Source organism: Gossypium raimondii, chromosome 1 (assembly GCF_025698545.1).
Source record: "Gossypium raimondii isolate GPD5lz chromosome 1, ASM2569854v1, whole genome shotgun sequence".
Lineage (NCBI taxonomy): Eukaryota > Viridiplantae > Streptophyta > Magnoliopsida > Malvales > Malvaceae > Gossypium > Gossypium raimondii.
Window position 1 is genome coordinate 16,564,389 of NC_068565.1, and position 144,179 is coordinate 16,708,567.

The following is a 144,179-nucleotide window of genomic DNA, read 5'->3' on the forward strand; positions in this document are numbered from 1 at the left end:
GGGTAAGCATATAGAATGCTTAGTAAGTTCATATGAAAACTAAAGCTTCCCTTGATCATTAAAGCATAAACAATTATTATATTTTGCTACCAAATTAACTTTCCTTGGCTCATTAATACATATCTCTACATGCAACATCACCACAAATCGAATATGTTAATTACGTTCTCGAATCTTAAGTACAACCAACATTTAAAATAGATACATATAGGAATCTAAACATTAAGTATCATTAGTATCATTCCATTTTCTTTTCATGATTTAAATTTCATTTCCAAACAATTGAACATCGCCCGATAAATTCCTAACCTTTTCCTCAATTCACTCGGGAATTACTTCTGTGTAAATGTCAATATCAAATCGTTGTCATAATTTCATTCTCATTTTCTAAACATAAAATTATTCAACAATAACATTTACGTCCTGTACAATCTCCATATAACCAATATTTACATGAGTTCACAATTCAGTCCATTTTGAGCTATACATGCCAAATTCATTAATTCTACTTAGTTTAAAATAAAAATATACACAAGTATAAATTCAAATATCAATCACACATAGAATACAAATTGAGTATTATGTTCCATATGAACTTACCTGGTCAAAACACCAAACAAGCTAAAACTTGAGGACTAATCTATAATTTTATTTTTCCTCGATTATCTTGGTTTGATCTAATTCTTGATCTATTCAATTATTTCATCCAATCCATCAATATCAAACATTTATACATGATATATTAACATGAATAAAATTATGAAATCTTATTTTTGAAACCTCTAAAGTTTTATATTTTATTCAATTTAGTCCCTTAAACCAAGTAGCCATAACTTTAAATTTTGAGGTTCGATTTAAAATCAACCTCAATTACATTCATTGCAAGCCCTCTACTATCTATTATTATTAAAATTTCACATCAATTTCACAATTTATTCACTTTAGTCCTTGTGTACAAAACTAACAATTTAAACATTACAAACTAGTCTTATTTCATATCTAAGCTTAAAATCTATCAATTTAACATCAATTTATTCAACAAATAAACAATGTAAACTTTCAAAAACTTTAACAGCTTTGCAAATTGGTACATGGGCTAGCTAAATCAAGCTTTCATGACCTCAAAGACATAAAAATTACAAGAAAATTACTTAAAATTTCTTACCAATTGAAGGAACAAATGTTGAAACCCTTAGAAAGTTTTTCTCCTTTATTTTATTGGTAGAAATCAAGTATGGAGAGATGGAGAAGATGAAACTTCTCTTTCTTTCCACTTAATTTAATGTTTTATACATGTTTTATACTTAATTAATTTAAATTATAATATTAACATTAATCATACTTAAGGAATTTCCATTTACCGCCCACTATAATCTCTCCAAGATGGTTTATTTATCATTTTAGACCTTGAGTTAATTGCAATTTAAGCCTCTAAGTCTTTGGCCAATTAAAAACCTATAGTAATAAAACTTTTACAATTTAGTCATTGTCCCTAATTAAGCAATTAATAGAAAAAATTGAAAGATCAAACTTTAATATACTTTTATACTAACTCCGTAAATATTTAATATTTACGAGCCTGGTTTATGAAAATGGGGTTCCAAAATCACCTTTTCTGGCACCACTGAAAATAGAGTTGTTACATATAATTAGATCCAATACATGAGAGGCTCAATCCCCTCATATGATAAGTGTGGGACAGTAACCCTAGTAATATTTACTAAGGTGTCTCGCCCATCACTTTCCTAGTTAGATTAGGGGAGTGTTTTTATTCAATAAATATTAATTTTGTAAACCATATTCAACCAAGATTCTCCTATCTTTCCCTATAAATAGATGGCACTAGTAAAGATATTTACATAAGTTTTAACACACAAGTTTCATATATTGTTGTTATGCTAAAAAGTAGTAGAAATTTACTTTCTAAGAATAAATTCTATTTTCTAAAAATTACAATTTCTACAGGTTTCTATTGAAAAAATTACTTTCCTACTAAAAGTAATGAAATCGTTTCTTGTTATGTGTTTTGTTCATGCTACTCGAGCCCACACTTGACCCAATTCAAGGTACGAGGATAGTGAGGTCATTCAGTTGGAAGTTGGGAACGAGTAAAATCCATCTTGCACAAATCATGGGTATATTTGTGAAAAAGTATTGTTATAAATATCACAAACTAGCTCAGTTTTCAACATTTTAAAACTTTCATTGCAACTGAAATCTATTTTCTTAACCAGATTTTTCTAACAATAAAATCCATAAGGTGTAAGAGGACCAACAAGAAGAAGGAAATGTGGAAGCGAAGTTCAAGACCTATAAGGCCAAACTTGTGGAAAAGGGATACACACAAAAAGAATGTATCGATTACGAGGAAACCTTCGTTCTAGTAGTGATGCTAAAGTTGATTTATATTCTGTTATCTATTACGATGGCTCTTGATTACGAGATCTATTAAATGGATGTCAAGATAACATTTCTAAATGACTATCTTGAAGAAAGCATTTACATGGTCAACCCACTAGATATATAGCTAATGAGAACGAGCATAAAGTTTGTAGTTTGCTAAGGTCAATATATGGACTTAAGTAGACATCCCATCCATGGAATCAAAAATTTGATTAAGTGATCAAAACTTTTGGATTTGAGCAAAATTTTGATAAACCTTGTGTTTATAGATGAATTGAGGATGGAAATGTGGTATTCCTAGTTCTTTATGTCAATGACATACTACTCATTTAGAATGATGCAAGGATGTTTTCATCAGCTAAACTATGGTTAACTCAACACTTCAGCATAAAGGATTTGGGTGAAGTTAACTATGCTCTAGAAATTCGAATACTTATGGATCGAAAAAAAAGTGATATTTTTATGCATAGAAAGATATTAAAACATTTTACTATGGCTGATTTGAAGAAGGGTACACAACCTTCTGTATTGGGTTTTCATTTTTCTTTAGAGGACTGTCCCAAGACAAAAAAAAATAAAGAGAGTAAGTGAGAGAGGTTTATTATGCTTCGACAATAGGAAGTCTCATGTATGCAATTTTATGCACACATCCAAATATCTATTTACAGTAGGATTGGCGAGTCGATATTAAACGAATATTGATCTAAAACACTGGCAAGCAGTTGAGGATATACTCAAGTATTTATGGAGAACGAACAATTATATGCTAGTATATTCTAGATGGGATTTAACTCCTATTAGATATACTGATTCTGATTTTTTAATGTGTCAAGATTTGAGGAAATTGATATCAGGCTATGTTTTTGTCCTAGGTGGTGTAGGATGAAAAAGTGTGAAGCACAGTTGTACTACTAACTCTACTATGGAGGTCGAATATGTAGCTGCTTTTGAGGCAACAAAAGAAGCAGTCTGACTTATGAAGTTCGTTATGAATCTTAAATTCATTCTTGGCATAAAGAATGATATCACAATGTATTACGATAATAGTGCAATAATAGTTAATACTAAGGAAACCATGAATCATAAACAAACAAAACACATTGATTGAAAACATCATATTATATGAAAGAAGATGGAAAATTAAATAGTAGATGTAGTAAAATTTGCATTTGTTACTACCTTGTGATTTCATTTACCAAGATTGTGGTGGCTATGTAACACCCCATACCCAACCCGATCGCCAGATCCAAACTACAGGGTGTTACACTCCAAGCCTAAATTTAACTAACAAATATATTAATACATTATGCATATCATATTCACATAATACAAATATTATTTAACACGGTTAGCTAATTGACGTCGCCAATGAATTTAATAAAATTATATATCTTTAATTTAAGCTAATAAAATTATTACAAAGGTAGCCTTACTATATTGACATATTTACTTAGTCTTAGAAATAATATTTTGTGACCATACTTAATTACAATTCAAGTCTGACCCTGAGGCTCCGTCTCTAGGTCACCCTTTTGTATGCATATTACAACTAAGAAGTAAGTTCGCTTGAGCATGGAAAATTCTAGCCTGGTCCCTCCTCGAATCTTTGAATTGCCCTTTTACCTGCCATTCATAATAAAACACAAGTAAGTTCGAATGAACTTAGTGAATTGTCCATACCTTGAATTAGCACATCGCTAGTAGGCTTGAACTTCAAGGACTAGAATTCATGTTTCACTTTGTCTGTACCAGGACAGTTCGCCAATCTTATTGGCGTAGAATTGACATAACATTAATTGTCTCAACTTGTATTTAGTACATTATCATTAATGACACCATCGCTTATCTACTTACACATATTGGAGAACAATTCGGCTTGCTCGACTGCATTGGATCTAATACAGACGACTTGAAAGTAGGAGATTTCACATTTGGACTATACACAATCTTGCACATATACAACTTCCACTTATGATATTTCATAGAAGTATAATTAGAAATAAAAATTTATAGACGTTTGACATTTTGGCGGATTATACCCACAGATTCTTTCTTCAATAATTGTCTTTGCAGACTCCTGCGCAATTACTTCCTAGAAAGATAATCCTTGCGGATTCTTACTTGTGGACTTTTAGAAGAAGACCCATAGATAATTCCCATGGCACGTGACTTGCACCAATATATATAGATAGCCAAGTGCGGTGGGTCTTGGAGATTGGTTTCTATTGCAAATTGCTCTTAGTAACTTGTCCTAAGGAACTTAAGTTTCTAGGATGATCCTTATGGCCCATGTTCCAAACTCAAGTATACGGATCCGTAATTGTGAAAAATATATACAAAATCATAAAAGAAGACTCTCATCTAGGGGTAGGTTCATAGAAAATTAGCCATATTGCGAATACATACACATTTCGCATAGAGTCTTAGACAGATGCATGCTTGAATAAGCTACTCACCCATTACGAATTAATAAAGAAAACGATTTCTCATAGATAAATAGGTTAAAAACCGTGAACTATTTTGTAATCTTTCCAAGGGCGAAACCCCACGTATAATTATCATGTAAGCAAATCCAATAGAATATCATGTCTTACATATATAAACTAATAAAATGTGAATTCCTAAAAGAAATTCCTCATGTAGAAACAGATTCACATATGCGAATTACCCTGCAGGCCTCCATTGGATTATGCCATGTAGGCGAATTTGGCAGACCTCCCTAGATTATCCCATATTGGCAAATCTGGTGGACTTCCCTAGATTATGCTATGGCCATGGGCTTGCATTCATTCATACAGCTTAAAGCCTTAGACTCCACAGAGTCTCATACTCCCTTTAAAGGGTTTTCATATCCATATGCACATATTCTCCGTTCAAACCAACCAAGCCTCCATAAAGCCAAATACTATTAATACTCATACTCTTTACCATCAGCTCGAACCTTCACAAAGTCAAATAACACGTGACACAGAGTATATCCCTCCATACTTCGCATATCATTCATATAGATACATTTCATACATAAGCACTCAACCAAATACTACTATTAATATACGACACATATTATGCCAAACATTTCATCTACACAACATGGTTAAACTTACAACCAGTCATGCATTTGCAAATCAACACACAACATGCATTACTATACATCAACATTCAGTCGTAGAATAACTCATTATTTTCAAAATATTAAGTTAAACATACCCAGCACACAATGCTATATAATATGAACAACCATTTAAGACCTGAGTTCTGGCACTCACCTGAAACTTGACACCAAATCCATCTACTTAGCTTTTCCCTTATTTCTCAAGCCTCCCTAGCCAGCTAAACAAAACAACCATTTCAGAAATCCCACGAAGACAATTCACAATCATAAGAAACATAATTTGTTTGCATGTAGAGGTAATTTAATGATTATTTGCAACTTTATCCATTACAGAACAAAATCAATGAATTAATGAAAATCTTTAACTTTCTTTCTTTTTCTTAAATCCGCTAATATAGAGAGGTTAGAAAGTTTACCAACTATGAAAATTTTCAATTTTGTATGCTCAAACTTCAATCTCTTTCCTCCATGCTTAACGCTCTTTAATGTCCTCTCTTCGAAAACAAACTAGAGAAAAATATGAAGAAAGAAAAAAAATGAAAGAATAGCACCGGAGAATAACATCTCTCATTTATATAATCCTCTTATACTTCTTTCACCAAAATCAATTCAATAATAATTTGTAGATATCTGTAATCATCATGTCTCCCACTAAGAAGATTTCTAGTTCAAAAGCAACTGAACTAAAGGTTGAAATCTAATATTTTATCAACCAGTTCTCAAATTGCTCTTATTTACATTAGATCCCGTTCAATAGCAAGCTTTTCAATTTAATACTCAAAGTTACCATTGCAACTCAAGATTTAAATTTTTCGATGTAATAGGCTCGGTGTTTTGAAAAACATATAGAGGGTATTCACTAGGGCAAGTGGGAGACTGTTAGGATCTAGTGTCATTAGTGTAGTTTTTGGTCATTTGTAATTGTAATTTTTTGAACAGATTGGTTTAATAAATTTCATCATTCACATTAATATAATTTTTATTTATCCTCTCTTTTTTTGCACGAAAAGTAAAATGGAAAAAAAATATTGGCTCATCGATTACCTAATGTTTAACTAATATTATGTTACATTATATGATTGGATCGTAATGTGAGAAGACAACTTATAATTAGTAGATAATCTAAATGTTTCATAAGCTAATTGGAATTGAGAAAATTGATTAAAAGATTATTATGTCTTGGGTATCGAAGTGAATGACTCTTAAAAGATAAAGACGTAAGTGTGATTGTTTGGATTGATAATACCATGGACATGACCTAAGTACAATGAATCTTAGACCCGTTTATGGATTCATTCACTTGTGGTATTCATAATGTGACTTACTTCAATCCTAATTAAGTGACAAACTATGTGACTTGTATGCTTTGATGTATTGAAAGCTTGAGTTTAATTGGTAATAGAGCAGAAAGTTGGTATGTTGGATATATAAATTCTACATGAAATGGTTTCACTTACAATAATGAAATTTATAGCTCAAAGAAAAAGGTAAATGATATCCTCTCATTGGCATTACATGATAAATGAAAAAAGTAACATAGTCATAGGTCATTTGTCTAGTACAAATGATTTAATTACTATGTGTTAGTAATGACTTTTCCATGAAGGAAGATGTAGTGGTTATCATGAAATAAAATAGATATTGGGTGATTGAATTTAACCCAAAGAGATTAAGGATATCCTATAAGGGTAACACACATATGAAAAGGTCATTGGAGGAACACTTGATAAGTAGCTTTTGTAATGATATATAATAAGGAGAACTCAGTCATGAAACTTTAGTGGAATGACTCCATGACTAAATAATGTTGCAATTAATAGATGAAGTTAGAACTTAATTACAAATTATTTAAACCCTAATTATATATTTCCCATCAAACCCTCTTCTAGCTCAGTACAATCTTGATGGTTTGCATTTGAATCAATGAGATGAATAAATGAAAACGACAAATTAGAAAATAGATCGCATGTATCACTATTTGTTGCGAATGTGTTTTTCTCGATATGAATAAGAAATGCCTTAAAGATTAAATTATTTTTTTGAATTATTTTTTAATTGATTGTGATTAAATAATTGAAGTTCAAAGTAAAAATTAAATTAATTAAACATCGCAGTTTTGTTGAACCTGGAGTCATTAAGGAAGCATGTGGTCTAGTGGTTGTGGCGTCATTAAGGTTACAAGGGAGTTTGGGTTCAAGTCTTGGCTCTTGCATTTTATTTTTAGTTTTCTCTTAAATGAACCTAGACACTGGCACTTAGGCCTTATTAGTAATAATGTGGTCCAGTGGTAAGTGGCGTGTACAAGGTTGCAAGGAAGCTCAAGTTCGAGTCTCATGATGCGCAATGGAGTATTTATTTTATTTCCTTGCAGCATGAGAAGTGGAGTTTGACCGAAACTCTGTCAAGTGAAGTTTGAATTGTTCTTGGAGGGTTTTGTGGAGTAAATCAAGAATGAGATTGGGGAGAAAATAAAGGAAATTCAAAAATAGGAGGCTGGTAAGGTGTTGTGGCCGATTGGGACTCTAAGGCTTAGCGAAATTCGGCTAAGGGGAAAGCAAGGGAGCATTTTCGGCACTAGGTATTTCTTTGTTCAGTTTTGTGAGGTTTTAGAGGAGAGTGCCGAATTTTTTTTGGGTTTTTACCATTCGGGGATTTCTTTCGAGTTTTGCGTTTTAGCTATTGAGGTGACCAAAATTGCTACTATTTCATTCCTTTCTACATTTTCCGAATAGGTAACTTTCTTTTTGGTATCATTTTTCTTTCTCTGCCAAACACCATATTCTATTTTCTCTACTCTCCTAACAGTGCCGCATGCACTTCTCTTCTCTCTTCCCTCTATTTTTTTATTTTTTTCAAAGCCGAACCTACTCACCATCTTCTTTTTCTCTACTTCCCATTCTCCCCATCCCAACTGATTTCTTCAAGGCTCTTTTATGTACTTTCAGTTACCATCCTTTCTCTATTGTGCTTTACCGAATATACCTAAGCTTTTCTAACCGATTTCATTATCATCAATTTCAGGTGTTAAAATCTCGAGAAGAGAAAAGAGGATTCTCTAGTGTGTGGAGGCGTTCCAAATCTTCCCTTCACCAATTGTTTGATCGTTGGGGTAAGTTGGTTGGTAGGCCGAATATGCTATGATTTTGGTGTTGGTTTTTTTCTTAAATCATATTCAAGTGACCACGTCCGTTTAATAAAAATCGCTGCTTGAGCAGATGATCATCAAGAACGTGGAATCGTGCTTTGGCCAAGAATCTTAAAAGAGTAGGCCATATTTCTTATAATTGTGGTAGGTGATGATTGTTTAAGTGTGGTTTAAGTACTTGAAAATATTGGTTATTAAAGGGCTGACCGAATATTCAAATCAATGTAGGTTGGTGCCAAGAGGTGTTTCGCTAGCTTTCGTGAAAAGGTATGTAATCACACTGTCTCTTCTTTGAATCGGCAAAAGTCAAAAAGCCAAAAAGTCAGAAATACAACGATTGAGGCCACATGGGCGTGCGAACGCTCGTGTCGTGAACCGAGCCCATGAAACATGTTGTTAGACTATAGAGGCCACCACGAACGTTCTCGTGCTCTTGGGTCGTTATGGGCCTCGTTAGGCTGAAATGAGTCGTGTGGGCCCAATGGGCTCGTGGGCCCCACACGGATAAAATCTACGTTAAGTGGCAAATACTAGACTGGGCTATGTAGTTTGCATAATCGTGATTTGATTTGGGCTAAATGGGCAACACGAGCGTGTGGGCCCACTTGGTTCGAATATGGGCCTTGGGCCCATTTACACCGTAATGACCATTTAGGTTATCTGTGTCGCTCGAGGCGACTGTTGACCTTTGAAAAAGTTGCTAAATGACAGTAATACCCTCTATGGGTAAAATGATCGAAATACCCTCAATGGGTAAAATGACCGAAATACCCTCGATGGGTAAAATGATTGAAATACCCTCGATGGGTAAAATTATCGAAATACCTCGATGGGTAAAATTATCGAAATACCCTCGAAGGGTAAAATTATCGAAATACCCCTGAATGGTAAAATTACTGAAATACCTCCATATGGTAAAATAACTGTTATACCCCTAGGAATAAAAATGTGTGTATGACCGACTTGTTTTATGATATATATATATATGATTGATTCTGAGCATGGCATACTACATACACAACATACTGCTTGGGGTTGGGATCTTGTATCAGAGGAAGTGATTGATATGTGAGGGTCGCACGGGTCGCATGAGACGACTATGGACCCACCAATGGCTATAAGCCGATTATGTGATTGGCAGCTCTGCTGCAATATTGGTTTATGCCACAACCGGTGCTACATAAGGAGTGTAGGGATGGGTGGGTCGATTTAATCCCCACAAGAGTGTTGGGTTGGACAAGAGATGGAGTGCAAGGTTGGTATGGGTATTTATGCATTGCATATACTGATTCTGATATTGAGATGGGCTTAGGCCCAAATATATGTGATATGTGCCATTTGATTCAGGCTCAAGCCCAACCGAGGCTGATGGGGGCTAAGGCCATTTGCCACCGTTACCGTAATGGGCTAAGGCCCACATTAATACTATTGCTGTTAAAGGGCTCAGGCCTAGACTGATTCTGTTTCTTTAATAAGTGGGAATTACACACTGAGTTTTCGTAAACTCACCCCGTTTTTAACCTTTCAGATAATCCCCAGCGTTAGACAGTTCGAAGCTGCGAGGGACTCGGGGAGGGCCACACAACGACACTTGTTTTATTCTGTTTTGCTCATTTACTTAAGCAATTTGATTTTGATTCGGGTTGTAATAAGGCCTCTATAATTTCTGGATTTTAAATTTGGGATTTGATGTGATTGTGATTTATATCTGTTAGAAGTAGAACACGATTTTCCAAAACAATAATTGTTTTCTAACACTACTTTTTCGCACTTCAATTTTTAAATATCACATTTTTGTAAATCATTTGCTTTAACTTAAGCTTCTGCAACAATAAGGTTTTGAAGGTGATAACTTTTTAATAAACCTCGATTGAAAATAAACAAACGCAAACTGAGGTTTTATATAAGTTTTTAATGGCAAGAAGTTTGAAATTTCAAGAAAGGTTTTTAATGAAAACATGTTTTTCGAAAAACGCTTCAATATGACACACCAGATTCAAACCTAACTTCTAGGCCGGGTTTGGGGTGTTTCAAGATAATTAAATTTATTTACGCTAGATTCTAGTACGATAAAATTATCATGGCTTTAATAGAATTAAAATTAGGTTAAGAAAATAATTTAATTAGAAAAATTTTAATTAAGTTTATTCTAAATAAAAGAATACTTTGGGAAATAAAAAAAATTGTTTATTGGGTTAGTTAAATTATATGGGTTAGTTAAAAGTCTAGAAAACACATATAATAGTACTCAATACACAAAATAGGCTCAATGGTCCATCTTGTAGTATGATGGGCAACAAACCTAGTTCCCAAAACAAGGGTGAACTCCGTGAACTAGGGTGGCCATCGCCCCTCCCAATTCATAGTGGGGAATTATTATATTTTCTATTAAAATATTATTATTCAGTTTCTTCTTGTTCAACTAAAAATCTTGTGATTTTCTTTATGAATAGAAACCATTGGCTAGGTTAAAATAGACCATACTAAGTGTTGCCACTCTGTTAAAATTCACTGAGATTTATTCTTCTAAATTGATTCTAATTTTGAAAGAGTTCACTTTTAGGTTTTTACCCTTTGAGAGTTATTGATATTCCCACTGAAAACCAATAGAAAGTTTTCATAGTTTTCATTGGTTCATGAATTAGAGCACATACTCTAAGCAAGTCGAGGTTCATGAATAGCGTAGAAGATCGTATTGGCCAAAAGTTGAGAAATGACTTATACCGCCTATTCCCAAATACATGTATGAATTTGGTAAATAGTTTATTGCTATAAATAACACACCTATTCAAGTTTTAGGAAAAATAATAATTTTTCGCTGTGTAACAAAACTTTTTTCTAAACATAATGGAAAATTTTCCTTTCTTCATAAAGTTGCATTATATTATCTTTCAAAATGAAGCAATTCACAAGAATATGGCTAATCAAGTGGTGATATTTGCATTAGTTAGGTTCATTTGCTCAATCAACTTTTCCATGTCTTTTTTATTTTGGCAACCAAATCAACTTAGATTTCAAAAGCTCTTCAAGCATGTTTGGAGCATGATATCAAGGAAAGGATACTTCCTTTCTTACCTCTCCTTCATTGTGACTCTTATTTTTCCTTTGACATAAATAGAAATGGGTTTCACAATCACATCCATTGACCGTTCAATGTCTTAATTTTCAACAAAAAATTTGCCCCATTTGCAAGTTTCTTGCTGATGAGTTTCTTAATTTCTAACAACTTTCATACTCAACTCCATATCTTAAGCTCAAGTAGTTAATTCTTCAAAGGACATTGACTTGATGCCTTGGAGAATGTAGTGCAAGCTCCAATTCATATCTTGTTTGCACATGTTGATGAAGGAGAAATCTAACAAGTTCTCTCTATAGTTGAGGCTTAAATTCTTCCAACAATGTATGTAATCGATGACTAGCTCATTTGTCCATTGTTGTAAGTTAGTGAGCTTGATCATGCTAATACGGTGAGTGCAAAAGAATCAATTGAGAAACGCATGCTCAAGTTCTTCCCAACTGCCAATCATCCTAAGCTCAAGATCAATATATCAATCAAAGACATTTCCTTTTAACGATTGGACAAACTACTTCACCATGAGATCTCCATCATTGTATCTTCATGGCTCATTTGCTTATAATTCTTTTACACGCCAAAATATAGGTGGAGGCAAATAGAAACTCAAAGAAAGTGGCATGTTATTATTTTCCTAATGATACACTAGCACGTGGCAACAAAATCCATTTAATCTAACATATCACCCTCTGAGCAAAGAAAGAGAAAATATAAAATGTTGAATATGAACAAAAGTTAAATGTAAAAATCAATAAAAATTTATAATTCGCTTAAGAAATAAGAATTCAAAGGAAAAATGAAAATTAAAAATAAGCGAAAAGTGAATATATAAGAAATATAAAATTTAAAAATTTAAAAATTATAAAAATATATTAATATTTGAAAACATATATAAATATAATTTTAAAATTTTCAAAAAATTAAAATTAATTATTTTAAAAAATCTAAAATTTTCAATAACATATTTTTTATTATTAACACTTAGGAAAAATGAATTAAAATCAAAATCAAAATAATCATAAAACTACAATGTATATAATATTTTGAAATTTTGAAGGAAATGAAAATGCAAAAATTTTTAAAAATTAAGAGAGAAACAAAAATAGAACAAGATATTTTTATAAATATAAAAATTTAGGTAAAATAAAAATATTTTAAAATTAGAAAATATTTTATATAATTTATATATTTTTATAAAAGTATTATTTTCGTTTGATAATTTAATTTTTTTTTAGAGGATGTGATGTGTAAACATCATGGATTTTTGTTGCAACATGTCAACTTATCATTGGGCATAGGAAGCCTCACATTAACCGTAATGACAAGGTTCAAACCCATATTATTTAAGTGCCAGACTAGAACTTTAACCCTTACTCTAAATAAGTCTTGGTAATTGTATTTTAAATTTTAATAAACGGAGCTAATATTTTATGCATGATAATGTGTAATTTTATAGAACGTAAATATATCTTTAACTTTTGATGCATAATAATGTATATTTTATACAATTGGAATGTATTTTTAATATTTGGTACCATACTATTAAGAAAAAATAAGTAAATTTAGTGTTAAAGAGTTTTGATGATGTATGGTAATGAAAGTATATGATTAGCTCATCAACTATGAATTCATATTAATGCAATCTAAGTTTGTTTTAATTTCAAGGTGAGTGATTGCATTTTTAAAGAATATTACTCCGCAAGGGTTTGATTAAAATTACAAGGTCAACAATCGTTGTCATTGGGTTGTATGAATGGAGACATTAATTACACCAACCCCTTTTTAGTAGTAAAACAACATTTTCATCCTTTGTTTCCTTTTGATGAAATCAAAGCTTTTGGTAATGTGATTGGTGGGTGTTGGAGGAGTGATTCAAAAGCGGAGTCAAATGTGTGTTCAATAACCTATAAGTAAGGTGATAAAATTTAGGTTTTATTCTGTTATTACTCCCTGTACTTTTTTATTTTTGAAATCTTAATCCTGACTCAAATAGTGACACTTTAATTATTAGTCTTGTACTATGTGTACAGTTGCAGATTTATGTCATACTCTCCAATTGGATCATTTTAAGCCCCTATACTTTTTGAATTTAAATTTCAGTCTTGACCCAATTAATAGTCGTTAATCTATTAATTGAATTTTTAGTGAGTAATATATGGAAATAACATTATACATATGATAATGTGTTTACTGTAGCAGATTTTAGAAATAGCAAATCTTAATGTAACAATTACCATTTGGTTAGAACTAAATTTTTAAAATTTAAAATATACAAGGACAAAAAGTGATCAAATTAAAGTACAAGGATTAAATCCACAACTATCATAAAGTACAAGGACAAATAACATAATTTAACCTAAAAACCATTCCATTAATGGACACATGCCTTTTTTTTTACCATTAACGGGCAAGGGCATTTCAGGTACAAGGGCTTAGTGAGTGCCCACCATTTTCTTTCAAGGTAACGTGGTGGTGGAGCCCTTCTCACATGGGAGAGGAAGCATGCAATGCAATCACCATTATTTTTTTTCCATTTTCATTTGCTCTCGGATAAAACAGAATCAATTATAAATTATTGGCATATATTTAATAATAATAATTCAGTGTAAAAAATCTAAAGAATTTGAAGGAACAAAGCTGGAAAACCTTAGTAATTGAACAAGACATTCAGTTTATTATTTGTAATGCTTCTTCCTCCTTGATTAGTGGGGAAATCAATTAGGTTGTGGGTACTCCACCCAAGGAGTTTCAGAAGCTCTTATTATTGTGCAACTCTTTGGTTTTTTCTAACCGGTGTCTTTGATTGAAAACACATTGGTCCTTCAGACAAATAATTTGGGCTGGGTCCATGGACCAGGCCCACAATGCAGAGGAATTCCATAAATGTGTCTCTAAAGATTGGAAACAACATTTGACCTTGGTGAACACCTTGGGAAGCATTAAATTTCATTTAATGGTTCATACATATCTAAGACTGATGACATGTTTTAAGGTTGGGGGATAACCTTCTTTATTCCCCCAAACTTTAGAAGCAAAAATTGAGTGACAAAGATGGTCCCTCATCCCAAAATGTGAACCACAAGACAACTTTAAAAAGGTTCATGCGACAACGTTTCTTTATTTTGGTGCCTTTTGCATGAATTGTCCGACGTCTTCTATTTGTCTGCCTCTGGTTATAGATAGATTCAATAGGTATGTTTTTTTCAATGTAGATCAACAAATGAGAGTAAAATGGATTTGTAAAGTTGGAAGGTAATTGTATGGATACCTCTCTCAACTTAACCTAACCCAATCCAACTCACTTTCCACGTTCTATAATCATTTTTAAATTCAATCACACTACTTTTATATCTCCAAAATTTTTAAATTAAAAACAATTAAGCAACTCAAATTGAATTCTTTGACTAAATTTCAAGTTTTTTTTTTACGTGATAAAACTATACATAGGAAAGGAAAGCAAATCAAGATGAAGCCTTGATCACATGTACAACAAGTACAAGACATCACATGTAAAATACATGTAGACAAAATTTGACACAAACCATACAATCAGAATAAACCGAATTCCGGAGATGAGCATACACCATATGAACCAAGTCATAATTGTCTATTCAAAGGAAGCAAAAGCAGAAACCCCCACTGATGTACGTTGCTGTTCAACCATCAAGGTGGAGAAGCCATCATGATGCGTAAAGCCTTGCCATGCCCTCACCCCTATTGTAATGGACTTGCTTCAAGCTAGTCTGTTCCACTAAACACAAGTGGCTGAAGAAAACTACCACAAAAAAATGGAGCCAAAAACAAGTACAAAGACTCAAGAGACCTCCTGTGGGAGGAGCCATAAGAAAGGCCCAAGGCCAGCTTTATTATTCCTTAAACCTCTATTGTGGCTTCTCCCACAAGTTAGAGTATAAAACATTAATAGGACATAAATTTAAAAAAAATTCAAAGCAAAATAAGAAAAGAAAAAAAATAACTTAGTATGATAAAGTTGATTTGGTGATGTACTTATTTAACACTTCAAATCTAATATTTTGGAGTCTTTTTTTTTTATTTTATTTTTATAAACATTTTAAGTTTACATTATTTTGAATTATTTTGTAATTTTTTTACAGGAGCCATGTTGCATTGGTACCAATTAGTAATTCGAGTTGAAAATTTCAACTCAGTTTGAATTTGGAAAAATGAATTATTTATTAGAGTTGATTCAAAAACTAAATAACTCTAATAACTTAATTTGTTTAACTTGAAATTTTAGAAAAATAATTTTTTAATAGAGTTGAGTTTTGCTCACCTTAACCAAAATCATATTTTGATTATATATATAATTGAGTGGAGTTGAGATTGAATACAATTTTAAAATCTTGACTCAATTTGATACTTGAATATTCAGGGAAGGTTTAAGGTTTAGTAAACCCTAAACGTGAAGGATGTGTTCTACATAATGTGGAAGATCACACTTTATTTAACTTGAATGTACTTGGAAAGTTCTTACATTATAAGAATTGCATTAAATTAATCTCTATTATTAAATGAATCAATTTAATTTTGTACTATTAAAAGAAATTAATAAGGTAAAACAGTTATAGAATTAACATTTACTATATAAAAATGTCATTTCTTGTTTAACAAAGTTAATATATTTAAAGTATTTATAATTTTGTGAATGAAATCTTTTGTTTTGAATTGAACTGCAATTGAAAAAGTAATTTTCAAAATATTTTTATAGAGTAAATGATAGATTTGATAGAAGTTGGACTTATTTAATTCTTTTTAATAGTATAGAAACTAAATTGATCCATTTAGTAATGGGACTAATTTGATACAGTCCTTACAATACAGGGTCTTCCCAGGTACTTAATTCTTTATTAATATGGTTACCTAAAACCTCTGGTTATCAAATTGTCATCCTACCTATTAGAGAAGCAAACTTGGTGGATTAAGCTAATAAACTGAAACTTGATTCAAGTACAACAAGACGTTTGAGGTACAATACTTTTACAATTAAGTAGAGAGCTACAGCCAACATAGTGCCAAGTTCACAACCCCATCATTTTTCCAAGCTTGGATGTGCCAATGGTGATGGATGCTTTCTCCTCTCTTCAAATACCAGGCTTGCTAATGGAAGATCGAGACATATCAGAGGGGGCGTTTCCAGGGAAACCCGAAATTAAGTTGGCATTACCCACCTACTACTATTCCTTACTACAGTTATTTCCGGATCATTTATTTTTCCTACACTGCTACAATGACTAACGAAAGAAACATGAGCCATGGATGACTCTTCTCTACTTCTCCATACCATCCCATTTGCATTTGGTATCTTGAGCAACCTACTTGATGGTGATGTAGCGGTTTGTCCCATGCTTGGCCCAGTGGTGCTTAAGATCAACAGGGTTGGACAAATCATAACCTTCTGCTGCAAGCCGAGTAAGCAGCTTGTTGAATGCGCTTCCACTCATCTTTCTGCCTCCGATTCGGGCATGTCTTTTGTTGGGAACTGCCGGCAAAGGATACATTGACAAGGAGGTTGTGCAACATGAAGATTGCCATCCCCCGTTTCCCCATTTATAGCACTGTCTTAGGACTCCGGTGCAGGAACAAACAGGCGGTGCCATAGTCGAGTCATCAAATACAACTTGATTCAACCCCAGATCCTTACCTTTCCAATCAGACTTCGTTGTCACTAGCTGTTTGTTGAGATCATCACCTGCACCACCCACATCTTGTCCACCCTTCCACTCATGTGACTTGCCAGACATAAGCTTATCCGAGTCCTCGTTCTCTTGTTTTACCTTTTTTGGAGGCTTTGTAGCCTTCTTGTTAGATGCAATTACCTTGGCCTCTTTTGCTCGTTTACCCTGTCTTGACTTTGCAGCTTCAGAGGTACCTGGCGTCACTGGTAGGACATCACTTGCATGCATTTCCCTTGAGTTATAAGGAACTTCACTAATGTGGGGCAGATGGTGAACGTGCTGCTGTGGATGTTGCATGTGCTTCACTCCACGTGAGATATGGAACCCTGGAGGACAAGAGGATATATTGCCAGATGCCAAGGAGTTCTCTCGATACTGCAGATTTGCTATGGCATTATCACGTTCTGCTATAGCATTATTTCGCTCAGCAATCGCTGCATCTCGCTGCAAGAATGCCATATCTCTCTCAGCAATAGCTGCCTTCTTCTCAGAAAGTGCTAAATTCCTTTCTTGAATAGCTGCGTCTCGTTCAGCCATAATGGCCATTATCTGCTTCATTGATGGCTGATGCATCAGCCACTGCAACAATAATCCTCAATAATTATCATCATTGACAGAAGTTTTCAGAAAATGCTGAAATTGAACACATTAATCGTAGAGGGGAGTTAATTCATTTATGTTGCTGTTTTACATCACTCTTAAGTATCTATAATCTGCAAAAAAACCCTCCTTAATATACCTGGCCCTGAGCTGTTCTATACTGATCTGCTTTAAGTCTTCCATTTTCACGATGCCCACCATCATCCATCGAAGACTCCAGGAAATTGTTGAGGTCGACAAATACAGTCTCAGAACTCCGGTGTGAGGGTTGTATTAGTCAAGCAAGCATCGCATCACTTCGGGGCAGACAATCCTGTATAACAGAAAAGTTGGACGAGGGAAGTAATAAGATTATGTTATTAATAGCAAAGGATTACACCATTGCTATCAGAAAAACAGCAGATATCATCCCACGGAAAATGCTACCACCTTACTATCGAAAGGCGTATGAGGAGCAAAACCACATCCTTTCAGCAGCTGATCTTCCCTGAATTACAACTGATGCATAATTACATCATCAAAAACAAAGAAACAAAAGTTTAATACCCAACAATTCTTAACTTATTAGCAGGGATTCTATCAGTTCAACGAGATTCATTTCCTAGTTCAGTCAAGAGGTATATCAAGCATACCAATCATTCAAAAGGTTGGTTCCAATGTAGAATCATTGGAGGCAAAAACAACTCCCTCCTATATCTATAGGTAAAACTATTCTATAATATCAATCCAAATAAAGATCCCTGGGCCTTAATAATTGATTTTAAATTCAATGCAATCCTTTCTCCTAACTTATTTGCCGTTTTAGAATCAAACCATAGATTCAGTTGTAAGCAAGAAATAAGTAACAAATATTTGACACTTAAAAACATCAGCTTTAACACTTAAAAGAATATTGACATAATATTTTAAGTCTACTACTTTACTACATCAAAACTGTTTTTAAAATGAGAGACAATGAAGCTAAACTTTCGGGCAAGACTTGAATAAATGTAGAACATACTAAAAGACTTGTAATTATCCCATATCAAGAGCTAAAAGACCTGATTCTTTCACAAGCCAAAACAGTCAAAAAGAAAAATATATATTTAAAAAAAGTATTTTCCAGTCCTAAGCTAAAACCCAAAAAAAACCCAGAACCCAAACAACTCTCGGTTTTTTAACTTCACTCCCATAGCTGTTTCAAAGAATCCAAATTCATAAAACCCTAGAAATGGGTGTGAAAGCACTCTTCCCTTGCTCCCTTAAAGCACTAAACACAAAAATTAATGAAAGCCAGGTGAGCGAAAGCAGGAAACAACTAAAACTAAGCATAATTAAGATGGGTTTACAGCCAAATCGATGATCAAACATGAGAAGAACAAAAAGTGGGTGTAGAAGAGAAGAAGCTCACCGGTGGAAGAATTAAAGAGGAGGAAATAGATGGGAAATCAAGGCATGAATTTTGATAAGTTGAAGAAATATGTGGAAAGGAATAGTGGAAAGAAAGGAAAAACAGAGGAATTTTTCCTTAATTTTTGTGTCCTGAGACCTTGATTTTCCACTGTAGTCTCGTCACGTTCCGCGGGTGGGATATAAACCTAAGCACTCAATCACACAATCCATCGCCTAAGGCTAATCCATTTTTGTTTTAATAAAACTTGGAATTCTTTTTAATGTAAATTATTATAAAAAATTATATTTACTTATGAGCTACGGTTAATATATTGCTATCGAAATAAACACATACATTAAATTGTGTGAAATTGATTTAACATCTTATATACATTTTACCCCTGTCAAATTACTCAAGTTTTCAACTGACCTAAACAACAATGATTTTAATTTTTATTGGTGCAACATTACTATACAGTTACATATTGCCTTAAAAAATACCCACAGCTTGTATTAAAAATATAGTATTTGAGAAAATCATCAGTCGAACAAACCATACTACGTTATAAAATGGGCCTCAGTTGACTTGGATTGTAAACCCTCTGCTCCCTAAGTTTAATCCCCCCTATTATTGTAGAGAAAGAACACTATCCATTTACATTTACACATTCCAATCTTATGAACTCAGAAACAAACGCATCGGACAATACAACTCGAATTCAGCCGACGCAGATGCCTGAGAACCATTCTCAAATCCTTTGATCTTCTCATTGTGGAATGGAGCATCAACTTGCCTGCTATTATTCCTTACAATCATGTTTTCTATAATCCCATATGGTAACCCATCAAGGAACTTAGAACTGACTTAGGGATCCATGGTTAACATCTTACATACTAACATTCTGCAATGGAAATAAAAGCAACCAAATCAGAGTTCATCTGTCCCCGTAACTGACTTAATTATATACCGAGTCAAATACACATGCACGCACAAAAAAGAAGGATGAAAATCGCGAATCCAACTGATTCGCTAAGTGCTAAAACTGAAAACATCTCTTTAGTTGTTGGAAAGACATGCCAAAAGAATCCAAAAGTTATAATAGCTGAAATGCAGCAACCATTAATGGCAACTCTAATCCTTCTTTCCCTCTTCTCTACGCTTGACTTGCTGAGGATAAGTACACCAATTACAATGAACATGGCACCTGCAAACCACTGTCAAACCTCTCACAATCAGAATATGCATGTTACTGAGTTAATTGCTTAAAACTTTGGTTTCCAACCATTTTCTAACCAAATATATATATTACCATTTTGTTTTCAATTTCATATACCAAAGAAAAATTATGTCATCAATATATATCAAGTAACTCCAATCCAATTAGACACCATAAGCATAAAGTTTGATTAGGGACAGATATAAGTAATCAAAGTTAGGGTGTTTGAAATTATGTACTTGAAAATCTCCTATTCTTCTATAATGATTTATGACATCCATAAGGAAAGTTACATAAACCTAATTGAAAATTTTACCATTACCATGCTTCTGCTTTTGGCAAGTAAATTCAATTAGACACCAATGGTGATGAGTTTATGTTACAGACTAACCAGTCCCTCCTACAGTTTAACGACATATACATTAAAGTTATCCTTTAAAAGTCTTGAACAACGATTCATCGGTTCTTCACCTTGTTCTTGTCATTTGTTAGTAATTGCTAAGATATTTAAATATCAATTCATTTATTTGGGAGTTACCTTAAACGACAATAGTTCCTCGAACAAGAAGAAGCCGGCAAGCCCAGAAGTGAGGAAATTAGTAGCAAAATTCGTAACTGTTGCTTGAAGAGATGAAAGAGCTTTCAAGCTGTTAACATAACATCCCCACATTATAACGTTGAAAAATACGACCAGACCGTATCTAATTACCTGTAAAAATTAAGAAACATTCACGTAAAGATCCATTATCATTTTAAAATTACAATTAAACCATGGGATCAATTGAGAATCCATAAGAACGATGTAAATTCTATGGGTAATTTACAAATAAATGTAAGATTAACTCTGTGAAAACGAAACCACATGAACACGAGTTAGAAGCGAAATCGAGATGGTTGATTGGAGTATAAGAAGATTGGGTAAATGAAAAGTTACTGGAGGTAACAAGAGTTTAGCGGCAACGGCAGCGAGCGCAGCGTTGAAACCAGCTGAGATTGCCCAGGCGTAGCCTTTCCCACTGCTACCTTCCATCTCCTTCCTCACGCCAAACCCAGTGGACTGATTTTTTCTGCAGGAAAAATGCAGACAAAATTCTACCGACTTTTCGCTCTATTGAGAGCTCTAATGGCCCAACACTTAGCCATGTTAGTCCATTGGGCCAGTTTAAGCATTATCTTTTGAGCTATTTTAGTCTCTTATTTTTAGAGCTGGAAAAATAGCCTTGAGCTCAAAAGTCCATCCGTGTTGATTCGAATTCGCAACAATCCAAATTTGAGAAAATTTATATTTTAAAATTTTGAGTTAAAAAAAACCTAAACCTAAGAAATCCCAAACTCAAGAAAATCCGAACCCGAGTTGATCTAGGACCAACTTGAGACTGGGATCGAACCCGAGAGCGATTTGATTTTAAGCCCCAGATAGATCCAATCTAAAATCCAAAAAAGTCCGAGTTTATGAAATTATATTTTAAATATTATATAATTGTATTAAAAAAAGTTATAAATAACAATATATCTTTATGTTAAATTATAAATTAAAATAAATTTTTAAAAAGATTAATTATGAATGTAAAATAATTTTTAATGAAAATATTATATATGTATAATAAATATTGAAAGTTAGTAATTATTTAAAAATTAAATTTAATGATTATGCAAAATATGCAATGATGTAATATATTAATTTAGTGATATAAAATGAAATTAAACTTAAAGAATTTATCAAATTTATTAAACTTTTAGTTAATGAAAAATCAAATTTGTATGTGCTCATTGTATCCATAATTCATATGAAAAATTAACACAACAATCTCTTTTAATATTTTATTTATATTTTAACATTTTATGATTTTTTTCTAGTTTGTTAGTATTTTTATTATTTTGTAATTTTATAATATTTTACAATTTTTATAATATTCGAATTACATCTAGAATGAACTTGACAAATAGGTGCTCAAATTCAAATAAACTTGAACGTTCATTTGTCCAGGTTCATTGTAGATGAAATTTTTAGTATATTTTGTACAATTTTTAGGATTTTAATTTTCTTAATATATGTTATGTGGCATGCCACTTCAGTATATTTGTCCAAGTGGTATGTCATATTTCAGCTTCTCATTGATTTTGTCATCACGTAAGTGCCTATTAACAATCAAATCGATTAATGACGATTTTCATAATCAGAAGGGTCTAGTTGATTTTTTTTTTCTTATTGAGAGCTCAATTGAGTTCATTCTTATTTCTTACGACCTTAATTGTTTTTCTTTTACTAAGTACATTTTTTTATCCTTAAGCTTAAATATAATAAATATTTTTCAATATTCAAAATTTAATAATAAAATAAAAATTATTGAGATGTCAATTTAGTAATATAATAAATAATAAAAATACTTTAGTCAATTTAAATTTTTTCCAAAACTTGTGTATTATAATATCTTAGATAATAATTCGAATAAATAAAATTTATATACATATCATACAACCATAAATGTTACGTACAAATAAACAAAAAATATTACATAAAATTCACGTGCATATTATATAATAATATAATTATGTTTATAAAATTCTTATTCATTACATTTACATAATCATAAACATTACATATAATAAGTACTTTTTAGTTATGTTATATACAATATCCATTAAAATAAAACATCTATATAAAATTTTTACTTTATATGAAACAAGTTTGTATTATGTTATTATCATTTGAAAGAAATTATTTATTACATTTGAAATATAATTTATAAACCATAAAAATTATTTTAATTTGTTTAAGCCCGTTTGACCTAACCCGATAGAATCCAAGAAAATCCGAGCTTTAAAATTCAAACTCGAGAAAATCTAAGTTCAAAAAGCCCGAGCTCGAGAATATCAAAGCTTGAGCTTATCTGAATCTAAAGACAACCCGATCCGAGCTCACCCGAACCTGCTCGTTTGCCACCTCCACTTATTTTATTTTTAGGGTTAACATGCACTTTACCCTCCTGAGCTTGAAAATTACCTAATTAGTACCTAAACTTTTTTGTGCCTCGTTGGTACCTAAACTTATATTCTGTTACACACATTGCCCCAATTTGTTAACAACGTTAATTTTTTAAGGAGTAACATATAGTTTGCCCTTGAACTTGTCCAAAAGTACCTAGTTAGTACCTAAACTTTATACTTTTTAAAATTAATTATTATTTTTTAAAATATTTTTTAATTTATGTCTGACACGTTTCATATTGAGAGGTTGCCACATGTCACCATAGGATCATTAGAAAAATTTCAGTTAAAGCAGTTTTCTTGCATGACCAAAATAAAATTTTGAAAACCGAGTCGGTTTGTGATATTTATAGCAATAAACTCTTTACCCAAATCACACATGTATTTTCAGCTAGACAGATCCTTGTCATTCTTGGCTTTTAACCAAACGGCCTTCTCCGTCCTGAGACCTTGATTTTCCACTGTAGTCTCGTCACGTTCCGCGGGTGGGATATAAACCTAAGCACTCAATCACACAATCCATCGCCTAAGGCTAATCCATTTTGTTTTAATAAAACTTGGAATTCTTTTTAATGTAAATTATTATAAAAATTATATTTACTTATGAGCTACGGTTAATATATTGCTATCGAAATAAACACATACATTAAATTGTGTGAAATTGATTTAACATCTTATATACATTTTACCCTGTCAAATTACTCAAGTTTTCAACTGACCTAAACAACAATGATTTTAATTTTATTGGTGCAACATTACTATACAGTTACATATTGCCTTAAAAATACCCACAGCTTGTATTAAAAATATAGTATTTGAGAAAATCATCAGTCGAACAAACCATACTACGTTATAAAATGGGCCTCAGTTGACTTGGATTGTAAACCCTCTGCTCCTAAGTTTAATCCCCTATTATTGTAGAGAAAGAACACTATCCATTTACATTTACACATTCCAATCTTATGAACTCAGAAACAAACGCATCGGACAATACAACTCGAATTCAGCCGACGCAGATGCCTGAGAACCATTCTCAAATCCTTTGATCTTCTCATTGTGGAATGGAGCATCAACTTGCCTGCTATTATTCCTTACAATCATGTTTTCTATAATCCCATATGGTAACCCATCAAGGAACTTAGAACTGACTTAGGGATCCATGGTTAACATCTTACATACTAACATTCTGCAATGGAAATAAAAGCAACCAAATCAGAGTTCATCTGTCCCCGTAACTGACTTAATTATATACCGAGTCAAATACACATGCACGCGCACAAAAAAAGAAGGATGAAAATCGCGAATCCAACTGATTCGGCTAAGTGCTAAAACTGAAAACATCTCTTTAGTTGTTGGAAAGACATGCCAAAAGAATCCAAAAGTTATAATAGCTGAAATGCAGCAACCATTAATGGCAACTCTAATCCTTCTTTTCCCTCTTCTCTACGCTTGACTTGCTGAGGATAAGTACACCAATTACAATGAACATGGCACCTGCAAACCACTGTCAAACCTCTCACAATCAGAATATGCATGTTACTGAGTTAATTGCTTAAAACTTTGGTTTCCAACCATTTTTCTAACCAAATATATATATTACCATTTTGTTTTCAATTTCATATACCAAAGAAAAATTATGTCATCAATATATATCAAGTAACTCCAATCCAATTAGACACCATAAGCATAAAGTTTGATTAGGGACAGATATAAGTAATCAAAGTTAGGGTGTTTGAAATTATGTACTTGAAAATCTCCTATTCTTCTATAATGATTTATGACATCCATAAGGAAAGTTACATAAACCTAATTGAAAATTTTACCATTACCATGCTTCTGCTTTTGGCAAGTAAATTCAATTAGACACCAATGGTGATGAGTTTATGTTACAGACTAACCAGTCCCTCCTACAGTTTAACGACATATACATTAAAGTTATCCTTTAAAAGTCTTGAACAACGATTCATCGGTTCTTCACCTTGTTCTTGTCATTTGTTAGTAATTGCTAAGATATTTAAATATCAATTCATTTATTTGGGAGTTACCTTAAACGACAATAGTTCCTCGAACAAGAAGAAGCCGGCAAGCCCAGAAGTGAGGAAATTAGTAGCAAAATTCGTAACTGTTGCTTGAAGAGATGAAAGAGCTTTCAAGCTGTTAACATAACATCCCCACATTATAACGTTGAAAAATACGACCAGACCGTATCTAATTACCTGTAAAAATTAAGAAACATTCACGTAAAGATCCATTATCATTTTAAAATTACAATTAAACCATGGGATCAATTGAGAATCCATAAGAACGATGTAAATTCTATGGGTAATTTACAAATAAATGTAAGATTAACTCTGTGAAAACGAAACCACATGAACACGAGTTAGAAGCGAAATCGAGATGGTTGATTGGAGTATAAGAAGATTGGGTAAATGAAAAGTTACTGGAGGTAACAAGAGTTTAGCGGCAACGGCAGCGAGCGCAGCGTTGAAACCAGCTGAGATTGCCCAGGCGTAGCCTTTCCCACTGCTACCTTCCATCTCCTTCCTCACGCCAAACCCAGTGGACTGATTTTTCTGCAGGAAAATGCAGACAAAATTCTACCGACTTTTCGCTCTATTGAGAGCTCTAATGGCCCAACACTTAGCCATGTTAGTCCATTGGGCCAGTTTAAGCATTATCTTTTGAGCTATTTTAGTCTCTTATTTTAGAGCTGGAAAAATAGCCTTGAGCTCAAAAGTCCATCCGTGTTGATTCGAATTCGCAACAATCCAAATTTGAGAAAATTTATATTTTAAAATTTTGAGTTAAAAAAACCTAAACCTAAGAAATCCCAAACTCAAGAAAATCCGAACCGAGTTGATCTAGGACCAACTTGAGACTGGATCGAACCGAGAGCGATTTGATTTTAAGCCCCAGATAGATCCAATCTAAAATCCAAAAAGTCCGAGTTTATGAAATTATATTTTAAATATTATATAATTGTATTAAAAAAGTTATAAATAACAATATATCTTTATGTTAAATTATAAATTAAAATAAATTTTAAAAAGATTAATTATGAATGTAAAATAATTTTAATGAAAATATTATATATGTATAATAAATATTGAAAGTTAGTAATTATTTAAAAATTAAATTTAATGATTATGCAAAATATGCAATGATGTAATATATTAATTTAGTGATATAAAATGAAATTAAACTTAAAGAATTTATCAAATTTATTAAACTTTTAGTTAATGAAAAATCAAATTTGTATGTGCTCATTGTATCCATAATTCATATGAAAAATTAACACAACAATCTCTTTTAATATTTTATTTATATTTTAACATTTTATGATTTTTTTCTAGTTTGTTAGTATTTTTATTATTTTGTAATTTTATAATATTTTACAATTTTATAATATTCTAATTACATCTAGAATGAACTTGACAAATAGGTGCTCAAATTCAAATAAACTTGAACGTTCATTTGTCCGAGTTCATTGTAGATGAAATTTTAGTATATTTTGTACAATTTTAGGATTTTAATTTTCTTAATATATGTTATGTGGCATGCCACTTCAGTATATTTGTCCAAGTGGTATGTCATATTTCAGCTTCTCATTGATTTTGTCATCACGTAAGTGCCTATTAACAATCAAATCGATTAATGACGATTTTCATAATCGAAGGGTCTAGTTGATTTTTTTTCTTATTGAGAGCTCAATTGAGTTCATTCTTATTTCTTACGACCTTAATTGTTTTTCTTTTACTAAGTACATTTTTTATCCTTAAGCTTAAATATAATAAATATTTTTCAATATTCAAAATTTAATAATAAAATAAAAATTATTGAGATGTCAATTTAGTAATATAATAAATAATAAAAATACTTTAGTCAATTTAAATTTTTTCCAAAACTTGTGTATTATAATATCTTAGATAATAATTCGAATAAATAAAATTTATATACATATCATACAACCATAAATGTTACGTACAAATAAACAAAAAATATTACATAAAAATTCACGTGCATATTATATAATAATATAATTATGTTTATAAAATTCTTATTCATTACATTTACATAATCATAAACATTACATATAATAAGTACTTTTTAGTTATGTTATATACAATATCCATTAAAATAAAACATCTATATAAAATTTTTACTTTATATGAAACAAGTTTGTATTATGTTATTATCATTTGAAAGAAATTATTTATTACATTTGAAATATAATTTATAAACCATAAAAATTATTTTAATTTGTTTAAGCCCGTTTGACCTAACCCGATAGAATCCAAGAAAATCCGAGCTTTAAAAATTCAAACTCGAGAAAATCTAAGTTCAAAAAAGCCCGAGCTCGAGAATATCAAAGCTTGAGCTTATCTGAATCTAAAGACAACCCGATCCGAGCTCACCCGAACCTGCTCGTTTGCCACCTCCACTTATTTTATTTTTAGGGTTAACATGCACTTTACCCTCCTGAGCTTGAAAATTACCTAATTAGTACCTAAACTTTTTTGTGCCTCGTTGGTACCTAAACTTATATTCTGTTACACACATTGCCCCAATTTGTTAACAACGTTAATTTTTTAAGGAGTAACATATAGTTTGCCCTTGAACTTGTCCAAAAGTACCTAGTTAGTACCTAAACTTTATACTTTTTAAAATTAATTATTATTTTTTAAAATATTTTTTAATTTATGTCTGACACGTTTCATATTGAGAGGTTGCCACATGTCACCATAGGATCGTATTAGAAAAATTTCAGTTCGAAACAGTTTTCTTGCACAGCCAAAAATAAAAATTTTGAAAACCGAGTCGGTTTGTGATATTTATAGCAATAAACTCTTTACCCAAATCACACATGTATTTTCAGCTAGACAGATCCTTGTCATTCTTGGCTTTTAACCAAACGGCCTTCTCCGTTGTTCTCGTACCATGAACTACTTCGATTGTGGGCTTGAATGATTCGTATCAAGCACAAAACCAAAAATAGTTTTATTAACTTTTAGTGCGAAAACGAAAGTCTCTTATCAATAGAAACTGATAGAATTTGTATACTAGAAAATAAATTTAATACTTAAAGAATGAACTCTCACTATTTTCAAGCAGAGTAACAATATCTTAAAGTTGTATATTTTTCCCTAGCGGTGTCATCTATTTATAGAGAGAATAAAACTCTTATTGAATTGTAGAAGTTTATTTCAACTAGAAAAATGAACTCCTAGTCTAACTAGAAGTATAGAGGGCGACAATCCTATTTAAATAAACTAGGTTTGTTGTCCCTCTCATTAAACTTGAGGGCTTTTAAGCCTCTCCCATATCGAGTCCAATTACAAGCACTTCCTGAACTTTTAACCTAATACTTAATAATTCGATCCAACTTGATATTTGTTTTTCTATTTTCCAAAATAGGCGTCCCAATTAATTCCAATTAAATAATTTTTTAAACTCAATTCTAGTTTCGTTAAAATCATGACGACTTTATCATAAAAGAATCCATGAGAAAATATATTTAATATTTCTACATTCAAAGGGTCACTATAACCAAATGATTTATTTCCATATTTGAACTTTATTTCATTCGACAAACATAAATTCCTTTCCAGGTCATTTTTCATTTTCATTTTGGAAAAGACCACATTCATTTCCAAATGTTTCCATTTCTCCTTTTTCATTTTCATATTGGAGAAATCCATATTTCATTTCCAATATTTCTCATTTCTCTACCATTTTCATCATTTTTGTTCATTTGATTCAACATGCAATTCATTTCTGATTTCAACGAGCTAGCAGAGGGGCTGATTGGACATATGTGATTAGGGCTCAAATGATTTATAATTAAGTTTCAGCTTTTCACCTATTAATCATAAACGCTTTTATTCACAAATCCATTTTACTATAGTATTGTGACTGAGCTCTCCCCAACGACATACCATTACGAAAGCAACTCGATCAGTGCTCGTCCAATGACCTTGTTATAAGTGTGTTACCTTTATGAAAAGTCAATCAGTATCAAATAGTAATAAAGTCATTCATCACAAAGATGAATGACTTGTGGCCATGTTTACTTTTCATCAACCATGTAATGCCAATGAGAGGATATATTTTACCCATATATCAGGCTATGAATTTCACTATTGTGAATGACGCTACATACTACAGAAGTCGTATATCCAACGCACCAGCTTTCGGTTCCTTATCTATTCGAACTTAGGCTTTTACTTACATCGAATTATACAAGTCACACATACATAGTCCGTCAACCACTCAAGATTAAGGTATGCCACACTTTGAACACCATAAGTGAATAAATCCATAAACGGATTCATGATCTATTCTTATTGGGTCTAGTTCGATGTACTATCAGTCCAGCCAATCACATTTATATCTCTATCTTTTGGAAGTCATCTGCTTCGATGCCCAATACAAAGCATCTCCCCAATTAGATTTGATAGACGACATATTAGTGTTTCAATCGATTTACTTATTTTCGATTAGACTAATGACATTTTTAGGTTCGTCTACTAATATAAGCTATCTTTTCATATTATGATTTGACCACGTAATACCGCTTAGTATTAGTTTAAACATTAGACAACCAGTGAGCCAATATTTGCTTCTATTTTGCTTTGAATACAAAAATCATATAAGGGCAATTATACAAAGTATATTAATGTAATCCATGAATTTGTTTTATTAACCAATCTATTCGAAAAAATTATAAGTTTACAAACGAATATACTACACTCAAGGCACCGAATCCAACAGATTGGTGTAACGACTCGATTTTTAGTAGTACCGTAAATTATGGTTTCAGGACCTTGTTTTTGTAAACCAAGCCCGTAAGTATTAAATAAAAATATTTATGGAGTTTTTTTATATAAGCGAATTAAAATTTGGATAGTCAATTTAATCGAAATTTTGATTAATTAGGGTCAATGACTAAATTGTAAAGTCCAATCACTATAGATTTTTAATTAGAAAAGGGCTTGAGGACTTAAATTGCAATTAACCCCAGGTTAAAAACAAAAAATATACCATGTTAGATCTTAAGTTAGTGGACAATAAAGTTTTGGGATTAACAATTTAATAATAAGGTTTATTAAGTAAATTAAGGTTAATTATGTTAATTAACCATTTAAGTATAATATTAAATACATAGGGAAAGTCATCATCTTTCTTTCTCCTACAAATCGTAAAAAGAAAGAAACAAGAAGAGGAAGCCATTTTCGTTAGGTTCAAGCTTTTAGCTTCAAAATTCAAGTAAGTCCTTAGTTATTTTCTTGTAATTTTTTTAAAATTTGAGGTCATGGGAGCTTGATTTAGCTAGTCCATGTACCAATTTGTAAAAATGTTAAATTTTAAAAGTTTCTATTGTTGAGAATTGAAAGTTTTAGATGTTAAATTGATAGAAATTAAGCTTAGTTTAAGAAAATGACTAAATTGTAAAGCTTATTTGATAGTTTTGTATATTATGGGCTAAGTGAATAAAATATAAAATTGATAGTATGGATAAGAAATAAGAGGTCCATAATGGGTATATTTGAAAATGAATTTGAATTTGGAGCTATGAATTGAAAGTTAGGTTAGTTTTGGTTTTAGGGACTAAATTGAATAAATTAAAATTTTTGTAAAAATTGATAATTGATTGGGAATTTGTTGATAATTGATGGTGCTACATATTTTATGTTAATCCGTAGCTAACATAAACCTGGATTCATAGAGAGGGAAAGGAAAATCCAAAGTCGTCGACAAATAGCTCAGAATTTCGGTTTGTATTTCTATGATTCAGGACTTAATTATTTATTGTGTATCCATGTCATATTGCATTACATGGTAACAAGGTGAGTTGGTAATAGCCAATTGAGTTGAGTTTTTATGATTTAAGTTGAATATTGAAATATGGACTAAATTGAATAAAGTACAAATTGTAGGGTTTAATTGATATATGAGAATTCGCATGAAAATGTGTTGAAATATGTTGTATATGTTATGAAATTGTGATATTCTGATGAATTGTGATGATCGAAATGTAAATTAAACTTTATATAACGAATTAGAAATTGAATATCCTATTAGCTGTTCGGACTGAATCAGATATAGTTGGCGTGCCATAAGGTCAGGTTATTGATTGAAAACCATTATTTTCGGGAAATTCGGGGTGGTAGATTATATATATATATTGATTCATCGTTGTCGGGCAACCTAGGGTGACAGATTGATCAAGTTAAGAAAACCATTATTGCCAGGTAATCTAGGGTGGTATTATGAATCATTATAGCGTCATCGTTGTCAGGCAACTCGGGGTGACAAATTCGTGTATCTGTTCTGAGTCTGTGTTGGTTAATAGGATTATAAACGAATGAATTGTTTAGATAACATGTGATAAGATATATGCTATCGAAATACAAAGTGCGAAATAAATCGAAAATGAGCCCTAGGGGCCAATTGTGTATTAAAGAGCCAATAGGCTCGAAAATGACATAAATTGTGGTATGAGAAAAGAAGTATGTGCATATATAGATACATATATAATCTAAAGATGAAAATGATGATTATAAATGTAATTAGATAGAGCAAGTAGAAATGAACTAATTGCCTATAAAATGAATGTTATATGGCAAGATAATATGTATGCATATAGAATTGGTTCGCTAACATGAATATAAGCATGTTAAATTGTGTTGGAAGATGATTAGTATAAAATTTTCATATGAATTGATTTAAGTTGAGTTGAATTTTTTGTATGCATTGACTTACATTTATTTAAATTATTTTCAAATCATAGATTTATCACTGAGCGATTTGCTCAACGTACGGTTTGTTTTCCGTGCGTAGGTTAGGTTTAATTTGCAATCCCGAGCGTGGACTTTAGCATGCAGTTAAAAATCTCGGACTCAACAATGTTTGTGTACCTCTTTCACTTGTTGTTTTGCATGTACCTAGGTTGTGTCTATTGTGTTACCAAATTATGTCCAAATGCACTTTTGCTTTAAGAATGTTAATGTAGGTATTGATTAGGTTTGTTGTAATAGCTTATAAATGGTTAATAATTATGGTCGAAATTGCATAATGCTAGACATGTTAATGATCCTAGTAATATAGGTGTGAATGCTTGTGTTTAGATTGGATTACATTAGAAGTTAGTTGATTGTACATGAATCATTTGTATAAAATTGTATAAGATAATAAAATGTATGAATTAATGTCGAGGAATGGCATATATTTATTGAATGCAAAATGCATATGTTTGGTATTTGGGTTGCAAAATTTGCAAGTTGATTTCATTTAAAATTTTGTAGAAACAGCATGTGATGTTGCGACGTCAAACGTACCACGCCGTGATGAGAAATGGCCTATAATGTCACGGTGAGACGAGGAACCCCGTCGCCCCGACGAAACCAAACAGTATGTCACATCACGATGAGGAACTCCCTTACGTCGTGACGTCAATTATGTAATTTGATTTCTTTAAAATCTAGTCCTGATTCGATATCGAGTTAGCATTAGAGCTTTCGCAAGCTTGTATAAGACCTGGAAATGACTATCTATCATATTATATATCTATGATATTCATATTTGTATGTTAATGGTATGAGATTGTATTTATTTGATCGTAGTTGCTCCGAGAACGAATGTGACACACTGTAGCTCAAACCTGACGATCGGGTTAAGTATAAGATGTTACAAATTGGTCATCAGTGCCACGGCAACACAAAAAGTTCAAGTACCAATTAGATACTTTTGGACAAATTCAGGGGCAAACTACATATTAACCCTTATTTTTACTATCAAATCAAAGTCTTATCTATCTAATCTATATATCTATTGACTTTAAAGTATTGATTTAGTTAATCTCACAAGTTAACTAAACACCAACTCAATTAAAAAAAATGACTAAAATACTCTTTTATATGCAAAATAATTATATTATTATGAGAATATTTTATTTCTTTTTATATCTTAATAAAATTAATAAAAAAACTCTATGAGATTTAAACACATGACACCAACATCTAAAAAACCTCATCTCTATCACTCCCTCAAAGCTTCATTTTAATTTTTAAATAAAATTTTCCACTTCATTTGTATCTATATCTATCAATACTTATATAATTTGATTTACTAAGTTGGTGTCATGAATCAACTCGACATCAAACTCAAAAATTACTTAAAAGCCCTTTTAAGTAAAGGATTGAATATTAAAATAATGACATTGAATTGAATATTAATATCATGGTATCTTTGTCTTTTATTATTTTATATGAATTTTAAATACAGCAAATAAAAATACAAGGGCTAAGGTTTGAACCCAAGCCTAAAACGTGTTTACTGAAAAACATTTTACTATTTTACCTATAACTCAAGTTTTAATTAATTTTTGTATAAATATAGTATGAATATTAATTTTCTTTCACTCACATCGTGGTTGTGACGAAATATAGTTTAATTTTTCACCTATTTTAGCCCTTAAACTTGTATTGTTTGTCAAATCATACCAAAATGAATGGAAAACTAACGCCTATTAACTTTACTAACGTGAAATCTACATGGCAATCCACACGTATGCCACATTAGTAATTAATTAATTTTAAAAAATATATTTTTATAAATTTATACTTTTAATAATTTTAATTTTTAAAATATTTTTTGATTTTTTAATATTTAAAAAATTAATTGCTAATGTGACATCCCATTGCAATAGAAAAATTAATTAATTAATTATTTTTAAAATTAAATTGAAAATATTAGGTTAAATTGTGAGTAAAAAAATTAATTAAGTAATTATATTTTATTAGAAATATTAAATGCACTCCAAATTTTTTTCAAATTGTATTGCCATTTGTCGTTGATTAAATTGGTGTCACAAGTAAACTCCACACCAGCTCAGAATTGATGATGTTTTTTTATAAGTTACCACTCTAACTATGATTCAATTATTAAATAAATCTTTTATAACTATAATTTTAATATTGATTTTTTCTTTCACCATCATAATAATATTTTGATAACATGTTAAAATAAAGCTTCCTAACATGATAGCATTTTCATGTGTTATAGAAAATGGCAATACAATTTGAAAAAATTTGGAGTGCATTTAATATTTCTAATAAAATATAATTACTTAATTAATTTTTTACTCACAATTTAAACTAATATTTTTAATTTAATTTTAAAACAAATAATTAATTAATTTTTCTATTGCAATGGGATGTCACATTAGCAATTAATTTTTAAATATTAAAAAATCAAAAAATATTTTTAAAATTAAAATTATTAAAAGTATAAATTTATAACAATATATTTTTTAAAAATTAATTAATTACTAATGTGGCATACGTGTGGATTGCCATGTAGATTCCACGTTAGTAAAGTTAATAGGCGTTAGTTTTCCATTCATTTTAGGATGATTTGACAAACAATACAAGTTTAAGGGCTAAAATAGGTGAAAAATTAAATGGAGAGCTAAAATGGTTTTTTTCTTTTTGTAAAGTTAAAAGTCCAAATAAGTAATTATGCTGACTTAATATAGCTAAGGTCGATAGTTAGTGCTCTCAAATTCCTATTTTTTCATAAAATGTAATTTTTTAATTAACACACATAAACATAATTTTTAAAATCTTTTAATATATATTTTTTGAAATACAAGAACAAAGTAAAGCTTGAACAACAAACACAATTAGTGCGGCTTAAACCCAGACCACACCTTGGATGGTGAACACCTTAACTATTAGGCCATCACATGGGGTTCAATTTTTTAATATTTGTTGATATGGTATATAGTCCATGTTCGAATCATTTGACTCATTTATATGTAACAACGAGTGAATCAATTTTCAGATTTAAAATATATTTGGATGAGATATTTTAAAATTTTAAAAACTAAAATTCTAACATTTTAAAATTTTAAAATTCAAAATTTCACTGACTAACTATTAAAATTAGAATTTGAAAAAAAATTTCCGAATTTTTTGTTTAGATGCATCATTTGGGAAAAAAATCAATTTTCTTTACTTCAATTTTTTATAGAACATATTTTGCAAATATATTTTTAAGTTTTATATTCAATAAATAATACATGGACAAAATTCAACTTTTCTTTCTTTCAATGAAGGTGAAATTATTAATTATTAGATCCATAATTCAAAAACAAAAGTTAGAAATAAATAAGAAAGTATGGAGGTTGAGAGAAACAAATATTAAAAATATTATTCATCAAATTAAAAAGTTTTTCATCGCAAAGTAATCTCATGCAAAAACATCAAAATGTAATCCTTGTTTGCGACTGAAAATGGAGTCTTATTTTCTGTTAACTAGTTAAAGCTGGACCAAAATCTGATAACATATTCAACACATTGATGACTTCCTTCATATCAACTTTCTTTTCAGAAAAACATATATATTCTGTAAAAGTTTCTGCTATCTTACCCACAACAATTGCTAATCCATCTTTTTAGAACATGAGTAGAAAGAGAAACATCACTTTGGGTTTCAATGTTTAATTAATCTAAACCTTGAAAACTTACATTTTTCATCTTTCAAATATGAATTCATGATGTTATCGGCATCTATAGCAGTTTTGGCATCATGACCAGTTGCTCCATCCTTTGTACATAAATCCACAGTATAATCTCAATTTGGAATCACTTTGAACCGAAAACTATTAGCATCTTTTTTAGTGTGTTTGGGTAAATCATTTTAAGGAGGAGATTCATTTCAATTGAGACTTTTTAAAGTCTAAAATAAAATTTCATTGTCTGGTAATTTAGGAGATGGTTTTGTTTGTTTGATAAGACATTGATTGTTTTTTTATTAGATAAAATTAACCGGGTAATTTTAACGATTGCCGATTATAATTTTTAAGAGTTAAATATTCTTTTAAAATTGTGAAATTTAAAAGCCACAATTGAGAAGTCTTAAAGTTTTACATATGCTTAAACATTGCTCAGCTGCAAAGGAGGTTTGGCTTCAAGTAGTGCCTTCTAATCAACAATGCAGATTTTTCTCCAAAAATTTAGTTGAATGTTGGAATATGATTTAAGCAAAAATTTATGGATGCCTAAGGTGAATCTGGAAAAATAGAAACTTATTCATTTTCCAAAGTTTATCTTGGAATACCCTTGAAATAGTTAAAATTTTGATTTGTTGGGTGAATCAGTATACTTTGGTGCACATGAAAACACCAACTGGTCAGCAAGAAATTGATTCAAATATTCAATTTTCAAGTAATTGTTGCCTTTTGAATATTGATGGGGCGGTTAAACTAAATACAAACATAATTTTTGTTGAGGGTGTTGCGAAAACCGAATGGAGAGTGGATCATTGGATATGATCATTACTATTATTTGGGAGTATGTTTAGTATTTGAGACTGAGCTTCGGGGGATTTTGGATGATTTGGTTGTCTCACAAAGGCAAGGTCTTAATAGAGTATTAATCCAAATTGATAACTTAGAGGTGGTTAAACTCATTCAAGAAAGTCAATCAACAAGTGCGAATTCAAGCTTGATAAGAAGGGTTCTTCAACTATTAAAACTGGTTGGATATTGGAAAATAAGACAATATGTTCCAAGGGAGGAGAATAGAGTTACGGATTGGTTAGTTAAAATGGCCTCTGACAAAAAGAAAGACGTTCGAATTTTTGAGGAGGTTCCTGAGAAGCTCTTACATCTCTTGGAATTCGATATTGAAAAGAATGCTTTTGTCTTATATTAATTTGATGTAATGTTTGTTTATTTTATATACATAAAAAAAAAAGAGAGGTTTGTTGAACCTTTTAACCTTTATTCTTTTAAACATGGCCTATAAGCACGTAGAAAAGCAAGCAGTATATTGGTGTAAAGAGAGCAACATGTTGAAAGGGAGAAGCTTAAGCAATGATCAATGTTACATAACCATGGTTAATTATTATTATAATATTTTGACACACTAAAAGAATCAAAGTTTAAAGCTTTGATAACCCGATTCTCTTTATCAACTTTGTAATAACAATAAAATAAAATGTTATGGAAAAGAAAAGATTGAGAAAAAGTTCCATAAATAGACAGGCTGTTTCAGTTGACCACTGCTCGGCTTACGGATGGCCCTTGGCGTCTTCCACACCAAACTAAAACGTGCCTTCAATTAATTAATCAACTACTTTGATGGTGATTCCGACAACCCCAGATTTGTCAGTTACGATCGTTAAAAATAGGTGTAGAATTGATTAACAATTGAATTTCTTCATTTATAAGAAATAAACAACTGACGGAAACAATTATCCTCTTTTATATTGATACAAATTTGTAAATACATTTGCTTAATGTAGAGGACAATTTTACAACATTGTTGAAATAAACATTTCTTTCTCTAAATAATGATCAACATTTCACAAACATATCAATCAACATCTATTTCAAATGGACCCAAATGCCTTGGCTGGGGATGTCTTGATGAACCACAAACAAAAGATAAAAGCCTGCAGGTGCGAGGTTACCCGAACCTGGCGTCATCACTTCAATCTTATACGTTGATTTCCCGGAAGCCATAACTTTGTCGTTTCCAAGTACAAGCAACCTTTGATTCATCGAGAAGGAATGGGTATTAAAAGCTGGTGACACCATTGTCACCGACAACAAGTTTAGAGTTACTTCACCTGTAATCACCACTTGAATTTTTAATTTCTTACTGTATCTGATTCCGGACATTGACTTGGGAGCAACAATGGTGGGTCGTAAATTGTTGAATTTGGCGTCCAAATAACCCGGATAGAATGCCTCCAGGCTTAGTTCAGTAGGGTAAAGGACTCCCGTAAAGTTGTAATACGCATGAGGATTGCTTCCACCCACTAAAACTCTTCCATCACGAAGTAATACTGCTGTGGAATGGTACATCCGAGGGATATTTGTTGGTTTTAGTATCTTGAATCGTGACTCGATTTCATTATCAGGCATGTATAACACCGGATTTAAGACCGGGTCCCTCCCTAAGTCCCATCCTGCGGACCCGGAACGTGCTCCGTTGATGACCAAAACTTTGCCGTTTGGAAGCAATACCATGTCGCCCATGACTCTAGCTAAAGGCATAGTTTCCAAGACCCATTTTGGTTTCGGGTCGGTTATTGAGATCCTGGCGCAAGTGTCCAAGGCTTTAACGAACTTACCTTGTAATGCTTGGACAAATGATCCTTTTGGAGCACCCCCACAAACCAAAACTTCAGCTTGAATAGTGGCGGCTATCAAGTTCTTCAATGGTAGCAATACAGCCGAACCTGTGCTTGGATAGCTTCTTGGCTCCCCACCTGGTATTTTAGGGTAAGTTTTCACCACCTTGTTGTTCACATAATCAAGCAAAATAGCTCGATTGTTGGCGAAAATGAACAGGTTTCCATCGACATTGAGAAACACAAAAGGGTAGAGATTGTTCTCTACTCCTCGTTCATTGGTTTCCGACAGGAAATGCAACTTGAACGTGTCGGCGGCTATGTTTTTAGGAACAAACTCGTAATTAAATTGTTCCCGGCCGCCGACAACAATTTGTCTTCCATCTGGCAAGACATGATTGGTAGCATACCATCTTTTGGCCGCCAATCCATTTGGTGTTTCGTGCCAGTCGCAGCTCTCGCATGGGCTGAAAACCCTGACTCGAAGTTCTCCGTCGCTGAAACCACCGGTTTGGACCAATTTACCGTCAGGCATGACGCCGCCTGAAGAACACCAAACGTTGCTTTGGACAGTAAGAGCCCTGAACTTGTTGCTCAAAACATCGTACTCAACTGAATGCGCCGTACAATCTACTTGGACAGCGGTGTTGGTTGGGTCATTGTGGCATTTCCCACTTGCCAATGGCAGAGTGGATGGGCCGAAATCAGTCCTATCATACATAACAACACGGTCATTTTTAAGGAGTTGCATGTGCATGGATGAGATGCCAATGCTTTTTTGTAGCAGCTGCCACCGGCCGTCGGCAGCAGTGGGGAGGATAAGGGGCTGTGAGGCAAAGAGTAGAAGTGAGAAAAGAAATGTACAAAGGGTTGACATTTCTGCCATATGTTTAGCAGTTGATATTATGGCTGCTTGTCAGCTTTGGGTACTCTTTTTTAAAGGAGTTGGTGAGAGAAGCAATGAAGGCTCTAAGATTTAAGACTCCCACACCCATGTGGTCTTGCGTGGGATGCTTGTACTGGTTTACGTCTTTATGAAAACGTTGGTTTAGTTTCTGGTTTCAAAATTAGGATATGAATGATCCAAGTTTTTTTTTTTTTTTAAAATGAGATTGTTTGAATGATTAGAAAATGGATACTATAATTTTAGAATTGGTAACTAGATTGACTTTGGTATTTAAATTCTTTTTTCTTTTTCATTTCGTCTATTCAGTGATTGGTCAATAGGATTTATACTTGGAATTAACATTTAACTTAAAGCTAGGTTAATCGAGTTAATTGGTCCAAATGGTTATCGTTTTCCTTTTGTTGTTTATTTTGCCTTAAAAAAAGTTTATAATTAGATTTTTTGGGTTAGTATCTGAACTTAATACTTTTTCTAAATTGGTATTTAAATCTATTTTGAGTCTAATTTGGTATTTAAATTTTTTTGGTTCAATTTGGTATCTAAATTTATTAAATGTTATACAAATTACATAAAATACTAATAGTGTTAATTTTTTTTGTTATGCTACAAAAATATTGTCAGTATTAGAGTAAATTCATGTTAAAAATAGGTATTGAGCTATGCTTAACAATTAATATTAAATAAAAAATTTAAAACCACAAATTGAAAGGAATTCATTATTTTTAATTTATAAAATAAATAAAATTAAAAGTAATTGAACATAAAAATACAAAAATATCATATCATTTGTCATATATCGAACATATATTGATTATTTTGTTACATCACAAAAAACATATTTTTAGTATATTGGAGTAATTTGTAAAACATTTGACAAGTACCAAATCGAACAAAAAAAGTATCAACTTTATGTACTAAATTAAGAAAAGTGTCAAATTCAAATACTAAATGTATATTAAGCCATTCTTTTATATAATGTATTTGATAAACTTTTGAATTAATCTTAAAGTAATCCTTGGGTTAACAATTCCTTCATTCCGATCTTAAATTAAATAATTATAGATATTTTCTATACGTTGCTTTTGTCCAAATCGTATCATTTGTAGACTTCCAATGGAAAACGTGAAAAAGCAATGCTTCTTTGTTTTAAATTCGAAAAACAGCAAAATAAAATTTTAATTAAACAATTCCATTTTTCATCAAAATAAAATTGGAACAATTTTAAGTATCAGAAACATTTTAATAGAATGTCTTAAGTATCTTTATTACTACAATTATTTAGAGGTGTGAGTTTAAATATAAAATATTTTAGAAATAATATTTAATATATTTAATGAGTCATATTAAATTATCTTATTAATAATAATACATGAAATTTATATCCAACAATATATTAAATTGAATCTCACTCCCTTAGAAACAATCAATCGATATTCTACTAACTAAATTCTTGTTTAAGCATACGTTGGACCGGTAAAGTTATAAATTTTGCCGATTCCATCCACCAATTATGAGCTGTGAGTGTGGTCCGAACAGTGGCTATAGTTTGGGTTTGAGTCTACATCATGCATTAACTAATCCACTGTGTTTCGAAGGTGAAAAGAAAAATTACAAAAGGTGATGGACCCCATTGACTTTCCCAAGGAGTTAATGACAATCCTGCAACTTAAATTGAATCAGAGTTATCTTTGGGTTGAATTGCTCATCTCTCTCTTTTTGTACAATGACAAAAGCATACGTGATACTGCAAATTTAAGAAAAATAAAATATATATATTTCATGCACAACAACAGTATATTAGATAAAAATTGAAAATTGTCAAAAAAAAAAAAATGCAAGTCTTACATATGGTTATTTTTTAAAGTCTGGTCGAGTTGGAGTATATAAGTTATTGGCAACCATCCATATTTAGAAAACTCAAAGACATGAGTATCAAAATGATGGTACTAGAATTAAGAGATTTAAGGTACTGAAAGTGGGATTGAAATTTGGCATGAGATATTTGCAATTTTTGGTCCCTAATTGTATAGTGACTTTGCAAGTTGATCCCTGAATCTCAACTATAAATAGGCCTAACCATTTCTTATTTTCATTCATCCCCCACATTTGACATTCTCTCCTTAAGGCATTATTCTCTCTCTTTATTTGTAAATTTTCACTTGTATTTTGGAGTGAAATATATTTGTTAGTGCCCGAGGACGTAGGCAAAATTTGCTGAACCTCGTTAAAATTCTTGTGTTCTTTATTGTTTATTTTGCATATTTTGTGAGTGTGATTGTAGTGATTTACTGTGCTGTTAAATTACGATAGAGGGATATTCTGGCTTGGAAAGACCTAGTACTTAAGTGATCCACCTCTCTTTCTTGGGAATTGAACTTAGTGTGATTTTTCAGTATAATAGTTTTACTCTTTTACACGCTTCCGCACAACAATTGGTATCAGACCCAGGTTCGTACCTGGGGAATACGACTGTTTACGATACTATTTACGTATATGGTATTGCTCATCCACAATACTGTTCACGTCGATCGTACTATTCACAAGTACAGTATTGGGATTGAGGAGAAAAATGGCAGAGGCATCGTCATCAGCAAAGATTACTGTGACCAATGCAAAATTTGAAGTAGAGAAATTTGATGGTACCAATAATTTTGGTATGTGGCAATGTGAGATCCTGGATGTCTTATGTCAGCAAGAGCTGGATATAGCCCTTGAAGAAAAACCTGACAAGATGGATGACAAGGAGTGGCCAAGATCAATAGACAGACGTGTGGTACAATCCGCCTATGTTTGGCCAAAGAGCAGAAGTATTCTGTCATGAGGGAGGCATCAGCGAAAAAGTTGTGGGATACACTGGAAGAAAAGTTTCTAACGAAAAGTCTTGAAAATAGGCTTTATATGAAAAAGAAACTTTATCGATTCACGTATGCACCTAGTATGTCGATGAATGACCATGTGAACTCATTCAATAAAATTTTAGCAAACTTGTTAAATTTAGATGAGAAATTTGAAGATGAAGATAAGGCATTATTGTTGTTGAATTCTCTTCTTGATGAATATGATCATCTTACCACCACATTGCTTTATGGGAAGGATACAATCACATTTGATGCAGTCTGTAGTGCATTGTATAGATCTGAGACTTGAAAGAAAGATAAAAAAGATCACAGAGATACAACTGCAGAAGTCTTAACAGTAAGAGGTCGTTCGCACAGCAACAAACTTGGTAGAAGGAGTACGTCCAAAGGGAGACTTGCCAAAGATGAATGTGCTTTTTATCATGAGAAAGGGCATTGGAAAAAGAATTGTCCTAAGTTAAAAAAGGGCAAGGCTATTTCTGATGCATGTGTAGCAGAGTATGATGAGGAGTCAGACTTTAGGTTGGTTGGCATGGCAATGGCATGTCATATAGATGAGTGGATTTTGGATTTGGGATGTACTTACCATATGTGTCCTAATAAGGACTGATTTTCTAGTCTTAAAGAACTAGAATGTGGAGTTATTTTTATGGGCAATAACAGTGCTGGTAAGACAATAAGAGTAGGTACAATCCAATTAAAGAATTACGACGGCTCAATCCAAGTCTTGACAGATGTTTGCTACGTACCTAGCTTGAAGAAAAATCTCATCTCATTAGGGGTCCTAGAATCTAAAGGGCTCATAATCACTTTGAGAGATGGATTACTAAAGGTAGTAGCTGGGGGTATTGACGGTGATGAAAGGCACAAGAAGAAATAACATGTACTATTTAAATGGAAGTACAATTATTGGATCAACATCAACAGCTTCTACGAAAGATGCAGATTCAGAGGCTACCAGGTCATGGCATATGCAATTGGGACATGCTAGTGAAAAAACTTTGCAAAATTTGGCGAAGCAAGGCTTGTTGAAAGGTGCAAATTCTCGCAAATTGGAATTCTGTGAACATTGTGTTCTGGGTAAGCAGACGAGGGTAAAATTTGGTTCAGCAATTCACAATACGAAAGGAATTCTAAACTACATTCACAATGATGTGTGGGGACCTACCAAAGTGGCTTCTTTGGGAGGTATGCATTATTTTGTTACTTTTGTTGATGATTATTCAAGAAAAGTATGGGTGTATCTAATGAAAAGAAAAAGTGAAGTTTTGGATGCATTTCTGAAATGGAAGAAGATGGTGGAGACTCAAACTGGTCGAAATGTCAAACGACTTCGATCAGAAAATAGTACTGAGTACAAGAATGATCCATTTCTACAAGTATGTCAAGATTAGGGCATTGTGCGACACTTCACTATTCGGGATAAACCACAGAAGAATGGGGTGGCAGAACGTATGAATGGGATTATAGTGGAGAAAGTTCGATGTATGTTGTCCAATGCTGGATTGGACAAGAAATTTTGGGTTGAGGCAGTTACATATGCATGCCATCTAATTAATCGATTGCCATCAGCTGCAATAAATGAAAAAAAACCCTATGGTGATGTGGACTGGTAAACCTGCTACTGATTATGATTCTTTACATGTTTTTGGTTCCATTACATATTATCATGTAAGAGAATCTAAGTTAGACCCATGAGCAAAGAAAGCATTATTTGTAGGTATAACTGGTGGAGTAAAAGGATACCACCTCTGGTGTTTTGATACAAGGAAGATTGTTTTCAGTAGAGATGTGACTTTTGATGAATCAACCATGATGAAGAACAAGGATTCACAAAAAGATGACAAAACTAGTAGTACTTTACAGTAGGTGGAACTTGAAAAGGTTAATGATGATCCAACTAATATTGAAGGAGCAAATGATGAAGAAGTTTTAACGCAAGAACTTCTACAACAACAAGATTTAATTGCATATAGGAGGCCAAGAAGAGAGATTCGTATGCCTGCTCGCTTTGATGATATGGTGGCCTATGCACTTCCAATTGCAGATAATGATGATCCTTCTACTTACTCAGAAGCAAAAAGTAACCCTGATTGTGTAAAGTGGAAGCAAGCTATAAATGAAGAAATGCAGCCTTTTCATAAAAATAGAACTTGAGAGTTGGTGACACTACCCAAAGGAAAGAAGTTAATTGGATGCAAATGGGTATATGCAAAGAAGGAAGGATTTCCTGGTAAAAATGAAATTTGATACAAGGCTAGATTGGTAACAAAGAGTTACACTCAGAAAGAAGGAATATATTACAATGAAGTGTTTTCTCCAGTTGTGAAGCATTCATCTATTTAGATTTTGCTAGCCTTGGTTGCGCAATATGATCTTGAACTAGTTCAGCTCGATGTGAAGACCGCATTTTTACACGGTGATTTGGAAGAGAAAATCTATATGACTCAGCCAGATGGATTCAAGGTTGCTGATAAAGAAAATTGGGTTTGCAAACTAACAAAGTCACTTTATGGATTAAAACAATCTCCGAGGAAGTGGTACAAGCGATTTAATCAGTTCATGAAAGGGCAAAGGTACAAAAGAAGTAAATTTGATCATTGTGTGTATTTTCAGAAGCTACAAGAAGGAATTTTCATATATTTGCTTTTATATGTTGATGATATGTTGATAGCATCTAAGAGAAAAGTTAAAATTGAGAGATTGAAAACTCAACTCAACCTTGAGTTTGAGATGAAAGATCTAGGTGAAGCTAAAAAGATTCTTGGCATGGAAATATGTAGAGATAGAGCTCATGGCAGAGTTAGCTTGTCTCAGAAGCAATATTTCAAGAAGGTACTACAGTAGTTTGGCATGAACGAGCAGACAAAACCTGTAAGTACCCCGTTGGCTTCTCATTTCAAGCTTTCTACACAACTATCTCATTCGACGAATACGGAACAAGAATACATGTTACAAGTTCCGTATTCTAATGCAGTAGGTAGTTTGATGTATGCAATGGTGTGTACAAGACCCGACATTTCACAGGCAGTTAGTATAGTGAGTAAGTATATGCATAATCCTAGAAAAGGTCATTGGCAAGCTGTGAAATGGATTCTACAGTATATTCAAAAGACCATGGATGTTGGATTACTGTCCAAGCAGGATACTACACTTGGTAAAGGTGTTATTGGGTACGTTGATTCTGACTACGTCGGTGATTTAGACAAACGAAGATCAACTACTGGTTATGTGTTTACACTTCCTGGAGGACCAATGAGTTAGAAGTCTACACTGTAGTCTACAGTTGCGTTGTCAACCACAGAAATCGAATACATGGCTGTAACAGAGGCTATAAAGGAAGCTATTTGGTTACAAGGTATGGTTAAAACCTTGGGATTGGTTCAGGAGCATATTAATGTAGACTGTGATAGTCAAAGTGCTATTCATTTAGCAAAGAATCAAGTCTATCATGCACGTACAAAGCATATCGACGTACGATTCCATTTTGTGCGGAAAATTATTGATGAGGGGAAAATTCATCTTCAGAAGATTAAGACTGCAGATCCCTACAGATATGATGACCAATGTGGTAACAACAACCAAGTTCAAATATTGTTTGAACTTGGTCAATATCTTGCAAGTTTAATAGTTGAAGAATGCACTATCAAGTATTGTTGTCAAAGGCAGAAAGAATTGTGTGAAGATAAGATTATCCTAATCAAATATTCAAGGTAGAGATTATTGGCAACCATCCATATTTAGAAAAGTCAAAGATATGGGTATCAAAATGTTGGCACTAGAAATAAGAGATTTAAGGCACTGAAAGTGGGATTGAAATTTGGCATGAGATATTTGCAATTTTTAGTCCCTAATTGTATAGTGACTTTGCAAGTTGATCCCTAAATCTCAACTATAAATAGGCCTAACCATTTCTCGTTTTCATTCATCCCCCACATTTGCCATTCTGTCCTTAAGGCATTGTTCTCTCTCTTTATTTGTAAATTTTCACTTGTATTTTGGAGTGAAATAGATTTGTTAGTGCCCGAGGACATAGGCAAAATTTGCTGAACCTCATTAAAATTCTTGTTTTCTTTATTGTTTGTTTTGCATATTTTGTGAATGTGATTGTAGTGATTTATTGTGCGGTTAAATTACGATAGAGGGATATTTTGGCTAGGAAAGACCTGGTACTTAAGTGATCCACCTCTCTTTCCTGGGAATTGAACTTAGTGTGATTTTTCAGTACAATAGTTTTACTCTTTTACAGGCTTCCGCACAACATAAGTAATACATCGGGTCAGACCAAACAAAAATTTGACCCACTTGTGCTGTTGCTATCCTAATTCCCTCTAAGTTCTGCATGGTGTTAAAATGAGGACGAAAGTAAATAGAGGGATAACATCAATTAAAAAAATAAACAACTACTTTGACGCAGTTAATAAATTTATAATCCTTAATATATTTTAATTATATTCGATAACTTAAATAACAAATATTATTCTACATTAATTATTATAATTAAAAACATAATATTTATAAAATTAATTAAATATTAAACACGTAAAATCACATACAACGTATGTATTATCTGATTAGGGTTTTTGGCCTAACTTGTGTTTGAAGAAATTGAGGCTTGGATTCGGAAATATATTCCATCTTAGTTGTACGTAACCAAAAGAATGATTCTGATATCTTTCTAGTCCAAACCAAAAGGTGGCTGTTTTGTTCTTTCACTTTGTTTTGTTTTGCCTTGCAACCACCAACTGTAAAGACGAATTAGTTTTCTGGATCTGCCAATTGGTGCGTACCACTTGCTTTTTAACTATATTTCCTTAAAATATTTATAGCTTCAAAATCAAGCCCAAAGGCCGCACTATATATTTATCAATTAAATATTAGTTCAATTGGTATTGTTATTGTTATAGTTGCATATTATTGTAGGTTAATGTGCATAGTATTCCTCCATTTATTAGAGTTTTAAATATTTAAAAAAAATACATAAAAAAGAGAGAGCTATAGATATACAAGATCTTCAGAACTAGACTAGTGATTGAATCGATTAAGTCCATAGTTCTCTAGTTCATCGATCCAGACAATTTAATGAAATAATTCATAAAAAAATATTAAAACGGTTTAACCGGTCTAAGACTAGGATACTCATGTATAGCATGATGGAATTGAAAAACTCAGATTTACTGGGGCGATGGTATGGAAATTGAGGCACATGGTGGGTCAATATTTTAGATTGGTAACGGAACTTAGGTGACAGATAGTAAGACGTGGAAATGGAAAGTAGGCTGTAGCAGGATTGATATGAAAAAATAAAATGTTTGGGAATATTGGAACCTGAATGAGCTGTTCAATCTTCTTTTGTGTTTTCATGCTTTAAATTAGAAAAACACACGTCGATTTTATTTTATTTAATGTATATATCGTTTTGGGATATCTTAAATGTTTGGGGACATTAATTACTTAAACAAACTAACATCATTTTCTACTTTAGTTTGCAGATTGCTATCTTAAATGTTTGATTCCATATTTGTAGTAAGTTGCTGCAAAACATTATTATTTTTCCCCTACCTGCCTTTTCCTTCGTCTATGAAACTCATCTTTTACTATAACACTGCTCCCTAATGACTATGGTTAGTGGCTTAGTGTACTGATTGACCCCTGATTTCTTTTAGATTCCCATACTAGTCAACCCTACACAAATAAGGACCTCCAACAAACTATGTTGGTTTTTTAAAATAGCTGGCAAAACACATGTTCAAAATTTATTCTTTAAATAAAGTGTAGCCTTTTATATTCTTTCTATAGATCAAATCTTTTATAAAGTACAGTGGGATCCAAGGGCTGGTATTAAATTTTAGAAAAGCAACACATTGTAACCTTGGGATGATGCCATGTCAGATTTTTTTGAGAAACGTGCTACTCTTTCAATAGGTTAAAGTGCATTTATGTTTGCACTTGGTTTAATCACACCAACGTGACCATGGAGTCATTCGCTTCAACAATTGAAGCATAGTGCAATTGTGTCATTTCTGGCCCCAAAAAATCCCATCCATTGTTCGAAAGAAAAAACCATTATCCAACCAGCCTTTTCACTTACAAATGAATTAATATTTACATAAACTTGTCAATTTTGATTTCAACTTAAAAATTTAACTCAATCAATCTAATCTTATCAGAAGTTAACAACTTGAATTAGTCTAATCTAAACTCAAAATAATCGAATAAGTAATTTTAAGTGATCTAAACTTAAATTAAGTACAATTTTTCAATAAATTAATAATTATTATTTTGTTTTAATGTATAACTTGTAAAATGTAATTTTCGTGGTCTATTATTATAAAGTAGGCAATTTTAACTTGTATCATATGATCACGATAGTAAATCCCAAATAAAATAAATACTTTATAAAATATATTTATCTATTTATTTCCAAGTAAACAAAACACTATGCAAAATTCCAAAATAAAATTGATATATTTCAAAATCTCAAAAACTTTTTATTTTGATTTTATTTCACTTTAAGAGATTGAAATTTTATTTTTATTGATTTTGATCCTAATTTATTTAAAAATCCTAGAAAGTTTTTGACTAATCTTTTAGTTTTTACATACTTTTTAAATTCTAAAAATCTAATTGATTTATGTTTATCCCACAAAATTTTAGATAAATAATGTTATTAAAAATCATCAAAATATGATTAAAAATATAATATTTACAATGAAAATTTAAAAGATAATGTAAATAAAATTTATTTTCATCTATTAAAAACTTTTACTTTTATGGTTTATATATTATGGATTAATTGATTTAAATTTATAATATTTTATTATATTATATTTAAAATTTATTTCGACAATTGTTAATTTTATAATAAATTTAAATTGGTTATATAATTTATCTAACATTAATTTTATTTTATTTTAAAATTAACAAATTGAGCTTTATCGACTTTAATAGTGGAACCTAAATCACCCAAGTAACTTGATTCTAAACTTATTTGCTTCAACATAATCCTTTTATTAAATTAAAACTGAATGACTAAACATGAAATGACCATAATCCGATATGATCGAAACTTAAAGCGATCCAATTAGTATTACTCTTGCACCACAATGTCATTACATTCATGCCTTAGATAATTCATTTAGTTCAATTAATATTAATCGTATAATTCATTACATTGTATCAATAATTATATAACGATGTCATAAATAGTCAATAACATTAGTAGCTAGAGGAATGTGTAATTGATCAATACTCTTAAATTGATCAAAATTTTAAAATTAAACATTAGTGGTCCAAAGTTTTGATATATTTCACTATATTATAATGAATTCCAAACGTGTATACTCAATGTTGTGTTTACATGGACCAATTCTATTGGATCAATGATTTTACAATTAATTTTACAATTTATTCAATTAGATAAATGGTTGTACAATTAATGTCACCATTTTTCAATTACACTAATAATTAGAGGAATATATAATTGATCAATAATTTTAAAAATATACTTACACACTACAATGTCATTACCTTCATAAATAAATTCATTCAATTAGATTAATGATTCTACAACTAATGTTATAACTCATTCAAATATATTAGTAATTGGAAAAATGTAGAATTTATCAATATTTTTGAATTACTTGTACTCCACAATTTTAGTACATGTGTATATAGACCCAATTCAATTCATTCAATAGCATAATCAATCAATTACGTTAGTAGTTAAAGGAATGTATAATTGATCAATACTCTTAAATTGATAAAAAATTTTAAAATCAAACATCGGTGGCCCAAAGTTTTGATATATTTCACTATATGATATTGAATTCCAAACCTATATACTCAATGTTTTGTTTACATGGATCGATTCAATTGGGTCCATGGTTATATGATTAATTACACAAACTCGATCTATGTATGAAATTTGGGTTCAAGAGTACAATTATTGATGCATCATGAACTAGCTAAAAATTCGGTTAAGGCAAATGCACCTATCAATTAATAGTATAGTTACAATAAGCAAAGATATCATTCCCACGAAGACTAAGAGTACTAGTAATTACTGTCTTTCTATTATTTAACTGATAAATTTGAGTGATTGATTGAAAACTAAAATTAACTAAATTAAATAACTATGAATGCGACAAAGACCAAATAAGGAAAATAAACGATTAACAATCAAGAAGCGAAACAATACCTAAGAAAGAATTCACCTAGATTTCATCTGTCATTATCAATCTAAATTACGCAATTTCTTTATTTACTATCTTGAGAAATCCTTAAATTATGCTAACATCTTTTTCGAGAGTAAGAGCAACTAACTCTATGTTGATTAATTGAAATTTGTTTCTAATTAAAACCCCTATTTTCACGTTAACTCGATCTATGGATTCCCCTATTAGATTTGACTCTAGTCCAGTAGATTTATGTCATCCTATTTTTAAGATTGCATGGAACTCTACTCAATTATGCAAGATTTACTCTTAAATAAGGTCTATTCCTCCCTTGATTTAAGCACATCAAACATGGATCAATAATCTAGAAATATCAAACCAATAATTAAGGACACATAATTGAGAACAAGATCTAAGTATTTATTGAGTAAAATAAAAATAAAAAATAAATTTCATCATAGCGTTCATCTCCCCTAGGTATTTAGAAAATTAGTTCATGCTTGAAAATAAAAACATCCAAGATACAGTATAACCAAAAAAAATAAAGAAAATCATGATAATCTCATCAGAAATCAAATGGGAATCTTCAATCTTGACGAAAATCTGCCTCAGAAATCGGCTTCAATGGTTTTTTCGAGTTGTTTTCTTGAGTATTTTATGACGGCTCTCTCCTATCTTTTTATTTTTTCATATATAAGTCTTAGAATGCCTGAAAAACCTAAAAATCACATTTTCCCATAGTTCAAAGTGCAAATTTGTGCAATCGACGTGACCTACCACAAGGCCATATGGCAGCCTGTATGGATCACACAGCCGTGTGAGATAGGTCGTGTGGCTGTTGTATCTTGCTCTGATTTTCCAATTTTTGCTCGTTTTTTGCTCCTTTTGCTCCTAAATGCTTTCTTAAGTATAAAAACATGAATTTAAAAGATTAGGAGCATAAAATTCACCATTAACATCAAATAATCACCAAAAAATGCATTAAGAATGAGATTAAAATATGTTACTTTTAACACTTATCAAATATCCCCACACTTAAGCGTTTGCTTATCCTCAAGCAAAATCCTCAACCCACATTCAAGTTAACTTCTCTCAATTTATTATTCTCAGCGATAATGTTTTAGGATAATTTACAGATAATCATACAATGAAAATTCATACTAAAATGAAACTAAACAACACAAACAATCTAAGCAAAGAATTTTAAGCTTTAAAAACATTAGGCATCTCCTCTATCTCAATAATTACCTAAAATTCAAACTTAATAAGAAATAACATCCTTACTAAAGATTCACTTAAAGCAATCAAAGTCTTTAAGGTTCAATTAATATTACGGTTAAACTTTAATGTTTATTTATTAACTTGATGAATGTTATTATGTATTTATTTATATCTATTGTTTGAAATAAAATTATTGTTAAATTATTAAATTGAATTAAATGTTCAAAACGAGTGGAATGTGGGATTGAGTACAATTGTTCTATGGCAAAGGATGAATTGACAGTAAATGCAAAGGATGAATTGACGGTATATGTAAAGGATGAATTGATGGCAAATTACCCAAGTAAATTGAGGTTCAGCATTTGTTGCGAACTTTCATGTTTACTTTCAGTTTAGCTCTCACGAGCTTTTGTTTAACTCATATGAGTTTTTGTTTAACCCTTATGGGTTTCCGTTTAGCTCTATTGAGCTTCTATTCAACCCTTATGGGTTTTTGTTAAGTTCTTGTGAGCTTCTGTTCAACCCTTACAGGTTTCTGTTTAGCACTTATGTGCTTCTGTGCAGCCTTCGGGCTTTTGAAAATGATGTACTCATATACGTAAGTTGTTCTTCAAATGGTAAGTTATCGGGAATTTTCTTAGATGATATATGTATATGAAGAAACAGTAAAAGAATGATATGCATCATGAAATGTATATATATATCAATATCTTGATATATTGATATATGGAAATTATGTAAGTTGAGACGAGTAATAAATTCAAGTGTGACATGTTGAGATAATAAGGTTATTGATGTTGAAATTATATGAAATATATTCAAGTACGCTAACAAGTGTTGTTGTTTGATGTTTAGGCAAGTGCCAAACTACTGGTTGAATGATAATATGTTTAATTATAAGATGCATTGAAATGGTAAGTGCTCAAATGAAAATACCCTTGTGCTCATGAAAGAGTGGTAAAGTTTAAGTTATGCAATTTCTTATGAAATAAGTTATCATGTGATTAATTGGAAAAATGTCTATGTTTAAATGCACTAACTAATAGCTATGGTTGAATGATATGCTTATGACTGGTGTGTTATGTATATGGAATGAGTGTGGAAAGTAAAGAAACGCAAATGAAAATAAAGAAATTTTAGAAGATTTAAAGTTGTTTAAAATCCTACTATGATAGGAATAATATGTATAGGTGATACTGTAGATTTATTCACTTAGTGAGTTGTTAAATATAACTTCATGAGTATTGTGGTATCAATATTGGATTATTCTTTATATGTATAAATTTCATATTTGAAAATAAGTATTATGATTAAATTTTATACGAGCTTACTAAGCATTTATTACTTATGTATTTGTTTTCCTTTACTTTTCAGATTATTGGAAGCTCGATTGGGTTGGAAGCTTGTCGGAGTTGTATCACACTATCCATCAGTTCTATCGATACTTTCGAATGTTTTGATTTTGGTTATAATGGCATGTATAGGTATTTTTTTAATGATGGCCTATATGTAATTTGTTGAGTTTAACCACTTATTTTGAATTGTTTTGGATGTCTAATTATGGCTTGTAAAATAACTTATTTTTGTCCACACGGGTAGAGACACGGGTGTATGTCTCAACCATGAGTGACACACGGCTAGGTGACACAGACGTGTGTCTCTTGTATCTAAAATTTGCACAAAACAGAATGCTCACATGGCCTAGCACACGGGCATGTGACTTGGCCGTGTGACCCAAGTCAGTATACTCAGTCGAGCATAGAAAGGGGCCAAGACACGGCCATGCGTCCTTATTTCGAATACCCACACGGCCTGAGACACGGGCATGTCTCCAAACCGTGTGAGTCACACGGCCTGGTTACACGGCCGGGTGACCCCAGCAGTGTTGAAAATATTAAATATTTTTGAATTTTTTTTTGAGTTTTCGACTTAGTCCCTATATGTTTCTAATGCATAATTTGGGCCTCGAGGACTCGTTTAAGGGACAATATGTATGATTTTGATTGGTTTCTAATATAAATGCTAGATGAAATGAAATGTCTGATAATTAATTTGTAAACTTAGGTAATGCTTTGTAACCCTATTCTGTCGACATATTTGGGTTAGGGGTGTTACAATTGTAAAGTAGTTTTTAATAATTTTAACATTTAAGGATTAAAATGTTAAAGTAGTAAAATTACATGGACTTGTTGTGAAATAAAAATAATTATGGACTGTAGTGAGGTCTTAAACAATTCGGCTAAACTTTATTTTGGTTGAAAATGGTTAAATTGCAAGTTTTGAACTTAGGGACTAAATTGCATAAAAGGTAAAATGTTAGTGCAATTTTGTAAAAATGCTTAAAAGGAATTATTTGCATAAATTAGTTAAAATTTCTATTGGAATTGGTTAATTGAATAAAATTACTATTTTAGATCAAGAAACAAATTGATCAGACTTGAATTGCGAAAAAGATAAGGCAACGGATTGATCGTTGTCTCGACTTAAACATCGACTTTGGTTAGGTAAGTTTGTTCGGTTTAATTTAATACAATTGTGATACATATTGTATGAAAAACTTATTTTTTAAAATTTTTGTTTAATATATCCACTATTAAGGTAATAAGAATTGGAATTATGAATTATACATAACATCGATTAATAATGTGATCTCTTGTGCCAGATGAACGTAGGATAAAGTACGATTAGCATGCCAATGGGTTATAGTGCGCACTGTACGGGATTGGTATGAGATGAGATGATGATTCATGTATATTTCTTGTTCACTGAATATATCGAAGTCCATCATTTGTTGCGGACTATCGTGTTATATTCATAGTGTTTTCTGGCATGTTATCAGGAGTGGATGTAAAGCCTCAAGGCTTGACACTTAGTTCCAAGGAATGTTATTGGTTGGATTTCTCGTTTGAGCTTTTGACATTTTTTGATGGATAACCATGTACTCATATCCTTATTTTGTTTATCAGGTGGAGTTCTAGTGAAAAGCAATTGTTATTGAAATATAGGAAGCTTGATTTTGCATTCTTGATAGTATAGTAATCGAATAATAAATGATCTCATTCTCTTTGAGTATTGACTCACCTGTTGTGAGCTGTGGTTGACAATAAACTTTGTTTAATAATCTTGTTATTTGAATTATTATGTTTGATTCAGTAAGTTTTATCGTTTAAATCGTCGAACTTATTAAGCTTTATAAAAGCTTACTTGTGTTATTTGTCTTGTTTTCTTGTAGATAGTGTTTTTTGTGGAAAATTGAGCGATTGGATCAACTTGAAGAAATCACACTATCCGAGGATCTTTTGGTAGTTTTTGAATGCAAACTTTGGCTTATATGGCATGTAGTAGGAGAATTTAAGTATGTTTTGTGATGGCTTATAATACTCATGTTGTAAAGCTTGATGTGCATATGATCTTGTTGTGTTATATAACCATTTGATATATGCATGTATGATACCAAGTTAGGGAACAAGTGGATATGGTTGAGTGAGTATAAAATGGTAGGCTTGATATAAGCTAATGTATGCCAGTTAGGAGTATGTATTTTGTAACTTGAAAGTCTAGTTATGGTGATTGAATGTTTATGTATTTGGATTGTGGTATCATTGATGGCACATTTGTTAGGCACAAAGGTTGGTTGTTTTAGCATTATTTGAGTGTATTTGAATGCATTTTGAAGGTTTGTAAACATGTGTTCAGGGTATGTTTTGCCACTTAAGTAAAAGGGATTGAAATTGGCTTGATTTGGGGCAAATTTTGGTGCACACGGCCTGGAACACGGGTTGTCACACGGTCGTCTGCCACACACGATCACACCACATGGCCATGTGTCCCTATTTGTCTAGGTACAGGGTATACACGGTCTGATACACGGGCTATGACATGGTAGTGTGATCCAATTTAGTGAGTTACACAAGCGGACACATAGGCTGGGACATGGCCGTGTGATCCAACTTAGTAAGCTACACGGTCTAGGGGCACGAGTGTATGTGGTGGCCACACGAGCATGTGGAGTGGCCACACGGCCATGTTTTGAGCCACATGATTTGTGCTTTGTCACACGACCTGGAAACACGATTGTGTGACCCCTGTTTTGAAAATTTATGAATTTTCTCTAAACTTTTCGATATGTTTCGAATTGGTCCCTATTTGCTTCTAAACTATTTTTAAGGCCTCGTAGACTCGATTTAGGATCCATAAGTGTATATGTTGCATTGATTTAAATGAATTATGATTTTTGTTATTAAATCTGTATATTTAATTCTATCTGATGTTAAATATTTTAAACTGTACCATAATATTCCGTAATTCTAATCTGGTGACAGAGACGGGTTAGGGGTGTTATACTCTCGTTATCAATATCACCACCAAAATAAAGTTTGAGTCCATGACCATTTGCCTTAAATGTGTTGTATTCAGGATATGTTACCTCAATGGTTCCGTATGGGAATACGTTCTGTACCATAAATGGGTTTGACCCTATTGACTTAAGCGTTGTAGGGAACATTTGTGGACCTGACTTTTCTAGTAGCACTTTTTCTCCAACTTTGTATTGATTTGTCCTATTTACATATGCACCATGGAGTTGCTTTGTTGTTTCTTTGAACATTCTCGGTTTCTCATAATCCTTTGGTTGCCATTCATCTAATTGATCAAGCTGCACCATTTGTTCTCCATTCATCCCTTGTTTCTATCACCTTGAACAGGATACGATTTTAACACATCTTCATGAGTGATTTCTTACAAAGAATGTTGAGCCACATGATTACTAACATTAATAGAATAACTAGTATCATCTCGCTCACTAGAAGCTCCCACAAAATCACATGCTTGAAGAGTAACCTTTTCATTACTTACCCTCAGCAAAAGTTCACCATTATCTACATCAATAACAATTCTAACAGTGGCTAAAAAGATTCGACCTAAAATAATAGGTACCTTAATATCCCCATCCATGTCCAATATAACAAAATTAGCAGGGAATGTAAATTTGTCTACTGTGACAAGTACATCCTCAATAATACCTCTAGGATAATTAATTGATTTGTCAGCTAATTGAATACTCATCCTAGTGGGTTTTGGTTCTCCGAGACCAAGTTGTTTGAACAATTTACAAGATATTAAATTTATACTTGCACCTAAATCAACCAATGTTTTTTTTCTACGTTTAAGCTACCAACAAAACAAGGAATAGTAAAACTCCCTGAATCTTTAAGCTTGGTAGGTAGTTTGTCTTGGAGAATGGCCGAGCAATCCTCATTGAGCTCCAAAGGTAACAAGTCATCTAACTTCCTTTTATATGTTAACAGCTCCTTCAAAAATTTTGTATGCTATAACATCTGCAAAATTTACCATATTGTTCATTCATGCGGTCTTTCTTCACTACCGCCAGATATGGTATTCACAGTTTATATTCTCTAACCACTAGCTTATACTCTTTCTTGCTTTCCTCAACCCTATCATTTTTCTTAATAGCTTTTAAATTTAGCTTCTTTTCAAGCTCGACTAACCCTCCCACGCTTCAAACATTGATTGTATAGACTTGCTTCTTTGGGTTGGATTCAATGTTACTAGGTAAAAAACCTTGTTGTCTCTCCGAAACCAGTTTAGCAAGCTGTCCAATTGGATTTTCAAACCCTTGAATCGATGCTTGCTAATTTTTTAGAGTTGTCTTAGTGTTCTGAAATCTAGTTTTGGACAACGAAATAAATTTAGCTACATCTCCTCAAGGTTTGGTTTCTTCTCTTACTGATAAGGTTGCTGAAAACCCGGAAGAGGTTGTGACCTTTGATTTCCTTGACCATCACAAGAAAAATTTGGATAATTCCTCCATCTTGGATTATAATTATTGGTATATGGGTTATTTTGAGGTCTAAAATTATTACCCATAAATTCGACTTGCTCATGCTCCATGTTAAACTTGAAGGGTGAATATTCAAAGTTAATCATCCCCACTCCTATCACATCGCATTGCATTACCGAATTCACATGTTTACTGTAACTCAAATCATCAATCTTTTTACTCAGTGCTTCAACTTGACTCGCCAACATAGCAATTGCATCCATATTAAAAATATTGGCTTCATTGATGGATTTTGTTCTTATGACTTTCCACTGATAATTATTCAATGCCATCTCTTCAATAGATTCTTGGGCTGCCTTAGGTGTTTTGTTATTCAATGTTCCGCCAGCTATTGCATCAATCATCTGTCTAGTCGAAGGATGCAAACCATTGTAAAAAGTTTGAACTTGTAACTACAAAGGTAATCCTTGATGAGGGCACCTTATCAAAAGATTCTTAAATCCCTCCCATGCATCATATAATGTCTCAAGCTCAATTTGGGCAAACGAAGAGATGTCGTTCCTCAACTTAACTGTTTTGGCCGGTGGAAAATATTTCAATAAAAACTTCTCAATCGTCTAATCCCAAGTTGTGATAGAACCCCGTGGAAGTGACTTTAACCACTGTTTTGCCTTGCTCCTCAAAGAGAATGGGAACAACCGTAAGCGTATGATATCATCAGTAATGCCAATAATCTTAAATGTGTCGCAAATCTCTAGAAAGTTAGCCAAATGAGAATTCGGATATTCATCTTACAACCCATCAAACTGAACATATTGCTGCACCATTTGAATTGTGTCCAGCTTGATCTCAAAATTATTTGCAGCAACTGTTAGTCTGACAATACTTGATTTAGCTCCAATCAGAGCAAGCTTAGCGTAATCATACATAGTCCGAAGAGCAGGACGTGGAAGAGGTTGCTGATTATTTTGATTATCCTCCATCTCTGCAATAATATCCTTTTGCTATTTATCATCTATTAAAATTTGTTGATCTTGCCTTGGTTCTCTAACTTCTCTCTGATTTCTGCGAGCAGGCTTTTCAATCTCACTGTTAAAAATTAACGATTCTAATGGGTTGCCTCTAGTCATAGACCTAAAAAACTGTCAGAATCAAACAAAAGAAAAATTAAAATGTAAAAATTAAATTAAAAACAAAAAAATTAAAATATAAAATGGCTAAATTAATAGAAATAAAGTTTTCCTAATATTCAAGTCCTTGGTAATGGCACCAAAAACTTGATGCATCGTGAACTAGCTAAAAATTTGACTGAGGCAAGTACACCTATCAATTAATAGTATAGCTACGATGAGTAAAGATATCATTCCCATGAAAACTAACAGCGTGTTTGGTTTACTGTAATGGGTATGTGGTTACCCATCTATTCTGCGCGCCCCACCTAATTCCGTGTTTGGTTCACTGTAATGCCTATTACGCGCCTATTACATTACCGACCTATTCCCCAAATTCTCTACTTTTGTATTCCCTTCCCAAAACGACGATTAGCCCTATTACGAACGTCTTCCCAAATCTGTCTCTATTTTACCCTCCCTCCCTACCTGAAATCGACCTCCACCCTCTCCCTCCCAACATCAACAGAAGCTGCCAGCAAAGTCACCTCCACTGTCATATTGGCATATTTCGCCGACTCTACCGTCTCAAATCTCCAGCTCAATTGTTTTGGCAAGTGCTTCTTTTCTTTTTTTACTTAATCCGAATTTTTATTTTCTTCCTCATGATTTAGGTGTATGCTTGTTCTGTTTTGAAATATTTGATTTTAGTCGTGCAGAGCCTAATGCTTAGCTAAGGGCAGTCACGAGATTTCCCTCTTTTCTCTTGTTGCAATAATGGGTTGCTTTCTTTCAATACCATAAATCATCACAATAGATATCCTTCCATTTGTTTCTTAAACCATTAATCAAGTTATTAGTGTCCTATGTATGTAGGTCCTTTGATTGCTACAATCCTGTAACATCCCAAATACCATCAGATTTTTCAGATGAAAAAACACAAACTTTCTTCCCAACATTATTATTTCATAAACTATTGGATAAGGTTTGTAATTTAAGTAGTGAATATGAGAAATGAAAATGAAAATTCATATAATGACTTTTAGAAGATAACAAGTAAATAGCAGTGCTGGCAATATCTATAAAGAAACTGATAAAAAAAGACTCATAAAGTAGTCTATTTTTCTTACTTGCATTGGGTAATTTGATTATGTGCTGCATTTAGAACACTTTATATCAATGTTTTGCTAGTTCTTCCCAAGTTATTCAGGTTTAATGTTGTAATACTAACCAAGGCTGCCTCAAGTAATTGCTAGTCAGCCCATGTAATAATTGTACTTCTTTTGTATTTGAATTATATATCCTGATGTTATGCCTTTTTCTAGAAAACTTATGTTCTTGCTTCGTTCTCTTTGCTCACCTTAATATAAAAAATTATGTTTCTAATTACCTGGATGGAATGTTTACACAATCTGGTCTTTTTTGCTTTAGTATCTATTCTGTTGTCTCTAGTATCTGATAGCTTATTCTGACCTGCATTGATAAAATTTTAAATACCTTCGAGTCAACTAGGTGAAATCTTGAATATTAGGTGCAAATATTAGATGTTTTAGGTGCAAATCTTGAGCATTCTTTCCAAGATTCCGTAAGTAACTAGAGAAATCAAAATCTGCTTTCGAAAGAACCTGCTTCAATTTAGTATGTTCACTTCGGTTGTGAAACTCCCTGCTTATTTATGTTCAATTCTCGTTATGTTTCATGCACGATTTCGTGACTTTTCTTTTTCATTTAAGGAAAACAGGTAAATTCTCTAATGAATATTGAAGCAAAAAAGAAGTACGAGTTTCTAGAATCTATAAGTGCAATTATGGTATCTGCTGGTGCAAATAAAATTATGGTATCTACAATATTGATCCAATGGAAATTGCTAGTGCTTTGGAGCATAGTGTTAGATTATGATGTAGTTATTGTCTCTGCTCGGTTTCACTAGAAATTAGGTGTAAATTTGGGCTTGGATCAATCGATGGGCGACTTTAGTATATTAGTTTCACTTCAGAAGATCTAGTGACAAATATATCATGTATGATTTGCCTATTATAACATCGTATATATGGTATTCTTGAGTGAAACATGCTTCATGTAAACCTCTCATAGAGTTTCCTTTCTTATGCTTTATGTCTTGCCAAATGTGTGAGTGCTGGATAGTTTTACAAAACATTTTATGATGCACGAAATTGTAATACTAAACTTGTGCATCACAATTAACAATAGATCTTGACTTCATGTTTTTCAATTTTACCTTATTTTTTTCAATTGTAATACTGGACTTGCGCATCACAATCCATGGAACATTTCTATTCTGCAAAAAGAGCCAATCCCAAGTGGAAATCTGCCTCCTGGTTTTGATCATATTGAAGGTTGCAAGCTTATCAGAAAGGAAAATGTATTATTTTCAAGATTTTCCCTTTTCTTTTTTTTCTTTTATGAAGCTGTGAGTGTGCACTACAATTTTAAAGCACAAGTTTGAATGAATTCCTTCTATTTTGCTTGTTTGTCTTCATGTTACTTTGGTTTTGCAGGAATTCTTTGTTGTGAATGTAAGGGATATAATAAGAGGTTTGATACCTCTGTTATAAGCATTAGCTTAGACGATAGAGTGATAGATGTTGCTCCCTTGAGGAGTTATATCGACCATGATGAGTATTTAAGGGATCATGGGCTCAATTACGATACTTCATCATGTAGCTCAAGTTTCGGTGTCTATGAGAACTATATGTTCTATTTTTTTGTGGTTTACTCCATAGTAATGTTTTTATAGTTATATTTTGCAAGTGGTGATGTAATAAGTTGATTTTTATTGGTATTGAAAAATTTGAATTTGGGATCGAATTTCTTATGTTGAGGTAGTTCAAAAATTTTATTCGAGTAATTACAAGACTTTTATAATTGATAGTTAAATTGAATGTAATAATTGAAAAATGTACATTTTATGTAAGTCCGTTTGAATTGGTAAAGTGAAATGAAATTAAAGGATTTGAATTTCCAGTTGAACAAGCCTGCACAGATTGAGAACCAAAGAGCCAACACCAATATTCTCTTCCAATTATCCTTTGAAAAATAGGCAAGACCCATTCCTCATCTTTTAATGGGGTTTTTCTCTTTTGTTAGAACCAATTTTTCACTCAATAGCCTGCTTAAAATGCGACTGTCTGTCACTAGGTTGATTGGCTGATTGACTGTGATTGACTGTGATTCCTTTGCTGTTACTTTAGCTTGATTTTTTTTATGGATAAATGTAAATGATAAATCATGATAATTATCATCTTACTGCACGACCATGAGCATGGAAAACTAGGAGATTGGCAATTTGTTTACATGTAATTGTGAATAACTTGCGAAATTGGTTTAGTTAGTTGATTGAGTACCTTCATCAATTGTGATTAATTAAATTGTATTGCAATAAATGTAAGTATGTTCTTTGACTTACAAGTGAGGCTTTAATTGGACACTATCTCTTTTTAAGTTTTATAAAATTTGGAAGTGAGTTATGGAATAATATTTTAATAATGTATCATTTTTTAGCCTATTTCAATTTCATTTAAAATATATTATTTTATTTTAAAAGCTGTTGATAATTAAATATATATTAAAAATAGTATATTAAATTGATATAATAAAGATACCATATTGATTCAAATTTACATACATAATAAATATAAATATATTAATAAATTTAATAAATATATAATAAATCTTGCATTCTTTTGCTGTCCACTCTTGTTATTTTCACTACTCCAACATCAACTTGTGCTCTAGTTATCCAAAGTAAGACCAAATTTATTTATCAACTTAATTGTGAGATTTGGGTCTGGTTTTATTACCTTATGTTTTACTTTGATCCATATATAAACAAAGCATTTTTTTTTTGGTTTTTAGTAATATAGTAAATTAGCTTAATTATGAGATTTGGGTCTGATTTTCTTAGCTTTGGTTTTTGTATTTAAAATAAGTGATATTGTTGATTTCTACAGAAAAAAATGAATCCAATACCGAATCCAAAGCCAGGTCCCAGGTGTAGTAAGGTACATGGTAAACGTGTATGCATAGGATATTAATAAAACCAAAGAAAAACTACAAATATATATATACATGCCCAAGTTGCTTCCTCATCTTGTTCTTCAGGCCAATATATGTACATAAGCTGGCTTTCATTGATGTATTTATCTGCACTTTGGAAATCGGAATTGTAATTTGTGGTAATGCTTGATGTAGTTGAAAGTGTTCTTGAAAATAAAATGCGCTCACATAATTTTTATTATTATCATATCAGTGATGGTCTAAATTAAATTAAAATTGAATCCGCAAAATCATAGATATAATTGTATTACAAAGCTGATGAAAATACCAACCTTCTATAATGTTGTGAATTGAAACCATTTTTCTCTCAACTTTCTTTAAATGTGCAATGTGCTAGTTTTTATTATTATAATGTTGTCAAAAAATACAGTTAAATGTTAAAATGTTATTCTTAGAGATGATAGTGGAAAGTAAAAGATAGTTAGGTTACATGAGATTTAAATAATTTAATACAATGATACATAAGATATAAATTGCAAAGATAATTTTCATTTCTATTTTTTGCTTCGTTAAGATTCTAAATTTGTATTGTTCATTTTTCTTTGATAGTGTGATGTTGCTTCCTATTGAAGCGGCTTGTTTGATTGCTTCCTCCACCCACAGTTGAGCGTCTTCTTTTCACACAATCACTGTAAGTTCTTTGGCAATTAAATTATTTAATTTTATTTTACTGTTATTGAAATTATGATTGGAGAAATGTGACCCTTTTACTACGATTTGACAATATGGAACACATTAATATCTCTCAGTAATGGCTCGTCTGCCTTTAATTGCACAAAGTGTGAGGCGTAAAAGAATTGGTATTGCATTGACAATATGGTTGCAAATCTGTAGTATTCCAAGTTGGTTTTTACTTACATTGGGTGCCATCGATAGCCTACATACTTATATACCAAGGATTAGGTCTTATATTTTAGATTTTTATGCACAATGGGATTATGTGAAAAGGCTTATATATGCTAGTGACAAGACCTGTATTGAACAAGTTAGGATGAATAGATTTGCCTTTTTCAAACTATGTGAGATGTTACAAACGTTAAGGGGATTGAAGTCGTCAAGGCACATGCTTGTTGATGAGCAAGTGGCAATGTTTTTACATATCATTTCCCATCATCTTAAAAATCGAGTTATCAAGCATCACTTCAATAGGTCTGGGGAAACTGTTAGCAGATCATTTCATAGTGTTTTAAATGTTGTCATACGCTTACAAGATGTGTTATTTAAAAAGGCAGAGCCAATTATAGCTAATTCTTCAGACACAAGGTGGAAATGGTTTAAGGTATTGGACTGAGTTTTATATATAACTTGTACATAATTTAGTTGATTTAGATTTAAATTTAGTATCTTAACTCAAGGTTTTATAACATGTGATATAGAATTGCTTAGGCGCTCTTGATGGAACCCACATCAAGATTAGGGTTCCAACAGTTGATAAACCTAGATATCGAACGCAAAAAGGTGACATAGCAACAAATATGCTAGGTGTTTGTACACCTGATATGTAATTTGTTTATGTTCTTCCTGGTTAGGAAGGTTCTGTTGCTGATCGACGAGTTCTTCGAGATGCCATTAGTAGGAGACATGGACTAAAAGTTCCTCATGGTAAAGTGGATAGTTAGAGGACTTTGAATTATTCATTAAAGATCAAACTTTTTTGGGAAATTAATCATTTAAAAAAAATTATAGGTTGTTATTATCTAGTTGATGTTGGATACACAAATTGTGAGGGATTTCTTGCACCTTTTAGAGGACAACGATATCATTTGAATGAGTGGCATTAGGGTTATCAGCCAAGTACTCCGCAAGAATTTTTTAATATGAAACATGCCTCAGCACGTAATGTTATTGAAAGATGCTTTGTGTTATTAAAACTTAGATGGGGAATACTTAGGAGTCCATCATTCTATCCTGTAAGGGTGCACAATAGAATCATTGCATGTTGTTTGCTCTATAATTTTATTCGAACCCATATGAGTATTGATCCTATTGAAGCGGAGGTGGGAGAAGGATTACCTAGTAATGTAGTAGATGATGATGAACCGAATATCGTCAATATTTATCCATCGGATGCTTGGGCTACTTGGAGGATGGAACTAGCCAACCAAATGTTCGATGAATGGCAAGCATCTAGAAATTAGTTAGGTTTAGGGAGAAAATGAGTTTGAGTTAATTTGTTTATGTTATTTTATGTATCTAATTTGTGAAACTTTGATGGTGTTTGAATTGTTTTTTGTATTGTACTAAACTTGTTGAATTATAATTTGATTTTTTCATTCATCATGTGTTATAATTTTATACTGATGTTGAGTTTTGATTCATGATATTGAACTTAATTTTAATTTTATAAAGTGTTCCCTTTTGATTCATGATATTAAACTTAATTTTATTTTGTTTTTTCTTAAGATAATTATGTCAGGTGTTTCAGAATCAAATGTTTCTTCCCAAGCATCTCGAGGAACCAAAAAGAAATGGGTTCCAGAAGAAGATGCAGCATTGGTTTCCTGCATGGTGGACTTGCACAATGTTGGAACATTTAATGCTGATACGGGGTTCAAAGCCGGTTATTTAAATGAGTTGGAAAAAATATTAGAAAAGGCTTTACCCAATGCAATGTTAAAGGCTAGACCTAATATTGAGTCAAGGATTAGGTTACTAAAAAGGGATTGGTCAATCGTGTATGACATGCTTAATGGCCAAAACACAAGCGGTTTTGGTTGGGATGAGCATAGGCAGCTCGTTGTTGTTGAAGATGCGGTTTGGGACTCTTATTTAAAGGCAAGAATTAGTTCAAGTCTTTATTATCTTATTTTTACCATACTTATAACTAATATGATTTCCTCATTTTTATAGAGTCATAAAGAAGCCGGTCAATTCAGACATCGTAGTTTCCCTTACTACGACCAACTTACTACCATATACGCAAGAGATCGAGCGACTGGGAAAGATGCTCAAACAGCCGCTTATGTTCTTGAAGAAATAAATGTTGAGGATGTACCTACTGCAGATATTAATGAAGAAAGAAACGAATACTATGACTGCGATGCTAATGTCTTTTTGGATGACATGGATGTTTCTGCTACGGAGCTGCAACCAGATAGAAACCAAGGGGGTTCCTCATCTTCATAGAAGAAAAAAAAGAATTCTAATGCAAGTGATCATTTTTCTTCTTCTGTTCATGATGTTGAGACTTTATTGGCGGAAAACATGCTGGCCATTGGCGAACAAATCAGTAGGAGTATTGCCTCCGATGTGGTAGTTCAACAGAAGTCAGAAGAATTCCAGATCATCCAAGAAAAAGCTACAAATTTATATCTAACCTTATCTGAAATATAAGGTTTAACAGAGGACGAGCGGTTTCGAGCATTGAGTAAAATTCCAGATCATCCAACTCAAATGCTCGTTTTCTTTAGTTACCTTCTAATGTGCAGTTGGAATGGGTCAGAAGATTTCTTGCTGACCATTAAAAATTATGGTTTTGTTGATGATATTTTCGTAACTTTTTCTGTTTGTAATATTTGGGATGGTATTTCATTACAATTTTCTAACTTTTTGATGTGGCAAAACTGTATAACATATGGATTATGACATAGAATTTCATGAATTTCAATGAAAATTTTTTAATATATGAAAATTATGTTTATGCAAAATATAATTCTAAAGTTATTTATTATTGTAGAATAATTAAATTATTTGTTCCACTAATGATATTTTAGCACATTAAATATGTATTGCAGTTTAAAAATATGGATGTAAATTTGGCATTTTGGGCCAACAATCTAAGGACGTCAACTTTATCTTTTTCAATATTAGATTGTAGTTTTATCAAAATTAAGCATGGAGGCGTTAATGTTTAATTTTTTTAAATTTGTCTAATTTTTTTCATTGCTTTTTCTCCTTAAATTGTTTTATTTATAAATATATTATTCTAATAAATAAATGTCATGTTAAAAATGAGAAAAATAGATATTCATTTATTTATAAATATTTTATAATTTTGTATGTATTTTAATAAAAATAAATGTTTAAATTTTTAGTTTTTAATTTTAATTTTTGAATTTTAAGAATAAAGGTTAAATTGATATAATATGTAAAATTGAAGGTTAATTTTATTGAATTTTTAAAGTTGGGACCAGATTAATAGAATTTGTAAGTATTGTAGTATTATATATTATGATTTTAGTAAATTCATATAAAGAATATTTAATATTAAGAATTTTATTAAATTATATATTTTATTAAATTATGTTTAAAAATAATTATGTTAAAATTATATTTTATAGTATTATATATTATGATTTTAATAAATTCATATAAGAATATTTAATATTAATAATTTTATTAAATTATATATTTTATTAAATTATATTTAATAATAATTATGTTAAAATATGATTAAATTATTTATTATTTATATTAATAATCTTATTAAAATTTAATAACAATAACTATAATCATCTACCTAAAAAAAATTATGCTAAGGGTATTGTAGTCATTTTAGTTTTTTTCCTTATGCTATTACCCATCTATTCCATTCAACCAAACACAAGAAAACCATTACGCCTCTATTCCATTCAATTCAACCAAACAAAATGATTACCTATTACGCCTCTATTCCATTACAGCGAACCAAACGCACCCTAAAAGTACTAGTAATTATCATATTTCTATTATTTAACCGATAAATTCGAGTGATTGATTGAAAACTAAAATTAAATAAACTAATTAACTATGAATGCAACAAAGAACAAATCAGCAAAATAAACGATTAATAATCAAGAAGCGAAATAATACCCAAGAAAGAATCCACCTAGATTAATAATCAATCTAAACTACACTATTTCTTTACTTTGTATATTGAGAGTAAAAGTAATTAATTCTAGGTTGATTAATTAAAATTTGTTTCAAATTAAACCCCTATTATTGCATTAACTCAATCTATGAATTCTCCTATTAGATTTGACTCTAATTCGGGAGATTTATGTCATTCTATTTCTAGGATTACATGCAACTACACTCAATTACGCAATATCTACTCTTACACAGGGTTTATTCCTCCTTTGATTTAAGCACATCAAACATGGATCAATAATCTAGACATATCAAACCAATAATTAAGCACACATAATTGAGAACAAGATCTAAGTATTTATTGCTTAAAAGAAAATTTCAAAGACAAATTCATCATAGGGTTCATCTCTCCTAGGTATTTAGAAAATTAGTTCATGCTTGAAAATAAAAACATCCAAGATACAGTATAACCGAAAGAAATAAAGAAACTCATGATAATCTCTTTAGAAATCAAATGAGAATCTTCAATCTTGACGGAAATCTGCTTCAGAAATCGGCTTTAATGGTGTTTTTCGAGTTGTTTTCTTGAGTATTCTATGACGACTCTCTCCTATCTTCTTATTTTTTGTCATATATGTTTTAGAATGCCCGAAAAACTTAAAAATTGTGTTTTCTAACAGTTCAAAGTGCAAATTTGCACAACTGACACGGCCTGCCACATGGCCATGTGGCTAACACAGCCGTGTTGAAGGGGCCGGCCTGTGTGGCTCTTGTACCTTAATCTGATTTTCCAGTTTTCAGTCGTTTTGTTCCCAAATGCTCTCCTAAGTATAAAAACATAAATTTAAAGGATTAGGAGCATAAAATTCACCATTAACATCGAATAATCACCCAAAAACGTATTGAAAATGAGATTAAAATATGTTACTTTTAGCACTTACCAATTATGCGTAAAAAAATGATTAGTACCCTTACAATACTTGTCCCAAGAAAATATCGCTTTTACCGATGACATTTTATTAGGGTTTTAGCTTCTAATTAACTTGAATTATTCTATACCTAATGACTCAATTATTTACAAATTGTGAAACAATACCTTAGGTAAATTTTCAAAGGCAAAATAAAAAATTTTAAAAGCTCACAATTAATACAGAAATAATTAATTTAATTAAATTAACAAAAATAAAAATATCATAATTTAAATTATATATAAGGAATTAATAAAATAAATTTAAACCAAATTAGAAATTGAACTGAATGTATTCATATCTGCATAGGATTAACTTGAATTTTTAAAAAATTAATTATAAAAACACCAAACGACGAGGATTAAAACATTAATTTATTCAATGACTCTAAAAGTCCTTCAAATTAGCAGCGAACCTCCCACTTTCACATGTGAAATTATTAAAATTATTATTTAATATTTTAAAGACCATCTAATTTCCTTTTTTTTTCATTATTTTCAAGCCTAATCCTAAAACTCATATGTTTACTTTCTTTTCTCTCCCAACCTTTTCTTTACTCCCTAAGATTCCTTTTTTCATTTATTCTCCTACACAATTTCCCTCCATCTCATTCATCTAGATTACCCTACCAGCTCATGGTTTCTCTCTTTTATTTTCTTTTTCATTGAAAACTTATCCTTCATCTCTAGGAAAAAAAAACTAGAACTAATTAGAAATTTTAAACAATGTAATATTTGTGCATGTTAGAATAAAGACTACCTACACTTTTTGGCTTCCTTGTTTGTGACTCATTTGAGTTCCGGATGATTCTATTTGTTGCTTGTAAGCTTGATTCGGTATTCATGTGTATTTTTTGTCGTGTTTTTTCTTTTCAATTTTCTTCTCTGATCTTTTGTCTGATGCTTCTCTGTTTGCATCTGTATTTTATTTTATTTTTTCAATCTGTCTCTACGTATTTGTGTTGAATTTGACTCTCCTTGTGCGACCGTCTCTTACTCTCATTGTTTATTGTGTTCGTATGCTCATCTTTTTTGTGGATCTAAAAAGAAATCAAATATTCAAAACATAGATTTTCTTTTATTTTTTCCTTGTAGATCATGGTGTTCTTGGGACCTAGGGTTTGTGCCGCCTTGAACTTTTACATTTCCTCTTTTTTTTTTTTGATTTTTTTTTCAGATTGTTTGCTATTTTTGTATTAGGGTATGTTTTTTTTATGTTGAATACCAGATCAGGGTTTTCCACTGTGAAGGTTTGAGAAGGTATATGTTGCGGTTTTGACTCTCTTAAATGTGATAGCAAAAAAGCATCCATAAGATAATTGGTTTAGTTGTTGTCTTCCTTTTTATGATGTTAGTTTTCTGGAATAATCTTTTTATTTTAGTAATCATGTTCTTGTGTTCATTCAACTTTGGCCTACAAAGAAGCTAAAGTTGAAGGATGTGGACAAGTATAAACATTTTTATATCAGTCCTGGATTATTTTGATCAAGCTCGGGTCAATTTCAAAATGTTTATTATGAATATATTTTATCCAAATAAATATAATTTCTCATCCTGAGAGTGTACCAATATACCCAAAATTAACATTATTTCACAACTTTTCTATTAATACGTGAATTTTTTTAATGTGTTCTAATTTATTTTATAAAATTATAATAATATCTTGTTTCTAAATATATTATTCCCGCTTAATTTTCTCACTTCTACACATTATTTCTGCTTAAAAAAATCTTTCAATTGAAATTGCTTGAATTTCTTGCATCTAATAGCAAATTATTTTTGTTTAAAAAAGTTTCCATTTTCAATTAATGGGTTTTGAACCCAAATTAAACCTAATAATATATTACAACCTTCTTACCCCACTTGAGCTGCACACGTGGCATCTCGAAAAGATACCTGCAAAAGGTTCCCTACCTCTCATCCTTCAAATCATCATCAACAATTTTGCTTAACTTCTTAGATGAGTCACCTCCTGTTCAATCATCCACTGGTAACGGGAATATCTCTTACATCAGGTCACCTGCTTTTCAGTGTACACTCCCTTTAGTGATTATTAGAGTCCAATTGAGCATAATAATCTCGTACTACCTCAAATAGAATAACAGAATGAGCCCCACTATATACTCATCCCCCACACACTCCATAATACAACCGATTGTCGCCAGACATGCGACCATCTTGGACTGAAAATACTACAGCAAAATAAATAAAAGGTTAAACAACAGTGTTCGCAACTATACAAGTCAAATTGTAATATAGTTTGCTTACAACGAAACATTTAGAAAGTATTCTAAGGATCATACCCAATGGATTACAGATTGGAGAAATTTATTATTAAATTAATTATCGAAAATAATTACTAATCTAATTGATTTAAAAGTTAATAGTGTAAATCCAAATTGAAAGATTAATTAATCTAAATTAACCTAATGGAATTTCCCATTCCTAGTGTCAACGATGAGAGCTTGATCCTATGTCTGATTAATGGTTATAATTAATAGGAGAACACAAGTTTTAATAATGAATTAATTATTAACTAGACAGTATTACCTCTCGGCCTCTACTATCTAACTAATCAACAACTACACGCTTACCTCTCGGCCTCACTTTCCTGACCGATATTAATCCACAATTTATTCAGTAATCTCGTCTCTCGATCCGTTTACCTATATTACTTCTTAATGTCACCAATCCTAGGGTTTAAGCACACGTGAAATTATACAAACTAATTCGTATGAGAAACCCTTGTGAATCTGCTAACTACGCACACACCCATTCATTAAACTACTTAATCAATTAAATAGTTCCATAACCGAAACATGCTAGATATAAATAAAGCACGTGATAGATATAAATAAAGCACATGATTTTATCTCTATATTCATATAAACATTAATTGATCAGTCTAATAGAATATAAACAATGGAATAAAATAAATAAAGAAATTGTTTATTGATAAATATAAGCGTCGTTCTGGAGCAATCTTCGCTCGCAATCGTCTTCGCATCGGAATAGAAAATTTTCGACTAAGTGAACATAAATATAAAATAAAAACTAAAGAAAACTATTTAGCTAAATCTACTCCCTAATCAGTTGATTCCTCTTAGGGTTACAATGACCTCCTTATATAGGCTAAATTTGGTGTGATATATGCCTAAAACACCCCTGATACTATTAAATAAAAGAGATAAAAAAATCTGCCAAGATACAGCTGTTGACATTAGCACTGTGTTAGGATGACGTCACGATGTCGCAACATTGATGTCAGCACATGTCATCATGACGTCGACACTATTTCAGCCCTAGATGCTTCGCAATTTTGTGTCGCAACATGGTCGTCGTGATTTGCATTCTTTGACCTGAATTGGCACCCTACACACTCAAGTAGCCTATTAGTCATTCTCGAGGTCTGAGTTGGCCTCATGAGTCATCGAAATACTAGAAAGTGCGTAAAAATACTAATAAAACTAAAAATACAATAAATAAACATAAAATGACTAGAAAACAAGCTCATTAAGTGCAATAAATAATCTAATTTGCCACAACGAATTATGGCAGATCAACAACCCATTGGTAACAACCCACTAAGTCATTATTACTATAAAATAAGACTCCTCCTATAAATACCCTTTAGGATGAAAGAAAAAGGATCTTCTTCCCCATTAGCAACGTTGAACACTCATTACACTCAACCTTATCAACCTCCTTACTTTCTTCCTTATTAACATCCTTTCTTCAACTCTTTATTTGTTTAGGTGAATTGACCTCCTTTGCACCACCACCTTCTCCTCATATCTCCATCATTGTTGATACACTTAATCAACACACAATTATATATAAACAAAAAAAATGATAGCATGAAAAAACTATCTCTTTTTTTTTTAAATAGCATGAAACAACTATCACCAATAATAATTTAACTTAACTGAATATATACAATTAATTCAAATATATTAAAAATATTTAATTAAATTTTAATTAAAATAAAAATAAATTATATTTTTTTGAGATTATTCATTGTGCTTAAATAACATTCACTTTCATAATACTTTCATAAATATAAATGAAATTCAAAATAAAAATAATTAAATTAAAGTCAACGATAAAATTTAAAAAAGTTTAAAACCAATTAAAGATCATAATATAAATATATAAGTAAACTCTAAAATAAACAATATTTTAAAAAACAATTATTCCAAAATGAAACACATTTAAACATTTCATGTGAAACGTTTCACTCTTATTTATTTATTATGTTAGTGTATTTAACATATGTTAATTTTTATTTTTAATTCTTACTTGTTACCTAATTAAAAGGTTACCACACATTTCTCAAAATTTTACTACATTTTCCTAAAAATCCGATGTGGCATGATGAAAGATTGAATGTGTTTTGCTTTTCTAACATTTAATTCCAACCATTGATTATTTGGACTCATAGAAATATCATTGAAAGAAAATCTTACTCTAATCGTCACCCTTTTCTAAACCCATAAAATTATCAATTTATAAATTTCCAAACCCATAAATTTTCAAGTGTTATGAAATAAAAAAATAGAGTAAAAGTAAGAGAAATAGGTGAGAAAAGAAAATGTATTTTATTGACCAATAGATATGTTTACGATGCTTCTCTAAAGTCTGTATTTATAGACATAAGAAGTTATCTTGATCTTGATGGACATCCACTTAATAAAAAAATATTCTTAACACTCCCCCTTGGATGTCCTTTGATAGATGATGTGTCTCGTTAAACCCATACTAAGATAAAAACCCTATGAGAATAAAAAATTCCTAGTGAAGGAAAAAGTATACATATATCTATAATACACATAACATGCTACCTCATTAAAAGCCTTACAAGGAAAATCCAATGAGACAAAATCTTGGTTAAGGGCAAAAGAGTATAACATGCATTTACTGCCCCTCATGACAACATCAAATGATATCTCAAATTCTACGTATTCAATCTTGAATACTAGCTTTTCAAATGATCGCTTAAACGAATTTATAAATGTTTATATCATAATTCTTCAAAATGTCATAAGTGAAGAAGAAACATATTTTAATCTCTTCAGGAGTTCCAACAACAATAATAATAAAACTTTTATCATGAACCTTCTGTATATACGCATGTTGGATCATTTTATAATCTTCAACTATTATTCATTGAGTTGAATTTACCACGTATGTTCGGATCAATTTAATTCATATAAATATTTACACAAACATATTGAAAAACTTTTTGATAATTTTTATATGCTTCCAACATTCTAATCCTTGAAGGATTTTAATATAAACTTCACTTTTATAGTGATCCATATAAAGGTTGTATCAACAACCATTAGGCGCATGTCAAATTTTCTTGAATTGCCATACTAATAAGATATGTAAAGGTTATTGCATCCACCATGAAAGAATAATATACCATTCATGATCAATGCCAGGACTTAGTGAAAAACTTCATTTTCTTATTTCGTTTTCAAAAAATTACTCATTTGTACCATACTGGCTTTATACCTTTGGACGTTTGGATTGCTAGTCCAAAAACTTCATGAATTTAATTATACTTGAATTGCACCTTTCCATTTTGGCCAATCAATTGCATGCAAAATTGTTGTTGATACCTTTCTATTTCAAGGTTCCAGATTTTCTCGTATTGACATGAATTTTCGAGATGTCTTTATTTTTACTATCTTCATCTTTACATTCAAGTACCTAAATCTCTTCTGGAGTTTAGTAATTAGTTATATCTGAGGTTTCTTTGATGTCCACGAAACCAATTAAAAATTCGAGAAATGTAAGTGCACCTATCAATTAATAGTATAGCTACGATAAGCAAATATATCGTTCTTACGAGGACTAAAAGTACTAGTAATTACTGTCTTTCTATTATTTAACCGACAAATTGAAGAGATTGATTAAAACTAGAATTAACTAAATTAATTAACTAAAGAACATAACAAAGCACAAATCAGGAAAATAAACGATTAATAACCAAGAAGCGAAACAATACCCAGGAAAGAATCCACCTAGATTTCAACTGTCGTTATCAATCTGAATTAAACAATTTCTTCACTTAATATCATGATCCGTAAAAATTCCTAAATATGTTAATATCTCTTTCGAGAGTAAGAGAAACAGACTCTAGGTTGATTAATTAAAATTTCTTTTTAATTAAAACCCCTATTGTTGTATTAACTCAATCTATGGATCCCCCTATTAGATTTTACTCTAATTCGGTAGATTTATGTCATCCTATTTCTAGGATTGCATGCAACTCCACTCAATTATGCTAGATCTACTCTTAAAAAGGGTCTATTCCTCCTCTGATTCAAGCACATCAAACATGTATTACTAGTCTAGAAATATTTAACCAAGAATTAAGCACACATGATTGAGAACAACATCCTAGTATTTATTGCGTAAAACAGAAATCAAAAGACAAAATTCATTATAGGGGTTATCTCCCCTAGGTATTTAGAAAATTAGTTCATAATAAAAAAAATAAAGATGTCCTAAAACAATATAACCACAAGAAATAAAGAAATTCATAATAAAATTCAAAGAAATCAAAAGGAGATCTTCAATCTTGATGGAAATCTGCTTCCGAGTCGGCTTCAATGGTGTTTTTCAAGTTGTTTTCTTGAGTATTCTCTGACGGGTTCCTCCCCTCTCCTTATATTTGATATACATAGGTCTTAGAATGCTCGAAAAACCTAAAAATTGCGTTTCCGAAGTGCAATTCGTGAAATGCACATGGTCTGGCATATGGCTATGTGGTAGCATGTGTGGCTCACACAGCCATGTGTCCAGCCCGTGTGGCTCTTGAAACTTGCTCCAATTTTCTAATTTTCGCTCCTTTTTCTCCCAAATGCTCTTCTAATTATAGAAACATGAATTTAAAGAATTAGGAGCATAAAATTCACCATTTTAAATTGAACAATCATCCAAAAAGGCATTAAGAATGAGGCTAAAACATGTTACTTTTAGCATTTATCAAATATCCCCACACTTAAGCGTTTGCTTGTCTTCAAGCAAAATTCTCAACCTACATTCAAGTTAACTTTTCCCAATTTTTGATTTTCATCAATAATGTTTCAAGATAATTTGCAAACAATCATGCATTGGAAACTCAATCAAAAGGACACTAAAGATTTAAGCAATCCAATCCGAAATTTTTAAAGCACAAAAACATATGTGTCTTCACTTATTTAAATAATTACCTTAAATTCAAAATCAACAAGAATTGACATCCTCACTAAAGATTCACTCAAAGCACTCAAAGTGTTTAAAGTTCATGAAATATGCACTTAATAGTCGAACAAGAGATGTCATTACCATAGGCTTCGTTAAAAATTAAATCTCCATCACTATAAAATGAGATGACACACCAATCAAGAGGTCTTTTCAAGGTTGTAATGGGGCTTAGGATAGGGGTATGGAAAAGGCCAAAAAAGTTGATTATAATCGAGATCGAATTAATAAGTTACCAAACTAGAAAAACAATCAGTTGCTGAATTAAGAGAAATTAAAAACTAACTATTCAAGCTCTATCAAATATTTTATTTTTTTTCATTTACATTTATTATAATTATTTAATTTTTTTATAGAACAAGAATAAAATTCAACAATTCAAGAAAAAATGAAACATAGTTAGCAACTAACCGAATCAAATTTTGACAAAAAAGGAGTCAATAACAAGGATAATTTTACAACATACATATAGGTTACAGGTTAACATTAACGGGTTAATAAAGAAAATGTGATAGGATCAATGAGGTTCACTAAGGGTTAATTCAATAGGTAAGCTTTTTGAAGGTTAAGTGGGTTAAATCTTAAGTGCCTATATCATCTCAATATATCATATCAATTGTTTAGTCTCGACATGCATAATCGAAGCAAATTCTAGAATAACAAGTCAAGTTGACACACTCATAACCAATAATAAAATGAGCAAGAAAATATATTCTTTATAGGTTTAAAAGCTCACAAAAATTATGGTTTTGATGTCAAACTTGCAATTTCAAATTTTCAAGATAATAATTCAATTCAGGAGACAACCTAAAATATTTATTTCTGAAAAAAAGACTTATCATGCTTGACTCTCTCATGTCTTAAATTATAAATCAATCAATACATAAAACTTGACAAATTAATCCAAAACAACATCAATAAAAATTTCAAATAGAAATAATTCACTCTAATGAAAAGTATGAGAAGATTACTTAAACACAACAATTAATTCAGGGATTTTATCAGAAATATACAAACAACCTCCCCACACTTAGGATGTACATTATCCTCAATGTACAAACAGATATAAACAAAATATAAGCACAATATCAAAAGAGAGGGAGAAAACTGAAACTGCCTTGAATTTGGATAAAATTGTAAGAATAGAGAAACCGAAAATGTGGGCAAGTCTAAATGTAGTGCATGTTTCAGAGCAACTAATAAGAGAAACACAAACAAATAAGAAGAGAAATAGATTACAAACCCAAACAAAAACAACCATTAAAATAATAAAAAATAGCAATGTTCAAAATAGAAATAACATAAAAATGTCTCACAATAAAATAAAATAACTAAAAATAAAACTAAAATTTCAACCAAAAATAAAAATTAAATTAAATTTAAAAAATAGAAAAATAAATCATGTTATGGATCAGCGTCGTGCAAAGTGTCGGGATCGTGAGGCACATGATCAGGTGTAGAGATATGGAAATGCTAGCAGATCTTTCGCAAATACGGCTCAATGGTATCTAGCCGTGCTGACAAAGTACGATAAATATTGTTGAGTGTGATCGAAAGCATTGGTGCAGCAGTAGAGGGCAGTGGAGGAGTGGGAATGGGTTGCGACGGTGGTGGTAAGGGATCATTGTCAAGGTGCTTATCATCCTCGTGCTGCTGAGTTGCTCATAGCAACACATACTGATCACTAAAAGGCCCAGGCTGATGAGCGATCATCCTCATGTGTTTTATAATTTCCAAACCCTGTGGTGTCATATCACCAACCAATGTAAAAGCACCTATCTACTTAAGAGTCTCGAGGAGGTAGAAGTAATGATCAACTCGTGTGACATATAGACCCATACAAAGAGGTCATCTTTGTGATCGCTCACTCTGATTACAACAACATTGGGCTACGAAGTGGGCTAAATCAATCAGATGTTGCCCGTGCATGCTCCATAAGAAGAGGCATCAAAAGTGCCCACGATGGTCATACTTTCCTTTCGACCAATCAAAGTATGAGCTAGGATAGCCTGAATGTGTCACAAGGCTGAAGGAAGGCATCGAGCCTTGGACTGGTCGTGTTATATGGAACGACAACCTCAGCAATCTCCGACCAGCAGAGAGAGGCCACATAATGGATGTGTTATGAGATGGAGGAAAGCTCGACCACTGGTAAGAAATCATCAGAGTATAAGTCTAGGGAGACACCAAAACTCGCAATACTAAAATACCGAATGATACCCCCGAGAGGAAATGATATAACTCGAGGGTCGGCCCCCGACTAAAGCATTGGCTGTAGAAAAAATGTTGAGTAAAACTCCAATGTAAGCTCAGCATATGTTGGCTCCACGATTGCGAAGAATTGCTCCCATGGAGTTGCATCTAGTAAAGTATGAACTAGTACAAATAGACCCAGAGTCTGAAGGGCGACCCAATCAAAACACCAACCCAAACCTAGTGCTCTATCTTTCAGATGCTGATACCTCTTTTCATGAGGTGGATGGTGAAAGTGAGATATCAGTGACGGTCAGTCAAAGATGAGAAAGATGAAGTCCCAATGGCTTTTGTTTTCTTGGAATGAGTGGGCACCTTACTCTTGCCTCGTGTGTTCAGCATCATGTACCTGAAATAAGATATAACAACCAAATATCAGCAAACTAGTAAAACCGACACCACAAAAAACTAATTTAGCAGATAGGAAGACAAATCAATATACAAAGGAACACAAATCAGCAAGCAACAAATTAAGAGGGCAAATGCACGAAACATACAACAATCCTAATGAACACAATGGCACAATCCAATTAAATACTCAACAAACACTGAACACAAACTAACAACAAATCTAATTATAATACTAAAAACATAATACTTAGCTATATAGTATAATAATAAAATAAGAATACTAATACTAATAATAATAAAGAAAATAAAAATAGAAATAGAAACTAAACCTAATATTAAAAATAGTAATCAAAAATCAATATAATAATACAACTAATCCTAATAGATAGATATAATAATAATACTAAAAACAAAACTACGAAAATAAATACATAATACTAACAATAATAATAATAACAAAATAAATGGACCAAACAATGGTGGGGTAATGGCCACGGTGGTCAATGAAGGCACGACGGTCGTGGCTGACAGAGGTAAACATTCAGCAATAGGACAGAATGGCAACGAGAGATTAGAGTAGGGGAGGACGCGACGGTGAATAATGAAGGACTATTCGATGGCAGCAGAGATAGGGGTTGTGTACTCAACTAAGTGAGGATAGAAAGGAAAAATGGGGAGTCAAAGGTACGACGGGAATGGCAAGAGAGACCGGCAGTGAGTGTAAGGCTGAAGGGAGGGGTGGTCGTGTGAGGGCTTGGAGAGGAGGGAAATAGAGATGTGAGGGGAGACAATCGAACAAGTGAGTGGAGAAATAGGGTCAGCGAAAGGTGGTGGTCGACTGGGAATCAACGACGTCAGGGCTGTAAAGAGATCGGGTGCAGTGGCCGCTAAGGGCAAAGAAGAAAAAGACAAGTAAAAAATTCAAAACCCTAGCTTATAGATGACACGATCGTGTTATTGGCATGTGTTAGGCCACACAGTCGTGTTTGGAGACCGTGTAAGTACCCTTAGCCCATGTGTAACACGAAAATTTGAAAAAAAAATAAGCCAAGTTTTAACTCGGCTTAGGACACGCCCATGTGTCCAGGCTATGTGTGATCAGTCTTTACTTCTCTTATGCCCGTGTGTGAGGCTATGTGGGATAGACAGTCTTACACATACCTGTGTGACTGTACGTGCGTCTCACATGATCATTTCTTCAACCCATGTAGCTCTCTGTGCCCGTGTGGGGCAAATTAAAATTGAAAAAATTAGCTCTAGTATCCATACGGCCTGAGACACACCCGTGTGTCCAAGCCGTGTACCCCACACGACCGTGCCTACAGGTCGTGTGACTCCTATTTTTTTCAAAAAATAAATTTTATTTATTTTTAAAATGATAATCAATAAAAAAAATTTTGAGAAATTAAAATAAATAAATAACACAAAAACACTCGGGTGCCTCCCAAGAAGCGCTTATTTAGAGTCTAAGCTCGACTTCCCTATTTAAGCTCACAATTAAGGTAGATCTTGGAGTCAAAACTCCTCTCCATCGATATCAGTTTTAACACTAAAACGAGTTTTAAGACGAGTAATGTTTACCTTAAACGTGCTGAATTCAAGATATGTTACCTCAATTGTACCGTATGGAAAAAAAGTTTTTACCATAAATGGGTTGGACCCTTTTGACTTAAGTTCTGAAGGAAAAAATCGTGGATCTGATTTGTCTAACAGTACTTTGTCCCCAACTTTGAATTGGTTCATCATCTTCATATGCATATCATGGCGATGCTTTGTTTCTTCTTTTTGCTTTCTTGATTTCTCATCAACCTTCATTCGCCATTCATCTAGTTCATCGAGCTGCACCATTCACTCTTCACTTGCCTCTCGAGTTCTATCACTTTGAATAAAATATGGCTCCAACAAGTTTTCATGAGGGATTTCCTGCAAAGAATGTTGAGCCATATGATTACTAACATTAACAGAACAATTAGTATCATCTCGCTCAGTAGGGACTCTCACAAAGTCACATCCTTGAAGAGTAATTTTTTTCATCACCTACACGAAGCTTAAGTTCACCAGTACCCACATCAATAACAGTTCTAGCAATGGCTAAAAAGAATTGACCTAAAATCGTAGCCACCTCAATATCCTTAACAATGTCCAATACAAAAAAAAATCAATGGGGAATATAAATTTATCGACTTTCACAAGTACATCCTTAATAATACCCCTAGGATATCTAATTGATCTATCCGTTAATTGAATACTCATCCTAGTGGGTTTAGGTTCCCAAATATCAAGTTGTTTGAACATCTTATAAGTCATGACATTTATACTAGCCCCTAAATTAGCCAAAGTGCTTTCAACATTTAAACTACCAATGAGACAAGGAATAGTAAAACTCATTGGATCTTTAAGTTTGTTGGGTAGTTTGTTTTGGAGAATAGCCGAGCAAAATGCATTGAGCTCCACAGTCAACAAGTCGTCTAACTTCCTTTTCTTTGTTAACAGCTTCTTTAAAAATTTTATATAATTTGGCATTTGTGAAAGGGCTTCAACAAACGGTAAGTTGATTTGCAAATTTTTTAAAATTTCAAGAAATTTACCATATTGTTCTTTTATGTGAGGGATTCATGGATTGTATTCTCTGACCATCAGTATATGCTTTTTCTTACTTTCTTCAACTTCATCACTTTTCTCAACAACTTCTAGCTTCGACTTCTCTATTAACCCTTTCACATTTCAAATAGTGATTGAGTGGATTTTTTCCGTTGGGTTAGTTTCAGTGTTGCTAGGTAAGCTTCCTTGTGGTCTTTCCAAAATAAGTTTGGCAAGCTGTCTAATTTGATTTTCAAGTCCTTGAATAGATGCTTGCTGATTTTTCAGTGTTTTGAAATCAAGTTTCTGACATCGAAATAAATTTGGCCAACATCTCCTCAAGGTTCGGTTTCTTCTCGTACTGATAAGGCTGCTAAAAACTCAGAATGGGTTGTGACCTTTGATTTCGTTGACCACCTCAAGAAAAATTTGGATGATTCCTCCATCCTATATTATAAGTATAGCTACGATGAACAAAGGTATCGTTCCCACGAGGATTGAAAGTACTAGTAATTATTGTCTTTCTATTATTTAACCGACAAATTGGAGAGATTGATTAAAACTAGAATTAACTAAATTAATTAACTAAAGAACATAGGAAAGAGCAAATCAGGAAAATAAACGATTAACAACCAAGAAGCGAAACAATACCGAGGAAAGAAATCCACCTAGATTTCATCTGTCATTATCAATCTGAATCAAATAATTTCTTCACTTAGTATCTTGATACTTAGAAATCCATAAATTATGCTAATATCTCTTTCGAGAGTAAGAGTAACTGATTCTAGGTTGATTAATTAAAAAAATTTAATTAAAACCCTTATTTTCGCATTAACTTTATCTATGGATCCCCTATTAGACTTGACTCTAATTTGATAGATTTATGTTGTCCTATTTCTAGGATTGCATGCAACTCCATTCAATTGTGTTAAATCTACTCTTAAACAGGGTCTATTCCTCATTCAAGCACATCAAACATGGATTAATAGTTTAGAAATATTAAACCAAGAATTAAGCTCACATAATTGAGAACAACATCCAAGTATTTATTGCGTAAAACAAAAATCAAGACAGAATTCATCATATGGTTCATCTACCCTAGGTATTTAGAAAATTAGTTCATAATCGCAAATAAAGACATCCTAAAAATATTATAACCATAAGAAATAAAGAAAATCATAATAAACTTCAAAGAAATCAAAAGGAGATCTTCAGTTTTGATGGAAATCTGCTTCCGAGTTAGCTTCAATGGTATTTTTTGAGTTGTTTTCTTGAGTATTCTTTGACGGCTTCCTTCCCTCTCATTATATTTGGTATATATAGGCCTTGGAAAGCCCGAAAAACCTAAAAATTATGTTTTTTTCCACATTTTCAAAGTGCAATTCGAGAAATCCACACGGTCTGACACATGGTCGTATGGCATCCCATGTGGCTCACACGGCCATGTGTCTAGCCTGTGTGACTCCTGAAACTTGCTCCGATTTTCTTATTTTCGATCGTTTTTTGCTCCTTTTGCCGCCAAATGCTCTCCTAAGTATTGAAACATGAATTTAAAGGATTAAGAGCATAAAATTTACCATTTTAAATCAAATAATCATCCAAAAATGCATTAAGAATGAGGCTAAAACATGTTACTTTTAGCATTTATCACTCTTCTAGAGTACTGCCTCCGCTATATAACCATCTAGAGTTATTCTTTTCTTTTACAAGAAATTTCATCTTTGGAACCAATCGGACTACCATGCTTTAGGCATACATTACCTTAAATTAAGCTAACAAGTTGTCCTATCAGAAGTTCAATTCAAATCAAAACATTAGCTGATATATAACACTTAATGATAATTCATTCCAAGTAATTTATTTCATCTAACTATGATTTCTCTCTCCCCTAATGTTAGAAAAACTATCAAATTAAATAGTAACCACAAATCATGTTATAATTGAATCTCCAATTTATTCAACACATTTAATAATACAAGGAAACTCATAAATAATGTATATTCCCAACTTTCTTTGAATACCCATTTTTTGCATTGTAGCGGAGCAGCTTAAACATATATCACACATTCAAATTTCTAAAATGGGTTGTATTCGATTCCTGACCAAAAGCTAATTGTAATGGAAAGTATTTATCACAACTTATTGGCATGATGCGCACAAGTGTTAAATCATATAAAATATCATATCCTTATACATATTCAAAAATCGTGTTCTCAAAAATATATGGTTTAGCTACTAGTTGGAGACATTTAATTATTAATTCTACTAAATCATTTTATACGTATAAACATCAGGCTTTATGATACTGACTCGTGCCGACAATCTAACTTATAATAATCATCGAAAGTCTGACTAATAAACTCACCAAAATTGGCAAGAATTGTCTCAATTGCAAAATTTGGAAGTTTTGTTTTTAAATAAATTATTAAACAAGTAATCTTGCAAATGACTAGGTTGCAAGTTGATAAGTCACATGTGATTATCTTGTAGATGCATCTACTAAAATCATACCAAAACATCCATTTGCTAGATAAAATGAACCCATTTTTCTTTAAAAAATGCAAGATATTTAATCTCAACTTTTCTTAGTGAAGTTTAATAAATCTTCTTTAAGAATAAACAACACTTGGTAAGTGAAGAAAGTTCAGGTTCTTTAATAAATATGCATGTAAATTCTTATTTTGTCACGTCATTATTGATTAGGATGGTCTAGTTGATCATGCAAACTAATTAGTATATTTAGACTAGTAAACTTTTGATTTGTTATGTACACGATTCAACGATGTTAATGTGAACTTTTGATTTATTATCTCATATTATTTAACCATGCTAATATATACATAGCACCAACTAAAGGAAAATGATATAGTTTTCCAATACAAAATTCTTACCCAATATAGTAGATTTAATTAATTGTCTCCCCATCCACAATCTCAATATGATGTCTGTTACAATGTATATTGATCTGTTGTAATTTGATATGTCAAATTAGGCTTCCTCGTTATACTAAGGAACTTGCTTTCGAGCAAATTAGTGTATTTTCTATAGCTTAGTGTAGTTTTTAGATTTTCTATTAAATATGTGTTTAATGTGTTTTTGTACTCATTTTGATACCCAAATTGGCCAAATATGCCATTTGGACCCTAACAATTGATTGAGTGTTGTAAGAACTTAATGGTAGCCCGATTTTGAGCAAAAACATCACCAAGGAGGGGGTATTGCGTTATTGAAGCATGGAAATCGTGATACCCTTGATAGTCCTGAAATGAAGAGAAGAATGAATACCACCTACAGTGGTATCGCGATATCCTCCTTAGGTATCGCGATACTTGGCCTTCAAGGGAAGTCTCCATTTTGAGACTGTCGATGATATCATGATATCCAGACCATGGGAATCGCGATATGACTGTCATGAGGAGACAAAATTTGACATCGGGGGTAGTCCTTGCCCAATCGAAAAAAGACACGTTGAGGGGAACTTTGGTCAAGAAAAAAGAGGTTAGAATAGTTGCTAAAAAGAGCCAAAAATGGCTGTGAGAGAGGAGGCATTAGGCACAATTTTTAGTCATATTAGTTTTTCTTTCATTTCTGGGGTTTTAGTTCTTCTTCTCCATAACTGTAGATTTAAATTTCTTCTTATTCCTTTGTTTTCCTTTACATTCTTAATGTTAGTTAAGTTAGTTAACATTGTAGCTTAGGTTTATTTACATGTTTAGGACCTCTAACTTGCTTGTAATGACATTTTCATCTCTAGTTTAATGTTATTTCAATTGGCTTTCTTTTCATCTATTAAAAATCTCATTTATTGTTCTTGTTAATTTATTTTGTTGTTAGTTGCTTTTCTTTTAACTCTTTCAAAGTAAAAACCAAAGCTTTCATCTTTTTGTTCAAGTTTTATATTAATGGCTTTTATGTGTGTTTCTTTGATGTTAGTTAGCTTATATATGTTAATGGGTAACTAAACTTTAAGAGGTTGGTTGATAGAGATGTGGGTAAACTAATTTTTGGTTCAGCGACTAAATTGCAATAAATTGGACTAAACTGAATGAACTTCAAAACTTAAGATTGACACCCTTAAGGGTAAATCAAGATAAGTGAGACCGAAAGGTAATCTTATCGGGAACCAATTCATTAGTTTTGGGTTAGTCGGGTGAGATCAAGAGATAAAATAGACTAATTTGTCTAGTTTGGTAAAATAGAGATCGAGAGGTAAAATGGAGTCACTTTAGGATTTTAAGCATTTTAGTTCCCCAATTCAATGATTAATTAACCACTTTGAAGTCAAACAACCACCATTTTTTATTGCTTGAATAGTTTCCTATATTTACATGCTTTACGATTTAGTCCTTTTGGTAATTAGCTAGTAAATTAGTTTAAATACTCTCAATTTCATGGCTTGCCATACTCTACTATCTAGTTAGTAGTTGTTTAGGCTCTTTAATTGTGTGTTATTAGCTAGAATTTACTCAATCTCCGACTCTTGTGGGTTCGATCCTCTAAGTACTCTTGTACCTCGTATAAATTATATTACAACTGACCTGTTATACTTGCAGACATCCCACATAGTTATTCTGATTTGATTATCGTATTAGTTTTGATTCTCAATCCTGGTGCACGTATGTTGGGGCGTGGTCATATATCATTTTAAAAAAATAATTTATTTAAGACTGACTAGAAAATATTGCCTTAATTATCGCTTTGTTTCTTCGAATAACAATGTATTAGATATTTTGGAGCCTTGACATAATTTTGTACTATGAAAGATTAACATGTTCCATTACCTTATTGAGAGCCTGATTAATTTTGTACTACCAAAGATTAGTTCGTTCATTACCAAACTAGAAAAATGTTTCTTATCCCTAAGGATAATATGCATTATTGTATTGTCTACAAGACATATGTTTCTTTTCTTTTAAAGACTATTAATTGAATAATAAAATTATCAAGTGTACGACAAGTACATAACCAATAACTTTTCATACATAAGTTCTCTCTTCTTTGAAGGGTTCTATTGATTATGAATAAACCTAGAATCAAATATGAATTTCATTATTTGCTTTAATTTTTTATATTTTCTTACTGTTATACCACATTTGCAACACTTCCATACATCACCCTTGAGCATCACATCATTAGACATACCATCGCCATCAACTACCTCCGTTAGAAGCAAGGCCGATTGGCACCCAACACCTAAATCAATTGTGATTGGATAATTATCGCTTATTATGCCACCCTACATCATCACATCATCGATTTATAAGGTCAGATAATCATCTCTATAAGGGGACAAGATGTGAACTTACCGCCTACAAGATACTTATACTCTCTCTCTCTCTCTCTCTCTCTCTCTCTCTGCAAACAGTCTCTCCCTCTCTTCCTTCATCCTCATCCCTCTCTACCTCTTACAACGACTTTCCGCCTTTTAAGTGTGAATCGCCTTTTGCCTTCGCCAACTTCTCCTCCTATTGGTTCTTGATAGCTACACTTACTAATATAATTTATTAAATGGTGTTTTTATTAAATTAACTATAGACTAGGGGCAAAGTCAAGAAATGTGCAATGAGGGGTCGAGAGAAAGTGGAAAAATTGGAAGGGGCAAAGTTAATTTTTTTTATCGAAATTGTTTAAATTAAAATTTTAATATATGAGAGGGACCAAAAATATATGAAAGGGACAAAAATGCAAATTTTCATTTAATAAAAGTTAAAAATGACTAAACTAAATTATTAATATTTAAGAGAGACTAAATCTAAAATTATACCATTCAACCAAGTGGGCCTGTCCTAAAATTCAATAATAAACATAATTATTTAACATGATTCTAATGTAATTTAGTATTCAACACGGAATGATTTAACACTTGATTTGTGTGATTAATTAATTTATTATTTCAAAATTGAATCTCAGTGTGGGATATTTTCAATTTGGATTCAATCTAGATTTGGGAAAATTTTGGGAATTTGTGTTTTGAACCCATCAAGATGGAAGTTGAGAACAATACATAATGGGCTAATTTTTTTAACTTTTTATTTTACTACCTTATGGTCTAATACATACTTGTATATAAAAAGAATCCTTGTTAAGTCTCTGCTCAATACGTAATGGGCTTCTTTGCTGCACGCTTATCAAGCTTAGTTTTAAGGACTGCTTTTTTTTTTAATTAGTTAAAATAAAATTGTGTTTTAAAATTCTTTAAATTTCCAAAATTCATGAAAATTGTTCACATGCATTTTTATATTTTTGCCTCAATTAAATACAGTTTTTTTAAATGTGGCATAAAAATATGTTATTTATTTGTGAAGAATGATTTGGAGGTGATCTTTTTATTGTGCCCGTCATTTGATTAAAAGAAAGTTCTAACGTAATTAAAAAATTAAATTTATTTATTTATTATTTATCTCTTATAAATTTAATTAGTGATAATATTTTTATATTATTTGTCTCGAAAAACAAATGTTACTCATTATAATATAATTTATCCGAAAAATTCCCTCCCCAAATTCGGTTTATAATTCTTCACAATTATTTTAGCAAACTTACAAGCAAAATGGGTGAAGTGATGACTTGTTGAATTGGCGTTAGATAGCTAACCTAGTTGCATCACTCCTTTGTGAAAATGGAAAATTAATGGCTTGTGTACTTGCGCCTGCTTTTCATCGAGCACAAATTGATTGAAAGGCACATTGGAATGAATCCATTGAGGAAACCATGACGAGGTGTGTGTGGCTCATCCATCGCCATCTACTGGACTGCTGCCAATCGCTTGCTGAATAATTCAACATCCTCTGCCATTTATATAAATTGGACTGCCCTTCTCTATCTCACTTGGAATCCCAAGTATCCTAATCCAACCTTTTTAAATATCACCACTACACCGATATTGGTTAAATTCATTTATATGTTTTAAGATTTAAAATTTTAGTTATTACCGATGACGGTTAAATTCATTAAGTCAAAATATGGTGCGCCAAACATATTATTATATATATAATGTCATGTTAGTTTGTTATTTTCACGTATTACTTATTAAAAATCTAGTTAATGATCTATGACTGTTTTTTGCGTTAATACTAAAATTTCAATGTTCGAAAAGTATAGGGGACTTAGAATGATCCAATTAGAAAATATGAACTAAATCTACAACTGTACGCATGATACAACCGTACAATGCTAATAATAGAATTTATTAAATAGATTTAACTGTCACTATTCAAGTCGGGACTAAAATATTAAATTTTGAAAAGTACAAGAACTAAAATTAACCAATTTATAAAGTACAAAAATAAAAATTGATAAATTTAAAATATAAAAACTAAATCAATAACTTTCGTAAAATATAGCCACTAATACCAAAATTTAATCTTAAAATTTAGTAGGCTGTCACTTTTGTAAAAACTAAAAAATGCCGGTTCTCTACTTTTATATGTCGAAAATTTTTAGCGTTGTTTTGGTGTTAGGATATAAATCTTATGTTGAAGCTGGTATTAAAATTTGACTTGCTTTTCACCATGCGAATTTATGGGTTGAATAAAAGTGTCAATCCTATTTAAAATATGAAATTGTGTTTGGATTTTAAACTCGGCTCAGTATACTTTGATCCATATTATATTTTTATAATATATATTATATTATATTATTTTTATATATTATATAATTTATATTACATAAATTTAAATATATAGTATAATACCATATAAACTTCAAAATATATATGTTAAGTCGTTGAGTCTTAGATATTTTATAAAAAAATGATATCTAAATTTAAAATTTTAATTAAAATTATCTATAATATTAAATATTAAATTTAAAACTAGATATATTTTTAAAATTAACATGGACAAGTGTAAAATTAGTTTAGATTAATCATTTATAAAAATGAGTGAATTTAGGTAAATTTTAAGTTTATATTTCGGTCGGATTGAATTTGACAAATATAAAATGTAATAATATCATAAATAGGATCAATTTAAATCGACTTAGCTCGACTTATAAACATCTCTACTTTTAATACACCTCACAAGTAATTTAAAAAAAACTTTTAAAATGTGCTTGTTATAAAAAAATATGATACAAATGTTAAATTGGTTTTGTTGTAAAAAAATTAAAATTAATTATTAAACTTCAAAATCTTTTTATTGAACTTTTAAAATATTGATTAATTAAAAATTTTAAGTTAAATTATTTGTTTGGATGTTAAATATTGGCTCAAATTTAATATAAGATATATTTAAAATGAATTTATCAAAATATAAATATATATCTATTACATGAATAATTTAAATTTGATGTATTTCTTATAAATTTTATCAACAATGTACAACTTATTATTTTTTAAAGGTAACATGTCAGATATTAAATTTTAATAATATTTCGTATTCTTTTAAAATGGTAAATTCAAATTTTCTATATAATAGATGACTATGCATTTATAATCTGGTTCATTTATTTCAAATATACTATGTTAGACGCATTTTAACATCTAAATTAATGGTGAGGTTGAAGAAAAGATTTGAATAATACAATACATTATTAGTACTTTGAAAACTTACGGTATGTTTGGTTGGGGGAAATCGGTATGTTTCCCCCTATTCCCCGGGCCCACCACCAAACTGGCGTTTGGTTGGGTGTAATGTTATTACACCCCGATTCCCTTCCGCCCCTATTACCCATATTGGCTGTAATAGCCATTCTGATGTTTAAGCACCGATTAGGGATTCCCCCCAATCCCGAATTTTCTTTTTCGTTTTCTGCCCTCATCCTCTCCGACGTTTCCCTTCCATATTGCAAGGTAATTTTTTTCCCTTCCATCGATTTCTGCTTCTTCTTCTCGTACGCTTCTTTTCTTCTCACGTTTCTTTTCTTTTCTCCATTTTATCAACAACGAAAAATGCTCGCACTCTTTCCCTGTTTTTCTTTTCTTTTCTTTTCTGTAAAATCGATTTTGATTTTGTTTTGCTTTTGCTTTTGCTCAAATCTGGAATTTTTTTTTTGTTCTCCTAATTTTAATTCGTTTCTAGCGTTTTCCATTCGGCTTTTCTTTGTATTGCACATTCGATTGAACAGATGAAAATTTTTTCAATGTGGTTCTATTATTTGTTTATTCTATTGCATGTTTGTCTGATTCCATTGTTTTCCGAATGGCTTGTGATTTTGACTATTGTTGTTCTGGGTCGAGAATTATACCTATCTGTGCATTGATCTGCAACGTTGGATTGTATAAAACCTAGCTGGCTTTCAAGGATCCAGTCCTGCAAACTAGGCCTGTTAATTTAAAATTTGTTTGCACAAAAGATGAAGCCTTTTACTTTTTTTGTTCTTTATTTTTTGGGTTTTAATGTATTTGGTCTTTGCCTTGTTGTGCTTTGCTGTGAAAGTGAGTGAGTGTTTGTTGGTCAATCTGCAGAATGTGATTTTAATATGGGGGAAATATAGTGAACGTGCTCATATTTGTCTTTCGAGTCTGAAACTAAAACAACACTCTCACGCTTTGAAGATAACATGATTAGTGTGTTTTTCCTCCATGAAATTTCCAATTTTTTTATATGGCAAGAGATAAAACAGAGAAAAGAAGCCAATTTTTTGTAGAGGGAGATAGTGAGATATCTTGGGAATTTGAGTTGTTTTACATCTTTTGAGAGCCATGCTTGTCTCTTGAGAGTTGAAAAGTTTTTCTCTTTCTTGAGTTCTAAGTCTCCCTTCTCTTTTTCTTTTCTTCTTCTTGTGATGTGAAAATTTTATTTCTTTGGTCCATTTCTTCGTGCTAGCTTGTAATTATTTTTCCAACTTTTTGGTTCTTTATCACGCAAAGCAATGATATAATGATACATAAAACTTTATGCTGAGAAATGTTAACTATGTTTTATAGTTTGATTTCCACCAGGATAAACAGGAAAGCATTCCAGTCCTGTTGACCAGTGACATTGCATGTAAGAAGGTCCTGCCTTTTCTCGTCCAAACTATAAAACACGGTAAGTTGTAATTCATATTATTATCTCATTTTATTTTTATTTTTTTAAAATTGAGATGCCACACAAGAAGGTTGGATCCAATAGTATAAAATGAAATAAAAAAAAGTGTAACTTTGTACGCCCTATATTGGATTCTGACTTTTTGTGTATGATTCATATATGCATGCACCAGGAATCTAAATTAACCAAAAAAGTTACAAATAATATATTAAAACTATTAAATAAAGGTCATGTGTTATAATGTTCATGTTTTGGTTTCTGTTAAGTTCATGTTTTGGTTTATGTATTATAATGTTCATGCTTCTGTTAAGTTCATGTTTTGGTTCATGTTTTGGTTTCTGTTAAGTTCATGTTTAGGTTTATGTGTTATAATGTTCATGTTTCTGTTAAGTTCATGTTTTGGTTTATGTTTTGGTTCATGTTTTGGTTTCTGTTAAGTTGATGTTTTTCTGTATTAAGTTGATGTTTTCCGTTTCTGTTTATGGATTATCTCTATTGTTTTGGTTCATGTTTTGGTTAATGTTTTGGTTTCTGTTAAGTTGATGTTTTTCTGTATTAAGTTGATGTTTTCCCATACCCTTGTTCGGGTGTATGGCAAACATGGACAATTCACACACACAAAAAAATATATAAGTTAGAGCAACATAGGTATAAGAAATTGTGAGGGATTGTTAATCATACACATTCGTATTGAACAAGTTAATCTGCTTATCCCTTGTTTGTGAAGAAATTCAATAGGGTGTCCTGATTTGTGAATGAATATGAAAATTTAGTTATGAGTTGTGGTTTAGGGTGTCTACTGAATCTGCTCACCTTGTTCTTTTTTTTATATCATGAATCTGCTCACCTTGTGCCTAATATATGCTACTTGCCCTGTGTTTTATTTATTCACCATGAGCTATATTGTTCTCTTTATAATGTTAAATATGTATGTGCAAAACAGTAGTAAATTGTTTGATAAGCATTATTGGGGAATCAAACTTTTAGCAGATGATTAATTGGCATTGATCAAGTTTTAAGAGTTGATTTCTACTGAGAACATGCGCAACTAGTGTTTCGACTAGCTTGTTTGTTTCATTTCTTGTTCGATTATTTGTTAGTTGACTAAGGTGGTTGTAATAGTTAGTGCAAATCAGTTTTGAGTGACTATTGTAATAGTTAGTGCAAAACAGTTTATTTTTATTATTTTTAATTTTAACTATTATTTTCAATTATTATTCAAGTTTTAATTTTATTGTTATGGATTGGTTTTATGCAATTGTTTTTCAATTTACTAAATAATTCATTTGTTTATTTTTGTAATTCAAGTAAAGTTTGGATATTTTTTATTTTTAATATTCCAATTTATTAAATAATGCATCTGTTAAAATAAAATAATTAAATGCATAAAACTAATTAAATTATATATTTACAAATTAATTAAATTAAATTAACTTTTTTATTTTTAATATTTTTATTTTAATATTCCAATTTATTAAATAATGCATCTGTTAAAATAAAAATAGTTAAATGCATAAAACTAATTAAATTATATATTTACAAATTAATTAAATTATATTATATTTTTTAATATTTTTATTTTAATATTCCAATTTATTAAATAATGCATTTGTTAAAATAAAAATAATTAAATGCATAAAAATAATTAAATTATGTATTAACAAATTAATTAAATTAAATTAAATTTTTATTTTTAATATTTTTATTTTAATATTCCAATTTATTAAAATAAAATAAATAAATTATATATTTAATTATTAAATACCGTTTAATAATTATAAAGTCTTTAATTATTTTAATTAACAAAAGCTTGTGCATAATTAACTGTAATGAATATTAAATGCTAGTGACAACAAAATTTCAAATAAATCTTAAAATTACATTAAATTTTAATTTGATGTAGAATGTGATTTAAAATTTTATTTTGGTGCAATTGTATAAATATAAATTTAATTTTAATTCAATATATAGATGCAAATTTAATTTTAGCTCAATTATACATATACCTACAAAGCATCAACATAATAACATGATCAAAGATTTTGAAGACGAAGAATTTATGCAAATTGCTTCCTCGCTATTTTCAAAATTTGTTCACCTCACAAGGATAGTCTACTTCTACATAAGGTCTCGGTTAATAGACTAAGGCATGCCATCTGTGATTGTATTATCGAGGCCTAAAGTGCTTTTAGTTCATGACAACTAATTTGATAAAGAAATTATTTAAAGTTGCAAAGATAATTTTAATTTCAATTTTTTGCTTCGTAAAGATTCTAAATTTGTATTGTTCATTTTTCTTTGATAGTGTGTTATTGCTTCCTATTGAAGCGGCTTGTTTGATTGCTTCCTCCACCCACAGTTGAGCGTCTTGTATTCACACAATCACTATAAGTTCTTTGGCAATTAAGTTATTTAATTTTATTTTACTGTTATTGAAATTATGATTGGAGAAATGTGACCCTTTTACTACGATTTGACAATATGGAACACATTAACATCTTGCAATAATGGTTCGTCTGCCTTTAATTGCACAAAATGTAAGGCGTAAAAGAATTGGTATTGCATTGACAATATGGTTGCAAATCTGTAGAATTGCGAGTTGGTTCTTACTTACATTGGGTGCCAACCATAGCCTATATACTTATAGACCAAGGATTAGGTCCTATATTTTAGATTTTTATTCAAAACAGGATTATGTGAAAAGGCTTATCTATGCTAGTGACGAGACCTGTATTGAACAAGTTAGGATGAATAGATTTGTCTTTTTTAAACTATGTGAGATGTTACAAACGTTAGGGGGATTGAAGTCGTCAAGGAACATGCTTGTTGATGAGCAAGTGGCAATGTTTTTACATATCATTTCCCATCACCTTAAAAATCGAGTTATCAAGCATCACTTTAATAGGTCCGGGAAAACTGTTAGCAGATCATTTCATAGTGTTTTAAATGCTGTCATACGCTTACAATATGTGTTATTTAAAAAGGCAAAGCCAATTACAGCTAATTCTTTAGACACAAGGTGGAAATGGTTTAAGTTATTGGACTGAGTTTTATATATAGCTTGTACATAATTTAGTTGATTTAGATTTAAATTTAGTATCCTAACTCAAGGTTTTATAACATGTGATATAGAATTGCTTAGGTGCTCTTGATGGAACCCACATCAAGATTAGGGTTCCAACAATTGATAAACCTAGATATCGAACGCGAAAAGGTGACATAGCAACAAATATGCTAGGTGTTTGTACACCTGATATGTAATTTGTTTATGTTATTCCTGGTTAGGAAGGTTCTGTTGCTGATGGACAAGTTTTTCGAGATGCCATTAGTAGGAGACATGGACTAAAAGTTCCTCATGGTAAAGTGGATAGTTAGAGGACTTTGAATTATTCATTAAGATCAAACTTTTTTTGGGGAATTAATCATTTTTAAAAAAATTTATTTATAGGTTGTTATTATCTAGTTGATGCTGGATACAAAAATTGTGAGGGATTTCTTGCACCTTTTAGAGGACAACGATATCATTTGAATGAGTGGCGTCAGGGTTATTAGCCAAGTACTCCGCAAGAATTTTTTAATATGAAACATGCCTCAGCACGTAATGTTATTGAAAGATGCTTTGGGTTATTAAAACTTAGATGGGGAATACTTAGGAGTCCATCTTTCTATCCTGTAAGGGTGCAGAATAGAATCATTATTGCATGTTGTTTGCTCCATAATTTTATTCGAACCCATATGAGTATTAATCCTATTGAAGCAGAGGTGGGAGAAGGATTACCTAGTAATGTGGTAGATAACGATGAACCAAATATCGTAAATATTCATCCATCGGATGCATGGGCTACTTGGAGGATGAAACTAGCCAACCAAATGTTTGATGAATGGCAAGCATCTAGAAATTAGTTAGGTTTAGGGACAAAATGAGTTTGAGTTAATTTGCTTATGTGATTTTATGTATCTAGTTTGTGAAACTTTGGTGGTGTTTGAAATTTTTTTTTTGTATTGTACTAAACTTGTTGAATTATAATATAATTTCTTTTTATTCATCATGTGTTATAATTTTATACAGTGTTGAGCTTTTGATTCATGATATTGAACTTAATTTTAATTTTATAAAGTGTTCACCTTTTGATTCATGATATTAAACTTAATTTTAATTTGTTTTTTTCTTAAGATAATTATGTCAGGTGTTTCAGAATCAAATGTTTCTTCCCAAGCTTCTCGAGGAACCAAAAGGAAATGGGTTCCAGAAGAAGATGCAGTATTAGTTTCCTGTATGGTGGACTTGCACAATGTTGGAACCTTTAATTCTAATACGGGGTTCAAACCCAGTTATTTAAACGAGTTGGAAAAAATGTTAGAAAAGGATTTACCCAATGCAATGTTGAAGGCTAGACCTAATATTGAATCGAGAATTAGGTTACTAAAAAGAGATTGGTCAATCGTGTATGACATGCTTAATGGCCAAAACAATAGCAGTTTTGGTTGGGATGAGCATAGGCAGCTCGTTGTTACTGAAGATGCGGTTTGGAACTCTTATTTAAATGTAAGAATTATTTCAAGTCTTTATTATCTTATTTTTTCCAAACTTATAACTAATATTATTTCCTCATTTTTATAGAGTCATAAAGAAGCCGGTCAATTCAGACATTGTAGTTTCCCTTACTACGATCAACTTACTGCCATATACGCAAGAGATCGAGCGACTGGGAAAGATGCTCAAACAGCCGCTGATGTTATTGAAGAAATAAATGTCAGGATGTACCTACTACAAATATTAATGAAGAAATAAACGAATTCTATAACTGCGAAGCTGATGTCTCTTTGGATTACATGGATGTTTTTGCTACGGAACCGCAACCAGATAAAAACCAAGGGGGTTCCACATCTTCAAAGAAGAAAAAAGAATTCTGATGCAAGTGATCATTTTTCTTCTTCATTTCATGATGCTGCCACTTTATTGGCGGAAAACATGCGGTCCATTGGTGAACAAATCAGTAGGAGTATTGCCTCCGATGTGGTAGTTCAACAAAAGTTAGAAGAATTCTAGATCATCCAAGAAAAAGCAACAATTTTATATCGAACGTTGTGTGAAATAGAAAGTTTAACTGTGGATGAACGCTATCGAGCATTGAGCAAAATTTCATATCATCCAACTCAAATGCTCGTTTTCTTTAGTTTACCTTCTGATGTGCGGTTGGAATGGGTCAGAAGATTTCTTGCTGACCATTAAAAATCATGGTTCTGTTGATGATATTTTCGTAACTTTTTCTGTTTGTAATATTTGGGATGGTATGTCATTACAATGTTCTAACTTTTTGATGTTGTAAAACTGTGTAACATATGGATTATGATATAGAATTTCTTGAATTTCATGTAACCTTTTGTTAATATATGAATATTATGTTTATGCAAAATATAATTCTCAAGTTATTTATTACTTCTATTTTTTATTGTAGAATAATTAAATTATTTGTTTCACTAATGATATTTTAGCACATTAATATGTATTGAAGTTTAAAAATAATAAAGTACATTATAAATTATATTTTATAGTATTATATATTATGATTTTAGTAAATTCATATAAGAATATTTAATATTAAGAATTTTATTAAATTATATATTTTATTACATTGTATTTAATAATAATTATTTTAGATTATATTTTATAGTATTATATATTATGATTATAGTAAATTCATATAAGAATATTTAATATTAAGAATTTTATTAAATTATATATTTTAATAAATTATATTTAATAATAATTATTTTAAATTATATTTTATAGTATTATATATTATGATTTTATTAAATTCATATAAGAATATTTAATATTAAGAATTTTATTAAAATATATATTTTATTAAATTATATTTAAAAATAATTAATTTAAATTATATTTTATAGTATTATATATTATGATTTTAGTAAATTCTAAGAATATTTAATATTAAGATTTTATTAAATTATATATTTTACTAAATTATATTTTTAATAATTATTATTTTAAATTATATTTTATAGTGTTATACATTATGATTTTAGTAAATTCATTTAAGAATATTTAATATTAAGAATTTTATTAAATTTATATTTTATTAAATTATATTTAAAAATAATTAATTTAAATTATATTTTATAGTATTATATATTATGATTTTAGTAAATTCTAAGAATATTTAATATTAAGAATTTTATTAAATTATATATTTTTACTAAATTATATTTTTAATAATTATTATTTTAAATTATATCTTATAGTATTATATATTATGATTTTAGTAAATTCATTTAAGAATATTTAATATTAAGAATTTTATTAAATTATATATTTTATTAAATTATATTTAATAATTATTATTTTAAATTATATTTTATAGTATTATATATTATGATTTTATTAAATTCATATAAGAATATTTAATATTAAGAATTTTATTAAATTATATATTTTATTAAATTATATTTAATAATAATTATGTTAAATTATATTTTATAGTATTATATATTATGATTTTAGAAAATTCATATAAGAATATTTAATATTAAGAATTTTATTAAATTATATATTTTATTAAATTATATTTAATAATAATTATGTTAAAATATGATTAAATTATTTATTATTTATATTAATAATCTTATTAAAATTTAATAACAATAACAATAATCATCTACCTAAAAAAATTTTGCTAAGGGTATTTTAGTCATTTTAGTTTTTTTCCTTATGCTATTACAACATCATTCCATTCAACCAAACACATGAATACTATTACGCCTCTATTCCATTACATTCAACCAAATAATTGAATTACTATTACGCCTCTATTCCATTACAGCGAACCAAACGTGCCCTTAAGGTTTAAGGGTGTAAAAAGTCATCAATTTTTTTTAAAAAAAGAAAGTAATTAAGCTCTTTTTTTTTACTCAATTGGATATTTGAACTTTCAAAATGCATCAAAAAGACTCTAAAACTTTTTCAAAAACAGCAATTAAGCCCCCTGCTTTTTTTTACTCAATTGGGTACTTGAATTACCAAAATGTGTCAAAAAAACCCTAAAAAATTTTCAAAAAAAAAGTAATTAAACCCTTGCCTTTTTTGCACTCAATTACGAAAATGCATCAAAAAGTCCCTTTAACCGTAAACTTTAACAGTTGACCGTTAAAGTTAACTGCCTTTAATTTTTTCAGTTAAAGCCATCCCGGGTCACAACCACTATGTCACATGTGACAAAAAAATTATAAAAAATATAAAATTGTAAAAAAAATATAAAAATATAAAATTTTATAAAAATCATAAAAATATTATAAAATTCATCAAAAAGGTCATTTAACCATTAACTTTCACCGTTGACAGTTAAAGTTAACGATCGCCAATTTTTTCAGTTAAAGCCATCACGTGACGCAACACGACGGGATACGTGGCAAAAAATGATAAAAAAATAAAAATCAAGAAAAATTATAGAAAAATTATAAAATGCTTCTTTTGGTATGATCATTTTATAATTATTTTACTAATTTTATATTTCTTACATTTTATCATTTTCTTACGGCTTTATAAATTTTTCTATATTTCTATACATTTTATAATTTTTTACGATTTTATAAAATTTTATAAATTTTAAAAAATTATAATCTTTTTCTAATTTTAATAAAATTAAATATTTTTAATATTTTTATTAAAATTTAATAATTTTTATAATTTTATTAATTTTTATTTTTATCATTTTTGCCATATGTCACTTCATGTTGTGACACGTGATAACTTTAATTGAAAAATATTAGGGGGGTTAGCTTTAACAGTTAACCATTAGAGTTAACAGTCAAAGGGTCTTTTTGATGCATTTTGACAATTGAGTGCAAAAATAAAAAAAGTAGGGGCTTAATTGTTTTTTTTAAAAAAAGTTTGAGGGCCTTTTTTATACATTTTGACAGTTCAAATATCCAATTGAGTGCAAAAAGAAAAAGGATCTTAATTTTTTTTTTAATTTGAGAACTTTTTACATCTTTAAACCAAAACTTAATTATAGCATTTTAAAATTAGAAACAAATTCAAAACTTGAGCGATAATTTAAAATTTCTTTCAATTAATTCTTATAATATATAAAAATATTTATAATAGTATACTTTTTTTTAAATTTTGAGTAATTTCTTATAAAATTATATGAATTTTGTTGAAACAAAATCTAAAAGGTGTATCCTTCTAACTGTTTTATTATTACTTTTTTGATATATTAGCAAAAGCAAAGCAAAGTAAGTCTAGTAGCGAATTAAGAAAACACTTTGGATTGATGCTGGAAGATCAAATTTGGAAAATGCAGCGGAAAATGTTTAAGGGAAAATGAGAATTTAAAAAAAAAAATCAAAAACATGAACTTGGTTGTGTTATCTAAAGTAATAAACACTTAATCAAAATCATAACTTTATGATTCGTCTAGGATGAATGCTTCGACCAAGTAGTCTTTTCCACTATCCTCAAGCTCACATCTGTCAAGTGTGGGTTCGCTTCGAATCAGAAAATTTTTCACAAAAATACGAAAATATTTCGAGTGGTTTCTGTTGAAGTACTTCATAATTTCTTAAATTTTTCACAAAAATATGAAATTTTTTCAACAGAAATCATAACTTTGCTCTCTACAACTTTTCTTAAATTCAATTGTATGAGAATAATGACTCATACTCTCTTTATATAGAGAGAGTTCAACTAGGATTAGAATTAATCACATTAATATTAAATTAACAAAATACTATCTATCTAAATATTAAATTAAATTTAATATCGCATATTAATATTAAATTAATAAAATACTATCTATCTGAATATTAAATTAAATTTAATATCACATATTAATATTAAATTAATAAAATAATATCTATCTGAATATTAAATTAAATTTAATATCTCATATTAATATCTAGATAAATATTAAATTAAATTATTTAAAAGAATATTATCTTTGGAAAAGTTACTTTGAAATCAAGTTATTTGATAGAGTCCTACTAGGAGTCTCGTTTTTCCACTGCTCTACCACTGAAAAACTAAAGTTGCCAACCATCTATTGATCGCCGGGTCGCTATCGTCGCAGCTGCCATGCCCGACGGTGCCATCGCCAGCACGACTCCCTCGACACCTCGAAACGCCGTTGTTTTGCTCGAATGGGCCTGGTCAATTCAGTTCGGGATAGTGATGGCCCGATTGGTTTGGTCCAACCACCGGTTGGAACGTCAAACCAGTTTCATACACAAGGCCTGATTCAATTAATTTTTGGGTTTCAATCTCGAGTTTTGGTTCTCGGGTTCAATTTTTTATTTTGGATCCAATTTTCAAGTTCAATTACTCACTAAACCAATTGTTTGACTTGAAAATTAATTTCCAAACATATCATATTTATTTTAGTTAATTTAATTAATTTAATTTTACTTGATAAAAATTAATTTTTCTAAAAATTACTGAGATTTTTTAAATTAATTTTTTAAGAAAATTTTTTAATGAAATTCTCTAGTTGAACAATTCTCATGACCACCTAATTTAATTCCAAGGCAAACTATAAAGAGTGAAAAGAATACCTAGTTACCGAAGACAAATGTATGGAACTCTTGATGATAGAAGCTTGTTTAGTGGAAGACTCAATAGACCACTGGGTCATTGATTCGAGAGCCACTAATCATGTTTTTGTTTATTTGTAGGGGTTCGGGAAAACGAAAGATCTTAGAGATAAGAGCTTATCGTTGCGGACCAGGAATAGGACAAGTGTGGCAACTAAAGTAGTAGGAGATTTACATATCTATTTTGATAATTTTAGAAAGATTATTTTAGAAGATGTTTTCTATGTACCAAGTTTCAAAAGAAACTTAATTTCTGTTATATTTTTATATAAAGACAATTTAACCATGATTTTTAATAATGGAGTTGCAATATTTAGAAATCGCAATCTTATCTGTAATGGATAGATGTCAAACAATCTCTATTTTATCAAACCAAAAATGTACACATTGCTTGAGACTAAAATATCGAATAAAAGACTTTAAACCTCTCACTCTAACGAGGTGTAACTTCTAACGAGGTGTAACTTTGGCATTTGAGACTTAGTCATATTAATCAAGAAATAATCACTAAACTTGTGAAAGACGACATCTTAAGTTCGCTTAAAGAAGTTGATCTTCCACAATATGAATATTACTTGAAAGGTAAGATGACTAATTGATCTTTTAATGCAAACGAAACGAGGGCCGGAAAACCCCTAAAACTTGTGCACACTAATGTATGTGGCCCCATAAGAGTTAGTGCAATAGGGTTACAAGTATTATGTAACCCATTATTGATGACAATTCCAGATATGGGTATGCATACCTAATGCACCGCAAGAGTGAAACCTTTGATAAATTCAAAGAGTTTCATGTGGAAGTGAAGAAACAACTAGGTTTACCCATAAAAATACTCCGGTCTGGTCGAGGTGGGGAATATTTATCTGATGAGTTCTTAGGGTACCTCAAGGAGAATGATATTCTAGCCTAGTTAACCGCGTTGGGCACTCCACAACAGAATGGCGTGACAGAGAGAAGAAATCGAACATTGTTAGAAATGGTATGTTCGATATTAAGTTTGTAACACCCCAAACCCAGCCTAGACGTTATGGTCGTATTTGGCAATGTCACACGATAGTGTTTTTGAAACATCGTTGTTACGCTGAAAACATTCCATATTATTATATTTAGTAAACCTTTGTTAGAACTTAGGAAGTCATATTTATTCATTTAAAACATTTGTTTTGAAACATCCCTCGTCACGAAAGCTTTAATAAAACAGTCTAAGTGATCATGCGTTTAGAAACTACTTTAACTTTTTGAAAACCGAATTTCCTACGACCAGCAAGTATAAATCCATAAAGTAAAATAAATAAATAAAAACCCAAAATTTAAAACCAAAGTCCCAGAAGGTCCTTAAATTACAACCCAAATCATCAATAATAATTAAATTATAAAACGTAAATTGAAAACCATAAAGTCTAAAAATTTCTGTGGTCACTGCTGAGTCTTCCGTCGCATCGATCCGCCTAAGTCTGGAGATTACCTGTGCACATTAAACAAAAAGGGTAAGTTTACGTAAACTCAGTGTGTAATCTCGCAAAAACAAACAAACAATCAGTATTCACAGTGCACAGTTGAACAGTCTTGGGCCTAAGCCCTTTTTAGTATCAGTGACCGTTTGGGCCTTAGCCCATCTCAGTACAGTGTCAAAAATGCAGTAGGGCCTTAGCCCATCACAGTATCAGTAGCAGTAACAATTATGCAGTAGCAAAATCCTACCCATCCAGCCTCTACACGCAATCTCCGTCCAACCCTACACTCCATGTGGGGATATAATCAACTCGCTCATCCCTACACTCTAAGTAGTATTGAATGCGGCACAAAATAGTAGTTTGTAGCTAAGCTGCCAGTAAATTAGGCTTAAAGCCTTTCAGTATACTTCCTCCGAATAATAACCCCAACCCAATACAATGCAACATACAATAGATGATATGCTATTAAGCAATTTCAGTACATATATTCGGTTCAGATATTAACATGCTCAGTACAGATATCATTCATTCAATTTCACACATTTAGGGGTTTAAGTAGCACTTACCGACCTTACAGTAGGTTCATAGTCGACTTGGGCGACCCGTGCAACCTTAGAAACATTCTGGTAAAAATGGGCACACACACTCGTGTGTGCCCGTGTGGCCCACTCGGCCCAAATTGGCTTTGGCCGTGTGATTCATTTTTAATGTAACCCATGCTAGCTAAATATTCATATATGTTTTCACTATTTACTTATATGTTCATTCAAACCTGTCTACTTGAGTCATTTTCCCTAAATCATTTATATCTTGAGCTACAGAATTCCAAATTAAGATCCGCTTGATGTTTTCAAAACTAGACTCAAATACCTTTCAACCATAAAAATTCTAGATTTTATAGTTTATCAAATAAGTATAGTAAAATCTTCAAATCTATCTCGATTCTGCTATTTGATAGCTTTAACCTTTCCTTACTAAAAATTATTTATCTCTTAGTACGAAATTTGAATAATGTTTTGTTTTTTCTCTTGAAAATAGACTCGTTAAGGATTTAAACTTTTAAATTTAAGCCCCTAATTATTTTTTTTACAATTTTTGATGGTTTTTTCAAAGCCAGAACAGGGGAACCTAAACCCATTTTGACCTTATCTCACAAAATTCATTATATCTCATAACTTACAATTTTGTTTCTTACACTGTTTCTTCCATAAAAAACTAGACTCAATAAACTTTAATTTTGTATTTTATTTAACCTCTAAATCAATTTCCACTATTTTTGATAATTTTTTAAAGTTAGACTATTGCTGCTGTCCAAAACTATTTTAGTGCAGAATGTTGATTTCCAAGTTTATAACACCCTTATTTTCTTTCTCTACAATTTTTCGCATTATTTTCTCTTATTTCTCGACATCAAGCAATTTTGGCTTTTCACCAAATCCCATTTTATGCGTTTCGGGTACACACCTGGTCTCGTTTTTGATGCGTAAGCACTCCTAAGGCTTCAGAACCTAAAAATTGACCAACAAATCTCCAGATTAATCATTTAATTCATTTTTAATCAACCAATTTTGGAAGGAACTCGACTAAAAACCTAACAAAACCCTTACCTCGCTTGAGTAACCACGACTTCGCACAATTACAGCGTCGATTTAAAACCACCAGCCCATGATTAACTGCTAAACACTAAAAAGGAATCTCCCTTTCAGAGATTAACCAAGAACGATTAACAATAGACAAAACCATTACTTACCAAACACACGCAACCAACGATGAACAACCAAATCAATTGGAAAATAAAGAAAGAAACGGAAGGGGAAAAATAATGGAAATTTCGGCAGCAACTAGAGGAAAGAATCCGCAGATAAGGGAAAAAGAAGAAGAAAATGGCAGAAAAAGTTTGGGTAATTAGAGAGAAAACCGAAACTCTACATTTTTTTTGCAACAAAAAGATAACCAGATTATTTTCTAATAACCTCTCCCCCATTATCTCCTAAAATCACTCCCTATTAACCCACTAAAACATAACTACTTAGAATTTTACCCCAACACAACTCTTAGCCAAAATTGGAGCAAAAATACTGTCTTTGTGCCATCACAGAGAATTGAACACAGGACCTCTTTCACACCAACACTCCACTTATCCACCAGACCAGTAGGCACATTTTGTTAATTATTTGCCAACTTTTACTTAAAATCCTACTGACCAAATATTCATAAAAATACCAAAATTTTCTTAAGTCATGGCTTGAATTTGGGACCTCTTACACACCCAAAACACTTAACCACTGAAGCAGATACACAGTTGTGTCACACATTTGCAAGAACAAAAATAAAAATTCTGGGGCGTTACAAAGTTATTCGAAACTACCAATATATTTTTGAGGATACGTTATATAAACGGCTTGCTATATTTTGAATGATGTGCCAACTAAGGGAGCATCGAAAACCCATATGAATTGTAGCATGACAGGAAGTCAAATTTTAATCATTTTAATATTTGGGGATGCTCGACCAACATATTGGATAAATATGTGAGGAAGTTGAACTTATGAACAGAATTGTGCATGTTTGTACAATATCAAAATAGAACAAATGGTGGTTTATTTTTAACCCGAAAGAGCAAACTGTTATGATCTCAGCTCATGCTACCTTTCTTGAAGAAAGTTACATGAATAACTTCAAACCTCGGAGTAAAGAGGTACTTTATGAGCTTTCGAGAATTATACAAAACCCTAAAAAAATGGTTCTAGAACCAACTCTTAATAGTAGACCTGCATGACAGGAATGATGTGCCAATTAGGGGAGCATCGAAAACCCATACGAATTGTAGCATGACAGGAAGTCGAATATTAATCATTTTAGGATTTGAGGATGCTCGACCAATGTATTGGATAAATATGCAAGGAAGTTGAACTTACGAACAGAATTGTGCATGTTTGTACAATATCTAAAGAGAACAAAGGGTGGTTTATTTTATAACCCGAAAGAGTAAACTGTTATGATATTAGCTCATGCTACCTTCTTGAAGAAAGTTACATGAATGACTTCAAACATCGGAGTAAAGAGGTACTCGATGAGCTTTCGAGAATTATACAAAACCCTACAAAAATGGTTCTAGAACCAACTCTTAATAGTAGACGTGTAAATGATCAGCAACATAGAGAGCGTCGTAGTAGTGGAATGGATCTAAGAGGCCTGAGTTCTTTCAATCTAGCAAAAGTGTTTTTAACATTAAGTCTGTCGATGACCCACTCACATATGACGAAGCAATGTAGAGCGTTGATTCCTAGCTCTGGAAAATAACTATGAATGTTAAGATGGACTTTATGTATTCCAACTCAGTATGAGAACTTGTAGACTTACCGGAAGGGATAAAACCCATAGGATGTAAGTGGATCTACAAGAGGAAAAGAAATACGGATGGAAAAGTGGACTTAAATGGTTAGACTTGTAGCAAAAGGTTATACTTAGAAAAAAAGCATCGATTACGAATAAACCTTCTTTCCAGTTTTCATGCTCAAGTCAATTCGCATATTACTATCCATTGCGGCGGCTCTCAATTACGAGATCTAGAAAATAGATGTCAAGACAGTGTTTTTGAATGACTATCTTGAAGAGAGCATCTACATTATGTAACCCACTGGATATATAACTAAAGGCAATGAGCATAAAGTTTGCAAACTGCTTAGATTTATATATGGACTTGAGCAAGCATCTTGCTCATGGAATCAAAGATTTGATCAAGCGATCAAGACTTTTGAATTTGAGCAAAACGTAGATGAACCTTGTGTTTATAAACGTTTAAGGGATAGAAAAATGGTCTTTCTCATTTTAGATATCGATGATATTCTACTCATTTAGAATTAAGTAGGGATATTGTTATCAGTTAAACTGTGGTTAAAGCAATAGTTCAGTATGAAGGACTTGGATAGCTAATTTTGTTCTAGGTATTCGAATCCTAAGGGATCGAAAGAATAAAGTGAGAGCACTGTCTCAGGCTTTATACATAGACAATATATTGAAGTATTATGCAATGAACGATTCGAATAAGGGAAATCAACCCTCTGTATCGGTATTTCATCTCTCTTTTGAGGATTTTTCTAAGATAATGGAAGAAAGAGAGAACATGAGTCAGGTTTCTTATGCTTTAGCAGTAGGAAGTCTCATGTATGTTATGTTATGCACACGATCAGATATCCGTTTTGTAATGGGGTTGGTAAGTTGGTATCAAGCTAATCCAAAACCAAGACACTAGCAAGAAGTTAAGCATATACTCAAGTATTTATGGAGAATGAGGGATTATATGCTTGTGTATTCCGAAGGAGATCTTACTCCTATCAAATATACTGATTTTGAATTCCAAACATGTTAGGATTCGATTTGAAGAAATCGACATTGAGTTATGCGTTATACTTTTTTCCTAAACGATTGGTCCATAGTGTGAATAACTGTCAAGCAGGGTTACATCGTTAACTTCATTATGTAGGGCTAAATATGAGGTATGGAAAAGCTATGACATTATAACAGTGTGAATATAGCTAAACCTAAAAGAAACCACATAAGGAAAAAATACATTAAGGGAAACGGGAGTGTTTGACAGAATAGTGGATGTAGTAAAAAATCGCATCTAAGGACAAACCCTGAGGATTTGTTTAGCCAAGACTCTTATAGCTAAAGAGCTCTTTGGGAAACATACGGAGGGTATAAGAATGTAAAACTTGACTCATCTTCTTTACTAGGGCAAGTGGGAGACTGTTGGATCTGGTGCCCTTAGTGTAGTATTTTCGTCTAAGTACACTTGTAATATTTCGAATAGATTTGTTAATAAAACCATTCATGAATTACATTAATACTTTTTATATTATCCTCACATGGTTTTTGTATGCAAAATAAAATAGAAACAAATGTTGCTCACCTGTTGTCTAATGTTTAACTAATACTAAGAGGTACTACGTGGTCAGATCGTAATATGAAAATACAGCTTGTATTAGTAGAAAAACCTAAACATTTCCTTAGTCTAATCAGAAATGAGCAAACCAATTAAAAGACTAATATGTCATCTATCAATCCAATTTGAGAGATGTCTTGTCTTGGGCATCCGAGCAGATGACTCTCAAAAGATAGAGACATAGATGTGACTGATTGGACTGACAGTACATCAGACATGACCCAAGCAGAATAGATCCTGTTTATGGATTTATTCACTTGTGACGTTCATAATGTGGCATACCTAAATCCTGAGTGGATGGCGGACTATGTATGCATGACTCGTACACTTTAATGTAAGTTAAAGCCTAAGTTCAAATAGTTAAGGAACCGAACGTTGGTGCGCTGGGTGTACGAGTTCTGTAGTATGTAGCGCCATTCACAATAGTGGAATTCATTGCCTAAAACATGGATAAATGAAATCTTGTCATTGGCATTACATGGTTGATGAAAAGTAAATGTGGCCATGGGTCATCGATCTTTGTGATGGATGGCTTAATCACTATTTAATAATGATTGACTTTTCATGAAGGAAGATATAATGGTTACCATGGGATAAAATAGGATCATATTGGGAGAACGGATATTATCCCAAAGAGATCAATGATATCCTATGAGGGTAACACACTTATGACAAGGTCATTGGACGAGCACTGAGTAGTTGCTTTCATAATGGTATGTCGTTGGTAGAGCTCAATCACGATACCATAGTGGAATGACTTCATGACTAAATGAGTTTATAATTAATAGGTGAAAAACCAGAACTTAATTATAAATAATTTGACCCTCAACTACATATGTCCAATTGGTCTCTCCGCTTACTCGTTAAAACTAGAAATGAATTGCGTGTTAGAATAAAAATAACTGAAATGAATAAGAAGAGAGAAATGAGAATCATTTAGGAAAGATTATGGTTTTCTCTGAAATGGAGAAATAGAATTATTTGGAAATGAATGTAGGTTTCAAAAAATGGAAATGATCTATTTACAATCCTATATGAATTACTTAAAAAATTATCGGAAGAATAAATTTATGTCTTTAGACTATTTTAAAGCCTAAAAATAAAACAAATCATTTAGTCATAGTGAACATGTTGAGTTGTGAAATATTGAACATATTTTCTCGAAATTTACCAAGGGTAAAATTGTCAAAATTTTACTGGGGGTAAAATAAGGATAAGAAAATTGTTTTATATATAAATATTAAAGTTTATTTTGGGAAATAAAAAAATTGAATCGGGTTGGATCACATTACAAAGTACTGGGTCAAAAAGGCCTAGGAAGTACACGTAATTGGGCCCGATGTGAAAGAGGCCCCAATACTAGGGTGTGTCGTCCACCCTAGTCCTATTCTAAGTAGGATGTTATTTTTCTATTTTAAATAAACCATGACAACTCAACAAGGGTTCTACATTCTCTTCCTATAAATAGATGGCACCGGTAGAGTTATTAACACAACTTTGAGAGATTGTTATTCTGCTGAAAAATAGGGATAATTTATTCTCAACTGTTATATACATTTTTCCGGAATAACAATTCTCCTGATTTTTATTAAGAAGAGAGAATTTTTGTTTTCACCCCAAAAGGAAAGAACCTTTTCTAGTTTTGTGTTTCGATTCAATTGGTTCGAACCCACACTCGAAGCAGTTCGCTATACGAGAATAGCTGAGAAGATCGTTTGGTTGAAAGTTGGGAACAACGAACATCCAATAATCCGAAAAGAAATGTACGAATTTAGTTAAGGTTTATTGCTATAAATATCACAAATCGGGTCGATTTTCAAAATTTTAATTTTCCATTGTGCAAGAAAATTGTTTTCAAATTGAGATTTTTCCAACAAGTGCATAATCCGATGTTTGTGTGAAAAACATAAGGTTAATAAATGTACTAGAAAAATATGAACCATACTGACTAGGAAGTGCACCTATCGGTATAGAAGTCAAGGCTGGAGCTGATGATGATGAACTTGATGTATGTACTCCCGATCGCGGCTTAATGTGAGGTCATGTTGGTCTTGTATGATGAATTTGTCTACTCCTTTCCTCATTCGACAATAGATATGGCTTACCATGAAGTTTAAACCGTGTCATGTAATCCAAATACATTGCCAAATGGGTTTGAAAATTGGTTCATTCATAGGCATGAATTCATACCTATGTTCCCATAAATAGATATATCTAGCATGGAATTTAGGCCAATCTTCATTGGTTCTCCTTCACAAGTTAATATTGTGAAGTTCATTGAGGTTCCGAAATGAGGGCAGAATATTTTACACAAACCCAAACTGGCGTATCACTCGATCAGACGTGCCAAATATTACGATTTGTCAAAAATTCAATCGAGATGCATTCTTAAATTCTCGAATCAAAGTATGACATTCATTCAAATTGCAATATTAAATTATAAATTTTATTACATACCTAATATTAAATTTCAAATCCTTTACGAAATTATTATGTAATTGAAAAACTCAAAAACTAACATCGGCTTCTGACCGTTGATCTAACAATAACCGAATATCTTTAAGCTCATTTGATATACCTATATGGCTCGTGTCATTGTTCCACCTGTTCAAATAATATGTTATTCCAAAAATATAATAATGAAAAAAAAATATGATAATTATATTATTAAATGAATCTTACCTTATTACGAGTGGAAATTGATAATGGAAGTTTTCTCGAGGACGTAAAAATGGTAAGTGGTACTATGCTCGTGACTGAAGAAATAGTATACAATCACTAATTTTAATTTTCTATCCTTTAATTTCTCGACACATCTCTCGGTACAATGTAGCCAAGATAGTTGATCATCAATTGAGTCGTTTGGCTTCTTTTAAGTCGATTAGTTGTAGGAGTCACCCTAAATGTACTAGATTTTGAGATTTATTTGGCATCAGAAGACCCCCGATCAACCTCAATATGAATGCTTGAGTGAATTTTTGTCTTTCAATCGCATTAGAAGAGTTGTCGGGATGTGAGAAATCTTCTAACCATTTCATATCTATCTGGTTACCACTAAACTTATTTAGCACATTGCCTAATCCTTGGTGGCAAATTGAACTCCAATCAACAATGTGCACTACCCCCGTAGCGATTGACTCATGAACTGATAGACCGAGTTGTAATGCTATATCCTCGAGTGTAATCGTACACTCACCGCACGAAAGATGAAATGTGTGTGTCGGGTCTCCTTCTTTCCACCAAATCACTGATAAGTGTGGGCTCCAATTTAGCCCTGTCGAGCATATGAGACACGTATAAGAAGCTTGCCTCTTCTAATTATTGTTCAATAACACGTAGTGCTCTCACACTTAAATTGTGTATATTTGTTTCGGTAACCCGATCTTCGTCCAGATTATATAAACATAAAAAAAATAAAAAAATATTAATAACTTAATAATATTAGTTAAAACAAAAATATAATAATATCTTTTTACCATTCATGTCAAAAATATGTTTGAGATCTAAACGAATTAGAGGTGACGTTTTAAAAATATTTAAGATGGTTAAAATCGAAAGAAGAAAATAGTTGAGAGAGTTGAGAGAATATGATTGAATGAAAAAAAAATTAAAAGTGTAAAAAAAATATATATATAGGAAAAAATTGTAGCCATTGAGGTTTTAGCTATTGGAGTTTTTTTTCCAATAGCCCTTGATTCCAGTGGTGCTGTTGACGATCCAATGGTTAATATATATATTTATTTTTAGATAAATCAGGCGGATGCTACGTGGCAAAAATACACTCTACAAAAAAAAAACCTATATTCCTAAATTAAAAAAGAAAAACTATTTAAAACCTTAAAAATATTTTCGAACTGGATATGCCTGATTTTACCGTTACCCTTCCAAAAATAGAAACAAACCATTCCTTTTAGGTTGTGATATTAAATGTGTTTTGTTAATAGAATATTGGGTTAAGACTGAGTTTAGTTGAGATTTATCTTTCCTTGATGATGATGTGACTTTATACTCTATATGATATTGAAGTAACAAACTACGAAATAATGATATTACGAAGTTTGCAACTCCAGTGATATAACAAAAAAGATAGGGCAGTTGATTGTAATTAGTGCACTCTTTCGCCTTAAATTAAGCCCCTCTTTGTTTTACTGACTCAACTTCCAACCAACCATTACCCTCTCTCTTTACCATTTATATTTAAATTTCATCCCCATTGAACGATCCTACACAATAACCAAGCTATTTTTCAAACCAAAACTCTGCTTTTTTGTGGGGTTTCCTTTGTTGTTGCCCCCACACCCTTATCATCATCTGAACCAGGGAAAACCAATTTTGAAACCAAAAAAAAAAAAAAAAAAAAATAGAAAAGAAGAAAGAGCTCATCATCATCATCAATCTCTTCTCTTCATTCCCTTTATATAAAGCAAAAAAAGAAAAAAGAAACCCATCTTTTTTTTCTTTTTCTTTTCTTGGTCCCTCATTTCTCAAATCTTAAGCTTTGGTTGATTGGCTTTGGTTGGCATTTCCTTCTTCAGTTTTTCCGAGGATTAGGAGAAAAGAGAGGGAAAAAACGAATAAGGGTAGGAGGAAATGGCGACAAGAGGGAGTAGATCAGAGAAGGTGAAGAGGATTTTTCAGCAATTCGATAACAACCGTGATGGGGGTCTTAACAGAGATGAAATGGCAGCGTTGGTCGTCGCCGTTAACCCCAGAGTCAAATTCAGCGACGAACAACTCAACGCTATTCTCGACGAAGTCTTCCGGACCTACGGGGAGTTCATTGACGGCGAAAAGGGGTTAACTTATGACGGCTTGTTGAGAACTTACGACGATGGAGCCGGTGACGTTGACCGTGACTTCGATGCGCTAGGTCTCGAGCTCTATCCCGATGAAAACAAAGGCGCATCCATCGTCTCCGAAGCATCTTCTTCGTCGATTGCGGATGAGAGAGTAACGGAGTCACAGAGGAAGCAACGGACGACGGCGTGGGCCGGGTCACCGCACCACGAGATAGTTTTCGACGACACGTGGAAGCTGGTGGACGAATTGGAGATCTTGTTGAAGAGATTGCAAGCAAAACAAGCAAAAACTGGGAAATTTAAAAGCGACAATTTTGATGCGTATTCGGATGCGGGGTGGTCGAGGGAACTAGGACCCTCTGCAGAGCTTTCAGAAAAAAGGGTATATTGGGAAGAAACGGGTCCTGATTATGGCATTTTTGTCAAGGAATTGGGAGCTTTAAGGAGTAGAGCTGATGGGGCAAGGTCAAGAGAAGAAGCATTTGATGGACAAATGGCGATTGGGAGGGTTTTATATGAGCATCAGTTGTTTAAAGAAGCTTTGATTAGTTTCAAAAGGTCTTGCGAATTGCAGCCAATGGATGTGAGGCCACATTTTAGAGCTGGTAATTGTTTGTATGTGTTAGGGAAGTACAAAGAAGCTAAAGAAGAGTTTTTGTTGGCCTTGGAAGCAGCTGAGGCAGGTGGGAATCAATGGGGTTATTTGCTTCCTCAAATTTATGTCAATCTTGGGATTGCTCTCGAAGGAGAAGGTATGGTTTTAAGTGCTTGTGAGTATTATAGAGAGGCTGCCATCCTTTGTCCCACGCATTTTAGAGCTTTGAAACTTTTGGGTAGTGCTCTTTTCGGGGTTGGAGAGTATAGGGCAGCTGCAAAGGCTTTAGAAGAGGCTATTTTCATGAAACCAGATTATGCTGATGCACATTGTGATTTGGGATCAGCTTTGCATGCTCTGGGTGAAGATGAGAGGGCAATTGAGGTTTTCCAGAAAGCTATTGACTTGAAACCTGGTCATGTTGATGCTTTATACAATCTAGGTGGGCTTTATATGGACTTGGGTAGGTTCCAGAGAGCTTCTGAGATGTACACTAGGGTTTTAGCGGTGTGGCCGAATCATTGGCGGGCACAGCTCAATAAGGCTGTTTCTTTGTTGGGAGCTGGAGAAACTGAAGAAGCTAAGAAAGCTTTGAAGGAGGCTTTGAAAATGACAAACAGGGTTGAATTACACGATGCCATTTACCATTTGAAACAGCTGCAGAAGAAGAAGGTAAAGAGTAATGGTGGTGGCAATGGAGAAGGGGCTTTTGTAATAGTGGAGCCATCAAAATTCAAGACTGTGGGTGAGAAGACTACATTGAGGCAAGATTTAGGAAGTGCTATTCAAATTAGGGCTTTCCAGAGAATTACAAGATTGAGCCGTTGCAACGTAGATCTTTTGAAGAAGGAAATGAATGAAATTGATGTACCAGTCACCTACTCTGGTGGTGGAGGTCCTCAGAAATCCATTCGTAAGCCTAATTTGGAAGGAATTCTACGCAGATTACTTAGTTTTCTAAAACCTGAAACCTTTCAAGGAGCTGTCAAAGCTATAAATGAGAGAATCCTCTCTGTCTTGGATGAAACAGGATCAGGCAGGGTGGACTTGGGCATGTTTTATGCTGTTCTTGCTCCCATTTGTAATGGACCTCCAAATAAACGAAAAAGGATTGCCTTTGATGCACTCTTATGGCGGCCAGTAAATGAGGGTAGTTCTCAGATTAGAAAGGTGGATGCTGTACAGTACATCAAATGGTTGAGGGCTATTTATGTTCCTTCTCATGGAATTAGTGAAATCCTGGAAGTTCATGGAGAAACAGATTCCTCAATGGTATCTTTCAGTGAATTTCTTACCATGTTCGATGATCCTGATTGGGGATTTGGTATCATGTCCACTCTGTTGAAGTTAGAAAATGGAGATAGGAACCGTCATGGGCGCCGGGTTTGTGCAGTTTGCCGTTACCCAGTTATTGGTTCTCGCTTTAGGGAAGTGAAGTCTCATTTTAGTCTATGTAATCAATGCTACAGTGAGGGAAAAGTTCCCCCTAGCTTTAAACAGGATGAATATAAATTCAAAGAGTATGGAAGTGAAGCCGAAGCGATGAAAGATAAGTGCATGTACTTTACTTTGCAATCCCACAAATCTCCGTAACTAGTTGGTTTATAGTCATTTTACTCATCATGTACCATTCCATTGTGTTATTTTAGTCATCCAGTGTGCATTGTGCAATATATAGTTTCATCCAAATGTGTTCAGTGAGCATCATGCTCATGTACAATAAACCGTTTTCAAGCGCCCGGATTCTTAACAGTTGCTGTAGAGATCATTTTTTAACTGTTCAATGTATCATCATCTTCTGCTTTGTTTATGGTAATGCTGGATTTGTTTGGAGATATTCATTGTTAAATGAAGAAAGATGTTAGCTTATGCTTTGGGGTTGGGGGTGTTCAAGAGTTTGATTCATGTTCATAGGCATACCATGGGATTTCAATATCTTGGTTTGTTTTACTTGGTCTGCTTAGTTAGTGACTAGGATAGTGGGGAGTCTCCAGGTTGTGAAAGTTGGGACCATGTGACTTGGCACCATCATTAGCTGGGACTTGCTGGATTACAGGTAACATGGTTGGTTGACTGACTTTATCTAAATTTTCCCCAACTTTCCTCCCTTCCATGTCAATTAAATCTTTGATCAGGGATCTGAAAATGATCAATCAAATACTGTGTGGGTCTTAATTGGATGGATAATGAGGTGAAATACTGGGGTCTGTATGAGTGAATACAAGGTCAAACCAACCACGAAAATAATAATAGCCTTTTTGTTTGTTTCAGTCTGGGCATCCAAATGCATAATTCCAAAAACTAAATGCTTGGTTCCAGCTTTTTATCATGACGATCTCCGCTAAGGAAATTTGTCACAAAGCACACAGATGGAAAGCCTTTGTACATTAAAACAGTCACATTGCACACATCAATAAGACAAAGTCATTAATATTTTATTTATTTCTATCCAAAACGTGTCTCAATGATCTCTTATAAAGCATATAACATGATTATATGAATAATTCTAAATTTAATTATCAGTAAATCAATTTTTTATAGGAACTAGAATTCATCGCACTTTGTGAATTAAAAATATTTTTTAAAGTAAGTTATATTTTTTAAAAATAAAGTAATAGTTTTTAAGTAAATAATTATTTTAATACTATTATTTATTAAGATTTAAAAGGTTTAAATTTATCTATGCACATTCACGTGCATAATATATAATTTAGAAAAAAAGGAAGTTACGAAGAGTGAATGGCGTTTCAAATCAAAATTTAAAATAAGTATAATAAATATCTTATTAAATTATTATTTAGGAGGTTAATATATATAGTTGGACTTGAATTTGGCAATTAATTCTTGGCATCTAAATTTTTTGGACTTAACTTGCTACTTTTTTTTAGGTACATGACTAACACTATTAAAATACAATCACTCACCACCAATGGCATGGTGACATGTGGTAGTCTCGTATTTAAATATATATTTTTAATTTTTGCCATGTGTCAAAATATGAGATTGTCACATGTTATATGTTATTGGTCGTTAGTGTCATATTTTAATGGTGTTCGTCAGATACCTAAAAAAAATATCAAGTTGGTTTACGGTTTTCAAATTTAGATATCAAGTAGGTACAAGTTGCCAATTCAAATACCTCCGAATATATTAATCCTATTATTTAAGGTAAATTATTTAGTCACTCAATTATTAGTCAGTTTTTTTTGTCACCTAACTATGAAAAGTTACAAAATGATCACCCAACTTTTCGATTTTTTCCTTTTTAGTCACCAATCGTTAAATGACTAACAAAAGTTAGTGCCGTAGCTTTAGAAAATTGACATACCCTCAACATTTATCCATTGTGCCAATTTAATCTTGATTCTAAAAAATTGAACTCTCAATGTTTACACATGCAATTTGATCATTTTGTAGCTTTGCTTTTCTTTGTGACCCTTTTCGACATTATCCTTACATTTGATTCAATGAGCAACAAGAAACAAAACAACTCAAATTTTGAAAAAAAAAAGGCTAATTCAATTGCTTGAAAATAATTTTTGCTTCATTAATTCAATCCAATTGTAAGTCTAACAACTTTAAGAAAATAATTTTTTTTAGCTTTGATTTGCTTCATTAATGGAAGTCAACTCAAGCTAACAAAAAATGAATTAATTCATTGAGAGATATCAAGTTCTTAATCATTTGAAGTATAAGGAAAGCAATGTATTTAAGGATTGTCTAGTTTAATAATAGATGAAGTTTTGTAAAAAATATTATTGCTTTTATTTCTAGTTTTGTCATTGTGTATTAAAATATATTTTCATGTAAAATATAGGATACAATTAAGAAATGTGTAAATATTGAGGGCTAAAATATTAAAAATTAACACTAAATTGGTACAATGTGTAAATGTTGAGGGCTAAATTTGTTGTTATCCCATTTTAAAAATTGCCATGTCATCTTTCCATTACCAATTTAACAATGGATGGCTAAAAAAAGAAAAAGAAAATCAAATAATTGGGTAACCATTTTGTAAATTTTCATAGTTAGATGACTACTAATGTAGTTTACCCTAAAATTTGGAAAACAAAGCCTTTAGGCTGTTTTATTTTTTATTTAGGCCTTTAGGCTGATTTTAATTTTAATGAGGAAAATAGACCGGTTTTAGGAGAGAGAATGTAAAAGCGCGCCCAACTAGATACGCTTTCCCACAATGGTAACTTCAATGACTTTTTGACTGTTGCCTACACCAAACGTTAAAAAAAATTAAAAATCATAACGGTTACTTTTTTAACCCTATAAATACCCCCTAAATTTCATTTTTTTCATTCACATCCTTCTCTTAAACTCTCTCAACTCTCTCAACTCTCTCAACTCTCTCAAGCTTTTTATTCAAAATTTATTTATATTTTTATTTAAAAATAATATATTTTTAATTATATCGTATTTTATTCATTCGGATCAGTTTCTCTAGAATGGATGCCTCTCTAATCTACTTCGACGACAACCATATTTCTGCTACCCAAATAGCAATGGTAATTCGTTATTTTTATATTTTCATTATTTTTAATTATGTTAATTTTTTCGATAAATCTAAATAATTTTTTTATGTTGTAAATAGGCTGACGATTGTGTGCTAGAGGTGTTCATACATAATACAAGGGAGCCTTCGGTCACTGAAATTCGTGGGTACTTACAAGAGGCTAGATTCTTGCGTGCGTCTTACATGCAAGAGGGCTGCAAACTCGATCCCACATTAATTAGCGTGTTGGTGGAAAGATGGAGGCTTGAAACACACACTTTCCACCTTCTATACGGCAAAAGTAGAATCACACTCGAGGATGTAGCATTATAGCTCGGTCTTCTGGTGGATGGGCCAGCCATACATGATCAACGATGGTTCCGGGAAAAGTGGACCTCTGCACGAAAATGTTGGGGAAGGTCCCAAACAGGTTCGAAGATGGTTGAATATCAACCAACTAGTTGGAGAAAAATTTCAATAAACTTCCCGAGGACGCAATGGAGGAGGTCATAAAATAGTACGCCCGAACATTCATTATGAGGTTAAATTGGGGCATTTTAATGCCCGATAAATCTAGAAATTTGGTGCACATAAGGTGGCTTCTACATCTAATAGACTTCAATAACTGCGCAAAACTAAGTTGGGGATCTGCCGTATTGTCGACATTATACTGAGAGCTTTGTTGGGCAACATAACCGGATAAGATGTCGATCGGTGGTTGCTTGTTGCTTGTTGCTGTTGTAGTCGTAGGTCTGGTAGTGAATACCATTTCTACGTCTTAGAGTTAAGGACCCATACATGTTCCCGTTGGTGACGAGGTAAACATAATTTATTAATAAATATGTAGTTTGTGTAGTAAATGTTTTTATTTATTAAATGTTTTGCCTAATATATCGCTTGTACTGGTGGAACCATGGATTGAGTTATGTCAGACTGCCCGACGAGTTGGAAGACGTAAGGCTACAATTAGATCAACGCTCTAAAACTGAGGTTAATTTCTTATCCTTTTTGAACCTATATTATTTATGCAATGATTTGTTAAAAAAATTAGTACGTAACAATATTGACAATTTATGCTTTTTAGTTTGAATGGATGTCGTATGTTGACTCTGAGATCATATCTTGCATCCTATTGGAAGTGTTGGAAAATCAAGAGATGTGGAACATGAAGGTGGCGTTGGTATTGTATGCGACAGTGGTAATACACGAATCGAATCGGGTTCTACGACAGTTCGGGTATAGACAATGAATTTCACTGCCACCGCGAGATATAAAGGAACTACACAAGGTGGACATGCGGGGGAAGAACGACGAAGACTGGGCGGAGAAGCATAAGGAGCACATCCAAGCTTAGGATTGAAGGATGGAATTTATACCCACCTGCGAACTGTTTTTCTTGCCAGACATGACGATGACCGATGATTACTTGACATAGTTTAGAGTCGTCGGCAAGCCTATCTACTACCACCAGAGGCAAGTAGTAGGAAAATTCAGTCGAAGAGGCAACGTCGATTGCCACAATAGCGTAGGAGGGGACGTGGTTGCCCGACAGGTTCGTCATCGGCTCCGCTAGAAGATGCGCTGCCTATGGCTACGTAATATCCGGGTCAATTCCCTCAAATTATTCCCTATTAATTCACTAGCCCCATGTATTCTTTTACAAGCACCACCGCACTACGGATCACTACCGCACATGGCTGGTTCTTCTGTTCTAGCAGGTTCATATTTCGAGGCACCGACATCCCCCGCATACTACCTCATGCTGATGACAATGCCGAACCTTGTATGTATCGCCACCGATGACGGCACTGATGTAGACACCCATACATCAGTCAATGTCGATGTCGATGGCCGGTTAATGTTGATGTACCAAGGATTTGGGGCACTTTATGGTTACACGCCTATAGTGACCTAAACACTGCACACATCACCATTTTACCTGGGTGGCTCATCGTTGCAACCATCAGATGCGGAAGTGACGAATACACGATGGGCGACGGGGACGACGCAACAATTGACAACGGAAGAAGATGATGACGTTGTCGATCTGGAAGATACAATTGCCTAAGGGGCCATGCGAGGTTCATATTCAGGCGATGATGACAAGGAGGAGGAAGCCTACAAGCCCGCACTTCCGGATACACCTCCGGTTGCACCTCCTGTTGAACCTCTGGTTGTATGCCTGGTTCTACGGAGGAATCCTGCACGCAACCGTCGTCCACCACCTTGCAGCACAAATTCTCCCCAACGATGAGTGCGATGCATTTTTGGTTATAGATATTGTGATGTAAATAAAAATGTCATAAAAAATAGTTTATTTTTACAAAACAATTATCTTAGGTGTTATACATTATTAATTATTACAATTAGTATAAAGTCTCTATTTGAGCAATACCTTTGTCTTTTCTTGAGTTATGCGTAAGTTAACAATAAAGAAATTTAACCAAAGTGAATAGCGAATCACACTAATGAATATGAAATTCCATTGAAAGTAATGTTATCGACGCTGGAGTCCCAACGTATCCCTCGACAGAGAACATGTTGTCTTCGTATGCCCTAAGTATCTACAATACCCGTATAATTTCTGTTAATCATGCCTCTCTCGAATATCCATATTGTTCTTTATCAGGGTATAATTCAGGCGACCTTTCGGGACGTAACATAGGTCATTGTTTGACACCAACTCGAATAGCGCGCTGGACACAGGTGACCACATACTCTCGTTTGGGACGGGTGGGAATTCAGGACTCCACACACTACAAATGCATTGTAACACTTTAAAATTTTCTTCAAAATGTTTAAAATATGTTCCAGTGCGCCTTCAAGGTTTTCCTTTGCAAACATACCCTTCTTAGCTCTAACATACCAAGCTTCATCATTCATAAGTCATATAATTTCTCTCCAATCTTCTCCATTTCTTCATTATAAACCACTCCCGGTCTTAAATATTTCGTTGGCTAAAAATATTTGGCTTAAGTTCGAGGTATTCTTGAGTCGTCGGTGATGCAATATCGCTTCGAGCCGTACACATTTCATATATCATGCCGAGATGAGATCATTGCCTCCAAAGCCTATCCTAGAGAAGTTGGTTATGGGGTGATTTTGCTTTCTACAATTAAGGGTTGAAATCGATGTGGAGGTCTCAATCAACGGTCGTTATGCGGTAATGGATTGGGGTATAACGAGAGAGCTAGTTGATGGCCGTTATGCAGCTACGAGCTCAATCTTTTCAAGTACCCGAAAATGATGCCCTATAAATACAATACAGAAGTTTGATGACATATTCATATAGAAAAACTCTAGGGCTTCCCACTATAATCGGTGTATTTTTTTCTCCACTTCCAGGCAACGAGTATCTTTAACCTTCTTTCTTATTCGAAGGTCGACACTGTCGTGGACACAATAGGACTCTCAAGTGGGGAGCAACTGTCGCGGTGCAGTAAAGGTGATTCTCCTTTCAGGGCGACGACGGCTGTTGTTATTATATAACCCATTAATAACAACAACCGTTGTCGCGTTGACCCAAGTTTGACCTCTACTGTACCAAAACATCCGCTCATTTCCTGGGAGCCCTCTTGTGTCCACCTTGGCGTCAGCTTTTGGACAAGAATGAAAAGTTAAAGATACTGCATGTGACACCTCAAACCTGACCCAGACAGACCGACTCGAATTTGAAACGTTACATTAGCCACCGAAGCGACTCTCCAGTTAACGACCACCCAACACACACCCCAACCTTATAACACCTCATTTATGACTAATTAACTATCATTTATTAATGTGAAAGCACCTTGTGAACCATTTTTAAACTTTTTCTATGTATTTAAACCTAAAGGTAATTTGGTTATTTTACCACCTAAGGTTAACTATCTCGATTTTATTTCTAAATAGTTACCGACCTTTTTTAGTCAAATTATGCAAGCCCTAAAAATTTTAGCTTAATTCGAGTTCATTTACTATGTCTAATTCAAGTTTGATTATTAGGGACTAAATCGTAACTTTTTCAAATTTTTAGTACATTTTCCAAATTAAAAATACAGAGTGTTTTTACCAAATATTAATAGTTACAAGTCCAATCCTAAAATATTACCAAGTTTCCTTATCATTAAAGGTTTCAATTAATCTAATCAAGTTTTAAGACTAAAATATAAATTAAGCAAAATAGAATACTAGATTACAAAAACCAAAAATTAAACCCCCAAAAACCCACACGCTGTGTGCAAACCATTGCACCTATTTTGTAAAAAAAAATCGTTTTAATTTCCCAATTTTACATATTTTACTTACCCATTAAACTTGAAATAGCTACAATTAATTACCATAAACATCCACACATCTCCAATTTAATTTATTTACAACAAATATGCAACCATTAATCAAAATTTAATACCCAATTATACATTTAGCAAACATCAATTAATTCACACAAGCTACATACGTTAGCCGCAAGCAATCCACTCCATGGTATGCTTCAATTAAACATTGTTAGTATAAAACACAAGCTTCATACATCGTGTTATCAACCACCGTATGAACACTCATCAACATACCATAATTCAAACATCAGTTAAACATAAAATAATGTATTAAAGCAATTATAAAATCACCAAAATTGAAGTCCAAAATTTAATGTCCAATGTCCATTACAAGTAAAATAACACTAGTCCCTAAAGCATCACAATGCCCCTATATAGTCTCTAAAGTAAATTTCTTAAGGCACTACCAAGCCTTATTCTTAGATCTCCCTTGCACTCGCTTCTCGACTCCTTCTGTCTGGAAATTCTCTGCACGAAATGTGAAGCTGTGAGCTTAAAAAGCTCAGTGAATGATAGTAAAAACATCAAATAATTTGTAACCGATCATGCATAAATCAAAGCAATTAACCATTAAATTTTCAGTCACAACATGTTAATATTTAACCATAACATCACATGCTATTTCAAGAATTAAGAATCAATTTTTCCATGACATGTAAAATCATCTTTTAACACATAAACATTAAATTATATTGGCACAATCAATCAATTATATTGGCATAATACATCCATGAGAATAAGTAAATGTGTAATCATACATTGGATAAACGAATCTCCGAACTCCCACAAATCAAATACAGTCTTCTGAATTGAGCGGGCCAAAGCCACATGCTCCCTTTTAGCACCTCAAATAACCTGTAACACCCCAAAACCTAGCATAGAAGTTTTGACCGAATCTCGAAGGTTACATTGATCATCGAAGTGATCTGAAAGCAATTTTACAAAAATAATTGTTAAAAACTCATTCCGAACACAGTTGCAAAATTTGAACTAAACCATTTAACAATTTAAGATTCAAAAGAGTAATTTAAGTTACGTTGAAAACATTCAAAAATATAAATCCGCAGTTTCTAAAATTTAGTCCAAATAACACTTTACAAAAGTCCTAAATAAGATTTGTTCCACAGTTTGTATAAAACAATTACAATCCAAAACAGTTTAATAAATTCAAAATTGCAGAAAAACTTTATTAGCTTAATTCAAAATGTATCACTTCGAGACCTCCGTCATGCCGAGTCCAGCTTCAGAACACGATAGTACCTGAAAGGGGGAAAACTAAGGGGTGACCTACACGAGCTCTGTGTGAGTCTGTAACAGGAAAAAAGAAAAAGATGGAGTAATTCAACGTATAGTCCAATGGAGTATATGTTTACAAATCACATACAAACATCTCATTTTCACAATCTGATAAACTGAAAGTTATCATTAACAAACCGAACACATTTATATTATCATTCCAACCACTCGTGTACCCGATCGTCACAGATTATACATAGCATTTCATAAATATGCTAATGATCATACAAACAAACAAAAATTCAGATGCGTAAATTATGCAACAATTAGAAATCTCACCCATCCAACCGAACACATTTTCGTCCACCCTGCACACCACATAAGGGCTACAAAAGGCCCTTCCACCCTGCACACCACATAAAACCATAGTAGGTTCATCCACCCCACACACCACGTAAAGTGGAACTAAGCCACTTGAGTAAAGGTATACAGCTGAGCTGGTATACGGTCAGTATAGTATGGTAAACTGCTATACAAAGACATTGCAGTTAAAATTGCCCAAATCAGACTTCCTTCTCATCGCAACCAAAACCCTAATTTTATGCATATGTATGAATGCACATCAAACACTAATAGTCTCACTGATACAGAAGCTCATATTCAGTCAGTCAATTGTAGACTTTTCATACAATTGCAAAATGCACACAACATGCAAGCAATCATACAGAAACTGAAATGAACAAATTCAATCGATCAGATTCAGAATCAGTTATGATTGTATTTATTTACTAGGTAACATCATAAAAAAATTAATCAAAGTATTAAATCAATTCTATAATTACGAACAAACGCATAAATCCTAGCTGATCAGAGTCCCAAACGCCATTATTAAACCCTAGCCGAGGGTCGAAACACATAGAAACACAAAACAAGTCAATATACAACACATAACAAAAATCTGCGAGATAGGGCCACACGGCCGTGTAAAAGTGCGTAGATCGTGTGAAGGCCTACACGTCTATGTACAAGCTGCACATGCCTGTGTGGTCGAGTTACATGGTCATGTGAGTAGCCCGTGTAACTCACTGTCCAAAATTGCTAAAATAAGGTGCAGAGAAGACATGGCCGTGTGGAAGTCTCACATGCCCGTGTGGCTAAGGGACACAGTCATGTGGCTAAGGTGTGAAAATTAACTAAAATTCCCAAATCGAAGCCACAAGGCCGTGTGGCACCAAAACTGCCCAAAAACCTTTATTCCCAGTGTCACACAACCGTGTGAACCGCCCGTGTACGACACACACCCGTGTGGCCATCTGCGTGGTTACGAAACCACACTGAAATAGTCTAAAATCGTGAATATACATCGGCAAAGAAATCCCTAATTACTAAGGGTTCAGAAACACACCTCATTTTGATATAAAAGCCCCAAAGAAAATGATCGAAATGACTTGATTCCACAAATTCCCAAAACTAGCAAACCAGTCATACTAAATTAACTTCAATCCAAATCAGTACAATGAACCAACTACGAATGAATCTAAAACTCAAAAAGAAGTAATTAACCCATACTAAAACTTACCTGATTCAAAAACCCCAACGAACACAATTGCACACAAATGATTGTAACTAAAGATTTGGTACCAAATTTCTGAAGTTATGATGTTGAAAACAATGCAAAGAACAAAATTCCCAAAACGAAAAACCCTTAAATAAATTTTAGGATCAAATGAACCAAAACCCTAAAATTGAGAAACAAAAATTAAATGAGGAAGAAAAAAGGAAAAACAAAAAGAAATGTGACAAGGAATATGGAAAAGAACATGAAAACTTCATCTTTCAAATTAATTGAAAAATGTTTTTGGGAAATAAAATAAAACTTATTTATTTAAATAAGTTTTTAAAACTTTAAAACAAAAGAAAATTAATTAAAAAATAGAATAAAATTAATTCCTCTTTAGCACACTTGAAGACTCGAACCCGAGACTCAAAGATAAGCTAACACACCCACCATCACCGAACCAGCAGACTTATTTTACCATTAAAACGCGAAAATAATTAGAATAGTTTGACCTACTTGTTGACCCTCACTACAAACCTCAAAACTTCTAACCCAGAATTCCGGGATGTTACAACTCACTCATTCTTAAAGAAATTTTCCCCCCAAAATTTCCCACTAACAGAATAATCATCTAAATACACATTCCACCACTACGCTCCCATTGCACACTCTAACCCTGAAGCACTATGATACCATACTCAACCTCTAACGAGAATAATTTTATACTACTTAACACACAGACACACAGAACATTCTCCAATGAAAAGACAATCACATCATTCTCAATAATAACACACACAAAATCAAAATACCTACAACCATACCTGACTCAATATTGACAAGGGCACTCCCTAATCCGATGCTCCATGGACCTACATCTGAGACACGCTCTTGACTTTTTCCAACAATCGCCCGGATGACGCTTCTTACATTACCCACAAATCGAAACATCCGCGCCACTACTAGAACATTCCACATTTCCTTTGCTAACACTCAACTACAATCTTACATGCTTCGTAGTCCGAGGCTCCAATCTCGAAGGACTACAATATCTTTCCTTCCTACAATTCACACACTTACCTTGAACCATCTCTCTGGTTCTCTCTAAACTAACCTCAAATACTTTCTCTAGAACCTCTCTCACTACTCGAGTCAATGCCTAAATACCAACCTCTAGGTTATCGCTACCCGAAGCTAGCAGAACCACATTGACTTCTAACTCTTGAACAGACAAATGACTCGAAGAAACTGACGACTCCTCGAGAGTCTCACCAGGCTGATCTTCACGATCCCGCTTACCACCAGAATCCATATCAGTCTTGTATCTAAACTCAAAATATCTACAATTCCAAATCAAACACAAAAATAAATATCTAATTCTATAGTTCAATTTTTTAATGATTTAAACTTACAGTCCCAAAAGTTAGCACGGACCAGCTTTAGAGTTTCAGACATCTCATTTTCACAAAATTAGTGAAACCGTTTCAAAACGCTATGGTATGGTTTATCAAAACACACCTTTTTTTAAACAAATACGTCCGCACACGGATACGTAAAAATACAGGTTGAGTTTTTCCAAACCTAGCTCTGATACCACTAAATGTAACCCCCCAAAACTCGACCTAAAAGTTTTGACTAGATATCAGAGGTTACATTGATCAGCGAAGTGATCTAAAAGCAATTTTACAAAAATAATTGTTAAAAACTCATTTCGAACATAATTGCTAAATTTGAACTAAACCGTTTAACAATTTAGGATTCAAAACAGTAATTTAAGTTACGTTAAAAACATTCAGAAATATAAATTTGCAGTTTCTAAAAGTTAGTCCAAATAACACTTTACGAAAGTCCTAAATAAGATTTATACCATAGTTCGTATAAAACAATTACGTCCAAAACAGTTTAACAAATTAAGAGCTGCAAAAAAACTTTATTAGCTTGATTCAAAACGTATCACTTCGAGACCTCTGGCATGCCGAGTTCAACATCAGAACACGATAGTACCTGAAAGAGGAAAAACTAAAGGGTGAGCTACACGAGCTCAGTGTGAGTCTGAAACAGGTAAGGCAAAAGACGGAGTAATTTAATGTATAGTCCAATAGAGTATATGTTTACAAATCACATACAAACATCTCATTTTCGCAATCTGATAAACTGAAAGTTATCATTAACAAACTGAACACATTTATAATATCATTCCAACCACTCATGTACCCGATCGCAACAGACTATTAAAAGCATTTCATAAATATGCTAATGATCATACAAACAAACATAAATTCAGATGCGTAAATTATGCGACAATCAGAAATCCCACCCATCCAATTGAACACCTTTTCGTCCACCCTGCACACTACAAAAGGCCTACAGAAGGCCTGTCCACCTTGCACACCATATAGAACCATAATAGGTTCATCCACCCCACACACCACGTAAAGTGGAACTAAGCCACTTGAGTAAAGGTATGCAGTTGAGCTGGTATACGGTCAGTATGGTATGGTAAACTGCTATACAAAGATATTGCAGTTAAAACCGCCCAAATTAGACTTCCTTCTCTTTGCAACCAAAACCCTAATTTTATGCATATGTATGAATACACATCAAACACTAACAGCACGTTTGGTTCGCTGTATTGGAATAGAGGCGTAATGGAATAGAGACGTAATGGAATAGAGGTGTAATGGAATAGAGGCGTAATAGCAAATCAATTGTTTGGTTGAATGTAATGGAATAGAGGCGTAATAGTAATCTTGTGTTTGGTTGAATGGAATAGAGGTGTAATAGCATAATGGAAAAAATTAAAATGACTAGAATACCCTTAGCATAAATTTGTTTGGGTAAATGATTATTGTTATTGTTATTTAAATTTTAATAAGATTATTAATATCAATAATAAATAATTTAATCATATTTAAACATAATTATTATTAAATATATTATAATTAAAATATATAATTTAAAAATTCTTAATAATTAATATTCTTATATGAATTTACTCAAATCATAATATATGATACTATAAAAGATAATTTAACATAATTATTATTAAATATATTATAATTAAAATATATAATTTAATAAAATTCTTAATAATCAATATTCTTATATGAATTTACTCAAATCATAATATATGATACTATAAAATATAATTTAACATAATTATTATTAAATATATTATAATTATAATATATAATTTAATAAAATTATTAATAATTAATATTCTTATATAATTTAATAAAACAATTAAGCAAAGATCCATTAAAACATGTTTTGAAGTTTGATACTACAATAGAGAATACAAACCAAAGAACCCATTTTTGAAGCACGCATACTTTTTGAGCATATGAAAGTACTGCAAGTTAGAGCATATGAAATTAAGCAAAGATCCATTAAAACATGTTTTGAAGTTTGATACAATAGAGAAGACAAACAAAATAACCCATTTTAATTAGCTGACCAATAAGTCCATTGGCAGATTTTACTCTATATTCTAGCCTAGTACTCATCCCCTTCATCTTCATCTCCTTCACCAGATTCCAAGCCCATTTTTTCATAACCTTTCTCAAGAGCAGCCAAGTCTTCTCTAGCTTCAGAAAACTCACCTTCCTCCATACCCTCACCGACATACCAATGCACAAATGCACGCTTTGCATACATCAGATCAAACTTATGATCAATCCTTGAGAACACTTCAGCAACACTAGTAGAATTTGAAATCATGCAAACTGCCCTTTGAACCTTGGCCAAATCCCCACCAGGTACCACAGTTGGAGGCTGGTAGTTGATGCCACACTTGAACGCTGTGGGACACCAATCAACAAATTGGATGGTCCTTTTGGTCTTGATTATTGCCACTGCAGCATTCACATCTTTAGGCACCACATCTTCTCTGTACATCAATCAACAAGCCATGTATTTCCCATGGCGTGGATCACATTTGGCCATCATTGAAGCTGGTTCAAATGCACTGCTTGTGATTTCTGCTACTGATAGTTGCTCATGGTAAGCCTTTTCCGCTGAAATCACTGGTGCATATGAAGACAACATGAAATGGATTCAGGGTATGGGACTAAATTGGTCTGAAACTCATTCACATCCACATTCAAAGCACCATCAAATCTCAAAGATGCAGTCAAGGAAGAAATAACCTGTAAACGATCCAAACATCATAAGTATACACATACAATGCAAACAATCAAATTAAAACAAACATCATAAGGAAGAAATAACTTTATAACCTACAAGAAAACATAGAATGTACACAAGCAATGGTACAGCTTGTAAAAAATAGTCCAGAATAAACTGCAGAAAAATGGAAGGAGATCAATAGCAACAATGCTGGAGATCCTTAACAGTTGTTCAAATGCACTGCTTGTGATTTCTGCTACTGATAGTTGCTCATGGTAAGCCTTTTCCGCTGAAATCACTGGTGCATATGAAGACAACATGAAATGGATTCAGGGTATGGGACTAAATTGGTCTGAAACTCATTCACATCCACATTCAAAGCACCATCAAATCTCAAAGATGCAGTCAAGAAAGAAATAACCTGTAAACGATCCAAACATCATAAGTATACACATACAATGCAAACAATCAAATTAAAACAAACATCATAAGGAAGAAATAACTTTATAACCTACAAGAAAACATAGAATGTACACAAGCAATGGTACAGCTTGTAAAAAATAGTCCAGAATAAACTACAGAAAAATGGAAGGAGATCAATAGCAACAATGCTGGAGATCCTTAACAGTTGTTCTCTACTTAAACTGTCAAACTTAAAATAGCTATGTAGAGGAATATAATAGTAAATTTGGATCTTCAATCATAAATTGGAACTTTCTTTATTTGGACACATTGAGAAAAAAATTCCAATTACTCCAATAAAAGGATACCAAATGATGTCATAATGAAAATTCTCAATTAGAAAAAGAAAATGAAACAATGGATATCACTTAGAAAATATGCCTAATAAGCATTTATATGGTTAACAAATTGAGTAATTCGTAGAAGTAACTTGAAACAGAGTGAGACTCGCACTTTTATTGAGATTTACTTATAAATCTACCTAAAGTTCTCTAAAAGCCTTGGAATCAGGAAAGGATAAAATCCAGAGCAGAAGCACTTTAAGGAAAAATATGTCAAGACACCGCATGCATGGGTAAAGAATTTGGGCGGTGACAACTCATCTTGCTCACTACGCCCATAATTTGACAACACCTAGAAAAACACATTTTGTATTCGAGTCAACAAAAGAATTACTACAAAATATTAATAAAACAAATCAAAAGATCTTATTAGCCCCACACCTCATTATCACAGGCGACTTGTTTCATGAGCTATATCCATCACAAGTGGCCTATACTCGATGCCACGAGTTAATTTCATCTGAAGACCACAAGAATTCAAAATTTAAAAGAAACACAATAAATCTAAATGTAGAGCCACAATATATGAATAAACAAAGTGAATGAAAGAAGTATGTTAGAACTTAGATCCGAAAACAAATGCAAAAAATAGCATAAATTTATTGAAAGGAAATATGCATATAACAATTGTTTAAAAAATAATAAAATCAATAAAATACGAAGAAGCTAAAACTTTGAAGTCAAATAATCGAAAAAAGTTAAATTGTCAAATTTCAATCATTATGATGTGTTAGGAATAAATAAACAAACCCATAATTAGCTTTTACGATAAATCAAATCCATCAAAGAGTTGATTCAATTAAAGATTCAATCCCTACATCTACAGAGAAATCAATATAAGAGGACTATAAAATTTTGAGGAAAAAACTTAAAGATTCTAAAAAGAAAAAAGAAAAAAGAAAAGTAGAATACCGAGCAATGTGCATTACGCGCCGAAGGCTCAAGCCATCATAGCAAATGGGTTCGAGTTTATGATTTAGAAGATTTAGCAGTTCATCCTCTTGAATACATTCTTCCCCTACACTTCTTATAATCTTGAACTTTTCTTCTAAACTCATCCTGAAACAATGATTTCAAAATATATAAATATATTTACTCGATTTCCATCTATAAAGAAATAGAAAAACAAAAAATTACAACGAAAATGACTCACTGTGGAGTTGAAGAGGAGGAGGGAGGTTGAGAATCGACGGAGAGAGACTGCATGCCGAAAGACAGTGGGGTCTGATCCGCAGGAGATTGGTCCGCTATCGGTTCAGAGAGTATTGCGACGACGTTGGCAAAGGGTTTACAATACAAAGTTGTGACTCCAAAGAGAGGTAAAAAAGAGAAGGAGAAGACAGCGAGGAGAGTGGAGAAGAAAGCTAGGAGGAAGAAACAAAATACGGTGGATTTTGGGTAAAACAGAAGCGTGAATGGGGAGGGTAAAACAGGGAGGGTAATCTGAAGCGACAGCTAATCTGGGCAAAAGAGAGGGATTAGAAATCGGTGGTTTTCACCGATTAGGAAAGTAATGTATTACACGCGTATTAACAATACATTGAACCAAACGACGGAATAAAGAGGGATTAGGTGGGGCCCACCGATTAGGGGTGTATTGGAGCCAATACACCCAACCAAACATGCTGTAACAGTCTCACTAATATAGAAGCTCATATTCAATTAGTCAATTGCAGAATTTTCATTCGATTGCAAAATGCATACAACATGCAAACAATCATACAGAATCTGAAATGCACAAACTCGATCGATCAGATTTAGAATCAGTTATGATTGTATTTATTTACTAGGTAACATCACATAACATTTAATCAAACTGTTAAATTAATTCTATAATTATGAACAAACACACAAATATGAGCTGATCAGAGTCTGAAACACCATTATTAAAGCCTAGTCGAGGGTTGAAACACACAGAAACACAAAACTAGTCAAGATACAACATAGAACAAAAATCTGTGAGATAGGGCCACACAACAGTGTGGAAGTGCCTATGTAACATCCCAAATATTGGGGGTTAGTAGAACCGGGTTTGTGAATCGAGAGAGAGTTGTCATGCCTTAATTTTTTAATTTATATATGCATTTTTAGGAAATAAATGAGGTATTGGTTTTTTGGTTAAGTGTTAGTGTAGCATTTCTTGAAACCCAAGTTTAAATCCCTTCTCTCGCATTATTTTTATTATATTGCAAATTTGCCTTAAACCCTAGTATGTGACATGCCTTGTTTTTTTAAAATAAATATTTCAAATTATATCAAGAATAAGTTATTGGTTTGATGGTTAAATATTAGTGAATTTATCCTTGAGGTCCTAACTTCAATTCCCTTCCCATGGAAATATTTAAATTTTTTTGACAAAAACCCCTTGTTTTAATGTGTGGGCCATTCAAACTTAGTTAACCTAGGTATAAATATTAAATTTTCACTAATAATCAGCCTTGAATCCTCCTCCTCATTGCCCTAGTCGTTCCTCTCCTCCTATTATTTCATTTATTTTAATTTTTTTCCTTTCCTATATTGTTGTCGTCGCCTACATCTAGTTTTACCATCTCTTTCTTTTCTTTTTATTTTTGCCACAAGATTTGTTAACATATTTTCCACCATATTGCTTTCATTTTTCCTCATTAAAATCAGCCCCAAATATGAAATCTTAAACTCCAAGATTGATCCCAAACATTGCTAAGAAACTGCCATTGCCATTTCTCTCGACTAGCTTGCGTAAGGTCTCTTCTCTCTTCAATTTCTTAATTAATCTTGTCCATTAAAAACCTAAATTTCCAGATCTAAAATTTTTGAGATTTTAAATGATTGCAAAGGTATTTTTCCAGAATTTAATGAGATCTCAAACCGTTTTAAAATTCAGCCCCAATTTTGGCCACCATGGGTGGTGGTGCGTGCGCCTATGTGCAAGAAAGGATGCTATTTTGTTTCTTGGGTCTTGCCTATATATTTCCAGAATTAATTTGAGTTCTTGAACCCTCCTAATCATCTTTTAAACCCATTTCAATTAGGGAAAAGCGTTCTTGATCGATTGACCATTCAGATTCCACAAATCGTGAAGCGTAAGTACAATTAAGGGTAACTAGTTTGTTATTTCAACATAGTTGTTGGGTAAAGGTTATGAATTGATTAAATTAAGGAATTTAATCGTTAATTAGCTAATAATTTTCTAGTATAATATTTAATTAAGTGCTGACCCATACGCCCCAAATCATCCGTAAAGGCGAAGAACGATTGTACGTACGGTTTGCATCTATACAATGTAAGGAATCTAACTAGTTTGGATTCATAAAATAGTTATAATTTCAACGATTGGTTTGAAATCATAAGTGGGTGTTTGGGGGGTTGGTTTAATGTTAAATTTATTTAATTTATACTGAATTTTGGTTTAGGTTCGTTTAAGAAATTATTAAGGAAAATTGGAAGATTCGCCAGTGTACTGCGAGAAAGTAAAAAATAAGGTGTGGGTCCTAAACTCATAAAATTGTTTGAAAATGTTAAATATCATGTTATATTTGATAAATTAGCTTGCTGAATGGATTGAATTAATAGCCAAATTATTGATTTTGTGAATGGCCAAACCAGGTATGTTTCGAGCCTTAAAAGATTGATATGTTGGCAAAATTGCTAGTTTGATAGTATGGATGGTTGATTGAGTTTGTAATTGCATATTTGAGTTATGAGATATGAGAATGTATGACTGAATGATATAATGTGTTGAGATATTAAGCTTATGTATGATTTAAATGCATGAGATATTTGTTATATTGTGTACTGAAAAAGGGTGCTATTTATGTACAATGAAAATTCGTAAAGTATGTGAAATTGAATGATATTGATTAATACTAACACAATGGTAATTTGAAAGATTAGAACACTATTTTGATTTACTGAAAGTATATGATTATTTCCTAATGAATGTCAAAAGTATTGAGATATGATTATGTATGAGATTGTGTGACATATTGCATATGCATTAGGTTGGGATTTTGTGGTTGACGGAAGTGTTCTGTGGAGTACTGGTGACATATTAAGTCCGTATTATTCGTAGTCAGTGCACTGCACCTGGAGTACCGAGGGGATTGACAATTTTATTGCATATTATATGTTATTGGCGATTGTATCGCACTATTTGATATCAGACAAATTTTCTGCATTATTGATTATTTAGTGGTTTTACCACATCGAGTTATGCTCATAACGTTTTGGTGTTTGGCAGACGAGTTCTGGGGAACATGTGGTGTGTAGCGGATGGTATGGGTAGGAACCTTTTTCTATTGCATCATGTGCACGACATATTCGAATGTTATTGATTTATGCTACGCATTGTATTTTTTTGTATTGAATGGTATCGAAATTAATGATTGTTACTCGAATGAATGATGACCTATGCTCATACACCGTTTGACATCAATTTGATAATGGCTATATAATGACATGAAATTCCTATGATGGTTCTGTTTTCTTTTGTTAATGCTAATATGTTTCACTGTATTTGATGTTTTTCCCCATTTAAATAATTATTCGACTCACACTAAGCTTTTCATAAGCTCACCCCCCAATAATGTTTAATTTTTCAGGTAAACCTCAAAATTAGGATCGGACTTGGCATTCAAATAATCAACTTGGACCTCAGATTATTATTTAATCAAGTATTATTAAGTCTTTATTGGTTTTGGCTTGTAATTTTTTATTATTTCTGGTCTATGGCTTGGTAACTTTTCTTTTGGGGATTTTTTCATGATAATAACCAGATAATGCATGATATTGGGCTTAAGTAAAATTTGATACTGTTCCCTAGTTTCCACTACATTGCAAAGGAACTGTTTTTGAAAAACAAATCGATAAGACAACTAATTTTCCAAAATGACTTGAAAAATGGTTTTTTCGTTGCATTAGTTTAACTTCGAGTTTTTTTAAAGAAGAGTGACAAGCAAATAGTTTTTCTAAAACAACACTGTCAACAATAAAATGAATCCTAAGCATACACGACCTAATGAATGAATGCTTTTAAGCTAACTCAAAGTATAACTACGATTTTCTCTAAAATGAATTTATTTAAAGTCTTAAAAAGTAACGTAAGTTAGCTTAGCCATTTCGGTGGCTAATGTAGCCGTATCAATCTAGCCATAACGTTTATGCCGGGTTTGGGACACTACAGCCTGGGCCGTGTGGAGGTTTACATGCCCGTATGCAAGTTGCACACCCCTATGTGGTCGAGTTACATGGCCGTGTGAGTAGCTCGTGTAACTTACTATCCAAATGTGCTAAAATAAGATGCAGAGCAGACATGGCCGTGTGGAAGTCTCACAGGCCCGTGTGGTTAAGGGACACGGCTGTGTGACCAAGGCACACGCCTGTGTGAAAATCGACTAAAATTCCCAAATCAAAGCCACACAGCCGTGTGGCCAGGCCGTGAGGCACCAAAAACGTCTCAAAACCCTTATTCTTAGTGTCACACGGCCGTGTGAACATCCCGTGTGCCCACTCGTGTGGTCATGAAACCACACCGAAACAGTCCAAAATCGTGAATATGCATCAACAAAGAAATCCATAATTACTAAGGGTTCAGAAACACACCTGATTTTGATCTAAAAGCCCCAAAGAAAATGACCGAAACGTCTTGATTCCACTAATTTTGAAAAATAGCAAACCAATCATACTAAATTAAATCAATCCAAATCACTACAACGAACCAACTACAAATTAATCTAAAACTCAAAAACAAGTAATTAACTCATACTAAAACTTACCCGATTCAAAAACCCTAACGAACGCAACTGCATACAAACGATTGTAACTAAAGATTCGGTAACAAATTTATGAAGTTATGATGTTGAAAACAATGCAAAGAGAAAAATTCCCAAAACAAAAAAACCTCAAATAAATTTTAAGATCAAATGAACCAAAACCCTAAAATTGAGAAACAAAAATTGAAGGAGAAAGAAGAAGGAAAAACAAAAAAAATGTGACAAGGAATACGGAAAAAACGTGAAAACTTCCTCTTTCAAATTAATTGAAAAATGTTTTAGGAAATAAAATAAAACTTATTTAAATAAATAAGTTTTTAAAACTTAGAAAAAAAACTTAATTAAAAAATAGAATAAAATCAATTCCTCTTTAGCACACTTGAGGACTTAAACCCAGGACCTAAAGATAAGTTAACACACCCACCACTACCGAACCAGTAGGTTTATTCTACCATTAGAATGCGAAAATAAACACAATAGTTCGACCTACTCACTGACCCTCACTACAAACCTCAAAACTTCTAACCCCAAATTCTAGGATGTTATATAACCCGATGAGTGGAGACTCAAGCTCAACAATCCCTTATCTACTCCTAACAAATTAGTCCACCAAGAGCCATATGCTCACAATATCGCAAATAATGGTGAGTACTCACAAATCCTATGGCATGTCAAATATATCCAATGGATCCACCATGCAATGTTTCCAATATAATCATACATACAAGGCATAAAATCTATTGTTTAATCACTTAATTTAGAATGTTAAAATGCAAGTAAAAGCATGTTGCTAAGCAATTTTAACATCAATAAAATTAAGCATAGCAAATATCATTTTCCCAATATTCATATATAAATTAGAACACCTTTATCAAATTTTCAATAAATAAAAATTCATGCTCCAAATAGCAATTTATTCCATACAAGTTAATCATGCTAAAAGCATACTACACAACTTACCAATTCAATTGCGATTTTGCTCTTTTATAAAATAAAACCTATTTTTGCAAATCCAACCATTCAATATGAAATTAATTTATTAATAAAACCAATTAAACCTTTAATTTAACACATAATCAGGCCAATATACCAAATTGCCCTTAATATCACTCACCTCCACACTTAGCTTTTTAAGCAAAAATGTATTCAAACAAGCAAGTTTGAGCTTCAATTCTGATTTGCACGTTCCTCCTCTTGATGTGGAGCTTGAATATAGACAAAGTATGCATTACAAACTAACAATAGAAACAAGAAACACGAAATTTGATAGAGTATACAAATCTAAATCATTACTCTAAACTACCTTACCGATGTTGCACAACTAAGCTGAAATATGGAATTCCTCCACTAAACTCTCTTTTCAACACCTCAAACCACTTCTAATCTTCATTCTTGGTCCAAGAACATGTATTCTAAGTGTTAATTTTATCATTTAATCCATTTCATAATTTTCCGGAAAAATCATCCATGTTCTTGAGCAAATTCGAATATCTCAAAATTGATCCATAAAACGTGTTTAATCTTTTGATTTAAGATTAAAAATCTCTTATTAGACCTATTTTGATCTTAGACATCCATTAATATTTGGATTCCAACTCAAAATGAAAGATCCACCATTGTTGATCATCAAGTTCAAGAAAGAAGAAATTAAAGTTGAAAATCCATTATAATCACTTTCATTAACAAATAATGATTGAAATAAACTTAAAAACAAGTTTAGAGATGAGGATTACCTTCAATTAAACTCAAATAATTGATTTGGAAGTTTGAATCAAAATGCTTGAAGAATTTTGGATGACCTTTTGCCCAACTTTGAAAATTATTTCGACAGATTTTAGAGAGAATTTTGAGAGAGAAAAGATTTAGATCTATTCTCTGATATTTGGTTTATGAAAACAAACAAAAAAAAGAGAGAAAAAGTTCTTAATTCGAGTGAAAAATGAGTCAAAAGTGAGGTAGTTGTAGAGTTTTTAAAACTAAAAACCCCTACTTGATTTTCAAAATTTGGGGAATTTGCCATCAGCCCACTCCCCCTTTTCCCTTGTTTTACAATTTGCTTCTTTCCCTACAAAATTTTGAAAATATGGTTTATTTGCTCTAAAACCTCTTACACATTTCCCTTATTTTTCAAATTAGTCTCATTTAATTAATATTTTAAATCACCCACTTAAACCCCCATTTTAAATTATTTTTAAATTCCAATTTAACTCAAAATATTTATTTTTACCCAAAAATTATTTAAAATCATAAAATTAAATTTTCTAGAAATATTTTAATTTTTCAAATATTATTTACCGATTTTTTAGATGAAATTAAGCTAACTAATTAAGAATATAAATCGCTAATTAACCCGATTAATTCCCAATTTTCACTCGAAACCTGATAAACTTACCCGAACCTACTAGACCTATTTTTGAGGCCTTACACTAGCTGCTTGGAAATAGAGAAAAAAATAACATTAATTACACCGGAAGTCCCTAGAGTTTTTCCATATAATTATGGCATCAATCTTATGTATGGTATATATAAGGCATTATTTGCAGGTATCCAAAAAGCTTGAACTCCTAACTGCGTAACAACCATCACTTGGCCCCTCGGTTGTACTCGAACCCGTGACCGCATCACGACTGCTGATTGGGACCTTCATGTTGGCTTCGACCCCTGATCGTATCAAGCCATGTCACCCCAAAACTTGATTTCCCAAGGATGGGTTTCTCAAGTGATGGTCATATCTTGTCATGAAATATGAAATGTATGTGTACCGAGGCACATTATCACATCCCTGACCCCTCAAAACTACCTAAGAACTTTCGTCGTTTCAGTCAGAAACCTTGAACACTTTCAAAAACCCTAAAACCCTAACCCTAAAAAATTAATAATCCTAACCCTCAGAAAAATCTAACCCTAGAGAGAGAATGTGAAAGCGCGTCTAGCTGGGCGTACTTTACTGCCATCTATGCAGAAAGCACACTCAGCTGGACGCGCTTTCACATTCTTTCTCCTAAAACCGGCCTTTTTCCCTAATTAAAATTAAAATCGGCCTAGAGGCCTAAATAAAAAATAAAAACGACCTATAGGCCTTATTTAGCCCTAAATTTAAAATTAAATTAAAATTTTGTTTTATTATATTTCTCTTAATTGACTCAATGCCAACTAATTCCTAAAATACATTTGCAAATCTGTGGATGAAAGTAACATATTTAAGTAAAAATATATTTATAAAAAAATTATCTGTTGAATGAATTCCAGGTGATCTAGCAATGATTTTGTGTACAAAATTTCCCTAAACCTCAAGTTTGATCCTTGGGCTGTTGGTTATTATAAGTGTTTTATTTAAGAATTTTATATAAAAATATGAAAAATATTTAAAACACCATTATAGTAATATTTATTATTAAAAAAAATCAATAATCAAATTGTAATTCTCGTACTTATTTATCACTATTTTATGAACTCGAAACACGGTACACGAGGCCCTAAAAACACCATGTTTTACATATATATATATATATAACCCACTATAAAAGGTTGCATTCAAGTACAAGATAGACCACCAGTCATACAGACTTTTGTCGTGACAATGATGGTTATAATGACACTAACCTTGCCATCATAACAATAGAATATGGCTAATCTCATCATTTATAAACCTGGTTTTCAAGACAAAATCAGAGCATTCCTTTTCGTCTACCCTTCCATCTCATCTTTCCTTATCCAATTCATCTTCTTACCTTCCTACAATGTCTGTCAGTTTCAATCCCAAAAAGGTGGATTAGATGTTCACTTGACTGTTGGTTAAAACTTCACGTTGTTTTTACTTCAATGTTCTCTCCAGATTTTCTGATAATGATACCCAGTTTACAAGTACAGATACAAGGAAACATCAAATGAAATCAACTTAGTAAGCAAGGATGGGTACTATGAAAATTTGATCCTACCAGAGTGGCCTACATGTCTCGGAAAGGAGGGCTGATCTGTGGAACTGTAAGGCATCATCTGATTCTGACCATCTCTTGTCAGTTGTCATGCCCATGATATCCTTTGTGTCCAGCAACCCAATTTGCCCTCCCACTACTGAAGAATATTGGGGAGGAATAGGATATAAAGAAGATAGTGATTGAGGAACCCAAAGCCTTATACTTGTTGGTGAAAAACTATTTGTATTGCTACATCAGAATCAAGACACGGCAACATAGCATCATCAGTCTGCAAAAAATATATTCAGATCCTAAACAAAATAACATCATTGAAGAATCAAATTGTAAAAGGGGAAAAATAAGTTGGAAACCTTAGTGAAAGCAGAGGGAGGTGATGAGGAATAATGAAAATCTTCAACATGCCAGCTAGGATGTGTTTCTATCAAGTGCTCAGATATGCTACTCATTGAACTACTAACACCTTCACTTCCTAACACCTTATCTCCATTGCTCTTGTTTATCTCCATTGCAAGCGAAGGTGAATTGAAATGTGCCAGATTTTTAACCCATGGTTGAGACTTGAATTCAGCAGCAACTGAATCACCACCGTTGGACAACGAAGCGCTGTAGGATGTATAGAAAGAAGAGGTTTCAGAGAGTTTAACCCCTGTAAGAAGAAACCTATTACGTTTTTGGGCATGTTGGTTTGCTGAGTGAATTGGAACATCACAGTCTCTCAAAGGATTGCCCTGTCTTGTTTACAAAACAAGGATCGTTTCTCCTAAAAAGTACCCCCAAACTCAATCAATCGAAACACAAACTTGCACACGATTCTACAGAGTAATGAAAAATGCATGAAAAAAAATCCACCAAATCGAAAAAGCAAGAATGTGGAAAATACCTGACAGATATCACAAAGTGGGGCTTGTTTAGAAGATGAAGGATGAAGAAGAGAAAAACGTGGGTGTTTAGAAGCAAGGTTGTTGGCATGGTGAACAAGGTGGTCATAGGAGTGGCACAAGGCGGCCTCGTCGGCAGTTCATAACAAGGAGGCCTCTTCTTTGTTACAAACGTCACATTGAATCTTCATCTGTTCCAATTCGTAGTTCACTTTTCCAATAGATTTCGCTGAGTTTGGAAGACAAAATTATAAACTATGGAATAGTTTAGTGTAATATGATAGGGATTTTTATGTTGGAAAATTACATTTTCAAAACAAAGATGTTAGGACTGACAAGTACAAATAATACGAAAAAAAATAAAATAAATATTGCATCGTGAGAACCACTACCTTAAAAGCGATTTTGCCCTGATCGATGTAATTGGAAATGGATGTTACTCCACAAGGTTAACATAGTGCTTCCAAATTCATACACTTGAATGAGGAAGATGAAACTCAAATGGTATTACTCTTTTTAAATTTACGAGAAATAAGATCAAAATAAGTTTAAAGGTGGTTGAGAAATTTGGCCAAAAAAACCACACTAGGATCAATTTTCAAGAAAGTTTAGAGGAGTCACAGACGATCTCGCTTAAAACCCAAATTCCTAGGCAGAACTTCCTCTAATGTAATTTTTAATAAAATAATTAAGCTTTCAGAGAAAGAAAAATGAGGGAGATTAGAAGAATGAAAGAAGCTATATTTTTTGTTGTGTGTAATATGAGGAAGATATTCTCCTATTTATATTATTAGTTGAAGGGAAAAATAATAAAAGATGCAGGGAAAAAAGGTAAAACTTACAGATATAGTTTTCTAAAAATAGTTCAAAAAAAAATTTTATTCACCAAGTTTTTCTTTATTTTTTGAAAAATAATACAAAAGCTTTATCCAAAAATAAACATTTTCGGTACGTGTTGTAGACACACACAGACATGGACCGGGCCAGATGGCAGCGACATGTGTGTGTTAGGCCTTTAGCCTAATCAATCAATGAAGATAAGGAGTATAACTATATTTAAACTCTTTCATTAGTCTACAAAACCAATGTGGGATTTTTTTGCATTACCCACATTACTCCACTAATGCAAAGAAATGATTTCGAAAAATGGGAAAAAGAGCAATAGTGAAATTAGTCGCTTAAGTACTGGTATTCGTTAGATTGACACTAATACATAGTGAAATGAGAAATTCTTCTCTTAACAAGTGAATGAATCTGGAACTTGTTAAAATAAGAGTCAACTCATAACACACGACTAATCTCTAGTCCAATTGAGTTCCGCGATAAAACAACAATTTAGCCAATATACCTCGGGATGCTGGTAAGTGCTTTAAAAAAATGACCCAATGTCTTTCATAGAAGGTGGCTAATCCTTCACACTTCCATAGGTGATTCGATCAAGTCTATCTCAATATAGACCACTCGGACCGGCCATGAAATCATTAAGAGCATTTAATAAGCTCAACCTCTCAATTTAATAAATTGGAGTATATCAAGTCTGTCTCACTAGGACGACCCAAAGCCTAGGATATGAATTCATTAAGAACATTTAGTGGTTCATCCTATAAATTCGGTAAGTTCATCAAGTCTATCTCAATAAGAAACCCTAGGCTATGAACTCATTAAGAGAATCTAGTAGTTCATCCTATAAGTTCGGTGAATTCATCAAGTCCGCCTTAGTAAGAGCACCCAAACTCTAGGCTATGAACTTATTAAGAGCACGGAGCTCATCCTTATGCATGTACATTGTGCGCCATAGAGATAGGTAGAGATGTACACTATGAGTCTATCTATGGTTCTTTTAATCACATTAAACTTAGAAGACTAAGTTGGGTATCCACCATGATCTCCTCAACCAATGGCCTTAAGACTCATCCCCCTCAGCGAATCAAGAACCATTTACATAGCACTTTGGTTAGTGGATCAGCTAGGTTCCTCTCAAATCTTACATACTATATAATGAGTACTCCTATTTTTATTAAGTGTCTCGAACATTCTTGTATTATTCTATATGCCTTTTTCTTGTCATTGTAAGTCTGATTTTGAGCAACATAAATGGTGGCCTGTGAACCACATAATAAAGATACAATAGGTGTAGGTTTCCTACATAGAGGCATCTCTACAAGCAAATTCCCGAAGCACTCGACCCCTTTCCCAACTAAATCAAGCGTTATAAACATCGATTCCATGGTGGAGTGAGAAACACACGTCTGTTAAGCAGACTTCCAAGAACTGACTCTTCAACCCAAAGTAAACATATAACCACTGATAGAGCTGACCTCATCATCATCAAATATCCAGTTTGCATCACAGTATCCCTCTAGGACTGCAGGGTATCCAAAAAATTGTAATCCCCCAGTCATCGTACCTTTGAGATACTTAAGCAGATGCTAAAGAGCATTCCAATGTTCACTACTTGGATTATGTGTATATTTACTCAGTTTACTAACATCATAGGCAATATCTGGTCGAGTATGGTTCATTAAGAACATAAGAATCCCAATAATTTTAACATACTTATATTGTGATGCACTCTTCCCTTTATTCTGTTTTAGTTGTATGGTAGGGTCATAAGGAGTTTTCACAGCGATTACATCAAAACTGTTAAATTTCTTCAACACTTTCTCAATATAATGAGACTGGTTTAAGGAAAATCCCTTATTTGATTTAGTAACCTTAATTCCTAAGATTACATCTACCTTCCCCAAGTCAGTCAAGCATCATAATATATTCTTTAAAGGAAAAATGTTTTTGAAGAAAACAACATCTCTAGACTCGTGGTACATGCATAGATGAAGTGAAATTTATTAAATTCCATTCACCGAAGTTGCCAATTTTAAAGTTTGGGAAATCAGCAGGCTTGTAATGAATTTTTGGATAGGATCTAGGAATTTATAGGTTGATATGTCTTATGGAGTTCGAAGATCTATATCTTAACTTTGAAACGCACTTTGAATCACTTGATTTTGAGTTCGGGAGCTCAAGTTACGACCATTTTAATGAAAATCGCGAGAGCAAAATTTCTGTACGGGATTATTACGAAAATTACGAGTTTCGACCTTTAAATTCGAGTTTAAATCATAATGGATTCGATTTTTAGGCTTAACTTTTATTATATATGAGGCCAATATTGTATTTATTAGATTATATTATATTATATTATTATTTATTTATTTTGAATTTTGATTATTGTTTAAGTATTTTAAGTTATTCAAGAGTTTTTGTTTCTTAGTCAAACAAGAAAATTTAGTTTTAAACTACTTCTTATTTAGATTAATTAGAGTTTTAGTATACTTTAGAGTTTTATTTGTCTGTACTTAGCCAGCCTATATAAAGGCTTCTTCATTGTTCATTAGGGAAGACGATTGTTTTCATTAATAAATTTTTCAACTTTGAGAGTTTGTTTCTTTGTGCAAGATTTTTTTTCTTTTGAATTTTTAGAAGTAGTTTTCTTCTTGATTTTCTTCAAGGAATCGTGGGAATTCATTTTTCACCCTTCAATTTGCCAAGGATTATTTCTTGAAGGGTTGATTAGAGCCGTTAATTGAGTTTGTTGAGATTTATATCTCAAAGGGTTCAATTCGACACTTATCCTTCTATCCATCATATCCAACGGTTTACTCGTTCCATCTTCCACTTTGTTTTTACCTATCTTTTCTTTATTTAGATATTATTTATATTTATTTTTATTTTTAAATTTCTTTTATTATTATTTTCTTTATTTTTTTTCTAAATCTATTTGGTTTCTTCCTTTCAGCTCACATCCAAACCTTTGTTTCTAGAGTCAAACAACTTGAATACGATCCTGATCCACTACCTCCGCTCACTCTCCTATCATTTGGTATTAGATTTGGGTGTTTTAGGTGTTCTTATAAATTGATTTTTGGCAAATAACCTAAAAACAAATTTTTTTTTTACCCATAAAGTTTTTCAGAATTTTTTTTTTCAATGGGTAAAATTTTTCCAAATGATTTGAAATTTTACATAATGATTCTTAGCACTCTCTTAGAATATAAAAATATTTTCCACAAAAAAAAGTTATCTAAAAAGTTAAAAAACAAAAAATTACGAAAAAAATATTCTGTGGGTTAAATTTTGTGCTGAAATTTTTCAGATCAGGTCTACATTATTTAAGGAGACTCTAATTTAAATTTTGTGATTTTTTGGAAATCAGGAACACCGCAAATGAAAAAATTCAAGTTTTTTTGTTTTCAATTGGGTAGTTTATTTTCTTTGATTCTAGCATTAGGTTTTATTTTGTTTTTAGTTTTTCTTATTCTATTACACAATCTAGTCCATTTTCCCTTCTTGTGTTAATAGGTATGAAAATAGTTGCCTCCCATTTTTCCATTCAACTTCTTTCCTTTAGAGTCAAGTTTTTCTTTAGCTTCTTAGAACCTTAGGTCAACTTTGTTAAAGAGTGATCCCACATCTTTTTTAATATTATTGAGTTTGATTACTCTTTAAAATTTACAAGTAAGAAAATCTTAAGTTCTTTTCTTTGCACCTTAGAGTTGTTTATTTTTTATTGTGAGTGTATAACGATGAGATTTAATTTT

General features: G+C 32.1%; 6 protein-coding genes, 1 non-coding gene and 2 pseudogenes across 11 annotated transcripts; 3 read left to right on the plus strand and 6 right to left on the minus strand.

Moving 5' to 3' along the window:
* Positions 1–16,672: 16,672 nt before the first annotated feature.
* LOC105784643 (protein BASIC PENTACYSTEINE6) lies at positions 16,673–19,599 on the minus strand. Of its 3 annotated transcripts, none has more exons than XM_052632439.1 (4): positions 19,420–19,599; positions 18,459–18,527; positions 18,169–18,342; positions 16,673–18,062 (listed from the first exon to the last, which is right to left on the minus strand). In XM_052632439.1, exon 4 carries the CDS (start codon positions 18,000–18,002, stop codon positions 17,067–17,069), a length of 936 nt encoding a protein of 311 aa, XP_052488399.1. In that variant the 5' UTR covers positions 18,003–18,062; positions 18,169–18,342; positions 18,459–18,527; positions 19,420–19,599; the 3' UTR covers positions 16,673–17,066. The 3 variants fall into 3 exon arrangements, with proteins under 3 accessions (XP_052488399.1, XP_012466004.1, XP_012465992.1); XM_012610550.2 differs by having other exon boundaries at positions 16,673–18,008; positions 18,459–18,516; positions 19,420–19,597; XM_012610538.2 differs by having other exon boundaries at positions 16,673–18,008; positions 19,420–19,597.
* Positions 19,600–19,942: 343 nt separating this feature from the next.
* On the minus strand, positions 19,943–21,735 carry LOC105786819 (uncharacterized). The gene is made up of 3 exons (XM_052632444.1): positions 21,552–21,735; positions 21,156–21,326; positions 19,943–20,615 (listed from the first exon to the last, which is right to left on the minus strand). Exons 1-3 carry the CDS (start codon positions 21,645–21,647, stop codon positions 20,373–20,375), a joined length of 510 nt encoding a protein of 169 aa, XP_052488404.1. The 5' UTR covers positions 21,648–21,735; the 3' UTR covers positions 19,943–20,372.
* Positions 21,736–24,803: 3,068 nt separating this feature from the next.
* LOC128041866 (uncharacterized) lies at positions 24,804–26,198 on the minus strand. Its single transcript, XM_052632446.1, has 3 exons — positions 26,047–26,198; positions 25,651–25,821; positions 24,804–25,109 (listed from the first exon to the last, which is right to left on the minus strand). The coding sequence occupies exons 1-3, from the start codon at positions 26,140–26,142 to the stop codon at positions 25,026–25,028; spliced, it is 351 nt and encodes a 116-aa protein (XP_052488406.1). The 5' UTR covers positions 26,143–26,198; the 3' UTR covers positions 24,804–25,025.
* Positions 26,199–37,852: 11,654 nt separating this feature from the next.
* Positions 37,853–39,743, minus strand: LOC105784688 (aldehyde oxidase GLOX1). Its single transcript, XM_012610606.2, has one exon. The coding sequence runs from the start codon at positions 39,633–39,635 to the stop codon at positions 37,998–38,000; it is 1,638 nt and encodes a 545-aa protein (XP_012466060.1). The 5' UTR covers positions 39,636–39,743; the 3' UTR covers positions 37,853–37,997.
* An 18,431-nt stretch (positions 39,744–58,174) lies between these two features.
* LOC128032807 (small nucleolar RNA R71) lies at positions 58,175–58,281 on the plus strand. The gene has a single exon (XR_008189146.1). It is a non-coding gene; the product is annotated as a small nucleolar RNA R71 (small nucleolar RNA).
* A 5,157-nt stretch (positions 58,282–63,438) lies between these two features.
* Positions 63,439–96,442, plus strand: LOC105784694 (uncharacterized protein At2g29880-like). Of its 3 annotated transcripts, none has more exons than XM_052632460.1 (4): positions 89,728–89,882; positions 90,975–91,062; positions 95,237–95,608; positions 95,684–96,442. In XM_052632460.1, exons 3-4 carry the CDS (start codon positions 95,243–95,245, stop codon positions 95,852–95,854), a joined length of 537 nt encoding a protein of 178 aa, XP_052488420.1. In that variant the 5' UTR covers positions 89,728–89,882; positions 90,975–91,062; positions 95,237–95,242; the 3' UTR covers positions 95,855–96,442. The 3 variants fall into 3 exon arrangements, with proteins under 3 accessions (XP_052488425.1, XP_052488420.1, XP_012466073.1); XM_012610619.2 differs by having other exon boundaries at positions 89,732–89,882; positions 90,960–91,062; XM_052632465.1 differs by lacking the exons at positions 89,728–89,882; positions 90,975–91,062 and adding an exon at positions 63,439–63,529.
* Positions 96,443–111,304: 14,862 nt separating this feature from the next.
* On the plus strand, positions 111,305–114,305 carry LOC105784729 (uncharacterized TPR repeat-containing protein At1g05150). Its single transcript, XM_012610672.2, has one exon. It carries the CDS (start codon positions 111,667–111,669, stop codon positions 114,061–114,063), a length of 2,397 nt encoding a protein of 798 aa, XP_012466126.1. The 5' UTR covers positions 111,305–111,666; the 3' UTR covers positions 114,064–114,305.
* Positions 114,306–127,453: 13,148 nt separating this feature from the next.
* Positions 127,454–128,238, minus strand: LOC105786820 (tubulin alpha chain-like; annotated as a pseudogene).
* Positions 128,239–138,699: 10,461 nt separating this feature from the next.
* LOC105787235 (B-box zinc finger protein 21-like) lies at positions 138,700–139,778 on the minus strand (annotated as a pseudogene).
* Between the last annotated feature and the right edge of the window lie 4,401 nt (positions 139,779–144,179).

What these genes read in the sequence shown, in the direction of transcription:
- LOC105784643 (XM_012610550.2), bottom strand. Translation starts at nt 18,237, where the DNA reads ATGGATGATGGTGGGCATCGTGAAAATGGAAGACTTAAAGCAGATCAG. An exon ending in ATAGAACAGCTCAGGGCCAG is followed by an intron (nt 18,009 to 18,168) that starts GTATATTAAGGA and finishes TTATTGTTGCAG; the next exon opens with TGGCTGATGCATCAGCCATC.
- LOC105786819 (XM_052632444.1), bottom strand. Translation starts at nt 21,647, where the DNA reads ATGGAAGGTAGCAGTGGGAAAGGCTACGCCTGGGCAATCTCAGCTGGT. An exon ending in CTAAACTCTTGTTACCTCCA is followed by an intron (nt 21,327 to 21,551) that starts GTAACTTTTCAT and finishes TAATTTTTACAG; the next exon opens with GTAATTAGATACGGTCTGGT. An exon ending in AGGAACTATTGTCGTTTAAG is followed by an intron (nt 20,616 to 21,155) that starts GTAACTCCCAAA and finishes GAGGTTTGACAG; the next exon opens with TGGTTTGCAGGTGCCATGTT.
- LOC128041866 (XM_052632446.1), bottom strand. Translation starts at nt 26,142, where the DNA reads ATGGAAGGTAGCAGTGGGAAAGGCTACGCCTGGGCAATCTCAGCTGGT. An exon ending in CTAAACTCTTGTTACCTCCA is followed by an intron (nt 25,822 to 26,046) that starts GTAACTTTTCAT and finishes TAATTTTTACAG; the next exon opens with GTAATTAGATACGGTCTGGT. An exon ending in AGGAACTATTGTCGTTTAAG is followed by an intron (nt 25,110 to 25,650) that starts GTAACTCCCAAA and finishes GAGGTTTGACAG; the next exon opens with TGGTTTGCAGGTGCCATGTT.
- LOC105784688 (XM_012610606.2), bottom strand. Translation starts at nt 39,635, where the DNA reads ATGGCAGAAATGTCAACCCTTTGTACATTTCTTTTCTCACTTCTACTC.
- LOC105784694 (XM_052632465.1), top strand. Translation starts at nt 95,243, where the DNA reads ATGTCAGGTGTTTCAGAATCAAATGTTTCTTCCCAAGCTTCTCGAGGA. An exon ending in TTTGGAACTCTTATTTAAAT is followed by an intron (nt 95,609 to 95,683) that starts GTAAGAATTATT and finishes TCATTTTTATAG; the next exon opens with AGTCATAAAGAAGCCGGTCA.
- LOC105784729 (XM_012610672.2), top strand. Translation starts at nt 111,667, where the DNA reads ATGGCGACAAGAGGGAGTAGATCAGAGAAGGTGAAGAGGATTTTTCAG.